The sequence below is a fragment of the Rhineura floridana genome, chromosome 3, assembly GCF_030035675.1.
Source record: "Rhineura floridana isolate rRhiFlo1 chromosome 3, rRhiFlo1.hap2, whole genome shotgun sequence".
Lineage (NCBI taxonomy): Eukaryota > Metazoa > Chordata > Lepidosauria > Squamata > Rhineuridae > Rhineura > Rhineura floridana.
The window spans coordinates 4,751,400-4,870,909 of record NC_084482.1 but is presented as its reverse complement, the minus strand read 5'-3'; the positions used below and the strand labels follow the sequence as shown (position 1 = coordinate 4,870,909).

The following is a 119,510-nucleotide window of genomic DNA, read 5'->3' as shown; positions in this document are numbered from 1 at the left end:
CCAGGGGAGCATATCACCATTGAAAGAATGGGTTTACAGCACAAACTTTTTTCAGTTGCATTATTTTATTGATGTGTGTATTGCTATATTTGTGTTTTTGTAAGCTGCCTTGAGGGCCTTTTGGCCATAAGGCGGGGTATAAATTTAATTAATAATAATAATAATAATAATAATAGGCTTGAATGGATCACATGTTCTAATTTCAGGACAAATATTGAAACAGGAAAATATTCACTACAGCCCTACCTTCATATAGGGAAAGATAAGGAGCTGTGCAAAAAAGCTCATTCCTTAGCCATGAAGATCCTCCACAGCCGCCCTTCTGGCTTCAGACATTGGCTACAAGTTTTCATGCTTAGCCTCTCAGCTATGAAGCCTAGAAACCTGCTTCTTTCTGTATCAAAAGGAGATAAACTAAGGTGCCTGTGTTCCACACAAAATAACCTTTGCAATGTAACCCATTCCAAGCCTACAGAGTATGAGCAGGACCGTTCACCCCAGATAACTTACTTTTTGTGTTACGAGAGATCAGGGCTAGGGGAATGTGTAGCCCTTCAGATGTTGTTGGAGTACAGCTACATCATCCCTGATAACTGGCCATGCTGTCTGGTGCTGATGTGCTCCGCCCCTGCTATAAATCAATAGCTGCCTCAAAAGACTCCAGACTTCACCTGGACCCCCCCCCAAATAAATATGCTCTCCCAAACACTGTTTGCGTAAGGACCCTGTTAGTAAATTTTGTCCAGTCCTGACAGATTTGGCAGCACTCACACAAGGTCCAGGATTTATGGGGCAGTGGTTGGTGTTGAGGTGTAGGTGTGTGTGTGTGTGTGTGTAGAATGTTCAAGAAGCTTGGCGACATTGGCCCAACCTTGGCACATCTAGATAAAAGAATCAATGTGCATTCTACCAATGTCAAGTCCCAACATCATGCTAATGTTCCCTCTCCCACAGCAAGAACACCATGATAGAGTTTGGAAGTGACATATTTTAATTTCAATCACACACAGACACATATACACATGATTTCAGGCTAGGAAAAAAACACCAAGATCTGAAGCCACACCTTAACAGGCAAGACCTTGGCACAGGAGGAATCCTCATGAGCCCACCATGATTTTGGTCCTATAAAGAGTTTTAAAAGCAAATTAAGTTACAAGGGAGGAATGACATCCCTCCTTTTTTCTTTTCCTCCCCATCCCCAGCAATTAGAAATGCGAAATTGTTCTACAACAGTAGTTTGGGAGAACAACCTGCCATTAAACACACAAAAATGCTATTGTGTCCCTTTACCTTTTTAGGTACTTCCCCTCCCCAAACCCACTAAAAAATCTGTAGGATAAATAAAGGGCAGACAGCAATTTAAGGCCTTTAGAGGACAGGGAAGGGGGGGGACACAAGGGGACCAAAGGTTTTGCAATGAGGCTTGGTGTCCAGCCTCTTCCTTCTGCTTCTACTGCTCATTGGGGTTCGGGTTGGCATCAGGATACTTGGTGAGATCAAAGGTCAGGACCTTGCTGATGACACAGTCTCCTTGCTGCAAAGGTAAAGGGAGAGTCATAGGATAGCTGTTCCTTGACTCTCAGAGATCACCCCTCTTCAGCAGGGCCTCCCAAGCTCAAACAGGCTGCCAAAATTTTTATTTATTTTATACAAGGGAGGCTAGAACAGCACAAAAGTTTTGCTCTCAGGATTCACTCTTGCCCTTGAGCTAGAAAAAAACAATTTGAAAGACAAGGAAGCTGTGTATTTAGAGAATGGGGGGGGGAGCTTTTATAGGGATTATTGATTTTAGTCTTCTAATCCCACCCCTCTTCCTTTCTTTTAAAATTTTTTACACTGCCCTACATCAAAACAGGTTCCAGGGTGTTGCACAGCACCCTTTGTTACTCACACCCATTTGACTATCGCCTCTTTCATTTTTGGCCATTCCTCCTCTAAAACACAAACACACACACGCTAAAAGTAGATATGAGATAATAAAAGAATAGCCCCTCTGAGAACATAACAGACTGTAACCTTTCTCTCCCCACTGAGCAAGTTCAATCTGACTGTCCCCATAGACTTGGGTCTGATGAGTGGAACTTCCCTCCAGGGCAAGTTACTGATGGGGCTTCTATGCAGAAAGGTGTCCCAGCAGCCTCACTCACTGTTCTTGTGCATCCCAATGAAGCACCCAAGAGACATTCCCAAATGAGGGGTATGTCTATTTGAGGGTTGCCTCCTAAGCTGCTGCCCTTAATGTTGCCCAAAATATCTCCCCCACCCCAATGCAGGTTCACCTTGTCTTGAGACCTTCATATCTCATGAGCTCATGAAAATTAAAAAGGGATGGGCACGGGAGGGGCTATAAATACATCAGTGTCATTAATAGAGGCACCAACAGCAGTGAGTTGTTTGAAATGTCGTTCTGCCCTGCTCATGCCATACCTCAGGGTAGACGCCAATGAGGCTCTCAGCCTTAGTGTAGAATTCCTCCTTCAAGGAGATAACAATGGCCTGGAAGTTGCAGGTGGATTGCTCCTTGATGTAATTGGCCACCTGTGGGGATGACAAAGGGAGAAGGGGAAAAAAGGAGAATTCATCTGTCCAACACTTCCTTCACCTATCTTCAAAGCTGTGCCAATAACATCCAGCCGCCCCATCTGATCTAGCCCTCTACCAACCTTCCCAATGTTGGTGTTGTCCAAAGCAGCATCGATCTCATCCAAGACAAAAAACGGAGCAGGTTTATAGCTGGGGACAGAAGAGAGAGATGGCTATGTAAACATATGAAGCCGCCTTATACAGAGAGGGAGAGGGAGAGGGAGAGACCGAGACCACTGGTCCACCTAGCTCAGAAGTTCTCCAGGATCTCTGATCCGAGATCCTACCCAGCACCTGCCACCCAAGATCCATCTACTGCAAATGCTGGAGAATGAACGTGGGATCTTATACACAACACAGCACACACTCCACACTTGTGTTCTGCTCCCATCCCCCAAATCCAAAACTGAAAAAATAGGCCCAGGGTTACATGGCCAGGAAAACAACCCAAAGATTCCCAACCATGCAAGCTCTGGGGCTGTTTGTGTATATAGAGTCATAGAACACGGCATTCTAGATAGCATCTAGGATTTCCAAGAATGTCATGTTCCATTTTAAAAAGGAGGCAGCAGGTTTCTAGTCTTCATGATTATTCATGGATATACTTATGGAAACACACAAACAGTATCTGCAAAAGGTTACCCATTCATTGGATAAGACAGTCCACATCATCCATGTCTATCTGCCCCTCCAGTGTGCCTCCCCTCCTCCTGGCTCATATTCCTCTCCATCAAAGAAATAAATTCTGCTGTTTGGTCTAAAATGCAGATTCTTCTGCAAAGCAACAGGAAGGGAGTCCAAGAACCTCGAGTCATCTCCACCATCTTACCTCCCCCACTCACCCAAAAAATCCTGGAGAATTCTAAACCCAAACCTTTAGAGACAACAGTGCAAACCGACCCTCCTTAGAAAAAAGGTTGACCTTACCTGTGGATGGCAAACAGCAGAGCTAAGGCTGCCACTGTTTTCTCCCCACCAGATAGGTTGTCCATGGGCCGGAAGCGCTTGCCAGGGGCTACACAATTATAATTGATGCCATCCAAATAAGGCTCCTCAGGGTTCTCAGGACCCAGGAAGGCCTGCAGAAAGAGATGAAAGGATATCAAGATGAAGAGAGACAATCAGAAATCTTCACACCAATGGCCAATACCCGAGACTCATCTTTCATGGGCAAGGGCCATAGGTCAGTAGATAGAGCACATGTTATGCACTGATCCCTGGCATCTCCAGGTAGGTCTAGGAAGGAACCCAGGCTGTCTGAAATCCTAGATGGCCACTCAGTGTTGACCATACCAGGCACAAGGTAGCTTCTTAAATCAGTTTCATAGTACTATGAAATAGAACCAGAGCCTGTTAAAATAAGCTTTCATGAGAAAAGATAGAATGACAGATCCATTAGGGCTTGCTAGTCCAATGATACATGCAAGAAGGAAGGGAGGGAGGGGGGGCCAACCCAAAACCTTCCTGGCAACAATAGTATTGTGGAATTCAAGCTTATCTGGAATCTTGTACAGTAGGGCCCCACTCATACGGCAGGTTAGGTTTTTAGACCCCCGCTGGAAAGCGAAAACTGCCAAAAAGTGGATCAGCTGTAGCGTGGGGGTCTGGAATCTAACCCGCTGATTGCACCAGAGGAGGAGAAGATCAGATCTTCCCCTCCTCCGGCACGATCAGCTGGAGTGCAGGAGTCTGGAGTGCGGGGAGCTCCAGCCCCCCTCCAGCTGATCACCCTGCTGGCGCCGTATTAGTGTAACGCCGAAAAGCAGGGCACTGAGAATCGGGGCCCTACTGTACTATTCAGAAAGCCAAAAAGTGGCACAAATTCTTTAAAATGATCAAATTTCTAGTCTAAATGGTTGCAGAAAACCACCAGTGAGGAACTGGGCTGACAATACTGTCCATCATATATTTGGGAACAATGAAAATGGAGGCTGTATTAGGTCCCCCACTCCTCACAAACAAGCAAGCGTACTTTTGCAGCCCATTTGACTGGGGCAGCGCGGACAGCTCCTCCTGAAGCATGGGATACACACCCAGAAGCCTGTTTCCACAAAAGTAGGGCTCCGAGAGGCTCAGGCGATTGCCAGTTGGTATGATTTGTCTGACAATGCAAGAGAGCATTTCAAAGCCCAACATATGGATAGATAGCATATTTTGCATACGAATAATAACAGCAGCTAAGCTGTAATCAGTCTTTTGGGGTTTAGATTGATGTTTTAGGAGACAATTTTGTTTGCAACTGGAAAGCAAATCTGCATGAATACAATTTCTATAATCTGCTTGAAGTGAAGTCTTAGAATCTGACTTGCATGGTAATGGAATTTGAAGCCAGTTTGTTGCAAACTGGAAAGCAAAACTACGGCAAATCAACCAATCTTTGGTCAATTATGGGAGGAAAACACACACATACATTATGGTGTTCATCCTGTTTTAAAATAAGGCATCCATAATATAATCCAAGAAATATTTGAACATCTTAATATCTGACTGCATGTACACAACAATTCTGCAGAGGTACACAACAAGTGCCGAATGTGGCTCTAGACGTAGAATTCAGTTTCTTGGGAATCTCTGCTTTACTTACAATTGTTTTAAAAAAGGAAAAAATAATGCAGGAGCAAGTTGCTAGTCCCCACGCTAAGGAGTTATGCTGGAACGTATTCGGGTGATGCCTGCTAAGATCTCGAAAGGTAGGGGACTGGCTGTGGATGGGGTGTCAGAGCCCTGCATAGCTCCTTGCCCCTCCCCATAAACAACAAAACCAGAATAAATGGTAAAGAGTAAATGTTAGCAGGAAAGCATTATGCAAAATAAAAAACTATGCATATCTGCCCAACTGATATAATTTATACAGGTTACAGAATTCAGCTCTTCTTGACTCAGAATTTAGGTTGCCTGGCTTTTATTTTTAAGAGCATGGATTAAACAGAACATTCCTGTCTGCAACAGTGTTGGCTGTCCATGGTAGGCCAGGGGTGTTCTCACCTGGGCACTGCTGTTTCGTGACAAGGCTTTGTAGATTTCATCAATGTTGGTGGCCACTGACTCAAAGCAGGAGTTGAAGCGGTCAAAGCGCTCCTTTTTGATCTGTTCAAAGGCCTGCTTGGCTTTCTTGGCACGTTTCCGGGCAGCCTCAAATTCTACCAGGGCAAAGAAAGAGGAGCAAGCATGAATGTCCCCAGCCCACCAGCACTCTAAACTAAGAGGTCACAAGGGTGATCCTGTACCATCAGAGGTCTCCTGGAATTTGTCCCGCACACTCTCCAACTTCTCCATGGCCTTCATGTTAGGAGCAGCAATTCGCTGTAGGATACTCTGCTGCTCATTCAGCTTCTGTTGCAGCTGGTTCATCTCCTGCTTGATCTCATCTTCAGCCTGGACATCCTGTAAGGGGAATAACAGGAGGTGGTTCTGGGAGTCTCAGACTCTAGCAGTCCCCCAAAAACCCAGGAGTTTCAAAAGAACTCAGAAACATCTGCCTTAGAAAAATGCCTGAGAAGGGAGCTGCCACTACTTTCTCTATCCAACCAAACTCTGGGGTGAGGGAGAATCCCAAGGACCTTTTGAGTCAATTGTCTGGGAGAGGAGGGCACTTTTAGCAAACTTTCCAGAGTTACCACTGGGGCAGAGTCCATGTAGAATCCCTTTCCCCTCCCCATGGACAAAAGGTATGGCACATGTGGGAACAATCTGTGAGAAGTCACAGTGCACCATCACCCCCAGATTCCAATTTTAATGTTTTTGGTAAGATCAAAAGGGTCAGGTAAGGAGGGAGAAAGTCATGTTGCAAGTTTAAAATAAACATTTTTACTCTAGATAACGATGCTAAACTGGCCCCTAAACAGAAGTTCCAAACTTACGTTTATAAGGCACACGGATCGACCATGGTTCAGTGGAGACAAAAGGGGATTACATGTGGATGACAAAGAACATAGGGAAGACAGCCCCATTTTATCCCTGAAGAATCAGGGGAGGAAGATTGACAAGTGGAGGAGAACCCTCCAATCGAGCACAGCCAGAAATGTAAAGCCCTAAATGGGTTGGTCCCAGGATATTTCCTATACAAACCTTCCTGTTCACTCAGATACAGCTTTTAAGACCCGATTTTGTGTTCCCTCACTGTCAGGTGTGGTGGGCAATTATATGCAACAGGGCTTTGTGAGTCTTAGCACCCAGAATCTGATCCTCCTTCCTGAGGGCAACTTGCCTGGCTTCCTCATGATGGGCCTGTGGCAGTACTTTAAAAGCTTCTACTTTTTGTGTAGAGATTTTAGGGGAAGTCATAGCTAGACCATGTTATAGTTTGCTGATATGCATTCGCAGCATTTCACTACAGTTCATTCTGCCCTGGTTTTTAATGTTGTTTTTACTTTGGATGGAAGCCACCTTGTAGACGGTTTGATAGAATGGTAAGAATTTAAATATTTTAAATAAATAAGCAAATACACAGGTGCATTGCTGTGTTTTATGGACTTATCACTAGGGTGGGATGAAAGGCAACCTTCCACCCCCTCAGCTCTTCCCTAGAGAGAGCAGACTCAACAGGACCATTACCTTCAGATCCTCAGACAGGTCACTGTAGTCAATCTCAATGAGAGCTTCTCGAGCATACATGTTGGAGGTCCTCTGTGAGCTGCTGGCCGTCTCCTCCCCCTGGGAGCCACCCTGTGCCCGAGTCAAAAGAAGAGAACCATTTCACTCTCCTATTTGGGCCTCACACATATCATCTGCTGTTTGGGGACAATCTTCCTACCTCCTCCTGGCTGATATCATCCATGGTGCCTTTGGAGAGGGGCAGTTTGATGTCCTGCATTTTGCAGGCTTGCAGCAGATTGTGGCGGTCGCTGCGCTTCTGCTCCAGCTTGGTTTCAATGGCTGTCACTTCCTTTTGCAAGTGAGTCATCTCCCTGCAGGGAAAAACCAAAGAGGAGGCGCAGATTTGAGATGTCTGCACCTTTATGAAATCCTTGGTCCTATCCCATAGCCCTCAACCGTTGGCTTGCTTAGGCTGCTGCTGAGAGTTGGAGTCCAGGGACATTTAGAGGGTTACAGATTCACTATCCTTGGTGTATAGCACTGCTCTCCAACCTTGGGTCCCCAGATGTTGTTGGGACTGTAACTTCCATCACCCTTGGCCATCCGCTAAGCTGGCTGGGGTTGATGGGAGTTGTAGTCAAACAACGTCTAGGGACCCAAGGCTGAAGTGGTGTCAAGGACTCTGGGGTGGCTTCTCTGATCAGGTACGTCTCAGGCAGGGCATCCCAGAGCACATAACAATGGTGCAGGAGACTTACGAACCACTCTTCTGTTTATGCACCCACACTCTCTGTCCATGGGTTGTATTTTCCTTCTCTTTGGGCTTGGATTACAAATAAACACTTATTCTTCTAGCATTTTGGTTTTCCTTCCTCATATTCCCCTTGTTTTATAGGCTAGCCACTTTCTGGTGCTGTAATGTCACCTACCAAAAGACACTGGGCTCCACAGGCACAACATGCCTGTTAATGGAGGTTCAAGTCACTAATTCCCATTGGACAGATGGGGGAGGGTGGGGTGCAAATCTAGTGACCTCAGGACATAGCTTGTGGGGAGCCGTGAGATAAGGAAATGGTTTTTTTTTTAAATTGTGGAGGGAACAGCTAAGGAGGAACAGGTCAATCAATCATGAACAGTGTGAAAAGAGAGAACAGCAAAAAAATCTGTTTCATATAATCCTCCTGAGGGCACGGGGCCACAACACCATCAGGCATAGGGAACCCATGGGAGGAATGGCTACGAAGCCATGAGTCTGTGGCATGGAGGTGGGAAGAAGCAGTAAAGTCTGCAGTAGAGCTCAGTCGCTCAGTTTGCAGATCTTGTGCTTTCAAAAAGAAAAGACAAATTCACAGACATGTGCTCCGTTAATAGCTATCAACTATGACAGCTAAATGGAACCTCCATGTCCTGAGGAAGTGTACCTCCGAGTACAAGATGCTGGGAACGAAAAGTGATACTTGGACAACCCACTTAAAACTTTTCAAAGCTTTCTGGATGGCTGTCACTGGAAACGGGATGCTGCACCTGGTCTGATCCAGCACACAATTTGCCTCTGGAGGTTTTTACATCCTTTAGTGTTCCCACCTCAGAGAAAGGGAAAAGGTTATCAATCCAGCACCAAAAATCCAAGATCCCTGAAAAAAAGAGGGGAAGGGAATGGGGGGGGAGGGAAGAGCCTCAGAGGCCAAGACTCACTTGTTGGCCCCACCCAGCTTCTTCCGGATCTCCTCCATCTCATGGTTCTTGTCATTCACTTCAGATTTCTTGGCCAAGTGCTGGTTCTTCAGGTCCTGCAGCTGCGCCATGGTCTCGTCAATGATCTTCATGTGCCGCTGTTCCTCCTTAAGTGGGGGCAGAGAGAGAGAGAGAGACTGTGAACCCTACCACAGACTTTACTGCTTCTTCCCACCTTCATGACACAGGTGTAACTCCTCCTCCTGGAACAGCTCCCTTCCCCTTCACCTTCTTGAGCTTCTCTATCTCAGCTTCATCCTTCTTGACTGTCTGCTCCCACATGTGCACTTTGTCCTGATCCTCCTTCAGCTGGTTCTTCTCAAAGTCAAGCTGAATACCTAGACGGGTCTTCTGATTCTCAAACTCCAGCCTGCAGAGGGACAGAGGAAAGAGTGAGTCCGGGATCCAAACCCAACCTTGGATTTGTCCGGCTTCAGTATTCTTCAGACTGAGAGACATGAGGGTGTGTGTGTGTCAAGAAGTGGGGTTAGTACCTTTTCTTGGCAATCTCATTCTGCCGTTTCACCTTCTCCTCCTCAAACTCCCTGATGTTCCTCACCCCAATCTCTCGGCAGAACTCCTCAAATACCTCATCTTCCACCTGCAAGGATGAGAACAGGCGACAGTGAGGTGAGTGTCATGGGATGGAGCAGAGCAGTTTTTGAGTGGGTATTTTTAAAAAAAAAAAAAAAACACCACCACCACAGCCAACCAACTTTTTAACTTCAGGAAACCTTTTCTACATTGATCTACAATGATTTGTCTGCCGCATTTTAGAAGATTCTGGGGCATGCTCTAGAGCACAGAGGCAATTCAGCCAGTGTTGGCAAAATCTACTGGGCTTCATTGGTAGGAAGATGCCTTATGTACCAGGTCAGAATATTGGTCCACTTAGCCCAGTGTTGCCTCCTCTGACTGGCAGTGGCTCAACACATCACTTGCTCCCTGGTCCTCTTGACTGGAAATGACAGGGATTGAACCTGAAACCCTCTGTAGGCAAAGCATGTGGTCCGCTAGAGGTAGTTAATTCTCCATGTTAACCAACAGTGCGCACCCTAGAATACATCTTTCACCCTGGTCTTGTGAACCGTAGGGGAAGATCTACATTGGTGGGCTGGCTACCATTCAGGGGTACTTGCCCTCCATTACTGATTAAGGAACCCATATAAATTTCTGGGGAAACCTGGAGTTCATTATTTATTAATCTGCATATTTGCATCCCACTTGAGTTCCTTGGGATGCAGTTTCAAAACCACCAGAGCAGAAGGTGAATGTCAGGACAAGGTCACGTCTTACTACCTTCCTCACTCTTTCCCCAACACCTGCCATTGCTGCAGCCGTCCCACACCAGCTTCCCACCATTTTCTGTCTTCCCCCTTCCAGTCTCTCCCACCCTGGCTGGTTCAATACAGAATGAGATAAGGAACAGCTGACCACTTGGGAGCCTCTTGTGATAGATTTGAGAAGTACCTTAAGGGCAAAGTTGCTGATATTCATTCTGAATCCAACACCACAGGGGTTGCAGATCCTGCAGAGGCCACTAGTGCACGGTCTAATCAGAATGTTTAGGAACAGTTTTGGTTATTGGGGCCTGAGGTTGTGCACAAGACACTTACATGGGTTAGGCCAATCACATGTTCTCTAGGCCCCCCCTAGTCCATCATGGTTGGCAAAATCTAAAAGGAAGGGACTGACTGGGTGGGTCCAGGGAGTGGTTAACAGGCACATTTCAAGGTGTCGGTACTGGTGTAGAAAGTCCTAATAGGCTTGAAGCCCAAGTACGTGAAATATAGTCTCCTTCAATACATGTACTCCAAGATCTGCAAGGGAGGCCTCTGCTGAGTGGTATCGCAAATAGTACAGCTTGTGGAGCATTGACGTGAGACAAGGCCTTCTGTGTGATGGTGCCCCAACTGTGGACCCCCTGCCTCAGGATAAGGACAATTGTCCCTACATTGTTGATATTTAGACATGAATGACATTTCCATTTGCTCAGGCATTTGGAAGCTGAATGTTTGGGATTCAGTGGCTTGTTACTGGATATGTTTTTATATTGTTTAGATATATAGCTGTAGACCAGCCTTTGTCAGCCTGGTGCTGTCCAGATGTTTTAGACTACAACTCCCATCAGCCTCAGCCAGCATGTGCATCAGGTTGATGAAGGCTGTTGTAGATGTTTTTAATTATTTTATAGATCATATTTATAATGTTGACCACCTTGGGCTCCTTCAGGAGGCAGTAATAAATGATAAAAGGAAACAACAACAAACACCTCAGGCCCAGCCCTTCTGGCTGCCCTAAGCCTTGATCCACCACACCTGGTTCATCTTCTCCTTCAGCTCCTTCATCTCACGCTCCCTCCCCTGGATGATGCGCTTGATGTCATTGATGCGGGGCCCGAAATTGGCCAGTTCACTTTCTAGCTTGGACTTCTCCTGTTGGATATAGCATTCGATTAGGGACATAATTTTGGGGCACTGGGGGATTGATGTTAGGGATCTCTCTCTCCCCCACCCCTTCTTTAAAGGGAAAAGTGAATTACAATTCAGTTCCTTTGCAAAAATGGCACAGCTGGGGCTTCAGAGTTTATGTCTGGGCATGGGGTGAACATGTATGCCACAACAACCTTGCTGGTCTTTCAAAGGCAGCAGAGGATTCTGTTGTTTTTGCTATAACAGACTAACACAACTACTCTTTTGGAAGTGTGCCTGTTCACAATCAACATGCCATTTACCTAACAGCAGGTTATCACACACTTCATTAAGACATTAGCCCCAAGATACAAATTAAGCTAACAGAGGTGTTCTGGCCCAAGAGTGGGCAAACTGTGGCCCTCCAACTCCCATTAGTCTCAGCCATCATGGCCAGCATTCAGGGATGGTGGGAGTTGCAATCCAGCAACATCAGGAGGCCCCCACTTGGCTAACCCAAGAGTTGAAGTGTTTCAAGCAGGTCGGTGGTGAGGAACCAACTGGATTTGGGTTTGGTTCAAGACTCCTCTGTGCTGTAAACAGACAGGCCTCCACACAAGCCTTCCTTAACATCGTCTACTGCACCATCTCCCATGTCCACCACATGGGAATTGCTGCTTTAGTCCCAAAGGCAAGAGGCAGCATTCCCCACATAAATCATAGACCGACCAACCATGGAAAAGTTGGAGGCCTGAAGGGCTTCTGGCCCCAGCAAGCAACCATACCTGGAGATTCAGCGCAAGATGGCGGGTCTTGGTTTGCTCCAAATCACTCTGAGAGTATTTCAGGCGCATTTGCAAGCCATGGGCCTGTGACTGGACTTGGCGCAGCTCTGCTTCCTTTCGTTTGGCCTTCATTTGCTCCTGGAAACGAGAAGAAGAGATGCAGGGGGAACAGGGAGGAGAAAGAAAACCTGAATGAGAAAACGACCTTGTTGCTGTGCTGCAGCCAACTCTGAGGTGAAGCAGCTAAACGGCAGGAAAAAAATAATGAGACGTAAAAGAGAAACCCTAATGCTGTCTCAGAAAACTGAATGATACCAAGGCAAAAAAAAAATCCCCATGCAGCCCCCTAAAAAGATGCATTCATGCACTGTCTCTACAGTATGACTTCAAGCAAAAACTATGGCACTCTGTAACATCTTAAAAAACAAGGTTGCGGAGACACATCTCTCTACAGACAAGAGCCTGTTTCATCAAATGCATCTGACAGGTCATACCACAATAGGCTTGTTAGTATTCAATGTACCATAGGACTGTTTTTCTGTTTTGGTACAGCAAACTAAGCACAGCTGCTCTCCTGGAACATGACCATTTCAATAATTTTGGTGACCAAGTCCCATCCAGAACTATGTTATGTATGAGTGACACACATACATGTATACATATCAGTTTTTCTTCCCCAGCAAGCTATCACTCTTCTTTTTCTCAATATCCCCCTCCTACCTTGCAAAACCCCACCGTACTCTTACCTTGTTCCTCCACCACACAGTTCAGTCTCTGGCTGAAGTAGTCTGAATTCTGCTAGAAATCAGATCCCCCAGGATCAGCGGTTCCTAAACTTTGTTTTCCCCACAGACCACTTGAAAATTGCTGACAGTCTTAGTGGGTCACTTAATGATTTTTCTGCCTGTTGTAGCAATCGTGATGGGCTGTACTAAATGGTGTATAATTTTAACTGTATTTTTATGGGCACATTGAGGACCATGTAAATGAAGCTCACGGACCACTGGTGGCCCATGGGAACCCCTGCCTTAGATTGCTTGGATACCCACCCTTTTATTCTGCATTTAGGATTTTGGTGCCAATTTCTTCAACCCAAAAGGTCCTTCCCTTTTGGTGCTGCGCATCTCTATGCCCCTTCCGCACCACAAAGGAATCCTGGCAAATTCCAAGCTGAGGACCTTCAGCAATGCCTCAGGTTCTCTCTCCTACCCCCAATGATTCACAGTTTTGAATGGTTGTTGAAAGCTGCATTGGGCACAGCTTGCTGTGGAAAGGCAGCATATAAATAAACTCAATCAATCATTTCAGCATCCATGCTATCTACAGCTTGTAGGAGAAGAAGGCAGGCTTTATCCTACAACTCAAAGCAGCTCCAACCTTTAGTTCCTCCGTTAGCCTCTCCTTCTTCTCTTTCAGTTTATCCACAGCCTTTTCATCCCAGCGCCTGGCCTTGGCTTTCAGGTCACTAGCACCTCCTGAGATCACCCCAGATTTCTGGAACAGGGTTCCATCCAGGGCTACAGTCTGAAAGAGGAAAGAAAGAAAGAACACAATATGTCATGCCAAGAAGTTGCAGCAATGTCAAGTCTTGGCTATCAGAGGCAATGGCAGCTAGCAATGGCAGCAATTATGATTCCACAAAGATGTCATGCAAGGAGGAAGAAGCATTTTGTGGCTTGCAGTGAAGACAGGGCTGAGAGTGTTCTGCAGAATTGGGAATTGAGTGCAGAATTCAGCATGTTGAAAATCTCCTCTTTAAATGATTATTAAAAATGAGTTTCTAGCCCTTCTGGCTTCAAAGACAGATGCACATGAACAAGATTTGGTAAATTTTCCAAAACCAAAGGAGAGGCCAGAGGGGCTAAGATAACCATTAGTAAGATGCTGGGGCTTTGGTGTCCTTATGCTGACTATTTGCTGCTCCAACAACTGGCAGAAACCAAATAAACATGGAAAGGAAATATAAGCACATTTTCTTAATTTGCATACATCTACGCAGTTAACAGAAATTCAGGTTTTTTTGGTACAGAATTTTGACTGGGATTGTGTTTGCAGTTTTAGGGGAGGCCAAGCGGTGGGAGGTTTAAAGGGGTTGCGTGTGAAGACCCCTCTGACCTTGTGACGCTGGTGCCCACCAAAGGCAATGCGACGGGCATCCTCCACGTTGTCACACACAAGGGCATTCCCACAAGCATACTGCAGGGCCTTCTTGATGTGAGGTGGCTCATAGCGAATCACGTCGATCACCAGCTTGGCTCCTTTCAGCTCCCGGAGCTTTTCATCTGTGGGTTTCACCTGGGAATGGAGGAATAGGGAAAATTGTATATATACCCCGCTTTAACATACGCAATGGACTGGAGCGTGTATGTAAAGTGAAAATGTACTTAAAGTGAAGCAATTATCTATGCATGTACTGCACAGCAATCACCACTAGATGGCACCGTCGTCGTCCCATTAAGTGTCCGTAATTACAAAGCACGCATACATTAAGCGGGGTATGGTGGCGTATGGAGCATGTATGTTATAGCGAGGCGACGTTAAGCTGGGTATGTCTGTATATATATATATATATATATAGATGCAGTGTCTGAGCAGTTTGTGTCTGGAGGTGGGCAGAGGACTACAAAGTGACAAGTTTATGCCAATTTGTATACCCTTCATGAAGTTACTCCAACCAGTGAACTCAAAAATTCCAGTCAAGAGAAAGGCCACCTTACCACAAAGAGGCAGGCTAGCTCAAACATGGACATTTATCTGTCTTCTCAATTTCTGCCCCGAGAAGCTCAGGCAGCATACATGGGGGTCCAAGTCCATGACAAAGCCTCAGCCTCGTTAGGCCTCACCTCAAGGTAGTCAAGCGGCAGAAAAGTCTCAGGCTCTCCTCGCTGCTCCTTGATGTACTGGATGCAGTCCCGGCCAGTCTTCTCTGAGTCAACAATGATGGCATCCATGTTCTTGCCCAGCACCTTGGTGACAGCTATCTGATACTTCTTCTGGGTTGGCTGGCAGAGATCAATTAGACGCCCATACTGCGGGAAGCAAGGAAGAATGAGCAGTTCTGCCCCATCATCCTTCTGCCATACACCCCATGCTCAGCCCTGATGCGCTTGTTGTTTCTGCTGTTCTGAAGTGTCACCTACCACAGAGCCAGGGTAGAGCCGCTTGATGCTTTCCATGATCTCGGCCTTGCGCTGCTGCCGGCTGTTCTCCTGCCGGTCAATGCGAGCATCCCCCAGCTGTTCCATCACCTGGTTCAGCTCTTTGTTGATCTCATCAATCCGGCGTTTTGCCAGCTCCACCTCCTCCGTCAGCTCCCCCTCCAGCTTCTTTTGCTCTTCCAAGGACTGCCTACAGAAGGAGCAGTGAGAAGATGGCGCAGAAGCTCCCTGAGGACTTTGTGCCTGAATCATATCCAGTGGCACTGTGTCGGCGGGACTAACACGATGGCTTACAGCAGGGATGGGGAAACTATAGTCCTCCAGAGGCTGCTGGACTACAATTCCCATCGTTCACCACCTCTGCTTATAGAGTGGCTTCCTAAGCAACCCCAACATGAAGCCCACCTTGCTTATCCCTTCCCTATATGGCCTACTCAAGGCACACACACCTCTCCAACATTATGAGGAGGATTACATGCCACCTCCTTGGTCTTACTTGCTAGTGGCGATGTACTCCTCCAACTTCTCAATGCGCTTCTGGTTTTCTTCAATCTCCCGCAATTTCTGCTTTATCTTGGCCTACAAAACAAGATGAAGAAAACAAATCAAGGAGCTTAGCTCAAAGCCAGGGCCCAATTCAACCACTTATAAACCACTTAAAGGTTTCTCACAGTCAAGCAGTATATACATTTTGTTAAATAAATACACCAATGCCAAGTGCAAGGCTTTGACTCCCTCAATGAGAACCACCTCATCATTAGGAACCAACAAGGTCACTTAACCTATTGGTGTTCAATAAATTAGTTGAAAACTAGATCATCTAAGAGGCATCAAAGACATCTTTTAGAGAAATAAAGAGAAAGACTGACAGGCAGAGAGCCAAGTGGAGAAAAGTCTAGAAAAACAGACCACTCTGGATATACAAAGAGATAAACAAAAGACACGAACATTAAAAAGTAGGCCTCACATTGTAGTTGGGATTAAAGGTCGGTCTTGGGTATGAACAAGCAAAAAGCCTCTGGATCGCACCTGTTTCATGGAAGAAGGAAATTCTATCCTTCAAGCTTCCCTTACAGCAGGTCTGGGGAACCTTTTGCTCTCTCCGTATGTTGCTGAACTCCCATCAGGCTCAGCAAACATGACCAGTGGCAAGGGATGATGACAGTTATAGTTCAGCAACATCTGGAGGGCCACAGGTTCCTCAAACCTAATCTTCATTTTCCTTTGGAACATTTTATTTAATAAAATTTATATACCACTTGATTGTAATAAAACTGCAAAGTGGTTTATAAAAAAAATATTAAAACACTGGAACTATCAATAGACAGTGAAAAACATGTATTTAAAACCATTGCCTGTCAACACCGCCTGTTGTCTGTCAACAATTCCTAAAATTTTCCGGCAGCAGCTTTCCCTAACATGGTGCCCTCCAGACGCTTTGGACTACAACTCTCATCAGCCCCAGCCAGCACTGCCAACTGTGAAGAATTACTGAAGTTGTAGTCCAAAACCTCTGAAGGCCGTCCTACATAGATGCTGCTGAGGCCTCAAGCCATTTCTATTCATACTTCCTCATCAGCCCCAGTGAACCATTTTCTTTCTGGCCCTTACGTGCTCTCCCAACCCTTACTAGCTGTTTTTCCTTTAAAAATTCCAAGATCCTCCAGCCTCTCTTTATAGAGCAGGGATGGGGAACCTGTAGCCCTCCAGATGTTACTAGACTACAACTCCCATGATCTGACAATTGGTCATGCTGCTTGGGGCTGATGGGACTTGTGGCCCAGCAACATCTAGAGCAGCCTTTCCCAACCAGTGTGCCTCCAGATGTTGTTGGACCACAACTCCCATCAGTCTCAGTCAGCATTGCCAATGGTCAGGAAAGATGGGACTTGTGGTCCAACAACATCTGGAGGCACACTGGTTGGGAAAGGCCGATCTAGAGAGCCGCAGGATCCCCACCCCGTTATACAGCAAGTGTTTCAAATCCCAATACAGCTGGGTTTTTCAAATTGGACACTGAACTCTGCTAAGGCCTAGTTAGACCTGCTCAGACTGCAATATCTCAGCGTTTGCACTACCATGAGCCTTAACTTTTTACTTATTTATTTATTACATTTATACCCCGCCTTTCTTTTCATAATAGAAACCCAGGCGGCTTACATATGGTTCCCACGTGGTCTCCCATCCAGGCACTGACCAGACCTGACCCTGCTTAGCTTCAGCAGGGTGCTGGCCTCATGCGCCTTCAGACCTTAGCCTGGGATATTGGCCTATTTTAAAAAAACATCTCCACAATGAGTTAGTCTCAAGTTGGTTTGTCTCTTATTTCCCCTCACTAGCAATGTTTCCATTTTCAGTCTCTCTCTCTCTGCTTCCCATCCCCCTGCTGGCACTTATGCTATACGGTTCTGCAGGGAACCATTTTCTCCCCAATGCTTTTAACCGCTACATGATTTTATTTATTTATTTAGTTAGTTAGTTTAATTTATATACCGCCCTAAGCCCGAAGGCTCTCTGGGCGGTGTACAAAAAGATAAAAACAAGCACATGATGCCATTCGGAGCAGTCACTAGGGAATTTGAAGCATGGCGTCATCGATATGACACTAGTAAGGTTGAAAATTACATATAATACATATCTATATGTAAGCTGTTAGGGCTCCTCACGCTTTTGCTTTTGCCTGCTCATTGCCTGAAGTCTTTTCTCACATGGCTTTTTGAGAAGTGTAAGCTGAGGTGATAGTAAGAAAGTAGGCCCGGGGGGGGGGGGGGAGAAGAGGAGGCTCTGTGATGACTGATGAAAAGGACAGGGAAACCTGGTCAGTAAAAAACAAATGCGAGATAAGAGAAGTTATGCAGTTACACTCAGTTTGCCTGATTTTTAAAAAATAATATTTGTTTGAAATACTATTTATTTGTCTAATTTATCTAACATGCAGATTCTTGAAGCAGAATCTGGATCTCCTGGGTGCAGGTGGGCTTTTTTGTTGTTTTAAGGCATAGAGTCTGCGCATTCCTGGGTACAGGGCATGCAGGCTGAGTTCTGGGGATTTTCTCCAGCAGGGAGATCAAGTCAGGGTAAAACTCACCTCAGTCTCTACTTTCTTCCTCTCCTCCAGATCAAGGCGGTCCTGATCCGCCTTCTGATCACGGTTGAATTTCTCCAGTTCCTGGGCCAGGGTGGCCGCTCTCTTGCTGGCCTCCTCCTTCAGCCGGTGATATTTTTTCACCTGTTTTGTAAGGGTGGGAACAAAAGAGAATGAACCTGTGGAATTTGGGGACACCTGCCCAGGATTCCATGCCCCACGACAGAGCAGTAGTTGCCTTTGAGGCAGGAAGCCCCTCCAGGGGAACAGCTACCCAGATATTTAAGTTGGGCCGCAACACTTCATTATGTGCTTACAAAGGCCTTTATTTCCTCCTTGGTCCAATCTGGGCATTAAGGCACACCATGAATGAGAACACCCTTCATGAAGCTCCTGGAATATTTCTCTGCCCTTGTCTGAACACACCTCAGACTTCTGCACTGCACGAAACAACTTATCTCCTCAGTATATTATTTGAGAAGGGGACATCCATACTGAGATGAGCACACAGTTTGCAGGCTTAAAAAACGCAAAATCACTCTCTGACACCTTAACTGGAACCGCCTCTCCCCATACAAATTTGTATGAGAACTTTGCTTTACATCCCAGACCTTTCTCTATACCCCCCTACCAAAAGGTTATGTGGTGGGTAGATGTCAAAGACAGAACCTTTTTGGTGATGATGGCCTTCCAAGAGAAGTATGCCTGGCCCATCCACTGGCTTCTTTTAGGGGAACTCTGGAGGCTACTTTAGTTCAGTGGACACTTTTGTTTATTTATTTATTTTGCTTAGTGCTTTTTAAAACTGACGGCTGCTTTTAAGTCACTCTCATTTTACTGCTGTAACTTCTTGAGTTATTTTGCTATACTGTATTTCAGACTCTTCAGTGTCACCCTAAGCATATTTTGCTATAAAAGGTGGAATTCAAATTATAGATATAATTTTTTTTAATGTAGAAAGGGGGGGCTTCAGTATAAGGCCGCTCCTTTTCTCTTAATTTCCTATCACCCTGAGTCAGATGAAGCACGATGCCTCCAACAGTACCGAAGTATCCATCTTAGTCATTCCCTTGACCGCACCTGGTTCTCCTCCAATGTGAGGTCCCGGCCTTGGCTCTGGCTCTCCTCTTCCATGCGCTCCTCAAACTCCTGCCGAGCCTTTTCCACAGACAGCATCTCCTTCTCCAGCTCATCCATATCACCCTTGCGCTTCTTGTACTGTTTCTGGGCATTTTGGAGGGACTTCTTGGCAGCTTCCAGTTTTTTGATCTTGTGAGAAGTATTTTCCTTGGCCTTGATGTACTGGGGGCGTTTCTGGTTCAACTCAGAATCTTTCTCTCTGCCAAAACACCATGTTTGTTTAAAAATATATATTCTGTGTCCAAGTTCCACAAGAATGGAAGACATACTACCACTCTAGATTAATATACTATAAAACAGAGGTGGGGAACCGCTGGCCCTCCAGATGTTGTTGGATGCTAACTCCCATCAGCCCCAGCCAGCGTGGCAGATAGTAAGGAATGATGAAAGTTGTAGTACAGTAACTTCTGGAGGGCAACAGGTTCCTCATCCCTGTTGTAGACGAATAATGATAAAACAGGTTCCTCATCCCAGTTAGAAAAACTTGATCACCATTAATGCTATCCTCATCCTCATAAGCATCAAAGGAAGCCCCCAAATGCTGTTTTAAAAGCAACCCAGACCTTTGATGATTAGCTTGAAAAACAACAACCAACATGCTTTAAGGCAGGGATGGGGAAGTTGTGGCCCTGTAGATGTTGCTGGACAATAATTCCCATGATGTCTGGCAATTGACCACACTGGCTGGGAATGATGGGAGTTGTAATCCACCAACATCTGGAGGGCCACAGGCTTTCCACTCCTGATTTAAGACCAGTGGGTAATACAGCAGGAGGAGGAATGTGCACCCTCTGAAACCTTCCACATTCTATCCCAAATGTACCCTTATTCTGAGTTCTGATGCCATTTGGGACACAGTAACAGAGTTTTCAGCACCAGCAGGGAAGGGAAATCCAACTTCAGATCTCCCTCAGATATATCTTATGGTCCCTGAGATGCCTTCCCAAAGACCATGGGATTGCACCCTTAGTCAATCATATGGATTTGAGTCAATATGGATTTGAGTCAGACACCTCTCCATCATGACTTCCAATATGCACACCCATTTGTAATCTGGCCCGCACTCTGTAGCATGGCTCACTTTCTTGAGTTATTTATCCTTCAGGATACCCGGTCTGTACGCATTTAAATCTGTTGTGGATAGTATAAAGGAATTCAGGGCTGGTCTTGGCTTCAGGGTCCCCATATGCAACACTTTATGGTTAACGTAAACAAATATTGATCGGTTAGCTGGCACATTTTTAGGGTTCGTTGTTACACACAGATCTTGTATATGCAGGACACTCCAGGTTTTGATTTTTAAAGAACATCCCAGAATTGTGGATGTTGACCCTGCCCCTGCATTCCAAACACCATCAGCCTTACTTGATCTCCTTCTCAATTTGCTGCTGCTCCCTCATCACTTTGCCCAGCTCCTTCTTCTTATCCTTGAGCTCATCCTCCACTTTGTCCATGCGCTTCTTGTCCTTATCAATCTCTTTGTTCTTAGAGGCCAGCTCCTTGTTCAGTTTTTCAATTTCAGCTTCATTGTGGTACAGCTTGAAGAGCTGCAACTGGACTTGGGCTCGCACAACCTCATCCTTCAGGCGCTGGTACCGATCCGCCTGGCCGCCAAGAAAGGTGAACATAGAGCCTCATAAACTATGGCATCACGGTCCAAACCTAAAGAACCTCAATCCCAAGCACTAAAAAGAGAGACTCAAAATAAATGCATTATTAGCATTGTAATTAGCAACAATGCCCAGCCGCCCTGGGCTCCTACTGGAAGGAAGGGCAGGATATAAATAAATAAGCCACAACAACACCCCACCATCACCACACACTTTCTGCTACAATCCTAGCTCTACTTACCTGGAAGTAAACTGAATTCAATAGGACTGACTTCTAAGTAGCGAGGTCAGGATTGCATTATTAGGTCGCAGTTCTATCTATGCTTACCTAAGAGCACATCTCACTGGACTCAATGGGATTTACTCCCGGGACTGGCCCAGGTTGACCAAGGTGGTGTGTGAAGCCATGTGACCGAGGAAGGGAAAGGGTGAGTTTTGCTCTGGAACTGAATTTGGAAGATATTCAGCAGAAAATAGGGGCAGTGTCTGCGGTTGAGGAGATGAAACCAGGAAGAAGATGGGTGTGGAGCAGGGCAATTTAAAACAGGATAGTTGCCCACTCCAAATGCAAAGAAAATATGGTTTCCATCACAGAAGCGCCAAGGGATAGAGCAACACCACTGTGGACTATAAAAGAACCACGGCCCAACAGCCACTTTCAGTTTTTACCTCTTCTTTCTCCTGTTTGGCCTCCTTACGCTCTGCTGCAATGTTCTTCTTGCGATGGTAATTGAACTGGGTGTCTTCCTCTGCCTTGACCATCTCCTTCTTGCGTTTGTCATACTCCTGAGCCAGCTCCCCTGAGCGACTGATCTCCTCAAACAGAGCTGTGCGCTCCTTGGGGTTCTTCATGGCAATAGATTCCACCGCACCCTGGGACAGGGAAAACAGACAACATCAGAACAGGCCAAGAGCTCCACCTCCTCCAATTGTCTCCATACTTCTGGCATGGACTGAATAATGTGTGACAATGCAGAGGGAGAGATGCCACCAATGGCACAAGCAGCAGAAGTTTGTGGCACACCTAAATGCGGCCGGTCTGAATTTTGATCTGCCATTTCCACACCGCCTTGTTGCCAGCTCCCCAGATCAGTATGCTAGAGGCAAAACCAACTCCAAGGCAGAGGAGTTTGCATTTGTACTTTAGGGCTCACTAGAATGGCACTATTATCTCCCACTTCAGACTCATAGGAACAGAGAAAGATGCTTTGAAGAAGGTCAAACCACTGATCCACATAGCTCATTCCTGTCTATGCTTCTCCAGGGTTTCAGAGAGGAGTCTTTCCCAGTCATACCTGAAGATGGTGGGGACTGAACTTGGGAACCTCAGCATGCCAAGCAAGTCCTGCTCTGCTGCTGAGCTAAGGCTCTTCCCCACAGGAGCATGTTAGATAACAAGGCTTGTTCAAATGATTATATGTTAAAATAAAGGTTGGCCACTGCAGGATCCACTAAGCCTGAATCTCACACAGGTATTCCTTCCTCCTTGCCGGATTACAGGAACCCATCCCAGAATTCAAGCAGAGTCCATACTATATCCCAGAGTTCACAACTACCAGCCTTGATGGCTGTGTACTACCTTCACTGTGGGAGGCAAAAGGCCTTTGGATATACCAGTTGCCAGGAAATACAAGTGGGAAGAACGCCAGGAAATACAAGTGGGAAGGCCTGCGTGCTTGGGCTGTCAATGTGGATTCAGGGCAGGGAAATACCAATGAATTTCAATGCATGCATGCTTGGAGAGGCTATAAATATGACAAAAGCTTACCTGGAAGACTAGAAAGTTCCTAGCTTTTATCAGAATGCCCAGTTTCTCCAGCTCCTCGCTGTATTCGCTCAGCTGTACCACTTTGTTGTTTATTTTGTACTCCGATGAGCTTCCTAGAAGACAAACATCTCATTTACCTTATCCAGACAAAACTAGAAACCCAAGACCTGGCCAGCTCCTGGAGGACTTCAACCCCCTCCCCAGTCCTGAAAGTGATGGTAGGGACAGAAAACAAGGGACACAAAAAACAGGATGGCACCAATAGATTTAGGAGTCTTGGTCATTTCTGAACATAATACTACTGCTGCAGAAAACCAAGGCAAAAACATTTCAGTGGCATTCTGAGGAAAATAATACAGGAGGTAGGAATTGCTATAATATTAAGGGCCAGATGGGGCTTCAGCTTTGGTCACTGAAGTGCAATCCTACACATATCCAGGGCTGTGGAGTTGGAGTCGTGGAGTCGGGAGCAATTCTGGGTGGAGTCAGAGTCGGTAGAAATGTTCTGACTCCTTCATAAATGGCAATGTATATTAACTAGTAATAACAAATTTACGTGAGATAGCAACTGGGAAAGTTCTAACAGAGTCTGTAAGTTATGTTCTTCTGTATCATGCCTCTGAACTGAGAGGTTGTCTTCTGTGTTTACCTTTGGAGAGAGATGTACCAGAAGGGGGGGGTGACTGAAGAAACTCTACATGTTTTTACTCTTAAGCCTGTCGGCCCTAATGTCTTAATAAAGACTCTTAACCTGATCTAATGCATCTGAGAAGTTTCTTGCTCAACTTAACTCCAAAGTAACGTATGCTGTGTCACGCAAGAACCGCCACCATCAACAGTTGCCAAGTCTTTAGACATCCTGCCGTCTCTATTGCCAGAAGGCAGGTAAGAATTGAAGGGATGCAGGTTATAAATTAGGGGAGCTGAGATTAGGGCTGATAAAGAAAGCGTCTTACCGGGACCGGAACCGGAAGCCCTCCTCTGGCGGGTTGGGTCCAGAAGGTGGTGCTCGGCACCCTGGACTCTCCAGTATGGGTTCCACAGGGGTCAGTTCTGTCCCCCATGCTGTTCAACATCTACATGAAACCGTTGGGTGCGGTCATCCGGAGCTGTGGAGTGTGTTGCCATCACTATGCTGATGACACGCAGCTCTATTTCTCCTTTTCATCTTCTTCAGGTGAGGCTGTCAATGTGCTGAACCGGTGCCTGGCTGCGAGAATGGACTGGATGAGGGCTAATAAACTGAGGCTCAATCCAGACAAAACTGAGATGCTGCTAGTAGGTGGTTCTTCTGACTGGATGGTGGATGTCCAACCTGTCCTGGATGGGGTTGCACTCTCCCTGAAGGAGCAGGTTCGTAGCTTGGGGGTTCTCCTAGAACCATCTCTATCACTTGAGACTCAACTAGCCTCGGTGGCACGGAGTGCCTTCTACCAACTTCAGCTGGTGGCCCAGCTACGCCCCTATCTGGACAGGGATAACCTGGCTTCAGTTGTCCATGCTCTAGTAACCTCCAAGTTAGATTACTGCAATGCACTCTACATGGGGCTGCCTTTGAAGACGGTTCAGAAACTGCAGCTTGTGCAAAATGCAGCGGCCAGATTGGTAACAGGGAACAGATGGTTCGAACATATACAATCGATTCTGGCCTGCTTGCATTGGCTGCCTGTATGTTTCCGAGCTCGATTCAAGGTGCTGGTTTTAACCTATAAAGCCTTACACGGCTTGGCACCACAATACCTGATGGAACGCCTCTCCTGATACGAACCCACCTGTACACTATGCTGAACATCCAATGCCCTCCTCCAGGTGTCTACTGCGAGGGAAGCTCAGAGACTGGCAACAAGGGAGAGGGCCTTCTCAGTGGTGGCCTCCAAATTATGGAATGATCTCGCTGACGAGGTGCGCCTGGCACCATCACTGTTTTCTTTTCGGCACCAGGTCAAGATTTTCCTCTTCTCCCAGGCATTTTAGCACGTGTTTTTAAATTGCTTTTTAAAAAATGTGTTTTAAAATTTGTATATTTGTTTTTAATGTTTTTAATTGTTGTAAACTGCCCAGAGACCTTTGGCTATGGGGCGGTATACAAATGCAATAAACAAACAAACAAACAAACAAACAAACAAACTGTAGTAAAATGGGAGCACAAGGCATTTCATCACCACCACGTGAATCCGGATCTTGGAAAAGTTACTTTTTTAAGCTCCAACTCCCATCAGCCCCAGGGATTGGGCTCGTGGATTCACGTGGTGGTGATGAAATGCCTTGTGCTCCCATTTTACTACAGTAAATGTGTTATTACTAGTTAATATACATTTGCCATTTTTGAAGGAGTCGGAGTCAGACGGTAGAAAAACAGAGGAGTCAGAGTCGGAGTCGAAGGTCTGGCGTACCGACTCCACAGCTCTGCACATGTCTATTCAGAAATAAGTCCCACTGAGTTCAAACAGGGCTTACTTTCAAGTAAGTCTGTAAAGGATTGCAGCCTAAGGCTACACTATTATACACACTTCCAAGGGAATAAGCCCCACTGAACACAATGGGGCTCACTTCAGAGCAAACTTGTGTTGCAATATTCCATCCATTTTCCTATGGCAAAGGCATCATCCCCCCTTACCTAACCCCGTTCAATGCAGTCCAGACGTCTGAGTTTCAGCTGCCAACTCCTGGCAACATGGCATACCAGAGACCCCAATCCTACAGAAGAATATTCCCCCAAATTGCTCCACTCTGCCCTGCAAGCTCACCTACAATGACCCTTGCAAATGTGCGATCTTCAGCACCATCTTCAGAGTAAACCATGCTGACAAATGCCCGGTTGGCAGCTGGCTTCCCTACCGGGGCCCCATGGATCAGATCTCGCAAGGTCTTTACTCTCAAATTGCTGGTCTTCTCACCAAGCACAAAGCTGATGGCATCCATGAGGTTTGATTTGCCTGGATGGAGGACAGCAAGAAAAAACAAAATGCATTTTAGCAAAGCGCTGTATGACTTTTCCTCCAGGTGTCATCTGAGCTTTCAGTTCCTGTGCCTTGGCCCTACACCCATGTTAACATGTGTCACAACCCTGTAACATATGAAGATTGCCTCTGAGCATGTGAAAATGTATTTCTCACACTGAATGCCTCCTTCAATCTGGGGCGGCACAACACAGAGCTTTCTCCAAGACCTAAGCCCTGGCTTCTTCCTCTAAAAAATGAAGCACAGTTTCCCCTTACCTGACAGGTAGCACTTAAAATATCCTCAACCCACCTATTTCCCACTCTCCTTACCACAACCAAGTGTTCCTTTCTTGAATCAAGTGCAGACATAATGGAGCATCTTTCCCTTCTCTCCCACAGAAGTTAATTGAAGCCTTTCAGCCCAAATACCTCTTGCCACATTGGAGTGCCCCCTCCAGCAATTTAACCCTCAAACTTCCATCACTAAGTTGTTTCTCATCAATACCAACCCTCCGACAAGGCAAAAATCTTATCACAGTCTTCCTCTACCTTCACCATTATTTTAAAAACAACTGGGCAAGGCTGTGTCTTCTCAGCAATTGCACGACGAGCAGAAACTCTATTTAATTAAAGAGTCACCTTCAATCGCTCCAGGGGCGCCGGCTTAGAAGATCATCCTTGAATGGCTCATACCTCCAGTAAAAGAGGCGAGGTTGGTGAGGACAAGGTCTAGAGCCTTTTCTATTGCGGCTCCTATGCTTTGGAATTTGTTGCCAACTGACCTCTGTCAGGCCCCCTCCCTGTTATGCTTTTGGCGGACCTTGAAGACCTGGCTCTTTACCTAGGCGTGGGAAGGGGATTAGGCTGGCAGATTGCAGATCTTGGGGGGTTAGATTCAAATTTAGGCTGGCAGATTGCAGATCTTGGGGGGGTTGAATGTTTAAGCTTTCACTTTTTGATTTCTAAGTTTTAGGATTCTGATTATGTTCATATGGAATGTACTTGTGTTTGGTTGTAAGTTGCCCAGAGTGGCAGATTAACCTCTGCCAGATGAGCATCTAACAAATCTCATAAATAAAACGCAGCACCTGCCATGCATTCAGGTATTAGAGCCACCATAAGACTTCTCATCCAAGACCAAAACAAATTGCCCCCCAACATGCCTCAACCCAAGTCCTACAGCTGAAATAGTCTAACTAAATGCATTCGGATTTCCCCACATTTATCCCATGTCCACCTTGCCAATGCCTCATAGATGTGTGTCTTGCATTGTCTGAATGCCAAGACAAGCCACAGGCTGTCCAGAAGTGTCCCAGAACTCCCATACAATAGGCTGGCCACTTGTGCCAGAAGATGGGAGGCTACTAGATTTTGCAGGCTCTGACCTGATGCACCCATTTATTCCAGGATGCAGAAGAATCAAAGTTAGCTGCTCTCAGTGAAGTGGCCTAATGCATCTTTAAAAGAGTAACAGTTCCAGCCTTGCCCCTTCCATGCAGCCTCGACATATGCTGTACGCTTGCCTCTTTGGCCACATCATGTCAATAATTCCTGGTGCAGGAATTATTGACCTAAGAGGAAGCTGCTTGACACATCTTTGCATAATGCCTTACTCCAATCTGAGTCCTTTTAAATCAGCAAACTTGCAGGTAGGGGTGGGACAGCAACGCTGCCTGCATCTCTGCATCAGTCATAACTGGGATAATTCAGTTGTTCTCAGTTGAATAAGTGCAACCAGGAATGCCTGTCCTCAAAGAGGAGGCGGTCTGTTGCATCTCTGCATAAGTCTACCTTCACATTAAGAGGTACACCTAGAATATTGACTCACACAGAAACAGATATTTCTTCTCGATCATCTCTGTATGCCAGACACAGAATGATAGGCTCAAGTTACAGGAAGCCTGATTTCAACTGGACATCAGGAAAAACTTCCTAACTGTTAGAGCAGTGCAACAATGAAACCAATTCCCTAGGGAGATGGTGGGTTCTCCAATACTGGAGGCATTCAAGAGGCAACTGGACAGCCACCTGTTGGGTATGCTTTAAGTTAGATTCCTGCACTGAGTAGGGGGTTGGACTCTATGGCCTTATGGGCCCCTTCCAACTATACTATTCTATGAAAGGGGTGCATATTTCTAAGAATAGGTCAGACACCTAGTTCTCAATGAAGCAAGTAAACCTGTACCTGGGTTTTAGTATTAACTGTATGTCTGCAATTCAAACGAAAAAACTCTCCCTTAAATACATCTCATACTACATCTCATACAAAGGCTGCAACCCTACCTTCCTACTCATCAGCTCCCACTGGTAGTACATGCCCTGGTCAGCTCCAGATTAGACTACTGTAATGCGCTCTACGTGGGGTTACCCTTGAAAATGGTTCGGAAACTACAACTCATACAGAACGCGGCGGCTCGACTACTTATGAATAGTCGCCGCCGTGACCATATCACCCCAGTGTTATGTGATCTTCACTGGCTTCCAGTTGTTTTCCGAGCCCAATTCAAGGTGTTGGTATTAACCTTTAAATCCCTATATGGTGTCGGCCCAGTTTACCTGAAGGAGCGCCTCCAGCATCACCAATTATGCCGCCCAACAAGATCAGCCACACAGGGCCTTCTCTCAATCCCACCAGCTAAACTGGCTAGGTTGGTGGGGACCAGAGAGAGGGCATTCTCAGTGGTGGCCCCCACTCTCTGGAACTCTCTCCCGTTTGATCTTCGACACGCCCCTTCTCCGAACATATTCCACCGGGCCCTGAAGACCTGGCTCTTCAGACAGGCCTTTGAGATCTCTGGGGCGGGTTACCCTATATGATTGTTAAATTGATTATCTGCTGCTATGTATTGTTTACTGCACTGATGACTGCTCTGTATTTTATATTGTAATTTTATTCTATTTTAAATGTTCGTTGCCTAGAGTGGCCAATTGGTCAGATAGGCGACCCATAAATTAAATTATTATTATTATTATTTTATTATTAAATAACAACAACAATAATAATAAATCCCTGCACGCCAAAAGTCGGCAGTCAGGGAAGAGCGTTGTAGCCTAGCATCTCCTCAATGAGAATTAGGTCTATGACTTACTTGCCCTCACAGAAAGTCCTTCCCCCCTCTTGCCTCTGCGTTAGCCATCATGTTGAGCAGGCCTCCCAACTGGAAGGATGCAGCAGGCAGCCTCATCTTTGAGGGCAGGTAACTCTCCACTGCCCATCTCTGTATCAGGAAGGTACTGAACGATGGCAGCTATCCATAGTTGATACAAATGAGCAGGCAGAAAAAGTACCCCCCCCGTTCCACGTCAAGCAACACTCGCTGATCATAAGCAAGGGAGTCCCAGAACAGCGACTCATGCAGGGATGCACCGCACACTTCAGCGGGACCTTCCTCTTAGTGAATCCCGTCGAGAAAACCGAGTGAGAAATATTGAGATCTAGTGTTTGGTTCTCTCCCCACACTCCTCCTCCTCCTCTCCCTCCTCCTCCCCCCATAGCAGAAATTTCATCTCCCCCCCCCGCCGCCGCCCCGCGTACCGGATCCATTGGGCCCGATGATGGCCGTGAAGCGCCGGAAAGGCCCGATGATTTGCCGCCCCTTGTAAGATTTGAAATTCTCGATCTCGATCAGTTTCAGGAACCCCATTTCGGGGGTTACGAGGGAGGGGAACAGAAACGGGATTGGAAGTACAGGGCCCGGTAGGAGACACAGGACAACAGGGGCCCTCGGTCAAAACCTCGGGGCCCCCGTAGCCGACCACTCCTGCCCGCTTTCGACGACAAGGACGTGAGCCTGGAAATCTCACGAGAGCTCACAACCACGATCCCACACTCTCAAAGGCTTCACTGTTCCCTAGTAAGGTCAGTGTAGCCGCCACGCCTCCTTCGAAATATCGACTGCTGATAGGGTGCCGCTGCCGAAAAAGTTTTGCATGCGTAGGTCCTCCTCCTCCACCTCTCTCTAGATTAGGGGTTGGCCTTCTACTAACGGCGCTCTTGCCTCCTCTTCAGTTTTTCTTTCTGTTGATAGGCTTCCCGTTTCTAAATTTGCATAAATGGACGTTTGCGTAGAATCAATGCGCCTCTTGCAAGAGTTTGAAAAACTGGTTGGCTCGTTGGCATAGCAACCAGAAGGCAGGCAGAGCAAACCACAGACACGCAGAGGGAAAAGGTGAGCGTTTAGGGTCATAAATGAAGGCCTCCCAGTTACCTCGCACGTTTAATTTGCAACGTGTGTTGTAATTTCAATCTAGCCGTGCTTACGTGAAAGTAATAGTTTTCAGTGGAACTTACTTCCAAATAGATGTGCCTGAGACTGCTGCAGCCTCAGAGCTTGAGATCCTATGTATGTTTTCTCGGAAGTCCTATTGTGCCCAAGTGAGTGTGCTTAGGACATGTATTTCCAAGGAACCGTGCTTAGGATAAAAGCCCATCACCGTCTGTATTGTATTCTTTCGTAACAGTCCAGGGTGACAGCTCATCGCCATTGTCATCATTATTACAGGTGGAGAATTGTGACAAATAGTACAGTGCAGTCACAGGCCCCTAACAGAAGTGTCCCGGTTGACGATTCCAGCCAAACTCCATGCAGTGCTACTTGGGGTTGGAAGGAAGAGTTTCAGGAGGGGGGGAAGGGATACTTTTTTCCCTCCCTGTGGTGTTATATAGTGCTCAAGTGCTATAAAGCTGGGAAGAGTCTGGAACAGAAAGGATTGGGGAAGGGCTTTGGTTCAGTGGTAGAGCACATGATTTGTACACAAAAAGTCCCAGGTTCAGTTCTCTAGCACCTCCAGGTAGGGCTGAGAAAGGCTTCTGTCTGAAACCCTGGGGAACTGCTGTTAGCCAGTGTACATAATACTGAACATCTAGTTTCATCTAGGACCAATGTTTTTTGACTTAGGATAGGCAGGTCCTTATGGTCCTTCTCTTCCCCCCATTTCTCTTTATAGTGCATGGAGGGGAATTTGTAACAGTATAGGAGGCTGCTTTGTAGTGAGTCAGACCGTTGCTCTATCTAGCCCAGTATTGTCTACACTGACTGACCACAGTGACCCTCCAGAGATTCAGATAAGAATCCCTCTGAGACCTACTAGGAGAAACTGGAAATTGAATCTGGGATCTTCTTGATGCAGAGCATGTGCTCTTCCACTGAACTATTCCTTCCTAACATGTGACCTAACAACAGATAGTCTGCATCTGTGTTAGAATTGCTTATTAATACTGCATGCTTTTTAATGTTTTTAACCCTATCTTAAAAGATGTTCTTAAAGCTTTTTTTAAAAAAAATGTTTTTAACATTGTTTTGTTTTCATGTATTTTAAGGTCTGTTTTTATGATGTTTAATGTGTTTTTAGCACTTCTGTTTGCCGCCCTGGGCTCCTGCTGGAAGGAAGGGCAGGATATAAATCAAATAATAAATGAATAAATAAATATACTTCCCCACATGAAATCCCTCCTCTCCAAAATTCTATAAACTGTCATGGTCCTGAGCGGGCCAATTTCCTCCCCATTCCCTTTTTCCGTGTTCTTTTTTTCCTCCAACGAACATTAAACTGTCTTCAGAATTTTCCTTTTTTGGGGACTGCGATAAAGATGAAGTCAGTCTTGGGACACAGAACTAGAAGAAGCAATGACTAGGTGAGGGATAGGGATCCTCAGACCCTTGGGCCACATTTGACCTGCAAGGCCATCTTCCCAAACCACGCCCACCTGCCCCACACCTGACATCTTGCCTAGGTAGAGACGTGGGCAGGTAGAGATGCAGCTGGATTTGTGGGGAACTTGATTGCGCGGTCAGTTCCTGCAGCAAGCAGCTTTGCTAGCCATATACTTGATGACTGAGAAGGGCTGAGCACAGGACTTGCAAAGCACTTTGGGTTGTGGTTCCCAAGCATCTGACAACCAGCTGGCTGTCAGGCACTTGGAAATTATTGCACAAGGGATTTTTATCAGCTGGGTTGTCTCAGCCACCTGTCAAAGTTGGCTTGTGGGGTGGGGACAAAAAAGGTTCTGGCCCACTGTGCCCAAATAGTTCTCTGCCCCTGGACTAGGCAGATCTGATGTGGGGTAAAGCTTCTTCCATGCTCACCCATCTGCAAGGTAATCTAAAATAGACAGATAATTCTAGGCATCTATTCGCACCACTTGGAAGGGAATGGGATAAGGGTAGTTCACAATGGGATGGAAGTGGTCCTGCTTTAGAAACCTGAATCTGTCTCCCTCCCACACACAAACGCATCCCTTGGTTACAGGTGCAGAGATGTATAAAGTGGACATTCAGCCAGATATAAAAGAGGCAGCTGCCACTGAAGCCCGCAGGAACCGGGAGAAACAAAGACAGAGCCGCATCTTTAATGCTCGCTACCGCACAATGGGGGTGAGATTTGCAGAGCTGTAGAGCCATATGTTGGGAGGAGGGTTGCCTTGATTAGAAACTCTGGAAATGAGTCCTTAAATATCCCTGAGGATACCTCTAAGAAGTAATCCCTATACACAGGCACCTTAACATGAACAGCTCAGCTTGTTCAGTGAGATGTAGTGAGAAGCCATTTGTTGGGGATGTGGGCTAGACTAGGGACAGCCAACATGCCCCTATGACCATTAGCCATGCTTGCTGGGGATGATGGGAGTTGTAGTCCAAAACATCTGGAGGGCACCATGTTGGCTACCCCTGGGCTAGGGATTAACCAATGATTCATAAGTAATGATTGATAAATAGAATTAAATAAATAATGTCTCTTAGCACAAAGTCTAAGATTTCAGAGAATTGGAGTATTATTAGTGAAAGGCAGGACTGTTAATCTTCTGAAATTCCAGCACTATAAAAGTAAAGGTGTCCCCGCACTTGTAGTGCGAGTCGTTTCCGACCCTTAGGGTGACGTCTTGTGACGTTTACTAGGCAGACTGTTTATATGGGGTGGGATTGCCAGTTCCTTCCCCGGCCTTTCTTTACCCCCCAGCATATTTCGGGTACTCATTTTACCGACCACGGATGGATGGGAGACCTCGACCCCTTTTACCAGAGATTCGACTTCCTCCTTCCGTTGGAATCGAACTCTGGCCGTGAGCAGAGCTTCAGCTGTGTTACCGCCACTTACCACTCTGCGCCACGGAGGATCTTACTTCCAAATCCGGTACTATAGGCACCATTTAAAGAGGGCAGCAGTATTCATCTCTCTGGTTCTAGGGTAGATTGCACATGAGTATTCCTCAGGAGCACTCATATTTCATGTTCTAGATGCTGAATGGGCCTATATTATACTTCTGGATGCCAAAAGCTTAAACCTGAAGCCTGAAAAACAGCAGATCCATCAGAGATACCTAGGAATTTTGGTAGCAAAGTAGACAGGGGGCATTTAAGTGGGCTTACATCAGAAAAAGCAGAATAGCAGATAAAAAATAACAAACCAAAAGCTGCAAGAACTTGAGCAGAACCGGGCCTTATTGCAACCTTCATCAACCTGGTGCCCTCCAGATGTTTGGACTACAACTCCCATCAGCCCCAGCCAGCACTGTGCCAGCTAAGGCTGATAGGAGATTTACTATAATCCAAACATCTGGAGGGTGTCATATTGCATCAGCTAGTGGCAGGGCATACAGCAGGTCCTGCCAGATGAGCTGCGAGAGCAGGCAGACTCATTTGACAAGAGGCAGTCCTTTTAAGGTTCTTTGTCCTAAGCCTTTTTGGGCTTTAAATATAATAGCACTTAGATGTGATTCCAGTCATGAACCAGAAGCCAGTAAAGCTGGTATAGAAAGATTGGCATCCCATGCTCCAAATTAACAGGTTTGGTCAACAGCCTGACAGCTGCATTCTGAACTACCTGAAGTTATTAAATAGGAGAGCTCATGCCATTAGTCTTTCAGGTGCCCCAGGGTTCTTTGTTGTCTCTGGTTGGGAGGGCAGCATACAGGAATCCTGTATTCTGTTTGCTGAAGAACTTGCTTCCGAAACAGCCACACTGAGTACAGCTACTAACTTGCACAGTCATAGATGTTCTCCATTCTACTTTAAGGTGGACGTGGAAGGTTTGAAGAGCCAGGTGGAAGAGCGAAAACTCAGAGAGAATGCAGAGAAGCGACGGGATGAAGCTTTTGGTAAGCATTTCAACTCCATTTCCCTATGAGGTCTTTTATCTAAATTGTCCCAGGGTGTTGGACCTGGCTGATCTATTAGCCTATTGCATTTCTTTTATGCAAATCAATATCCACAATTATTTTCAAGTCCAAGAAAGTGCATGAGCCCTGACAGAATGAAATTCATCAACCTCAGTAGGAGCTCTGTAAGGGGCAGTGAGTGGGCAGTCTCTAAGGCCGCAATTCTTCACATGCTTACTCCTGAGTAGGCATTCATGGGATTGTGCTGTAAGTCTCTCTAAAAGGAAGATGCTGCTAGACTGTCCACCATGATCAGTCTTTCTTTGCTTAATGAAATAGCCAGTTCCAACAGGCTTGTCCAGTACCACACTCTAATTGAGATGTACTGCCTTCAAGTCGATTCCGACTCATGGCGACCCTCTGAATAGGGTTTTCATGAGGCTGAGAGGTCACCCAGTGAGCTTCATGGCTAAATGCTCACTTAAATGTGACCCCAAATCCTTTACAAAGCACAGGATCCCTTAGCAGAAGCACAGAGATTCCTTGGTGAGCAGTCAGTATGAAAATGGTTCCTTGAAGGAAGGACATTTGAAATTCACTACCTTATAACATTGAATGCAACATGCACCTTATTTGAATCCTTAATGTCTATCTTAAAGACCCTCCCTGGCGCAGAGTGGTAAGCGGCGGTAGCGCAGCTGAAGCTCTGCTCATGGCCGGAGTTCGATTCCAACGGAAGGAGGAAGTCGAATCTCCGGTAAAAGGGGTCGAGGTCCACTCAGACTTCCATCCATCCGTGGTCAGTAAAATGAGTACCCGGCATATGCTGGGGGGTAAAGAAAGGCCGGGGAAGGAACTGGCAAAACCCACCCCATATATATTGTCTGCCTAGTAAACGTCACAAGACGTCACCCTAAGAGTCAGAAAGTGCGAGAACACCTTTACGTTAATGTTTATCTTACTGAACTTTTTCTAGACTTGAGCACTACTGATATTGTATACCTTTGTCCCCTCAGTTTGGTTTCATCTACAGTATGGATAGCCTGAGCTTATCTGTGGGCTGGGTGGATGGGTATGAAAAGCTGAATGAAATGATGCTGACAGTCCCTTTCAGCCTGCTGTCCTGACACTCTCAAGGCAAGGCTGCATCTGTGCTGCAATTCTGCAGGAGTGCAGAAAAGCCACGGCACTGGAGGCATTGATCATAAAATCAAATTTCCTAAAAAACACTCAACTTTCTAGCTCTTGTGCTTGTAGAGATATAGTTGGAAGTGTACGGTCAATGCTTTAGTGAAATTTCAGAAGCAAAAAGTAGCAAACCTTTGTCAGGTTGCTTTTACATTAGGGTCCTTTAGCACTGCTGAAGCATTGTTTTTCTATAATAAAGCTAGAAGCAAAATTCACAGTGGTTCCACAGAGCACTTATTTCTTTATTTATTAAATGTATATCCCACCCTTCCCCCCAGAAGGAGCCCAGGGCGGTAAATACATATAGTGCTATATTATGTAGCAGGGCTCCATAGCAAAGATCCATCTATGTTTATGCAGAAGCAAGTCCCATTCAGGAGAGGTTCCCTGCACCATTAATTAGCAGCTTTCTCCTTGTATTTGTTGCCAGTTTTATTGCTTCCTGTTCAGCACATCAGCAGCATTACTAACAAATATCCTTGTAAGTACTCAGTTCCTGTTCCCTGCGGGGCTTTAATAACTGGATTCCTTTTATTGGTTTTTTGGGTTTTTTTATTGTGAAGTGGTGCTGTTTTGGAGGGACAGGGTTCTGATGCTCCAAACCTCTTGTATTATATTAGCCTTGGCTAATATCAGAACAGGATGTTTTGGGTGGGCAAAACTTGAGGGGATTTCCTCACATGCCCCAAGATGTAGGAACATAATGAAGATCAGCAGAGCCAGAATGCAACCCACCATATGATTTCTGGCTCTGTCCAATCTATAGTACTTACACACTATTTTATGCAGAATTGAATGGCTTCACTCCTTTAACATAATCGTTGAACAGGGCACAAAGTGGAAAAGGAAAGAAACTGTTCCCACCTGTGGTGGGTCTTTGCTTTTATTTATTTATCTTAGTATTTGTATGCCGCTTTTCACTCCTAGAAAGCCCCCCCCCAAGCAGCTCACATAAATATACAATAAAGACAATTATAAAGAAACTGAAAACTGGCTAAAACATCAAAATAATCAGCAGGAGAACAGTTTTTTACAGATTAAAAACACCTGTTGCTTAGGAGCAAGCAGGAGTGGAACTGTGGTTGTCTTCTCCCACTGAAGGGGACTAAGCATCATTTGATTTGCATAGCCCTGCCTCCAGAGCAAGTGAGAAAAATAGTTTAAGCCTGTATAACCTCCACTGCTAAAGGAGAAAGTGGAAAAATAATGGGAGGATACCCATAATAAAAGTCTCTCATCCCATAGGCAACAGGGTTACAAATAAAAGTTAATCAGTGTCACCCTGCCTGGCCACACTGAATCTGAAGTGATTAGTGGTGGAAGCTGTAAGAAGGAAGCTTCTAATAAGAGGGACATTAGCCCTGAGAAGGATCAACAGCACTCTGCCTGTTCACATTGGCCATTTTCCCACCCCACCCCAAAAATTCAGATCTGGGGGGAAATGCAGAAAATCCTGGAATGCACTAATTTGGTAGTGAACGTCATCTGGATCTTCATAAAAGTGATGCAATTGCATGCCAAAAGGTTAGTGTAAAAGTGACCAGGGGTAGAAATAACCAAAATTTGCTTAATGTATATAATGCTTACATGTTGTTGTTGTTGTTGTACTGTATTATTATTTCCACTTACTATCTAAAAGATCTCAAAGCAGTTTACAATAGAATACACAAGGCACAATAAAAAGTATCAAATTAATTTACAAAGCAAAATACATAAACAATATCCATATACATAAACATATACAGGAATAATGAATAAAACTCAAAAGCTTCTGGTGCTGCGCCTATAAATGACAGAATTTAGGTTCCCTTGGGGCAGAATTTTGGTATATTCATCAATCTACTGTGGAATATCCGCCCCTTTCCTAAGGGAGCACTCGTCGTGTTTCAGCAAGGTGTGTATGTGTGACTGAACAGAGCACACAGCGCAATGCCTGGCTGCATCCTGTGCTGGTCTTATACAGATGCAGATCGGGCGCAGTGTGACAAGATTGCGCAGATGCTGGAGGAAGAAGAGCGGCAACGGAAAAGGCAGCTTAACCAGGCTGTGGTGGATTTCCGTGAGTGGGAACAGCAGCCCTCCATGAGCCGTGAGTGGGACATCCATGACCCAGAGGCAGTACGGAAGGGGCACCCAGCCCGGGTGAGTGATGATGACCCCCGCTGTGGCCCTTCTAGCATGCAGCGTTTTACTGGTGAGGACCTGAACGCGCTTGCTCGGCAAAAACTGCACAAGGAGCAGAACAAACGTGCCCTGGAGGAGCAGAGAAGTGAACGGGAAAAGCACCTTGCTGACCGCAAATATGCCGGTATGTTCGGTTTGGGGTGTGGTGTGTGAAGCGGCATTGCCCTTGAGATAAGTTGCATAGACACAGGAGTGCTTGCTGGTGTTGTGTGAGAGAATGCTGTGCAACTGCCACTGTTGCCAACGGCATATAAAGAAGAACATCCAGTTAGTTCCAGCGTTGGCTTTGCTCAAAACACTTGGGTGCCTCAGGTGGGGAAAACCAAATGGCCACATACCTAATCTAATCTAGGGCAGCCTTTCCCAACCGGTGTGCCTCCAGATGTAGTTGGACCACAACTCCCATCAGCCTCAGCCATTGGCAATGCTGGCTGAGGCTGATGGGAGTTGTGGTCCAACAACATCTGGAGGCACACTGGTTGGGAAAGGCTGATCTAGGGTGTAATATACTAGGACATTCTCCGGTACAACCTTGATCCCACCCATGTGCATGTACATACCTGGTAGTGTTTTCCTAACTTTTCAGCATGCCTCCCTGGAGTGTCCACGATTCCCAGGTGTGTGGCAGACCTTTCTGCACACCACGTTCCCTGCTACAAACGTGGCCTCAATTCTGGGTAACAATATAGACCTGCAAGCTGTATTTGGGTTCCTGGGCACAACTGGATGGCTGCTTTTTGTTTTGAATTACTGAGAACAAGTTGCTGATGAAGGAATCCTCTTGCATTTCCAGCAAGCCTAGCGGGTGGTACAACATAGCCTAACTGCTGCTGTGCAATAAACCTCAATATACCTATCTGGACAACCCTCATTGAAATGAATGGGAGCTTGCAGTATGGCTTGCATAGCAGAACTATCCAGTGAATTATACTTGCCCTTCGACAGATTTGTCTCTCTCTCTGTTGCCTATAAAGCAGGGAGGGGGAACCTTTGGCCCTTTAGATGTCGTTGGACTCCAACTCCCATCAGCCCCAGCCAGCATGGCCAATAGCCAGGGATGGTGGGGGTTGAGTCCAGCAACATCTGGACAACCACAGGCTCCTCACCCCTTCTTTAATGGCACCCAAAACCTGCTTCCCAGGTTGACTGCCTCACTTTACCTCATAGTAGAGCCATCTCTGGAACACCTACAACTTCCCTGGCTTTTTTTCCAACCTGGACCGTTGATTCCATGGAATGAAAAGGGGAATGTGTTTATCCAAGTGATTTATCCATAGATTTATCCAAGTGAACCAGTCCGTTGGAGGTAGATCCTTAAGATTCCACCCCAGTGTATACCCAGCCAGCCCATATAAAGACATGCCAGGTCCGTACATAGAGATAGCCAAAGCTATACAGTCTTCCCTGGCTATCTTATGTTGCACTAAGTCAGTAAATGCAGTCACTCCATTCAAAAGCAGAATACTGGGAATGGGGAACCCTGCAGATTTTGTTAGTTCTGCTTCCATAGTGCACCTGCAGCTCTCATTGAACTGCACCCTGCTGGGGTCGGCTATCTGTAGATGCACAGTAGCCAACCCTATGGTGTTCTCTTCCTGCCACGGTGTGTTCCGGAGCTGTCCAAGAGTGAACATGGACCAACTATTAGGAGACACTGTTGCTGAATGCTGCTCTAGGGCTAGTCGTTGGTTCCCCAGACTGATCACCGGTTTTTTAATGGCCTTGCCTTCTCGTGTTCTGCTGCCAGCTCAGTGGTACACCGTTAAGTTAAAGCACAGGTTTCTTCAGGCAAGAATAGGTGCTGATGAAACCGCTGACAGTGTTTCTGCTGGACCGGCAGGCTTCCACGTTAGAGTGAATCCCACTGTTAGAATTATGGAAGGAAGCCATCACTTGGATTATTACCATCCCTACAAGCCCTATTGAAATGGATAGGAGCTGCACAACAGCACAGATCTGGCACTCTCCCACTCTGCTACTCTTATGGCACCCCAAATCCACTGCCTCACTTTGCCTTATGGTAGGATTGTCCCTCTCTTTGTCTGGATCTTGACAACTTGTCAGTTTGATTTGCTGGTCTGCCACTTTCCTTGTAGATATCCTGGAAGACAAAAAGAGGATAGAGTTGGACCTACGAGCCCTAGAGTTAGCACGTTTGGAGGAGGAATGTCGCAAGGCCAAAGCCATGGCAATAGCTGACTTTAATCGAGCCCAGGTACCAACACTGTGTGTTAGCTATAACTTGACCCAGAGAGCTGTCTAGATCAGCCTTCTCCAACATCATGTCCTCCAGATGTTTTGGAGTCCAACTCCCATCTTCTCTGACGATTGGGCATGTTGGGTGGGGCTTGTGGGAGTTGTAGTGCAAAAGAGCTAGAGCCTGAAGAGGAACGAGCACAAACATGCAAATGCTAGTGCAGCACCCCAACAACTAATTATAAGGAGAACGAGGGCCCATCAGGTCTCATCTCTCTTCTCCTGCCTGAAATGAGGCCGCAGGGGTTGCTGAGCAGCAGCATCTAGCCCAGCAGCGTGAACAGGATGATAACCATGCAGAGATCTACAACCACCTGACTGGTGACATCCTGACCGAAAATCCTGACATAGCCCAAAGCCTTGTGGGGCCACACCGCATAATCACTGACCGCTGGAAGGGGATGACTGCTGCAGAAGTGGAGGCTGTGCGGAAAATGCAGGAGGAGCAGCGTAAGGAGAACAAGGTAAGTGGCACAGAGCATTGTGGGTGCGGACTGGAGGGCTGCGCATAAGACACTCAGGCCAAGAAGAACTTGGGAGTTACACAAGTAATAACGACCACTGTACTAAGAAGATGTCCAGAAAACTGTGGGAACGTGTGCAATACAGGTGAGTAGGTATGTCTTTGCATAATAGGTAAGGTACAGGCATGTGTATGCTAGCTGACCATCAGTTGTCTGTCCAGCCCATTGCTGGGCTGTTTAGGCGACATTTTGAACTATGTGGCATAGCCTGCTTTGTGAGTTCAAGCATGGTCAAATATGCAATAGGGCAGAAGAGGCAGATTGATCCAAGGACAACCCTTTTCCTTACTGTAAGTCTTAGGCAGGTAGAGGATGAGGTTTCTCTCCCCCATATGAAGACACTGGCTCCGCCTGCAGAGGCTTATTAACTTGCCCTCATTCTGAGTTTTCCAAAGGTAATTTGCCATTCCAGTTGGAAATGGTGGCGAGAAAGCTGAAACGTGACCAAGATGCTGCCCTTTTCTTAAGCACAGTTCAAGTGTTCATAAAGTGCTTTATGTCTGTTATTTCCGCAGTCCCTTACAACAGCCCTGTATGGGAGGGCAGTACCAATTCCATATTAAATGTTGAGGGGGTGGGGTACTGGCTTGTTTAAGGCCATGACGTGAGTTCCTGGCAGGAGTGGAGATTTGAACCAGGGATTATACAGTTCTCTCTCTCAAGGTCTTTTGTCTCTCTTCCTCCCCATAGAGGCTGCGTGAAGAGGAGCGGCAACGGGATGCCGAATGGGACCGGCAACGGGATTTGGCTGCCCGTGCCACCATGGAGATGGAGGAGCAGGAACAGAATTTCCGCTTGCAGCTGAGAAAGAGCCTGGATGCTTATAACCAGGAGCTGGCGGATGCACAGAAGTCAAAGTAAGTAGCCCAGGGATGAAAGATCCCTTCACCTATGAGACAAGTCAGGCAGCCTCCTCAAATTAGAGGGGCTTAGGTGCCCTAAAGGGCAGCAGTATGAACAGGTGATAACATCTACTAGAAAAAGAGATGCTGTGGCTCACGTTTGTCTAAAAACAAAACCTTCTTGGCTCAGTGTCCTTCCTGCTAGTCCCTGCTGCTGTTTATTGTTGCCCCGTGATGAGGGAAAGGCATTATACAGACGCTTGGGGCCATTTTCATTTTTTCTTCCTATATTTCAGGGTAAAGCCCTGCCATTGAGAACAAATACCAGGGCTGATCCTTGGCACTAATGAAGCAACACACCTAACTTCTACACTGACCACAATTGCATTCTTTGTTTTACAGCTTACGATATCTAGAGAAAGAGGTCTACACCAATGCACCCACGGCCCAGTACCATCTGCAGTTTAATACTAGCAGCCGCTGACTGATGGATGACTAACCCAGTTCCAAAGCTGGCAGGAATAAATCAGTAAAGTATTTTTTGTATAGACAAATGGAGCCATCTGGTGGCAATAAGGTAGAGATATAACTACTAAGCAATTGCTGATAACCAGGGACTACAAACAAGTTCTATTAGGGCCAGTTTACATCTCATGTGGAGTAGACTCTGAAACCACTCCACATGGGACCTTTGAGTGGGTGGATATCTGCATTGGCGTAGCAGATTGCCCAACCACGTTGCAAGCTATTGTGTACAAATGTCTTACTATGTGACCTTAGCGAAGGAAATTAGGAGTGACTGGGATGGTTTCTTTTGCACATGCTTATCAGAATAGGGTGCTTTAACACACAATGTGGAAATCATCTCTATAAGCCCTTTCCCGGGAGGATCAGGTGCTAGTCTGGGGCCTGCAGGGTGGTTCAGCTCACAGTAGTTTATCATCCACAACAGCCAAGGACTACAAGATCAAAGCCAGCCGAGCTACCTGCAGGCTCAGCTGCCTGCTCTCAACACGGAGGTAGTCTAGGCTAAGTACTTATTTATTATACAGCCACAAGAGTGGCTGTATACTATAGCCAGTGTGGATTTTTCACATTCCACATTGTTAAATTGACAAACCCCCCATGCCATTCTGGTGCTTCCCATAAGCTCATTTCAAAACAAAACCTTACAAACGTATAGTCTTGAACTCAGAAATGCTTGGTTAACAACCCTCTCAATTTTCATGGTGATACACAAAACAGTCAGAGAGAATAGAGAGTTCAAAGTCTAAAAAGGGGGGGGGAGAAACCCAGCCCCCTTTTGGACTTTTTTCTGTCACAGTACAGTACACAGTACAGTAGGGCCCCGCTTTACGGCGCTTCGTTCATGCAGCGGGGGGAGGAAATCCAGGCAGCAAACAGGCAGGCGCAAGGCTAAGAGGTCGGGGGGGGGGACAATCCAGGCGGCGAATAGGGAGGCGCGAGGCTAAGAGGTCAAGGGGGGACAATCCAGGCAGCGAACAGGCAGGTGCGAGGGAGAGAGGTCAGGGGGGACAAGTGAAAGGGTGAACAGGCTGGGGAGGGAGGCAACGCAGAAAAGCAGAACATCGATCAGCTGTTGAGGGGGGAGCTCCCTGCACTACAGTTGATCGATGTTCCGCTTTACGGCAGGGGCCTGGTCCCTAACCCGCCATATAAGCCGGGGCCCTACTGTGCTCATAATCTGCTGAAATTCATTAAGAATCAGCCATGTTCACAGAGTACCTGTAATCCTATTACTGACCTTGCCTCATACTCTGACCTTCATCTTCTACAGTTTAAAAGTTAAAAAATTGCCTGGCTGATTTTTAATTAATTTAAGAAATTTTGCACTGAACTGTATGATAGTGTTGGGCATGTTCAGTAAGAACCAATTGTCAGTACTGTATTCTAAAAGCCAGACTCAAGCTGATGGGCTTGCCTAACCAGGGGGCCACACTCACACCAGACCTTTATTTCACTTGAGACAGTCATGGCTTCCCCCAAAGAATCCTGGGACGTGTAGTTTGTGAAGGGTGCTGAGAGGAGACTCCTATTCCACTGACAGAGCTCCAGTGGCCAGAATGGTTTAACAGTCAGCCACTCTGATTGAAGGTCTGGGAGGGGAACAAGGCATCTCCTAGCAACTCTCAGCACCCTTCACTAACTACAATTCCCAGGATTCTTTGAGAGAAGCCATGACTGTCCAAAGTGAAATAAAGGCCTGGTGTGGATATGGCCAGGGACAGCTTTGGTTTACATTAGGGTGGGAGGCTACATGTGTCTACTGCAGAGTAAAAAGGTGGGGGAAACGCTGAAAAGCAATGATACTGTTCACAATGTTTTCCTTTTGGAAAGGAAAGGGGCTTCCCCTCTGCCCAGTGCGCACCCACCCAATCTCCTCCACTGCCCCTCCCCCCGTCAGTTTTACTTATCCTAAGCATGATTGCTTGGGAGTAAATCCCACTGAACTCAATAAACGTGCAAATGATCAAAACTCTCCTCCCCCCCTCCTCCCTTCTCCCCGTCCTTCCTCCCCTCCTCCTCTTCCCCTCCTCATCCCCTGTGGTCAGTTTCAACTATGCAAAGCATGATTGCGGGGGAGTAAATCCCACTGAACTCAATAAGCATGCAAATGATCAATCCAGGATCCCATTTCTTACTTCCCGGATTACATTTGCACAGGATCCCATCTCTTACTTCCCAGATTAAAAACCAGAGAAATTCACTAATAGGAAAAAAAACCTTGCGGTTTAAGAACACAAATGAATTGCTGTTTTTAGTTTGCAGGTGTTACACGAGAATGAAAGATTTATTATGCTTTTAATTTTGATGGATTTTACCTTATGTATTTTTATATACTCTTGTATGTATCTTGTAGTTATTTTATGTTAAGCAATTTGTGAATTCTAAAAATAAATCACTAATAGGCTAAAAACCTTGCGGTTTAAGAATGTACCTATAGCCCACAGCTATTCTATCAAACTTTAAAAAGCAGGGAAATTGAGCAGCTATAGTGAATGCACCAGGGGAGCAGGAGACCTGACCTCCTCTGAGATATTGTACTGCCCTACAGATTGGTCAAAATGCAAACACAATTTGGGGTGGTCTTTCACAGTCCAATCCACTTCCTGTGTAACATGCGCCTCTGAGCATATGCTGAGCGGTGCAACGTCTGCAATCAGCCCAAATAATAGAAAGAAATGTGCTGTGCTGATCTTGTTTTAGCCGGGAGGAAGCAACACTATTAAGACAGTTGATATAGTTCAGATGGCCACTTTAAATATGTCTGATTTACTTTGCAACTTTAGTGAAGTTTCCTATAGGAAATCATTTTCTTTTGTTTCTATTTCTGTGAATATGTGAAGTACAGCAAAGTACAGAAAAACTCCAAAAATAATCGTGGAATAATGCCACTGACTATTCTGCAGAATAGTCTCCAGTGGACATCAGGAGTGTCTCAGTTTGCACAAGATAAAACAGTGGGAGGTGAAATATATTCTAGTAAACTTCTAGGTGTGCTCTGTGTTTTTAATTGACTGTGCCCACCTTGCCTTAAATGAAGTGGTTTAAACAGAGCAGGCTGAAAACATGTGTCCTCTTTTTTCCAACAGATGGAGTCATTGCTGAAGTAGCAACATATTGGAATCAGTCTGATTTTACATCAAACTGCAGTTTCAGATTCCACTGTTAATGCACTCAAAATAGAAATAGACGATAACCTTCAATTTGAAACACAAAGGCTGTCTTCACCATCATATGACATTGACCAATAACGAGGCTTTGAAATTAATAAAAATAAATTTGACAGATTTCTAGGATGAATAATGAGGGAAATAAAATTTTCTACATTAGATTCTCTGTAGAAACACAGGAAAGAAACAAAGTAAGAAGAACACCAACAAACATACAAAAATATAATTCTCCATCTTTGGAGATGGCAGGTGTTGCCACCACTCACCATATGCTCAGAGGCACGTTACCAAATTCTTCCAAGGTACACAGGAAGTGGATTGGACTGTGAAAGACCAACCCAAATGGTGTTTGCATTTTGACCAATTTGTAGGGCAGTCCAATATCTCAGAGAGGAGTTCAGGTCTCCTGCTCCCCTGGTGCATTCACTATAGCTGCCCAATTTCCCTGCTTTTTAAAGTTTGGTAGAAATATCTGTGGGCTATAGGTACATTCTTAAACCGCAAGGTTTTTAGCCTATTTGTGATTAATTTTTAGAATTCACAAATTGCTTAACATAAAATCACTACAAGATGCATACAAGAGTATATAAAAATACATAAGGTAAAATCCATCAAAATTAAAAGCATAATAAATCTTTCATTCTCGTGTAACCCCTGCAAACTAAAAACAGCAATTCATTTGAAGACTTGAGCACGCTTGCCATTATGCAATACAAGGCTAAAGCTAGAATCCAGAAAGGCACTCTGCTCCCATTCACTGTGATCTCTGCTTTCATGTACAGCAACCTAACTTGATATGACTTTTCTTGTTGCAGAAGTGTTTTGCCTGAGTTTTAGTCCTCAAAAATGAGAGAAAAGGCAGGGGAAAACTTGCAGTGGGTCATAGTCAGGGCCTAGGATTTCCCTGCCCTGCTCCTTTCAAAAATGCTCCCCTCTAACTACCACCGTCTGCTGACTGTCTGCTCCCCTGCCTTGTTCTGCTACCCCGCCCTTTTCCCCCCAAGAAGCATGTGGAAGCTTTAGAAATGAGTTGCTTACTTAACTTTATTTGCACAATTTGTTCTAAGATTTTTGTTTCCTTCACATTGATTTTTTTTTTGGTTCAGGGTATCCATCCAATCCTCATTATGGAGTAAGTAAAAGACAAAAAGGATCAAGTGTAGCTGTAGAAAAGATGCTGAACAGGAACACAGCTGTCATTGGATTTGGAAGTCAAAAAGTGATAGGACTTCTGGATTGTAATGTACATTTGTATTGGGTTAAAGGTCTAGTGTCCAGGATTTTCTAGACTGTCCCACTAGCAGTAGAGGAGAGGACTCAGACAGGACGCAGAAGTAATGATTCATTTATTATGGTCCAGATGTTAATCATTTGTTTTGCTAGCCCAGATTCCAGTGAAGAAAGCATGGCATAGGCAGCCATGATCAAAGTACCATCATTATAGTCCAATGTGAACAAAATCCCCTGAATAGTGATGGGGAAAACAAGCCCTCTTGCTCTTCCAGGCCAAGGCTATAGCTTTAAGGCTGCATTCGTACAGCCCCATCAAGCCGGATCACCTCACCGTTGAGCATGGGGTTCTCTACTATGCATTGCACAAGGTGGGCATACTCCCCTGGAGCGCCAAGACGACTTGGGAAGGGCACCTGCCGTGCTAGGAATGTCCGCACTTTCTCAGGAAGTGATGCCAGAAGAGGTGTTGCAAACAGGCCTAGAAAAAACAAAACACACTCAGGGGCTGTCACAGTCTCTGACAATACCTATTAAGCAGGTATGTGTGTGTGGGTGTCAAAATTCCTGGAGCACAGAATGCATTCTTGGGTGCAGAATTTTGCTTCCTAAGAATTAGTTTTCATTTAAAAGAGTTTCTAGGATTCAACAGCTGCAGAGAGAGCCTCAAATGTGCATGGTCAGTGCCTGCTGAAATCTGAGAAGCAAGAGAATATAGTTTCCAGAGCTTCTGACCACTCATGAGAAAATACACGACATTCAGAACAGGTTACAGAATAGGCAAATTTGCATAGATTCCTCCAATTGGCACAATTTACCCCCCCCCCAATTCTGTGCCAAGCTAACACAAATTCTGTCACGTACACAAAACCCTGTCATTGACCCTCTGCCATTCCAGCCCTAAGGAGTCTTCAAAAATTCTATGTTTTTCTCCAAAAGACCAGATTCAGGGCAGGATTGGTACCTGGTGCAATGGTAACAACTCTGATCCCCATGGGGGCAAGATCCCGGGCAATGGGCAGTGTCATTCCCACGATGCCTCCTTTGGAAGCAGAATAGGCAGCCTGGCCAACCTGGAAGATAAACAATGGTTTTCTAAAGATAACAGTTCAAAAACACACTAAAATCAAAGGTAGTTCCCTGAACTATACATGGAGGGTGGGTTACAGTGTGAAGGCTGAGAAGCATCAAAACAAGGCTGCTAAAGGAATAGGAAGCCTAAGCAAGGCAGAGGAGAAGCAGAAGTCACTCTGAATTGGTAGCAGGAGAAAGGAGAGAGAAGGCAAATAATATTTTGGAACCAGCCACTGGGATTCCAGCATAGTGCTGGCCAACTTCTTTGGGCAAATGTATAAATAAATCAAGTACAAGATGGTACTACTCTACTCTTCATTGAAGAACATATATAGCCCCCATGCCTTAGCACACCTTTAGTCTACAGGCCACTGCAGTACAGAAGAAGGAGGCAGCAACACAGGCCTGTCTCAGTGCCATAGGCATGCCCATGGGTCTCCCTCTGCTCCGGGCCAGAAGTTCCCTGAATCACTGGCTGCTTCTAAACTAGGGACCGGCTACCCTTGGATTAGTTCAGCTTTGTTATCCAGGTTCCTCCCAACACAAAGTCTAGTGTGATCCTACAGCAAACTTGTGATTTAAAGAAAAACAAAAAAACCTCACACTTACAAGATTAATATTCCCTTTACTCCCTTGCCACTATACATTCATACCAAGCACATATGTAGCAACAACCCAAGTGATGACTTAGGGCAGCAATGCTCCCAGAAATGCAAGAAAGCAGTGTGCAGCCTGTCAGGTAAATCCCTTCTGTATGGGGTGCGCAGTGTGGGATTACATGATGCAGTCCGTTTGAGCTCACAAAGCTTCTTGGGCTAATCCTGTCTAGACAACATCCCAACAGATAGCTGTGTTTTTAAAGCCGTTTAACATGACTATAATTTCTGAAGATCTTTTCGTTTCAGTCAACAATTTGTGATTTATCTGAACATCAGGTATATACACACACTTTCAATCAACGTTTCAACGTCTAAAGATTCTGGTGACTCACAAGATATGAAAGTAAAAATTAACCCTTTAAGAATACACCTCTCAAAATTTTCAGATTAATTTTCAGTGTAACAAATGCCTGCATGGAAGAGAAGACATCTACATGGATTGCAATCTGTTCTTGAGAGCATGGAAATGCATTACCAAGGAAACACTCATTCATTTCAAAGTCCTTTAAACAGGGATATTTATATTTCTCCCTGTGCAATCAATACACTTTCACAGGGCCATTCCATTTTAAAAAACAATTTAATTGCTTCACTGGTTAAGGCTGCAGTTCTGGCTATACTCATCTGGGAGAAAGTACATTTGGCATAGTGAAGCTTATGTGTCTAGGATTGCACTGCATATAACCAATTCATGCTTTCAATTCTATTAGAATGAGGTTTAAATTGTGATACTAAGGACTGGTCCACTCATTAACTGTCAATCACTATAACATCAAATTATGTTGTATAGACCACTGCCGATCAAACACTAAAAAATTTCAGCTCACGTATTCAGCTGTGAGTCATCAAGGGTTTAATGAGAAGATGTCTTTTATTGCAGTGTGTCTCATGAGAGTTTATTGATGTAAGCTCCTTTGGGAGGAAGGACGAGATAAAAATGTAATAATATGATGGAGGATCTATTCTATTGAGTTTAAGGTGGAGGTTTTGTCCCTTTGCTGGGATTGCAGAAAGCTCAATAAATTACATTTTCCATAGGGGAATAGAGATTATAGAATAAAGCACGGCCGTTCTTCACCCTTATGTACACTCCTGTTGCTGTATAGCAGGAATGGGTAACCTGCGGCCTTCGAGACATTGTTGGACTACAATATTCCCTGACTATTGATCATGCTGGCTGGGCTAGTGGGAGTTGTAGTCTAAGACCTTAATGCTCCTGCTCAGGCCCTCCCTTAGCCTGTGCGGGGCCCAGGGCAAAAGCATAGTTGGAGGGCCCCCACATTCTCTCTCTCTTTCAAACCTCCCGCCCAGAATAAGCCGGCAAGCACTGCCTGTAAACGTGCTGCACAGCTGATGAGCGGGCGGCAGGTAGCACAAGGAAGCCACTCAGGCAGGGGATTCAAACCTCCCGCCTAAAAGCCTCAGGCTCATCGCCAAGCGTGGGGCCCGGGGCAACTGCCCCCCTTCCCGGTGCCTAGGGGCAGCGCTGCTCCTGCTATTATATAAGAATATTACCAAGCACCTGCATGTGTACAATTTAATGTAGCATCAGCTGGGTGTTGCCAACCAGGCTAGTTGGGAGAGAGGCTTGGGACTCACCTGTCCCTCAAAGGCGGCCACACTGGCAGTGTTAATGATCACCCCCCTGTGTCCATCTGAGTCAGGCTCATTCCGTCCCATCTCGCCTGCAGTCAGACGAATTACATTGAACGTTCCAGCAATATTCACCTAGGGAACACAGACAAATGAACCTTATGCACCCAAAGCTCTACCCCATCCTTTAAGGCCAATAGTGCCAGACAACATAACTTTACTCCAATGGCACACATTAGAACTCTGGGCCTAGCAAACACTGTCTCTTCCTCACTCTAAATCATAATCACCTATGCTAGTAGCAGTTCCCTGAATCCTAATCCTTACGTAGCCACATCTGCATCATCCACACACAAGAGTGAGATATTAGCAGGCTTAGGTGAACCCCAATGTTTACAAAAATACAAAGCATCTTTAGGAAAAATAGCCCTTCAGAGACCCAAAAAAACAGCCCCAGGAGGACTAAGCATGCTGAATAGCTACAGAATGCTGACTGGCTGTTGGAGGTTGGGAGACTGAAATGGAAAACTGAGGGATGGGATGGAATATCTTGGAAAGTGACATGGCTGGCTGGCACCCAAACAGGAACACTTTACAATGCAACATTTTGTTGCAGGACCCACTTGACCAGTAAAGTATCTTCAGTTTTCTGCTGCCGCTTGCCAGGCAAGAAGGGTTCAAGAAATGGCTGGACCAAGAGCAGAATTGTACTCACGTTAATAACTCTTTGGAAGTCCTCCAACTTGTGAGGAAGATCCTTATTCATATTATAGGTCTTGACAGCCACTGCGATCCCAGCACAGTTCACTGCCACATCCACACGCCCAAACTTCTCCCGTGCCAGCGTAAGGGCAGCCTTCACATCTGACTCCGATGTTACCTGGGAAAAGAGGGAGAGATCAGCTCAGCAAAGCTGCTACATCTGTCCCAAACTCTTAAATGCCCTTTCTGAAGATCCCTACATCAGCAGGAGCAAAGATGCATCTCTCTCCCAGCGATCTGGCCACGCTCTCCCCGTCAGACTTAGGCAGATCCACAAGCACAGCACTGCCTCCTTGTTGCACCAGCCGCTCTGCTGTGGCACGGCCAAGCCCTGAAGCCCCACCAGTGACCAGGCCAACCAATCCCTGCAGGTAAAAAAAAAGAAAAAACTCATTCAAGTAAAGCAGACCTACAGAGAGACCTGAAGTATGACATGCCTTCTGGGCCATCACTCACAGATATACCCTGATGCTGCCAGGGCTTTCCTCACTTTGAAAAACACACCAGTACCTAAGAAAAATAACATTCTCATCTAAGAGGCAGAAATTCAGCAAGTGGATTTTTCCTCCAACACAGATACTATTCTGGGGAAATTGCCTGTCATATAGCTGTTTGAAGCAAAGGTACCTTACCAGGGCTTTTGAAGGGAGGGATAAGACAATAACCCTATTTTCCTAGGATATACTCCCCCATCCCACAAAGCTCAGTGCCTCAAATAGCTACATGGCAGACCTGGATGTTAAACAAGGGCGGCTGCTTTCCCCACACCTCTAGACGAATTTAGGGGAAAGCAGCACTTGTTGCATGTCTGCCTGTCATGCAGATCTTAAAGGCAAGGGGTCCCACCCCTTTTTAAAAAATCGTCCATAAAGCAAGAACGATCTCCTCCATACCTTCCCAGAAATATTTTGTTTTGTTGCATATATAAAACGGTCTCTCTTTAAGCCATTGGTCTTTCCCAGGATCTGGCCTCTCCTATTGCCCAGCACCGTTATGCCCCCCCTCCTCCTCCCCCGGTTGAAGGAACGCCCTCGAAGCTCGTGAATGTGTGCCCTCCCGGGTCCCGTAGGGGCATTCTTGGATTTTTTTTTTAGTGCCGGTGAATTACCTTCACGCTCCTCAATGACGCCGCCATGTTGCTGCGCGAAGGGCCGAAAGGCTCAGCTCCCCCCACTTCCTGAGAAAGAGGAGGAGGAGGAGGAGGAGGAGGGGGAGAGGTAGGAAGGAAGGAAAGCGAGAGCTTCCGCTGTTGGGCTGAGCTTGTGCCTAAGGAAAGAAAGAGCGCGTTGGGATTGCAACCGGATCCCATGCCGGTTTACTCGGAAGGAAGTCCCGCTGATCGGAATAAAACGAAAGGGTCGTTAATGGAACTTTCTCGTCTTGGGCTCCTCCACAACAATCGCGTGCCAGAGTAAATCCTCATGAGGCGCCACGAGACTCTTTTGCTGCCACTGGCTGAGCCTCTGGAATTTGTCCCAAGTTAAGAGTGCCTAAGGTTGCAGCCTTAAACAGAAGATATGCAGCCTCCTCCTGTGCAAGATTATTCGTAGGGAAGTTGGAATGACTGCGTTCCATTAGGTTTAGTTGGAAGTGTGCCTTAAAGGAGTGGGGGGGGGGAAGAGACGAGACAGATTGATGCAGAGGTTCGCGTGCACGCACTCAACCTTTGCTTGGGCTTCATGAATAGATAGATAGTGGCTTGCAGATAAGAAATATGGTCCCTACTTTTTCTCTGTAATATTAGTATTCTTATTATAGGATTAGGGGGTGGGGCCATTGCCAGCTGGGGAATTAGATCCAAGAGGACCATGTGATGTTCCTATATATTAGTGTATATATGGTAAGTGCTGGCTGTTTAGAGTATACATGGTAAGTAGTGAAAGAGGAAGGGGAGTGAATGGGCAATAGAATGCTTGATGATTGGCTGAATGTTTAAAATGGCTGACAGTATAAATGAAAGGATGACAGGTAAATCTGGGGAATGTGAGGTGGTAAATTGTGGAATAGGGGGGAAAAGAGAAAGAGTGGATTGCTTGGTGGGGTTTGAGAGAGTTGTTTGTCAGGAGAGAGTGAAGAAGGAGGGAGGTGGAGTTCGGATTAGTATTGAGTAAAACCATATGCTTATGTGCCTTAAGAAGAAATCCTGTTAATCTTGTTAGTTTTGTTATCTGTAATAAATACTTAATTTGGTTTACCAAAGGCCTGATCCTTGGCTGGGGTTTCACAGACCAGAAGGGAGGGTAAGGTAATGACCAAGGCTGAAGGGGAACTGTAACAAATGGTGGCAGCGGTGAAGAGAATAACAATACCAGTATTCAGAGTCTCTGGGAATACTAGTATTGGGACGTTACTGGTGGTTGCCTAGCAGGGGGATCTGTTGAGATCTGTGCTAGAGCGGGGAGAGAAATCATAAGAGAGAGCGGTCTGGACTGGTGGAGTCCCTGGTGGTGCCTAGAGACAGGCAGTAGCCACGCGCAGGTAGGAACCTGACAGGGAGAGCCAGGGAAGGGCATCACATGTGGTGGCTGTAGCGGTGGGATACGAACAACAGAGAATCCAGATACGAATACTAGAGAATCCAGAACAGTGGTGTGGCAAACAGAAATAACAAAACAAGATTTCTTGTGAGAGTGACTGGCAAAGAGTGTGTGGCAAAGAGTGAGTGAACTCAAACACCATGGCTGAATACATAAAAATGAAAAGAGAGGAGCTGGTGGAGAAGTGCATAACATTCAATTTACCTCACGAGGGTAAAGGGGTAGATGAATTGAGGGTAGCACTTATAGGATTTGCTACTGTCCAGCAAAAACAACCTGTCAGAGAAGAGACCCCAGAAGGATATTTAAGCAATCCCGCTTATATAGAGTACTTGAGAGAGAAGTTAAGATGGGAGGCTGAGGAAAAAGACAAGCAGAGGGAGTTGGAAGCTGAGAGATTGAAGAGGGAGGCTGAGGAAAAAGACAAGCAGAGGGAGTTGGAAGCTGAGAGATTGAAGATGGAAGCTGAGAGATTGAGGATGGAAGCTGAGGAAAAAGACAAGCAGAGGGAGTTGGAAGCTGAGAGAATGAGATTGGGGTTTGAGGAGAGGGAGAAGCAACGAGCATTGGATGCTGAATTACAAGTAGAAAAGTTAAAATTTGATAGAGAGAAATTTCACTCTGAGGAGACAAGGAAAGACAGAGATGGAGCAAAAATAAAAATTACTCCAAAGGACTTTGCTGTCTATGAGCCTGGTCAAGATCCTCAAATTTACCTCAGCACCTTTGAAAAAGCAGCTCAGTTGTGGGGGCTACCTGAAGATAAATACATGCAGTATTTATCAAACCTGATTAAAGGGGAATTGGCTGAGGTATACCAATATTTCCCCTCAGACAGGCCCGTCACCTATGCTGAATTCAAAGAAGCAGTGTTTAAAAGATTCAGACTGGGGCCTGATCATTTTAGAAAGCTTTTCAGAAACTGCCAGATACAGACAGGGAGATCTTTTGTGGAACTGGGAGCAAAGTTGATGGATATATTTGGAAAGTGGATGAGTAGTGCCAAAGGTCAGTCAGTGGAAGAGGTGAAAAGCCTCATGATACTGGATCAATTATACCATCAGTTACCACCAGAAATAAGGCTCCTGGTCAAAGACCGTTCCCCTACATCTGTGCAGGAGGCCGCAGAGTTGGCGGATCACTTCGCCTCCAATAGAACTGGCTGGGTGGGGAAAACATCAAGAGAGTTTAAACCCAGACCATATAGCGCTGGCAGAAGGGATGTGGTACCACAGCGAGTGAGTCCTCCATTAAAATCTGAAGGGCACAGGACACCCCAGAGTGGATCTGTGTACCCTAAAAGTGAGGAGAAATTATTCTACAAATGTGGTAGACCAGGGCACCTACGTTTTCAATGTGAGGTTGCCAACCCCATTAGTAATCCTGCTCAGACAAGGGCAGTGAAAACAGAGCCCAAGGCTTTAGAAACAGCGAAAAAGTTTCAGTTTTGCCAGATAAACTGGACAGAAGTAACAGACCTTGATTCAAGTCTGAGAGAGGAAGTGAGTGTACAAGGGGCAAATTATTGGCCATTGCTTGATATTGGTGCCGCTCAGACATTACTGAGGCCAGATTTAATAAAATCTGAGGTAATATTACCTCAGGAAACTGTGACTATCCAAGGAGTGAGGGGTCAACCAGAAAGTTTGCCTGTGGCCCTGGTGGAAATGACTTGGAGAGGCCGAGAGGGCCGATATAAAGTAGGCATTAATGCCCAGCAACAAGAACCAGTAATACTGGGAAGAGATGTAATGGGCGCCCAAGGAAAGATCTATGTAGTGACCAGACAGCAAATTGGCAGAGAAAAAGAAGCCATATTAAGGGGGGCTGAAACAAACAGGGTGGAATCTGTTAACCAGCCTCAGGTCACCATAGCAACCACTAGCAGGCCTGCTGAAGAAGACAAACTGTATCAAGTGGTCTCTGGGGAAGAAGCAGAGCAATTCAGGGAAGAGCTGCATAAAGATATCAGTTTGAAGCAGGTAAAGGAGCAAGCGCTGACCCAGCAGATTCCTTTCACTGACAAACTGAGGAATCAAGTTGTGTGTGAGAATGGGATTTTGTATAGACTGTAGATGCCTGCTGAGAGAAAGGATGAATGTGAACCAGTGAAACAAATGATGGAAGTGGTGAAAGAGAATTTGAGTCAAGCTCAGCAGAAGCAAAGTTACTGGTATGACAGAACAGCCAGGGAACGTGTGTATAATGTGGGAGATATGGTTATGGCGTTCATACCCAGGAAACATGACAAATTACAGGCTAACTGGGAAGGACCATATACCATCAGAGACAGGCTTGACACAGTGACATATGTAATCACCACAGACCAATTAAACAAAAGCAAAGTGGTTCATGTAAATGTGTTAAAGCCTTACCATACCAGGGATGCAAAGGTGTTGCAGTGGCCTATATCGATGACGTGGCCATTTTTAGCAAGTCGGTGCCTGAGCATGTCCAACACCTGACAACAGTATTGGAGGCCTTAAGAAAAGCAGGCCTCACAATAAAAGCTAAGAAATGCCAGTTTGGACTAAAGGAAGTAATCTATTTAGGACATAAGGTGTGGAGTGGGAAAATCACCCCCTTATGGAGCAAGGTGGAGGCAATACAAGCGTGGCCGATCCCCTTAACCAAAAAACAAGTAAGGGCATTTCTGGGTGTGGCTGGTTTTTATAGGAAGTTTGTGAGAAATGTTGGGGAAATAGCAACCCCCTTGCATGAATTGACCAAGAAGAAGTGTTCTGAGCGTGTGGTATGGACGGATGAATGTCAGAAGGCTTTTGATCTGCTGAAGCAAGCCTTGTGCCAAGGACCCATATTAATAGCACCAGACTATGAGCAACCATTCATCGTGGCTACAGATGCGTCAGACCTCGCGCTGGGAGTCGTCTTGCTGCAGGAGAGAGAAGGCACCAGACATCCAGTGGCGTATCTGAGTCGCAAGCTGACGCCGAGGGAGAAAAACTATTCGTCGGTCCAGAAGGAGTGCCTAGCGGTCATGTGGGGACTGAACAAGTTGCGCCCATACGTGTGGGGACGAAGATTCACAGTGACTACGGATCATCGGGCCTTGTTATGGTTGCAGACTATGAAAAACCATAACACTATGCTGCAGAGGTGGTCCTGGGCCCTACAGGACTATCAAGTGGACTTCCAGTTCATCAAAGGCAAGGACAATGTACTGGCCGATGGACTTTCCAGGCAAGTGGCTGGGACTGCAGTGACGTGACCAGACAGAGGAACAAAGAAAGACATTTTCCCCATAGAGACTTTTATTTGTTAACGTGACGTATAAATCCTGGAACAGGAATAATACTCTGCCGTTGTTTAAGGGGGGGAAATGTGATGTTCCTATATATTAGTGTATATATGGTAAGTGCTGGCTGTTTAGAGTATACATGGTAAGTAGTGAAAGAGGAGGGGGAGTGAATGGGCAATAGAATGCTTGATGATTGGCTGAATGTTTAAAATGGCTGACAGTATAAATGAAAGGATGACAGGTAAATCTGGGTGAATGTGAGGTGGTAAATTGTGGAATAGGGGGGAGAAAAGAAAGAGTGGATTGCTTGGTGGGGTTTGAGAGAGTTGTTTGCCAGGAGAGAGTGAAGAAGGAGGGAGGTGGAGTTCGGATTAGTATTGAGTAAAACCATATGCTTATGTGCCTTAAGAAGAAATCTTGTTAATCTTGTTAGCTTTGTTATCTTTAATAAATACTTAATTTAGTTTACCAAAGGCCTGATCCTTGGCTGGGGTTTCACAGACCAGAAGGGAGGGTAAGGTAATGACCAAGGCTGAAGGGGAACTGTAACAAATGGTGGCAGCGGTGAAGAGAATAACAATACCAGTATTCAGAGTCTCTGGGAATACTAGTATTGGGACGTTACTGGTGGTTGCCTAGCAGGGGGATCTGTTGAGATCTGTGCTAGAGCGGATAGGTAAACCATAAGAGAGTGCGGTCCGGACTGGTGGAGTCCCTGGTGGTGCCTAGAGACAGGCAGTAACCACGAGCAGGTAGGAACCTGACAGGGAGAGCCAGGGAAGGATGCATCACAGACCACTCTTCACATTACATTTTAGGTGTACCCCAAATCTGTGGCACGTAAATAAGAGCTGCCAAACAGAATTATTTTGCATAAGTACAAAGCAGGGAACCAGAATTGGCTGTGGGCTCCCTGTGAAGTATACAAGTGATGGCAAAGGAGACTTGCTGCTGTGTAGTGTGTCAGCTGTGCTTATTGAGAGATCCCCTAGGATACATTTAAACCAGCAGGTTGTTTGCTTGCTTGGCTGCTACCACTAATATTTGGGGGACATTTTTCCTTACTTTGTAGTGGGAGACCACGGTTCGAATCCCCACACAGGCATGAAGCTCACTGGGTGACCTTGGGCCAGTCACTGCCTCTCAACCTCAGAGGAAGGCAATGGTAAACCCCCTCTGAATACCGCTCACCCTGAAAACCCCATTCATAGGGTTGCCGTAAGTCAGGATTGACTTGAAGGCAGTCCATTTCCATTTTCTTCCATTTTACAGGGAAGGGCAGACAGGGAGTGATTTGAGACTGGAATACACAGGTTTAGCTTCTGTAATGATTAGCGATTGAACGATTGGTGTAAATTTACTGTTAAAAAAGAAAAGGGGTCCATTAAGTTCCTCTTAACACCTCAAATGGCCAGAGTTAAAGGCCTACACTAGCCCCAGAAAATGCCCAAGTTTTGGCAAATCTTGAAGAGCTGTAAACCAGCACATATATTCTTGTCATTTGACTGGTGGGCAGATTATATGAAATCATTTGGTTGATTTTAACAGCCATAAAAGAGCACAGAAAAGGAAGCCGGTGTGAAAGCATGGAAAAAAGGTCAAAACCATACCTTTATGTTGCTAAGTCAGTATCTTACTTTTCACAATGATGTGCATCCTGTGTGAGGATCCACAAATCAGTGGAGGTCTTACATTTAATTCTGTAAAGTAACAGGGAAAGCTAATATTCTCTGCCACAGAAGTAACACATTTTTAAAAGGTCACTGGCAACCCAAGAGAGGTAGGAAGTACTTCTTTTACAGTGGCATCAGGCTGTAGCTATTACTGATGTAACATCAGTAACACAGGTTGGAGGGGAAAGGTTCTTACAGGGTATATGCACATCTATAGCACCTATTTCGCCTTCTCTGTACAGCCTTTTTGTTCTGTAGTAAATACAATGGAACACACATATTTAGCCTCTATGGAGCAAGAAGCAAGCCTCATCAGCTGCTAAAACTGCCTTCCAATCTGTGTCAAAATTTGACTCCTCCTTTTATGCATTCACCACTATATTCTGCATTAGCGGAGCCTTAACTGGCACTAATATATAGGGCTTGTTCCACAAATCATGCCTCAGGTTACCAAGTCATGCATGAAAGTTGTTAGGTCAGAACAAAACAGGTAATGGCAGCTACTGAATCAGGGGAGCTGAAAAGTACTTCTAGGTTGCTGTGATGGTTGACTTTCCGAGTAGAGTAGTGTGATGGGAAGCACATCAGGTTAAAAATTCCAAGTGGGAAGAGATCAGACAGAAGTGAGAGAGCAGAGGATCTGCAAGAATCATTAGCTCACTGACATCAGGCTGTTCATTAGCTAAGCGAATCCAGCTACACAGACATTTTCTTCAAAGCACAGCCTCTGCATTAGTAGGCAGTATCAACAGTAGGACTGATCAGTGGAAGTTGCAACTTGAAAAAAGCTGATCCTCCACAACGTAGAAGTATGCTGAATTCCTTTTTAAAGGGGTAATTTGCCAAGGGGGGGAGGGAGGGAGGGAGAGAAGAGAAATTCCTTTTTCACAGTTCAAATTTCTATGCAACCAACCAGTTTGGGATTTTCAGAAAACATTCTGAGCCTGAATTGATGTGCTATAGCCAAACTAGTTTTCTCCAAGAATTGATTCTTGTGTTCTAAAAAAGAAACAAAGCCATGGAACAATCCTTCCAGCACTGAATCACTTTAGAATGCAAGGTGGATGGTTGTATGTTTGAATGCTTCCCCACATTGATAAATATGTCTTATACCTGAAAAACTAGCATGTCATAGTTAAGGCTAGGCTAAAATAACTCAGCCTGATGTGCTAACTTTCCACCTGCATTTTTGGATGTAGGGTTTACACATTCTCTTGCCTGTATTTTGGAGTAATTGCATTACAGGCTTTTCTGAACACCATAGAGTGTTTCCATCGCTGTGGAAATGGAGTTCCACTCATGCAACAGGACTTTCCCTTCCTCTCCTGCCCCCAAAATCTGCTCCACAGCATCCCACAACCCTCTGGAAATTTTGAGGGTGCACAGGGGGCTGTAGGGGAGAGAAGAGGGACGTTCCATTGAGTAAGCAGAAGTCTGCAATGTGAGCAGAACAGCATTGTTGGATACAATCCAATGAACGCAAGCTTTCTTTTTTCCTGTCAAAGAAATGGCAACCTTTTGGCTCTATCCTCACCAAACCTTCAGAGGTTCCATTGGGTTCACATCCATTAATCAAAAGATTTTTGAGGGGTGCTTCCTTCCTTAAGCCTCCTTCTGTACATTGCTACCCACTGTGGGACCTTCAGAGTGCTCCGAATGTTGACTAAGCCTCCTTTCAAGCCTCTTGCACCTGTGGTTGTCAAGTTTTTGAGCTGGAAGACTTTGTTCTTGGTGGCAGTGACCTCGGCTAGGAGAATGTCAGAACTGGCTTCATTCTCTGTGCGCAAGGAAGTGTGGGTATTGAAGCAGGATGTTGTCATTTTGCATTTAGATCCATCTTTTATGTTGAAGGTGAACTTTTTGTTTCATAGGTCTCAGGAAGCTGTTCTTCCATCTCTCTGCCCAAAGCTAAAGACTACTGAGGAGAAGGAATGGTATACGTTGGATATGCACCAGGGTGTCCAGATCTGTATCAAGCACACAGAGGAGTTCCGCCAGTCTGATTCTTTTCTTTCCAGCCAAGCACAGTGGGCCAGAGTCTCTTCAGCCACACGATTGCTTTGGATCAAGGCTCTTCTGTTGCTGTTCCTGGGGGGGGGGCATCACTGCTCACTTCTACTAGGAGTGTCTCCACCTCTGCCACCTTTGAGACTAGGGGACACTTGCAGGGCAGCCGCTTCATTCTCTGTATCCACTTTTGTCAGACATTATTACCTTTAAATTTTAATGTTTTATATTGTTACATGTATATTGTATTTCTGATGCTGTTCTTGTTCTTGTAAACCGCCCAGAGAGCTTCAGCTATGGGGCGGTCTATAAGTTTAATGAAAATAAATAAATAAACTGATGCATATGCGTCTGCTGAGACTTCCTTCAGCAGGTAGCTATTGCAACAGGTGGTTAGACCTTAGGGGACATTGCCGCAGCAGGGCCCATCTGGCTGGGTACTGCTGTGGTATATCCCATCCACAGATCTCCTCCCTGCAGGAAAAGGGAACTTTGGAACTTACCATGATCAAGTTTCTTTTCTGCGGGGAGATCCAGCCCACCCAGTTGGCTTGCAGTTTTTTAGCTGCTCCAGTGTTAGGGGTTTAGATGCGATATCTATTAGGTTCAGGTGGGTCTGTGTTCATTCCGTCTTCTCTGGCCCTTATAAGGGCTTGCTTACCTGCTGCTGGGTTGCTGTTTTGGCTCCTTTGTATTTATATTTGAGTTCCTGTTTTTTACACTGTTTCCAGTTTTTTAGCTTTGGCAGTTGCAAACTGAGGAGGGGTTGCCCTCCCACTCTGCTGAGTTTTGCTCATCGGCATATTCCTGCCCAGTGGAGGGAGTGGGAGGTGACAACCCACCCATGGATCTCCTCCTTCCTGCAGAAAAGAAGCTTATTTTGGTAAGTACCAACATTCCCTTTCTAGTCTGGGGTGCTCCTGGATCCATCTGTCACTGGAGGCCCAGGTGACATCAGTGGCTGAGTGCCTTTTATCAGCTTGGGCTGGTAAGACAGCTGAGGCAGTATCTGGACCAGGGTAGCCTGGTCACTGTCATCCATGCACTAGTAATCTCCAGACTGGATTACTGCAATGTGGTCTACTTAGGGCTGTCCTTGAGGTTGACGTGACAGCTGCAGCTAGTGCAAAACATGGTTGCTGAGCTGCTCACTTGACCAGAATGTCACCATCATATTATACCACACTGGCTGCCAATTAGCTACCAGGGTACGTTCAAGGTGCTGGTACTGGTGTACAAGCCCTATATAGCTTGGGACCAGGATACCTAAAATATTATTTCATCTCTTATATCCCCAACAGATCACTGTGTTCTGCAGGAGAGGGCAACCTGCAGGTACCATCCTATCAGTAGGTCCGTTCCACAACATATCGGAACTGGGCCTTTACTGTAGTGACACCTATCCTTTGGAACTCCTTCCCATTGCATATCAGACAGATACCATCTTTACTGTGTTTTTGATGGCTGTTGAAGACTTTGTGCTTTCAACAGGTCTTCTAAATGGAGATTTTTATCCCAGTCAGCATTTGAATTTATTTGAAATAGTTTTTTATATGCAGTTGTTTTGTATATGGATTTTACTGTACTGTGAAATCGCTTCAAGATGCTTGATAGGAATTGATTCAAAAACGAAATAGTAATAATAATCTTTTGTTCCTGTCAATATATACTAAACAGAACAAAAATCACTATTCCACAATGTGTGGAAACTGCAACTTTCTAGTTGTTGCAGAACTACAAATCCCATCAGCCCCAGCAAACATGGCCAAAGGCCAGGGATGATGAGAGTTGTAGTTCAGCAACATTTGGTGTGCCAAAGATTCCCCACACATGATCTACAGGCTTTAACAGCCAGAGTTGCTGGTATACTGAAGTTCTACATCTATACTTCAGAATCTAATCTCTGGATTTCTGAAATTCTTGATTTAACTTCTGGAGATATTTTCAAAACTATCTAGTCTGTCTACGGAAGGCACCAGCTACAATACAAAGGAACACACCTGCACATTCTACATACACCTGAGGATTTTTTGGTAGGTTGGAAGCTGTTGCCATAGAACCCCCAACTGCTCTTTAAATTTGTCCAAGTTCAAAAAGCAGTTAGGAAAATTAGTGCAATAGTTTTAAGGAATGAGTTCTTCATTACACACTGGCAGCATTTCCCCATTAAAATTCTTAAACTCCTGTCCAGGGGTCCTTTAGGGGCTACTTCTGAAAAAGATGGACATACTGTAGCTGTACACATCACACCCCTTTGAGATGCAGTTTCTATGACTCATAACTTACCTGCCCATTTTTCATGTTTCACCAATCACTTTTCTTTTCCAGTGCATCTCTAATTTCCCACACTTCTCCCTCACTCTCTTCCTCTTAGACATTATTCCTTTTCTCAAGAATGTAAATACTGCAAAGAACTCCAATATATAGTGAAGGATAAAGTATATATACGGAACACAGCTATTTGCGTACCTTTGTGTTTTACACAATATCTTCTGACAAGAGAGTATTAACAGCTCTGGCTGTAGACCTCCGAAAGGTATGAGTGGAAGAAAGGAGCCACACACCAATCTGGAAAGCTCTCAGTATATTAAGTGCTTTTTTTGTAGTAAAAAAAAGAACAAACGTACAAAGTCCTGATACGAAATATACAAAAAACTCAGCCAAGGAAAACAGTTGCCTTTCTACAAATATCAGTAGCATTGCATAGAACAGCCTCCATGGGATGCAGATGATAAGGAAAGGGTCCAATTGGAAGTGATGCTTTAGAAACATTGCCAGGAAATTGTATACATTCATACAAAGATTAGAAGGGCAGGGTAAAAATCACATACATCTCCTTAGGGCCATGCTGTTGCAAGAAACATTGTCCCCACCACCCCTACAGTGTTCTGGAACATTTTGGAAAGCACTTACTACAAGGCAGAGCACTTCAACCCTTCTCCTAGCCAGTGATTCCTTCCCTTATATGCAATCCCCAAGCAGAACAGTGTGCAACCACAGAGTTGTTATTGCTTTGACTAAGCCAACAGGTGCAAGGCCAGCATCTGAATCAACAGGGACTATTTTAAACTGATTTTGAATTGGCAGAGTACTGGCACAGAATATTCCCAAAACTGTTGGGCCTTACTCTTTTGAAAGGGAGAAATCAAGGTAGGGACTATGTTTCAACTGCAGGAGGCTCTAACTGGCCTCTAGCAGGCATTCTAAAGCTGAAGCATTTACAGGGCGAGTAGAATCCTCACAGGCAGAAGTCAAGGGAAGGTGCGAAAGTCAGCAGCTTAATAATGCTGAATGGAAGTAGGGAACCCTGAGCTGTTTTGAAAAGGCCACTGGGCAGGCTATACCCTGAGTAGCCACCAGGGGACAGGAAAAGTATGCATATAGCTCCCCCCCCCCATGCAGACAGGCTGGCAGAGATGCTAAGCATCAGACAATTAAGGGGGGAGTGCTGGTGTGTGGTGACCCTCCCAAGAGGGCAGGGAGGGAAATGCAGTCACTGCAATAAATAAAGGTACAAAATAACCAATGTGACTGCTCCTGAACCCTTCCACCACCATATCCTGCCACGTCCAAGTGCAATTGGTCAGAGTCAAAGTGCCACTGAGGTCACCATGGGAAAGTCCAACCAGACACACCGTCCTTCCATAATGATCTAGCAGTCTTCTTCTGGCTCAGAATCTCTTCCATCTGGCTCCTTATGGAGGGAGGTCCTGGGACCAGCAACATCCTCTTCTTGGCCACTCAGGACCTCTTCCACAGCTTCACCTGTGTCAGTAAAGTAGGATGTGTCAAGATGCTTCTGATCCTGACCTGCTAATCAGAACAGACCTTTCCTTGCCCATGTTTCTGATCCTCCATGGCTTCTCAGTCCCATTCCCTGGCCCTTAAGCGAAGCTTGCCATCTATTTCCTCAGGATCAACACCCCCACCCCACCCAGTCTTGACTTACCACTCTTACATTTGGGTGTCCAGTAATTGCCACTCTTTACTGGGGGCAGATCTATTCCACCAACACGTACCTTGCCCACCCTCCTCCTCATCCATGATCTCATGCACATCTGCCACCTCCTCCTCTTCTTCCTCCTCCTCCTCTTCAACATCATCATCCACAATCACCACAAAGTCATCACCATTCTCTGTCTCACTAAACACACAAGAACAAAAGGAGAGAATGTGTCACCATTTATCCATCATCTTCTCCCAGGTACACATCACGAAGAGAGTCATGCCTCCCTAGGACTTCATGCACAGCTCCTGCTGCCACAAGACTTGACACAATCCACATAAATACATAATGGTAGATTTATAATCTTGTCCGTAGTTTCACTCCTACCACAATCCTACCCATGCTCCAACAGTGGCCCAGTTTGCATGTCACATGGATCATGAACGCACTGACCTCTACCTTGCTCCTCTCTGAATGTAACGTAAGAGCCCTGCTGAATCAGGCCAAAAGCCCATCTTGTCCAGCATCCTAATATTCTCACAGCAGCCAACTGATGCCTTAGGGAAGCCCACAAGCAGCACTTGGAACAAAACCAACCATGATCCCTGGATCAAATGTAATGCTAAGCCAGGGATCATGGTTTTGTTTCTTATGCATGGTAGCAAGGAAGAGCAGAGGAGGTGGGAATGGCGTGTTCACAGTAAACCATTATCTATCATTTACTGGGGCCAGCGCTTTATTTTTCTGTGGAAAAAAATCAATTTCATACATTCATTAGTAACAATGAATGGGTCCCAGTTGCAAATAAATATTAGGCAACCTTGACAGTTTCATAGTTTTTAGCTTTTTTACTACATACAAGGAAAATACACATATTAGATTACTGGTACTCCAGCCTTCTCACCTGTCTTCTTCACCATTTTCACCACCTTCCCCCATCAGGTAGTACTGCAGTGGATTGGGCCACAGGTCCTCTTTAATTATCTATGAAAAAGCAGGAAGGAGTAAGAGGGATAGGAAAATATGGATGCAAGGATCAATTTAGCGCAGGTACAGGATATAGCTCCCACCTCAGCTATGTGGTCTCCTGCTGGGAAGCTGTGGTCACAGAACCAACTGAAGAAGCTGCGCCCCAACTCAAAATTCTTCCGGCTGTGAGCTAGTGGATCCTGGCCACGCCACCAGCGGATGGGTGTAGAGTGGGACACTAGCCTCCCTGGAAAGGATGGAGAAACAAACAAAGAAGATGTGAGCAACTGCACACCATACATGGGGTTCTGCTGCCCTAAAACTGCCCTACTGCATACCAGAGGAACCACACTGGAACTCCTTCACAATGACCTCATTCTGGAAATAAGGGTTGCTGTTGAAGTAGAACTTGATCTTGCAGCCTGGTTTTGCATGGGTGAAATCCTCAACCTGGCATATCAAAGAATAACAGAATCAGAAGGCTAGCAGGAAACTGATGATCACCACCCTCCATGCCACAGTTCTTCAAATAGAAAGAACCCAGGTCTCCAGAGTGCAGTTGAATTCCTTCCCTCCATAACTTGAGAGTCTTTATCTGCTGATGCCCCCATGCACGAGCTTTGCTGAAGTCACCTGCAGATTGGTCATATAGCTCAGGGTGTCTTCATCCCGGTCATTGATCATGGCTGAAAGCTGGGGATGGTTGAGAAACTGTTAAGTTAAGGTTAAGGAAAGAAACCCCACATGAGATTCTTAGAGGAAGGATAATATATAGGTATAATTAATTAAATTTATAAAAACCAGGAAAATCAGAGATATCTTCCAATCCTCAAAGGCAGTATTGCTCAGCATATGGCAAAGAACTCTCTACTAAGCCTCTCCACAGTGGAAGATGTTTGCCTCTTGCTGGCCAAGAGAAGACCCAGCATGCACCATCGATCAACAAGAAGAAAAGAAATAGCTTTACCAAGGCTTTGGGGCTCCTAGTCTCAGTACAGACACCACAAATTCAAATATCCAAAACACAGTGCAGTCTTTAACCCACTCCTGATTGTCACATTCTACCACCCAAGTTCAAGCACTGCCATCTCTATTTTTTTTAATAAGTCAAACAGCAGTCCATTCCCGAAGACCTTGGAGAACCCCAGCTAGGCATCACAGGGCTAGATAGGCCAATGATGTTATTATATAAGGCAGCTTCAAAAGTTTTTATGTTGCCTGCAGCACAATCCCCCTTCTAATTTTTTTAATTCCGCTTCTCCACACACACAGAGAGAGAGAGAGAGAGAGAGAGAGAGAGAGAGAGAGAGAGAGAGAGAGAGAGAGCTGTCAAGAACAGGTGGTGGCAATGGCAGGATACAGCAGTGACCCAGAAGCCAGGGATGTTCTGGATGATGAGGTTGCGCCGCTCCAAGTGTGGGCGTCGCATGTGGCCAAACTTGGCTTTCAGCTGGGCAAAGGCGCGGCTGGCCTGCTGGTTCACGGCTTCCAGTTCCAGTTGCACAGCCTCCAGCGCTTCCAGGTATTGCTCGGTTTTGCGAGGCGGCTGTGACCTTCCTCCATCCTCATCTTCCTCTTCCTCATCGTCCTCTTCCCCCACCGAGATGATTGAGCACTCATCCTCTGCTGCTGCCGCCTCGACGGCCCGCCGCCTCTCCCTGGCCTCCTTCCTCTTCCTCCTGCTCTCCCGGCCATCCCCAGCTTCCTCTGTCACACAGGTGGTGTCTAGGCCTCGCTTTGTCTCATTGGTGACGGTTTCTAGGTCCCCTCGCGTCACGCTGGCAGCTTCCGTGCCCTCCGTGGCGCTCCATTGCTCCCCTTCTCTGTGGGGGACAGTCTCCCGGTCCCCGCCTGCACGGCCATCTCGAGTCCCCGAGTCCTTCACGGGAGGGCCTCGCTGATCAACTGCAGCGGGGGTTACGCGCGCCCCCTGCTGGCCCATCGTTTCCAGGCTCTCCTTAGCCGCGGCAGTTTCGCGCGCCTCCTGCTGGTTGACGGTTTCAAGGCTCGCGCCACCCCAAGCCGTCATGTCAGCCAGAGCCTGGGCAGCCTCGGTTTCCTTCTGCGACTGACAAGCCGGGTCTAAGCGCCGTTGCTTAGAGGCCGGGGATGGTGGGTCCCAGTTCCCACCGTCCCCGCTCATCGTAGGTTCAACTCCCGCCACACCGACAGATCAAAATCAGAAAGGGGGGGAAGGGTGAAAACCCGCGACTCCCAACAGTCGATTTCAAGGGGGGGGAATGAGGATGGGGGAAGGGCGGGAGGGAAACGGGCTTCTCTAACTGCCAAAGAACGAGAATCCTGCGCAGCTTCTCCTGGTTGGTCGCTGCTGATGACGTCAAACCACTAACAAAGACGGTTTCTCCCTCACGTGGACGATCACGGCGCTGATTGGGTGGCTTTGGTAGGCAATCGCAAAGAAGATCCCGCCTTATTCTTACCCACGTGGTGGACGCAGACGTTGATAGGTCAACGATCCTTCACCTACCCACCCCGTCTCTCATTTGCCCAATCTCAGTGGGGTGCTTCTTTTTTACAGGCCATGTTTCGGTCGCGTCCGCCAAAGAAGAAACAACTCGTTTGTCTCTGGGGAGACCAAAAGGGTGGCGCATGCGCACCACGAGTGTTCGGGTGCGGTTTTACCTTTTGGCGCATGCGTCTTTGGAAGCGAGTGGCGTTTTAGCTAGCGTGACTCCGGCGAAGGAGGAAGTTGGTAGATGGGTAGTGTTGAGCCGTCAGTAATGGGTGGGGAAGAGAGAGTGCGAGTATGTGTGGTGTTCTATAAGATAATGGTGCGCGCAGAAAGAGGGGGAAACGAAAGAAAAAAACAGATTACACTGCAGATAATAGCGCCAAGCATGTATCACTGTGGCGCAGAAGCTACTGTAAACCGCCCAGAGGCGGTATATAAATACAATAAATAAATAAATAAACCGTGTACTGCAGTGTGGTATGCAAACATGATTCTCCTCGATTTTAAAGTGGTGGGTAGGAAATTCAGGATAGGCAACAATAATAGCTGCTTCACGCAGCATCGCATAATCAAAGAATTTGCTGTGGCAAAATGATGGGCTCTGGCGTGGACTACTTTAAATGGAGAACAGATAGCTATTGGCTAAAGTAGCTAAATGAATCTCCAAGGTATACTGTATACCTTCGAGTACCAGATAATGAGAAGCCATAGTGAGAGAGCTGTTGCCTTCATATCCTGCTTGTAGGCTTCGCAGAGACATCAGGCTGGCAACTGTTGGAAATGGCTTAAATTAGTGTCTGCTTTGAGCCAATAAGTATGTGTTACACGTGGTTTAGGATGCAGATAAAGTTGCTGAGATGATGCCAGAATTCTGTAAATCAGCAGGAATCATAATGGATATAAGAATGTTCATCCTTGCCCCATCACTGATGTTGTTGGGAGGAGTCACTGTTAGTGGGCCCCCACAGCTCAGGCATGTGGCATGTATTCAACAGAAGCTGTGTGGTCACTACTGCAGGCCCAATTTTGTGGAACTCCCAGCTGAGATCAAACAGGCAGGCCCCTCCCTGTTGCCCTTCAGCTGGCATTTTAAGTAAATCTGTCCAATTTTATAGTTAACTGCTGTATTCCTATTTTATCCCTTTTGTCATCCTGTTTCACATCACTTAGAAACTATAGTGTTAAGCAATGTATAAATTGTTTGAACAAATAAAAATAATTTTGTTTGTGTACACACCATGATCCAATGCTGAAACCCTAACATGTTTAACATTGCCTAATCTTGGGCTTTGACCTCTTGTGGACCAGTAACTGGTTAAGAAACAGGAGGCACAGAATAGGAATAAATGGATAGTTCTCCTAATGGAGGGATATAGAAAGTGGAGTCCCCCAAAGATTGGCAGTAGGACCTGTACTTTTTATAGTTTGGTCATAAATGATCTAGAGTTGGGGGTGAACAGTCAGGTAGCCAAGTTTGCTGTTGATGCCAAATTGTTTAGGGTGATAAAAACAAAAAGGAATGTGAAGAGCTTCACTCTCCAAACTGAGTGAATGGGCAGTATAATGGCAAATGCAATTCAGTGTAAGCAAATATAAATTGGTGGACGTTGTGGTAAAAAATCAAAAAGTCACATAAGCATTGATGGGGTCTGAATTTGCAGTGACTGACCAGTAAAGAGACCTTGGGTTTGTAGTAGATAGCTCAATGAAGATGTCAACCCAGTGTGAAAAAGGTGAATGCCATGGTAGATATCATTAGGGAAGGTATTGAAAATAAAACTGAAATTCATAATGCCATTACACAAATATATGGTGTGAACGCACTTGGAATACTGTATACAGTTCTGATAGCCTTACTTAAAGGATATTGTAGAACTGGAAAAGATTTAGAAAAAAGGTGACCAAAATGATCAAGGGGATAGGAAAGGTTATAACATGTGGGCCTCTTTTTGTTTAGAATAAGTAAGAGGAGACATGATAGAGATGTATAAAATTGTGCATGATGTGGAGAAAATGGATAGAGAAATATTTTTCTTCCTCGTAATATTAGCACTCAGGGCCATCCAATGTAGCTGAATGTTGGAAGATTCAGGACAGACAAAAGTACTTCATGCAGTGCATAGTTAAACTACTGTATGGAATTTGCTCCCACAAGAGGTAGTGATGGCTGCCTACTTGGATGGCTTTAAAAGACGATTAGTCAAATGCATGCAGGATAGGGCTATCAGTGGCTTCTAGTCACAATGGCTATGCTCTGCCTCCAGTATTGGAGGCAGTATTCTTCAATACCAGTTGTTGGGTATTGCAAGTAAGAGTGCTGTTGCACTCGGGTTCCACTTACAGGCTTCCCATAGACATCTGGTTGACCATTGTGAGAACAGAGTGCTGGGCAAGATGGGCCTTTGGCCTGACCCAGCAGGCTCTTATGTTCTTATGTGTTAGGGTTTTAGCCCCATTTTAAGGATGTCTACAAAAACAAGTTGGATCTCGGGGTGAGTGGCAAGGTGCAAGGTATTAGGTTATTTTCTCTTTTATTTGAACATTTTTGCTGTTTGCTCTACCATCATTCCCATGTTCATCCAGGGCACCAAGTACTGTCCTGCCTCAACAAGGAACACCTCCTGCTGTGTGCTACTGCTACTGGGTTCAAGACTGACCCTACAAGTTGCTTGTACAATGGCATTTTCTCTCCTCTCCTCCCCTCCCACCCCACACCCCCTGAGTCTGTTCTATGTTTTCGCCCAGCCCTCTGAAACAGATTTGGTGAGGGCGCAGGGCATGCATGAGGAGGGGGGAGGGGGAGTCCCATTAAGCAAGCAGAAATCTTTGTGCTTACAGGATGTGTTAGTAAAATACTGTCCATTGAACTCAGTGGAATTTTTTTGTTTAAACATGCTCAAGATTGTTCTGTTAAGGTCATTTATTGCTAATTAATTACTAATATATTTACAGAGAGCCAGTGTGGTGTAATGGTTAGACTACTGTAATTTCTTATCACACTGGATCAGGAAAAAGGAGGTACACTTGTGTTACAAATGCTAACTGCCAAAGTAGAGTGGCATAATACTTAATGTGCAGATGTTTTCCTTTCTTTCTGTGAAGCCATTCCCTGCCCGTACTTTAACTAAATCTGAGTATTTTGATTTCTTCCCCTGCTGTCTTCCTTGTGTTAATTAATGGATTGTGAATTCTTTTGGACAGGATGTTGTCCTGTCCTATTTCGTAAAATCCCATGCACATTGATGATAATATATATTATAATAATTCACCTCCCTGCAATCCCATAGTGTATTTTTAATGATATAAAAGGAAAAGATGCACTTGCAATATTTGACAAGCAGCTTTATCTTCCAGGTTTTTCTCCCTTGGTTATGTTTTATATGTGTATAAGTTCAGCCAAAGATAATGAGAGAGGAAGTGGAGAAACCTGGCAGAAAACATGATTCTGCCATTCTTGCCAGAAGTAGAAATAAAAGGGAGGAAAAGAGATAAAAGGAGGAGCAGGGAAAACACCTGTAGTAAAAGAAAGCAAGAATTCTTTTAGTTTAATCTTTAACTACCTGCACCCCATAATTTACCCATTTATCTATTTAACCTTTTATCATTATATGCAGATGGTTGTACTGTGTTTGTTTTTATTTTATTTTATGTTTGTGGTGTTGATATATATATTAAAAAAGTAGAAAGAAAGAAAAGGAGGCTTGTATCTGAGGGCATACTGGTGTAAAAACATTTCTTTGGGGAGGAAGAGCCTCCCTAAAGGCTCGGATTCAACCCTTGCAATTGCCAGCAAGAACAAAGATGGATAGCAGAGCCGAAAAACACCTCTCCGTAGGATCTGGGAGAGTCACTGTGAGAACAAAGTAGATAGATATTTGTCTGATTAGGGCATGGGTCCCAGAGGTGGCAGGAATTTGTGGAACACCTGGACAGGAGGAGGAAGGCCTACAGGCGTGAGTATAAAATTAGGACTAAACTGCCTACTGCTGCACTGTTGTTTGCTCTCAGGCTCTGTAGACTAAATGCAAAAGCACTGTAAGGCAATCTGCATCCGTAGTACAATATATAGTAGAATGACACAATTATCTCATACTTTTGATATGTGGCACACTTGCCCAGATCATTAGCCTCTGCTAGTGCAAGTTTATATCGTACACAGATGCCATTCTAAAAGGGGATCACCATTGAAAAATAAATTATACAATTTAAGAAAAAGAGATGATCCCCAGTTTACTGGCAGAGCGTATGCTTTGCTTTGTATGCAAAAGGTCCCAGCTTATAGCACAATCCTCATCATGTGTGCCTATTGAATTCAGTGGGGTTTACTCCACATGGGATTGGAGTTGTCGCCTTCATTAAATCCAGTTAAAAGGATCTCTGGTCCTCAGGAGATACCTTTACCTGAGGGCCTGAAGAGCTGCTGCCAATTGAAGTACACAGTACTTGGCTAGATGGACCAGTGTCTGACTTGGTACAAGGCAGCACGATCCTTTGATGAGACAACCTACCAAAGAGGAGCAAATGGCTTTGCAAGGTAAGTTGTTGCCTGATGGGGAGCATTTTTGGAAAAGCCCTTTACCTTTTTTTTGAGGCAAAACTGCTGTTACCTGGGCCTAGAAGTAAAAATAAATGCTGTACAACAAGACACTGAAAATATCATAAACACATTTAAAGAAGTGTGCTTGGCAAAGATTTTTCAAGAGTGCATGCATTATGTAGTCTGAAATTAGTGTTTGTATAGAATGAATTAAGAGAGTTTGGTGTTGCCTTGACCACCTCTGAATACCGCTTACCATGAAAACCCTATTTGTAGGGTCACCATAAGTTGGGATCGACTTGAAGGCAGGCATGCGATGTCGCTGGAAGGAAATGATAGAGAAAGGAATGTGTTTTTGGCATTGACTTCCACAAGGTGGCAATGTGAGACCAGGCTATGGAAGCAGATCTTCATTCTGTAGTAGTGAAACTTAAAAAGCAGTACACCTGGTGCTGTGCTGTAGGGAAGAAGATGAAAGCAAACTCCTTTTGGATGTTGGTTTTAGAGTGGTAAGAGGAGATTCCTGCTGCAGAGAACAAGACAAGAGCAGGGTGAGTTCACATTTATTATGCCCTTTCTGCCTCCCCCAGAGCCCTAATTTTATAATGTTTTCCCCAAGGAAGTACTAATAGGTACTTAGGACACTCAAAAAGCACTCTGTACATGCTAAAGTATTATTTTAAATAGAGAACCTCTTTATGGCCTTTTCAAAGAGCAAGGTTGGCTTTGAATATATTTTTTTTTTGTAATTTCAACTAAACATTTTGGAAGCTTAATTATTTTTATTATTCGCTCACAATTTGTATAAAGCAACTTGCTATCTCATCTAGCTAAGAACTAGCTACTGGCTATTGTGCTGGATGAAGAACATTGCCTAACAACATTTAATATGCCTAAAATAATAAGAGACCCCTGTACCTGGTTTGCATCACAATCCCTCAGAAATCACCACAGTACAACGTTGGCCTTTTAATTTAAATTGAAATTTTGTTAGAAGATGGAATTGTTGGGCAGTATAAAACCAGGGGCTACTGAGGGAATTTAGTGGTGCCAATGTTTGTTTTGAATCATGAGTGACCAACCTGTTGAGAGGTGAGAGTGTATTGGCAGTAGGACTTTGAGATATGCCTAGATAGGAGCAGGAAGGCATATAGGCCTGGCTTATGGCATAGAGACAGGTCTTCATTCCTGCTTGACTCCAGTGTTGTTGCCTGTTTCCAGGTACAGTAGAACAGAAGCAAGTAAAACCATCCCAAAACATGTAGGGCTGGTGTATATATGTTGTGTTACACCTTAGAATGCCACTTTTCTTATAATTTGATCTTGTGACCCACTTGTCCAGAAAGTTGGTTATCATTGTTTAATATCCCTCCCAAAATCTTTACGGTATTCTCCAAAGCTCTTCACATCCTGCTGTGAATTTTTTTTGAAATTTTAATCACAGCACTGCTAGGCCTTGTAAAAAGTAAAGCACACTTTTCAATACACATTAATGTACTTTGCCACAATTATAGACCCTGATCGAACAGGGTTTATACCTAATAGACATATCATGGTCCCAATATACCACCTCTTGAACATTATTTATGACAGGAGATGTTCACCGTCTTCCTTAACAATGCTTTTGCTGGATACATACAAAGCTTTTGACTGCCTGGAATTGTGTTATTTAAGTCATGTTCCAAGACATCAGCTGGGAGACAAATCTGTAGCAGCCATAGGTACAAATAAAATTTTGCTTTGGTTCACATTAATAATCAGGTTGCACCACCAATATCTATAAAGAGGAGTACTAAGCAGGGTCGCCCCCTATTCCCTGTCATATGAATGTCTTAAGAGTAAATGTAAGCGACCCAGGCCTAAATTGGCTACAGATCCACCAAATTAATTGTCTTCTAACAAACAAAAAATTAAGAATCCAAGCTAACAGAAACCTTAGTAAATTGGAAATAATAATGTGGAATCAGGGTAATACAGGGAAGGGATTGATGTCTACTCTGTGCAAGAATTGTGAGATATCTCAACTGGACTTCTTGCAGATCTTAAAACTCTATGGGACGCATATATGTATTGATTTAAGTAAAGCTAAATGGAAAAACGTATGTCCTGTGATCATACAAATCAGTGTTTGCTTATGCAAGGGAAAACTTTTAAAAGCTCTCACACTGGTGGTACAATTATCTCGAATGATTTCAGGGTTAACACCAGATTGTTGGCACAAGTATGGTGCCTGGGGCACATACTTCCATTTATTGTGGGAGTGCCCACTTGCTCATAAATTTTGGACCAAAGTATTTTAGGAGATTGCTAAGATTATTAAAACAGATTATTCAAATAACCTCACAATTATTATTACTAAATATGCTGGATTATTAGGTAGTAAATATTCATTCAAAGGAATTATTAATATGGCTGTTGGCAGCTGCTCAAATTTCCATTGCTCATACTGTAACTGGAAGACATTACATGTTTGGAATTGTCTAATGTTTGGTATCTAGCAGTATCTGAGAAAAATAACACATAATCTAAAAGTCTCAAAAGGAACTGAAGACCCAGAATATTTCCATACCATTTGTGGGGAATTTATCATTTATGCTACTACAGATGATCTGCAAACTTGGTTGCTTGTATCAATGCATGAAATTTGGATCTCATAACTGTAATTTATAAAAGTTATGTTCCTCTATTGATCTCGTTTAACTGTTACTACTAGGTGAGTAACAATGAAAATAATTTTTATAAATGTATATGACCTAATTGTATTTGAATTGCATTTGTTTTGTTATTAAAAATTAATTTAATTGTTTAAAAAATGTCCATGGATATTGCATATATATCTTCTTCAGGTGAAAAGGAACAAAAGTTTAACAGTGGTCACAACTTTATCTACAGTGTGATCACAACTTGTATTATATGTTTATATACCAGCACTTATTCAGTCATTAGTCTTGCCCCTCCCCTCATGTGAGCAGGAAATATGCCATTAAATAATTTTAAGTTATAATTTTAAATTATAATATAATTAATTATATAATTTTATATAAAAACATTGACAAAAAAAAGTTGCAGAGTTGCCCAGGGGATTGGAGAGAAGAGGTAAGTTGGTAATGTCAAAGGAACTCACTTACCCAGGACGCAGCCACCCCACTTCCTGTGTCATTACGTTAGCGTGTTGCATACATATGTGCTGGCATGGCAACATGGGAGGCGGGGCTTAATTAAGCCCATGTAATCTGCATTGGAGGGGCGTTGTCTGGGAGGGTGGAGCTTCCCCTCTGTGATCCACGACAATGTCAAGTCACAGGGTGCGATCTGCAGTCTGGGATAAGGGGTTGATGGCACCACCACCATCTTGGCAGCATCAACCCCTTATCCCAGGCTGCAGATCACGCTCCACGACCTAACGCTGGCGTGGATCACGGAGCTCTACCTCCCAGCCCCAGCTATAGATTTAGGCAGGAGCCCATCTGAGCCACAGGGGCCCTCCAGCCTGTGCCTGATGTGGCTACCTGATGGCACCAGGCCTGCATTTACCTGACCCATCCCCCAAAAAGCAATGGTATCTATTAGAGTGTCAGTTGGCCTCTGTTTCATGCTATTGCACAAACTTATTTCCTGTTTTTCATACAGAAAAATCCACACCATGCTGCTTTGGAGCAAATAAGGAAAGATGAATAACTTTGCCTTTAATGTGAATGCTCATACTAACAAGAGTGATCCAGAACATTTAGGTACCTGAGACAGATAATCCAAACGGTAATTTCCCTTTGTGGTAAATCACATCCCAAATCTGCTGCTTGAGGCATTTGGTTCACTGTGACTCATGGTAAAGTCAACCCTGCTAATCACCTGTTTCTGTTCTGGAATACATAAGAAGATCTGGAGAACATAAGAATTCTGGAATCAACTATCTTTTTAATTTGGGGTACCCCTTGAGATACTCAGAACAATAGCTGGGTCTTCCTGTGATACTAAAATCAGATTAATCACCATAGCACCACCACTGGGGAAGCAGAAACCCATGTGCCAGTAGCTGAATCTGAAACTATCAAGATTTTCCAGATACCATATGTAGGTGGGTGGTGGTGATGGTGGAAACTGCAAACTGTGGCAAGGCAGTTTCAGTATGAACATCTGTCCTATGTTTTGTTCTCCCTTTAGTTTCTACATTAGATGGATTGTGCATCCTGCTTTGGAAAACTGATCTAAATTCCTAGCGTTACTTTCTTCTAGAATACCTGTCCATTTTTATAAAGCCAATCACTTTATATTCTTTGAACAAGTTATAGAATTGCACAAATCTAAGAAGATTAAAGGGAAGCTTTGGTGAAAGGAAAGATTAGCATAACTAATTTGAAGAAAGACAAGGATTTATTCCCCCAGGATTCTTCTGTGGAAAGCATTGGAGGCGGTTGGATAATTGGCAGGCTGTGCAACCAAAGCTTAGTCCTTGACAACTGGGATCACTCCAGCCTGAAGGCCAAACAACCTCTGAAATAAAACCATTCTGGACAGGCTCTAAGGTAGACTTGTCAACTCTCCTGGTGGTAGACAGACTTAAAGATAAGCCATCATGATATTTGATCATTGTCTGACACTCGCTGAGTGACTTTGGGCCAGTCATTGCCTCTCAGCCTAATCTGTCTCACTGAGTTGTTGTGAGGATTAATTATGGAGGGTGAGAACCATGTATACCACCTTGAGCTCCTTGGAGAAAAGGTTGCATATAAATGAAAAAAATAAATAATAAATAATATTCATGTTAACAAATGGGAGTGAGGAGTGTCTAGAGAACAAAAAAAAAAAAAAACCAGGTCAAGGCAGTTTAAATCCAAGCAGGTGGACAGCAAGGCCAATGGTGAGGTTTACTGTATGGGATAATTCTCAGACTTGCCTTCTGCAATAAGGCCTAGACCTTCATCTTTTGTCACTGCTGTTTGCCTCAGTTCCTCCCTTCCCATGAACGCTAGTTCAGGCACAGGGATCCACCCTTTATCTTCACCTATAAAGGCAGTTGCAAAGAATTCATTATCTGCAACCTCCTTTAGCATACCTTTTGATTCCTCCGTTGTCCAAAGATCCAACCACTTCCCTAGCTGGTCTCCTGCTACTAATGGTTTTTTTTTTTATTGTTGTTGGTCTTCATGGTTTTAGCAATGTGCTTCTCAATTTTTTATTTTTGCATCCTCTATTGTCTGCTTTTATTTGCATACTTTCTCCTGTGATGAACAAAATTCCCCACCAATGGCACATTGACATTAGGCAGGTGTTTTTGCTGTACTGCTTTTGACACCTGCTAAAAACTTTTGTGTTTAGGCAAGCTGACCCAAAAATATCATGTTGACATGCTTTTTAATATGCAGTTTTTAATAATGTATATTTTTATCTGATTTTATTTATATTTTGACTTTTTAGGTCAACTTGTTGCTCCACTGCCTTATATACTGTTCGTTATCAAACTTTATATGTTTTAATCTTCTACTTTTACTTTTGATTAACTGTAAGTCACTTTGAGTGCAGATTTGTGTAGAAAAGCGACTAACAAATTTAAGAAATAAATAAAATTAACTAGGAATTTTATTGATAATTTTAATGTATATTTCAAGTGAACTGTTTAGAGGTTTTTACAAATGAGCAGTACACAAATTCTGTTCAATAAATAAAAACCAAGTTTCCTGTGTTAAATTACTGTTAATATTCTACATTTCTTCCAAATAATTCAAGCTGGCATTCTCCCATTTTATCCTCACAACCCTAGGTGGAAAATTAGGCTAAAAGTTAATGATTGACCCAAGGTTACCTAGTGAGCTTCACTGCTGAGTGAGGATTTCAACCTTGGTCTCTGCAGTTCCAGTTGTTGTTGTAGTTATTAAATTTATATCCTGCCCTGCCCTTACTCCCAGAAGGAGCCCAGGGCAGCAAAAAGGTGATAAAACACGCAAAAAACCCTATAAAATATCTTAAAAACAAAACATCAGTTGCAGCACTCTTAAGCATTACATCACGCTGGTTCTGAGTTGAGCAGTTCTGAAATTCCATTCAGTTATGGGAGCTTTTCCTTGGTCACCTCAAAAGACAGCAGAGGGTAGCAACGTTCCCACAGGTCTCAGGAAACATGTTTGTACCACACCAGCATAAAGAGAAAATAAGCAACACATCTTCCTTGGGGCCTGTGACTGGTGTTCTGAATTTACTGGTTGTCTACCAGAATGTGCATCTCCTGGCTGGATTGGTAAAAGAATGGTCAGTAAGCAACTCCAATTTTCAGAGCTGGGGCTAGTGTGCCAGGAGAAAACATGACAGCCTCTGGTTTAGTGAAGAGATTATGGACAGCATGTAGGGTGAGTAGAGATGTGAAGGACCGGAAAAAAACCAGAAAAATGGGGGGGGGGAACCGGTTTTTTTTCCATTACATTCTGACAGCTTTTTTTGTTTTATCTGAAAAATTGGAAAATTTGGAAAACAAATGAAGAAAAAATGGATTATGGAATGTTTTATTTTAGCATGATAAATAAAATGTTTCATTGGGGATGTTGGTCCCCCCTTTTTCTCAGTACTTTTTATGGGAATGGGTACTTTATGTCTCGTTGTGGAGGACTAGCGGAGACATAATTTTCTTTGTTATTAATGTTGATGGTTTCTTCTGGGTTTTTTTATTGTTTTTTGCCTGCTTCTCATAAACTGGCAAAATGAAAGAGATTCCTTACAGTTCAGCAGCTGGTAGCTCCATTTGTTACCAAAAAAAGGGAATTTTTTAAAAAAAGTAAATTCAATTTGTAGTAATTGTTTGAATAAAATGTATTTTAATACACCAAATGTAATAATTTTCTGCCAAACCAACTTATACATAATTACATTTTATGTTCCTGAAGTAACAAAGTGACTTTCAATCTGTAAAAAGTGCTAATATTGAATTTTTTCAATTTTCCCAAAAATTTATGGGTTGTTTTTTTAAAAAAAAACAACACGGAAAAAACTGGGTTTTTTCCATGGCTTCAAAATTTCCGGAAACTATACATCTCTAGGGGTGGGTGAAAAACCCTTGTTTCCTCAGGTGTAGGTTGTAGCTCTTTACTGTACCTTAAGTTTGAGGTAAAAATCTGCCAGTGCCCTTTTCTGTTGTGCATTCTAGGGTCCTTCCAGACAACCTGTTTATTGAGCATTCATCCTGATTTGCTTGCAGAGAGGCTATATTATGTTGGCTCAGTGAGCTTTCATCTTGATTTGTTTGTGGGGAGGTTAGATGACATTGTATCAAGCGTTAGCCCACATTTTCCTGTCATCTTCCTTAACGCAAAAAATCTAGTGTTTGGGTGAAGCAGGTTTGTTGCACAAGACATCACAATCAACTGTCGTGCAACCTGAATTTGCTGGTATGTGATCAAAAATAGCAACAGTCTGGAAGCAGCCCTGTAAAATAGCTTGCCCAGAGAAGGCTACCTTTATATGTTACTGGTGTTGGACTGAGTTAGTGGTGGAGCCTCTTTCACAGGCCCGGTCAAAAGATAGTTGCCCGCCAGGCTTGTATGGCGTTTTCCAGATGGTTAAGACCTTTTTTATTTACAAAATCTTTTTAAATGGTTCAGGTTGTGCTGCCTTTGTCAGTCTGAGATTGTTATTTTTATTATTTTATTCTAATAAGAGTCAAGGCTCAGGCCTTCCTAGTGGCTGTTTTGCCTTGCACCTAGAAGCATAAAGGCTAGATAGAGGATATGGGGAAGGTACTAGAGAGAGAGACTCCTCTTCTTTCTCATCAGCTAACACATCTACATGCAAATGCATTAATATCATTTGTCCCCTATATTGGGGCCCTAGCACTGAAAGCACATGGAAGTGGGCAGTGGCAAGTCTGTGATTGCATTAAACCCTATCTGGGATCCCAGCTGAGAATTCCCATTAGGATTGTCAGTTTGCCAAAATTTCATCCTGCTGCCTAACTGCTAGGAGTATGTAAAATGAGGGGAAATATTGTGTGGCTGGCGATTCCATTGTGTTCACACAGCTTTTACTCCTTTAAAAAACATAATCTAGGAAGGGTGCCCTCTGCTCATGCACAAAAGCATGCTGTCTATAATGCTTTCTGTCATAAAAGAAAGGCACTCCGCACAAATTCAGAAACACTTTACTTTGCAGTCTTATTTAAACTTTGTTCCACTGTTGAAAAAGGCACTCTGTACTTTTTCAGAGGCACAGATTGAAAGCATTAAAGGTGACAACCCTAACCCTCATGTCCTCTAACTTGTCAGTGGTTGAAATTGAGGCTTCTAAGGACTATGATCTTAGAAGAAAGAAGATGCTTATATTTTTCAGGGCCAATTCACACATGACATAATTGGGACCACAGCACCAGGGGAGAGAAGAATTAAGCATTTCTCCTTTGCCGTTCCCCTGATAGAACACACACACACCTCACTTTTTTAAGCCTAAAAACAACATTGGGAAATCTGATCATGGATCTTCCATGTAACATCCAGTTTAGCCCTCAGTGCAAGGTTTTTATTGGCTTGTTTTTGGTTTTCCTTCTGACAAAAAAATCACCCAGGAATTTTGCATTTAATTCCATGTTTTTTATATATTTATAAAAAAATCAAACAAAGAAAAAAGAAACAAGAAAATCCCCAGAAAAAGGGGGGAATGGAAACAGATTTGACACAAAAAGGGGTGGTGGGCAGGATCAAACTGAGTCCTTACCCCAAATCTCAATTTCCACCCCTTGATGCAATCACCCCCCCAGCCCACCCCCCCAAGCTGTCCCCATCTGAAAGAAATTCAGAAGCATACATTGTAGGGGACACACATCCATCCATCTGTCCTGTCCCCCCCACCCAACCCTCCCTCCCCCATCAAAGTTGCAATTTCTTTATTCACTTTCCTTTTTAAAAAAAACACCTCAATTTCTTTAATGTCTCTTTCCAGAAAAAGAATTCTGGAAATAATGTGTTCATCTCCCATATTTTTCAAATACAGATTTCCGTGGGGTGGCCGTAATGCTGGCCAGTGATTAAGGCCATACTGTGGTGGCAGGACTGGAGGGTAAGACGAACAGTCTTGTCTTCAGAAGCAAAAGTCAAGATCTGGGTCCTTTCGAAGGGAAAATCTGGGGGGGAAGTCCCAACCTCTGCACCCTTCTCTCATCTGGTTCCCCATGTCTCTCCCCACCTCCTTCCCCTCACCCCACATTCCTGTTCCCAGGCTCTGATCCTCCACCTCCTAAACTGTGCTCTGTTCCCAAACTATCCCCCTGACCTATCCTTCCACGTGCCCTCTTTGTTTTTCTCTCGCATTACTCACAACAAGGCCTCTTCTGGGCCTCATTTCTCAGCAGACTCTATCCTCCTGAATCCTTTCTCCCTCACCACCCCATGAGGAGTGCCTCAATGTTAAAAATAGTCCTGTAGAGTTAGGACATCCTATATGCCGCCTCCCCTTTTCAAACTGTAAGGCTGGGAATTGATCTGTTTTAATTTTGGGAGTACCTGCCTCGGGCAATACCAAAATGGGACTGATGGGCATCATGACTAAGAATGAACCCAGCAAACTCAGTCTCCTAGCTTCCGCTGCTCTAAACATCAGGCCCCATTCATCTTTTTAGATGAAAGAGTTCTGATCCCCGCATTTCACCTTAAAAAACCCCCACTACAACCCAGATCTGGAATCCTCTCTCCCACTTGTTCTACCCACTATACCTCTCTTTCCTTTCAGAGAGGGCAATGCTCCTACTCCCACAACCCCCTTTTCTAGGCTTCACTCCCTTTTTAAGAGTTGGGCACTAGAACAATCAAGCATTTTTCTGAGCCATGAAGCTATTTGCCCTCTTTCCATAAATGACCCAAAGCAGTGACAACCTGTACATTGTAATAAATCCAGAGACATGAGACCGCAACTCTGGGAACGGTGAGCTTTCCACACTTGGTCTGATAACGTCTCACAAGAAGGGTGTGAACAGTTCTGTGGTGATGTGACATGGCAAGGATGAGAGCACTGAGTGGTGTGATTTGAATGTGTGAGAATAAACGGGGGATGGGAAGAAACTTGCAACAGTGAGGTTTTTGCTTTTCATTTTAGCAGGGTGTGTGCCATACTGACATCACTGCTCACGATTCCCCTGTAGTCACCCTACACTTTCTGCAGCCTTGGATGCTCTGCACTGTCCGCCTTGCATGTTGATGTCTCTGTCTTCCCCCACTCTTCAGGGAATGCATTAGGATTTCTTGGTGGCTTCCTCCTCCCCCACACCCCACCCGCATCTTCCTGCTTGCATTGTTCCAGGGTGACATGGTCTGCAGGGCCTTGGATTGGTTGCTACCATGGCAACTGAGGTGGGGTTATCAAGGCTCCCTGCTTACAGCTTCTGACTGACAAGGAGCTAAGTCACGGCTGGGTCCATGGCATTCCCTTGAACAGCTGTGTCTAATGCCTCCTTTCCTCCTCACCCCCTCCATCCTTCTTGTTCTTGTAGAATTCCCACCCCACCCCTTAAATTCTGAGACCATGTGCAATTGATGGATTGAATGACTGGACAAGAACATTAATCTTGTACACAGCAGATTCCATCATCAGACCCCTGTGCTTCCACCAACACCCTCCAGATGGAAAGCCAAATCAACCCTGCTGAGCATAAAGTAGTTGTGCTCCAGTGAATAGGATGACTTGGGCTTCACTCTGGGAAACCTGAATTCCAAAGTCTGATTCTAGCCTCCTTTCAGTGATGCCAGACACACCTTGAGAGTAGCTAGATCGAACACTTTGAAATAATGGACACAGACATTTGGGGTGTTGGTTCTATGGAATTTGGGGGTGTTTTTACTTAGGCTATTTGACAGAGTTGGTGAACTATAAAAAGAGGAAAGCTCCATGAAACCCCAGGGTATTTGCACCCCATCTAAGAACTGGCTGGATTACTACTAGGAGCCAGTTACTGTCATCGTATGGCTCTGGATTTACCACATGGGAGCTGAGATCAGAATCCAGCTCTGACCTCATCTATAGTTAATGAGTGATTTTGGATATTTGCCTTGGGACAACTGAAAGAACAGAGTCCATGTGTGACACCAAGTACTCTGGGGAAAACTGCAGGGGAAGCAGCATGACCCATTGTTTGGCATCTTGTGTGATGTATAAAAAAGAAAGAAACAAAACTCAAATTCAGTTTGGCACAGGCAGTTGCCTTCCAGCCAACCCTTGGCACTCCTCACATCACACAGTAAGGCTCTCTGGGCAGTTCAGGCTCTGTCCTCCAGCAGGGAATGTGGGCAATCAAGCCCTTCTTGAGGTCCTTGTTGAGTAGAAAGCAAACTATGGGGTTGACAGCAGCTTGGGCGAAGCTCATCCAAACGGCTGTGGAGAGGTAGCGGTGGGGGATGCTACAGGCTTTGACAAATACCCTCCAATAGCAGGCCACGATATAGGGTGACCACAGAACCAAGAAGAGCAAAGTAATGACGTAGAACATCCTGCCTAGCCTCTTCTCAGCCTTGAATTCTTCCATGCCCAGCAAGCGCCGGTTGGCAGCGTGGGCATTCTGCCGGATGCCCAACAAGGTGGGAGGCATGGGGCCACGGCCAAAGCCAGCAATCCAGTTGGCTGCAGCTTGCCCAGTGGCTCCGGGCCCATGGAACGTCCAGTTTTGGCTGATAGCTGGGACCATCTGGACAGGCTTCATCTTGCGATGGCGGTACTCAAAGAGAAGGAGCTTGATATAAACCACATGTGTGGCAAAGATCAGCACAGCTAGCATGAGCATGAAGCCCAGGGTGTCATTGGCTTTGAAGTAGCGGTGCTCAAAGATGCACTGGTCCTCCTCACGGATGAACTTGTAGGTCCCGACATCAAAGACTGGTGGGAAGGCCATGGCCACCGACAAAGTCCACACCATGCAGATGACAGCTATGCACGTCCAGAAGGTCATGCGTTTCGCATAGAAGCGGTGATGGGCCACAGCCATGTAGCGGGTGACACTGATGCAGAAGAGGAGGAAGGCAGCATGGAAACAGAAGAGGACAGCCATGAAGGCCACAATCTTGCAGCTCAGCACGCTGTAGGTCCAGGCAGACCCGTGGCGAATTGAGACGAGGACAAAGGGGAAGCAGACAGCTGAGCGGATCACATCAGCCAGGCACAGGTCCAGCAGGAAGTAGTAGGGGGCCTTGTGGAGGCCACGCTCCTTCAATACCAGCAGCGATAGGGACAGGTTCCCTGCCAGACTCACACAGATGATGAGGCCCAGGAGCAGCAGTTTGGCATAAGTGGAGGCTGCATGGGGCGCTGAGCCGTGGGCCTCTTCAGTCTCATTAGCACTGGCCATCTTTAGGTGGGGGAAGGAAAGGGGGAAACTGGGTCAGCGGCGACGTGCCCGGTGATGGCCCATGACCCCAGTGCTAAAGGGGGGCATTGTCTGTTGGGAAAAGGTAGGAGGAAAGGGGTAAGGAAGCATTAGTCTGCTGTAGTAACACAAATTGTTTTTTTTTTACTATGTCCCTGTATGAGGCCCCAAATCAATCACAAATACCTAGTGAGCTAGAATAACCACAGATGTTTCAAAATTGAAATAAGAGATGCCCCCAGATTCATGGAAGGAAAGAACAAACATATATGACTGACTCAAGGCTCTTTGTCATGCTAAGTGGAAGGTTATCTGCACAAACCAAAATGTAACATGAACTCTGGAACACCCTGTGATGCTGTAGAAGGTGTGAGGGCTCACTCTTGGTTTGTAGGGGAAGCCAGTCATACCACAAGCACCTAGCCTTGCCTGCTATTACTGTCATGCTGGGTACTTGTTGAACTGTTGCAGTAAGCAGCTTACTGGTCTGGCTGTTAATACATTTTCACCCTCCCATTCTTTTGAGGAGCTTTTAATACATGATCATCTTCTTTGTCCTTGCAGCACTTCTGTGAGATAGGTTAGGCTGTGAGGTAGTGACTGGATGAGCTGGCTTTGCACAATACTCATTCCCCAACTAGCCAGTTCTTGACAGTGTGGCTAAATCAACAATGCCCTTGTCCAATCCTCAGTGACACCTCATCAGAGAAGAAATACCTTATCCTGTTCTATTCCCTGTCTCATTGACCCAATAATGGACATGGCATTGGGAGATCAGAGACAGTACCCTATTTGATGGCCTTGGATAAGTCTCATCTTTCATCTGTAAAATGGGAAGAATTGTGCCTTAGCTGACAAGAGTTCTTTTGAGAATAAGATAAGAACTATAAAAACTTTTTGTATAGTAATACTGTTACATCAGCTGAAGTTGGCTTGATTATAGCTAGTGCCTTCTCAAGCAGTGATGAGGAACCTGTGGCCATCCAGATGTTGCTGGTGTCCAATTCCCATCATCCCTGGTCTTGCTGACTGGAGTTTATGCAAATTGAAGTCCAACAACATCTGGAGAGTCACAAATCCTCCCCACAACTCCAGACTGAAATGGCCAACCATTCAAAGAACCCAAATCGTCTCCAAAACATAGCTGAGATATTTCACAAAATGTCAACCAGTCAGCCAAATATTTTACTGCATCAACCAAAAGTCATGGTCACTTCAATGTTCTCTATGCCACAGAATGTGTGGGCTGATGGAGTTGCAAAGTGAAAAGGTTGGGACAGGAAAAATGGAGAGAGAAATTGCCACCAGTCTTAGCAGGTCTGCACACTCTGGCTATGTCAAGAGGAAACCTATGTAATTGGGGGAGGGTGGGGAGAGAGGCATCTCTAACAGCAGTCTCAGGGTTTTTGGGAGAAGCCATGACAGTTAAACTGGTATGAAAGAGTGGGCGGCAGACGCTGGAATGGTACTGTTGGCAGACCATGCCAGATGAGGGGAACACGGGATAGATGTGTAATACCCATCCCATGTTCCGGGTCTGTTCAGAACCAGACGACAACTGGGGGATGCAGGATTCCTACCGACCTTCGATTGTTGTTGTGTAATGCCAGGTCTGTAGTACAAAAAACATCGCATATCCATGATATAATCTTGGATGGGCAAGCAGACCTGGCATGTATTATGGAGACCTGGCTGGATGAGGCCTCAGCTCCCATTCTTGAGGCCATGTGTCCGCCGGGTTTCCGTTATGCACAACAACCGAGGGTGGGAAGGCGAGGAGGGGGTGTGGCAGTCATCTATCGGGAGTCTCTAGTTTTTACCAGACCTCCTCTTCATAGGACTAAGTTTGTTGACTGCATGTACTGGAGGTTGGGCCCTAAGGGCAGTTTGGGGATCCTGCTTGTGTACCGCCCACCCCGCTGCACAGCAGACTCCCTGGCCGAGGTGCTAGAGATGGTCTCGGCTGTACGTGCGTTGTCCCCAGAGCTGTTAATTCTCGGGACTTCAATGTACATGCTGAGGCCACTCTCGTAGGAGCCCCTTGGGATTTCCTGGAAACCATGGCTTCCTGGGAACTGCACCTTAGTAATATTGGGCCCACCCATGTAGCCGGTCATGCTCTCGACCTTATATTTGTCCTGGGAGGGGAGGGAAGTGTTCTGAAGTTGGGGGTGGCTTCTTCCACCCCTGTGTCATGGTCAGACCACTATCTGGTAAATATAGACTTCTCGATACCACACACCCTCCGTAGGGGAAAAGGACCTATTAGAATGGTCCGCCCCAGATGCCTAATGGATCCAGAAGGATTCCTGACTGCGCTTGGGGAATTGGAACCTGCTGAAGGCCGCACGGTCGATACCCTGGTGATGGAGTGGAATGAGGGGATCACCAGGGCTCTGGACCGCGTGGCGCTGAAACGTCCTCTCCCCCTGAACAGAACTCAGTTAGCACCTTGGTATACTCCACGGTTGCGAAATCTGAGACAGGAGGTGAGACGACTAGAACGCCGGTGGCGGAAATCCCATTCCGAAGATGTCCGGACACAGGTTAGAGCAGCAGTAACTGCCTACCAAGTGGCAATAAAGGCAGAAAAGAAGAGGTTCTTTGCTGCCTCTATTGCGTCCGCAGAGTGCTGTCCCAGGAGGTTGTTCCAAGTGGTCCGAAGCCTGGTCGGTCCAGTTGCTCAGGAACCCTTGGAACAGTCTAAGGCCTCCTGTGACAAATTAGCAAAGCACTTTGCCGACAAAATTGAACATTTACGGAGCTCAATTCCGTACGCCGTGGACACAGTAAATGAAACAGAGTTGGCCAGTTGCAATCCGGTCAAATGGGATCGGTTTTGACCTCTTCCTTCTGAGGATGTGGACAAGGTGCTCTCGACTGTGAAGCCTACCACCTGTCTAACTGATCCTTGCCCATCATGGCTCCTTGTGAGCTGCAAAGAGAAATTGGGCGAGGGGATTAAGGTGGTGGTCAATGCATCCTTGGAGGAGGGTGTAATTAGCACTTGGAGGAGGGTGTAATTAGCACTCAAGGAGGCAATTGTAAAGCCCATCTTAAAGAAGTCCTCCTTGGATCCCCAAGTTTTGAATAACTTTCGCCCAATTTCGAATCTACCATTCCTGGGCAAGATCATTGAGCGAGTGGTGGCTAATCAGTTGTCGACACACTTGGATGAAACGGATTATTTGGATCCATACCAATCGGGTTTCAGGACTGGACATGGAACTGAAACAGCATTGGTCGCTCTGGTTGATGATATGAGGAGGGCATTAGATAGGGGAGAATTCACCTTTCTTGTCCTCCTCGATCTCTCAGCGGCTTTTGATACTGTCGACCACAGTATCCTTTTACATCGCCTGGAGGAATCGGGAATAGGAGGCACTGTACTACGGTGGTTCCATTCCTTTCTTTCCGACAGGCATCAACAGGTAGCATTGGGGGAGGAGGTTTCAGACCCTTGGCCTCTCAATTGTGGTGTGCCACAGGGCTCTATCCTCTCTCCCATGCTATTTAATATCTATATGAAGCCGCTGGGGACAATCATCAGGAGATTTGGGCTGCAGTGTCACCAATATGCGGATGACACTCAGCTCTATCTCTCGTTTAAATCTTCACCAGAGTCTGCTGTGGAGACCATGTCCAAGTGCCTGGAATCCGTGAGTGGATGGATGGGAAGGAACAGGCTGAAGTTGAATCCTGATAAGACTGAGGTACTACTCGTGGGAGACAAGGGAAGGTTGGGAGATGCTGACCTGGTGTTCGATGGGGTGAAATTGCCCCTGAAGGACCAGGTCCGCAGCCTTGGGGTTGTTCTTGATTCCAAGCTGTCCATGGAGGCTCAGATTTCGGCAGTGAGCCGGGCAGCTTGGTATCAATTGCACCTCATTCGTAGACTGCAGCCCTACCTTCCTGCTCATCAGCTCCCACTGGTGGTACATGCCCTGGTCACCTCTCGGTTGGATTACTGTAATGCGCTCTACGTGGGGTTACCCTTGAAAACGGTCCGGAAATTACAACTTATACAGAATGCTGCGGCTCGACTGCTTACAAACTGTCGCCGCCGGGAACACATCACCCCAGTGTTGTTCGACCTACACTGGCTTCCAGTTATTTTCCGGGCCCAATTCAAGGTGTTGGTATTAACTTTTAAATCCCTATACGGTCTTGGCCCAGTTTATCTGATGGAGCGCCTCCAGCGCCACCAACCATGCCGCCCAACAAGATCAGCCACACAGGACCTTCTCTCAATCCCGCCAACTAAAACAGCTAGGTTGGCGGGGACAAGAGAGAGGGTATTTTCAGTGGCGGCCCCCACTCTCTGGAACTCCCTCCCGTATGACCTTCGACATGCCCCTTCCCTGAATGTATTCCGCCAAGCTTTGAAGACCTGGCTCTTCAGACAGGCCTTCGGGACTTACGGGGAGGGTTAAATTTTTACGACGAATAGCCTACTACTCTGTACTGGAACTGTTTTATTGTTTTATTGTATTTTATGATGTATTTTATTATGATGTAATGTATTGTTAAATTGTACGTCGCCTAGAGTGGCCATTGGCCAGATAGGCGACCCACAAATTAAATTATTATTATTATTATTATTATTATTATTACAAGTTTGAAATGTTGATGTGTCCTCAGAATATTTGTCTTGTGGTTAAAAGTCTGGGAGAGTATAGTTTAGTTTTGACATGGGCGAGAGAGATGTAATTTCTGCAAAACTGCTTGATACAATCTAAATTGCATACAACGGTCAGAGAGTTATAGAAGGAAAATGCTTTCAGAATGATCTTGTTTCTTGCACTTGCCTGGTAAAGAGTAATCTTTCTAAATTTAATTTTTTTAAATATATAAATAGTTAATGAGTTTACCATTTGTGGCTGAAGACAATTTCTGCTCAAAGTGAGTAAAAGCAATTTTGTTAGTCAATAATAACTGCGCTGTCTCCAAAACCTGCACTTTTTTCACCCATAGAAGCTCATTTTATGAAGGCAGCAATCTTATGCATACTCAATGGGAAGTAAGTCCCACTGAAATCAGTAAGCAAAAAAGGCAGACTGCACAGGCATTACCTTATTTTGTGCATGGGTATTGCCTAACCTTGGGCCTGTGTTAAGGTGACCAAATGCAAAGGAGGACAGACCTTTTAACATGAACATGGGAAGCTGTCTTATACTGAAACTATTCATACATCTAGCTCAGTATTGTCTATACAGTAACTGGCAGCTGCTCTCCAGGATTTCAACAGGAGTCTTTCCAGGCCTCCCCAGAGATGCCAGGGAATGGACATGGGACTGTATGCATGTAATGCATGACCTACATCCAGAGCCTGGAAAAGTTACTTTTTTGAACTACAACTCTCATCAGCCCCAGCCAGCATGGCCACTGGATTGGGCTGATGGGAGTTGTAGTTCAAAAAAGTAACTTTTCCAAGCTCTGCCTACATCCCTTCTTTAGTATAATTCCCATTGAACATATTGGGAATTTTGGCAGGTTCAGCTTCTATCTAGAGAAGCAATTACAAGAGCGCAGAAGACTGATCTGTGCATATGCTGACACCATTTTTTAAAAAGCCTTTTCCCAGGATCTCACCACAAATATCAGTATGGAAAATCTTTCCACACATCATACATCGATGTGTCCTAATGCAGGCAAGCCATCCAACAATATGCCCAGATACAAACACATTGCCCTGACCCCAACAGGAGGGAAAGGTCAAGTGAGTTTCCCAAAGAGACTGACTGAGCTGTGTCATGCAGTTCCCTTAGCATGCCTCATTTGCATAGACGTTGAATTAGGCTCTCAACACATACACACTTTTTGCCCACCGTTGCCCTCCACAACAGGTATGAGGTAAATACAGGTGGCTGTTTACCAAGTGGTAATTTACCAGAGTCTGCATTTCAATCACGTGGTAAGACAGTCATTTGGTATTTTCCTGCCAAGTGGCAAAGATAAATTTACCATTCTACTCCTTCCCCCTCCCCTGTCTTATTAGATGTGTTTAAAGCACTTTAACCCAGCCCTCTACAGTTGGAGGCCTTGGAGATTTTAAGGCCTAGAAAAAATGGGAAAGGTCCTCCTTTTCCCCCCTGAGAACCCCCCCCCAATTATCCAATGGAAAAATTGGAAATGTTGGGAACACTGAAAAAAACTACTATGAAACTCTTTCATAGTGAAATGTTTTTCATAAGTGAAATGTTTCTTAAAGAAAAAAAATCTTATGTAGGGCAGTTTACACCATTGGAGAATGATAATTCCAGTATTTACAACACTGAAATCCAAGATGCATTTATACATCTAGAGGTTGCTGCCATTTTCATAAGAGCAACAATACAGGTCAGGGACTTTGTTGCTTGTGAACTGTTGCTTGCTTTCTTCTGGTGACCTTTGGTCTAGTTTGGACATACTAGAATCACTATCTTACTCCTGACCTGGTCCCTCCCTTGTAGTTGACCTTTTCACTTCTTCCCTCAAGTGGCTCTGATTCAGACACATTGCTACAGACTGGGAGACAAGCAATTTACTGCTGTGCCTCGTTGGAGGATAAAAAGGTCTAAAAGAGGTGAGACAGAAATTGTGAATGCAAAAGTCTCAGGGCTGCCTCTAAACAAGACCCAAAGAAGAAAGTGGGCTACAATGGGTATATTCACAATTTTGCTTGTACAAAACTAAGGCGTTTATAGTTTTAAATTTCATAAATATGCCAAACAGTACAATTTTATATTCTAAGTTATAAATGATACATTTTATGTTGTTAAAAGAGGCAAAGCAAATTAAGGTTTGATAAGAAACTATGTCTTGTGTTCATTTCTCCCCCCTGAAAAAAGGAGTGATGTTTTTCCCCCATGAATTCAAAATTTCCTAAAATTTTACATCTCTACAGCTGAGGCTAAATAGTTGACACTTTTTCTACTTTTGTTTTTAACAGTAGCCCAGTATAAAAAAATTAAACAAATGTTTCCCCTCCCCGCAGCACGGAGATAAAGTATTTTTTTTTACCTGCTTTTTTCATGTCAGGTCGATGTTAATGGTTACAAGAACAAGTCTTCCTAACCCGCTCCAAGAGCAGACCTAAGGCTTAGAAAGAGTTGCTTGCTTAAGGCCTCCCAGTGAGTTCATGGCTTAAGGTGAGATTTGATACAAGGATTTGCTTGTTCACAACTCATTCTTCTACACACTAGGTATGGACTAAAATTCTACGCAATTTGGATTTGGTATCAATTTTCCATTAATTCACTTATCTATTGTTGTGGATTGGATTTTTATGTAGCGATTTTCTGTGTCTATTTTCAAAAACAGTTTTTTTTAAATCCGTCTCTAAAATATTGATACTAAGAACAATCATTTTATCACTCTTTAATTTATATTTCCTTTCAAAAATATTTCCTTTCAAAATATTGATCTTTCCATTCAAAATATAGATATTAATATCAGTATTTTTTGCAAGGGAAAAAATAGACCAGTAAAAGCAGCAGTTTGTGGACAAAGAACATACTCAAATCGATAACAGCCTGTTAGGTTGATGGAATGCTTTCAGAGTGGCACTGGCCAACAGATACCATCTCTACTACACACAATGTCACACTGGTTATACACATGCACACACACAAACAAGTACATTTCTGAGAGTAACTGCAGGAACGCTTTGTGCTTCTGCTTGATGTTCATCCATCACAGAGTCTGAAGTGAAGCTCATGAACATGATGGAGATGTGTAGATTTGAGATGACAATAGTTTGTGCAATGCCCCTGCACAAGTTACTATTATTTATTAAATTTATTAGTCACTTTTCTTAACAAAAGTGAACCCAATGTGACTTACAATCAATAAAATTGGGCATTGCAATGAGTGAATTTAATGCTTGGAGCACAAGGCATTTGCTCATCTATATGTGGACACATCTAATATCTAGAGTCGCTCTTTATTAAGGGTGCAGCATTTAATTAATTAGTTAGATTAACTGAATTAAGAATCTAGTTGTTTTTTTAAATGGTCCCTGATTAATTGGGCAGGATAATAATTTATTAATTATGTGTAATGCTAACTCTTAAAAACAGCAGATAGTAAGCACCATCTTTAAAGGAGGCATTCCCTCATTTCTCTCACATATAGGAAGAAATGCATCTTCTAAGATGATGGTTGCTACAGCATATTCAAAGATCTTTTAGATACAAGGGGTAAAGTGGAAATGGACTGCCTTCAGGTCGATCCCGACTTATGGCGACCCTATGAATAGGGTTTTCATGGTAAGCGGTGTTCAGAGGGGGTTTATCACTGCCTTCCTCTGAGGCTGAGAGGCAGTGACTGGCGCAAGGTCACTCAGTGAGCTTCATGGCTGTGTGGGAATTTGAACCCTGGTCTCCCAGGTCGTAGTCCAACACTTTAACCACTATGCCACACTGGCTCTCTAAATACAAAGGGTAGTATTCAACTAAATAATAGTACTAGTGCAAGGATTAGCAGTAGGGCAATGGAACCTTCCCTCCTCTCTTTGCCCTGCACCATCCCCAAATCTGCTCCAGAAGGTTGGAGGGGAACCCAGAAGAGATTTAGGGGGTGCACAGGGGGAGGACAGAGGTCAAGATCTGTTGTGTTAGCATTAATTGTGTGCTAGCACTATTATGTAGTTAAATACCAGCCAAAGAAAGTCTGCTTTGTGCTGCAGAACTATTGTTTTTACCCATCTAAAAATGTAACTCCTAGATTTGTCAATTAACTAACTAAAGTTCATAATAAGACTATGATTTTTTCAGTCTGCTAACAACTCTAACATCTAAAGTTGCACTGTTGCAAACACATATCCATGGGTAATCGCTCTCTCTTTTGCTTAGGGTTGCCAATTGAAATGGGGGGGGGAATTAGCCTGTCCTCATGCATTTAACAACAGCTTGATGTACAGGTATCAGCAGGTGAAGCAGTTTCATGATTTCAAAAAAGATGTTTGTCTCCATGATGTGAACATTTTTATACATAGTTTAGAATTTATCTTACTAATATTATGAAAATAAAAAGTTTCAAAGGGATACTATCAAGCATGCATTATTTGCTGTTATAATCAGATCTCTCAAAGTGGGAGCATTTAAAACCTGTTGGAAGACAGTGGCCTGGTTTGCACATCACATAAACCATAGTTAAAAATGACATGTGGTTTAATGGGAGCAAGCAGCGCTGGTGCACACAGCTGAAAATGTCTCAGTGGCAACAGCCACCAGGAGACAAGCCAGAGTCTGGTTTGTCAGGAGCTTATGGATTGTGTGTCTCCAAAAAAGTCTACAACCAAGGTTTGGTCTCAGCATGCTGCTTGTGGTTTGAACTCATGAGCCCGGGTTCAGACATCATGACAAGCCAGACCCTGGCTTGTTTCCTGATGGCACAGCAATAGCAGTAGCAGTGGAGGAGCAGAGCAAGAACTTTTGAGCAGCGTTCATGAGCACCCTGCTGGCTCACATTAAACCACTGTGTTTGCTTTTAACCACATTTTAACCAAGGCCTGATTAAGGTGGTTGGGGGACCCCCCTCCCCCAGAAAGGAATGCATGATTTTTTAAAAACAAAACTTATTGAATTGTATATTTATTTTATTAGATGTATTTGTAAACTGTGACACATACTTATATCTGAATGGTGTACAATTCTCAAAAACCACTAATAAAACAGCAATAATAAAGCAATGGCAGATTATACACTAGAAAATGCTAGAATAAAAAGAAATGTCATAAGTAAATGCTTAAAAGTTAAAAGCGTGGGTATGTATCTAATATCAGATGAAATGACAATGAGTTTTACAAAGCAGGAGCCTTTAGTTACAACAGAACTTTTCTTCCATTTGCTGCGGCAAAGTCATTATATCTCAAAATCTTCACACAGCACATCATGTTGTGGGCCACTGGCGTACCCATCCTCTTAAATGTGATTAGACAAAGCAGAGTGTGAGACCAAGAGCCCTTTCCTATTTTTAGCCTCCACAACTTTGCTTATTCAGAGGTAGACTAGCTCTGAACCGGGAGGTTCCATACAGCAATCTGGTCTAAATAACCATAGATGGACACCTTCTCTTCTCCAGGTTCAGAGATAGTTTCCCTCTGATTATGCTCCAGGAGGCTAGACAAACAACAGAACAAAGTTATTGACCGCAAACCCTGTTTATGGGCTTCCTGATACATCTGGCTGCCACTGTGGGAAGCAGGATGCTAGACTTGGTGGACCTCTGGTTTCAGCTACTCTGGTTGCCCTTATATTCTGAGGAACTCTCCCCTGCCACCATTTTTTAAAATTGTTTCTGGTTTGCTGAGTCTATTTTTTTTTACTCACCTGTTGACATACCTCATTGCATCAAGAATTTAAGCAAGCTCCACTGTTCTAAGCAGCAATATTTTTGTTTTGCATGTTATACTACTGACGGAGGGGGGGGGCAAACAAGGCCTTCTTTATCCGACTCTTCAGCTAAAAAAGGCTTCCAGAGTGGCTTACAAAGATCAGTAATAAGACAAATCATCATAATAAAACCTTAAATGTTTTTAAAATCAGCCATCTCTTTTCCACACATTTCTCACCATTGTTGCTTGGCACAGAAGTCAAACACAAACTTCAGCAAGTCTAACCCTGTTCAAATTAAACATAGCCAAACTCTTCTTTGTGCAAACAGAACACTATAAACCATTTCCTGTCCGCAACCTCCACTTTCTCATTTATTAGATTGCTGGAGGGAGGGGTGTGGAGAATCAAAGTATTTAGGGTAAATAAGGCTGTACTATATTAATTACAAATATACATAGTGTTCTCCAACCTAGATGACTGCTGCTGCTAAGCCTGGGCAAACTACAGAGAAAGACTAGGAAACAGAAATGATAGGAAAGGGAAAATAGCTGCTCTTTAAGACCCAGGGATTTCTGTATCCTCCTGTTGAAACAATGCATGTGTCAGTCACGGCTCTGACTTTGACTAAAAGCACTGAAAAGGTGGCAAAAGCAAGGCTGGTTCATGTCTCTGCATGTTTTGCTTTTTAACTTCTTTAATATAAGGCCAATTTACTTACTTTTTGTTTTAAATGAAAGCTCAGAGTCTGGGCGCTCTTGGTTTAATGTGACATGTGAATGGGAGCAGTGACAGGTCAAAACAAATGAGAAAGTTCAGAAACTAATATTTAGGGAAGGGATGACAAATTGTGTTAATTTAAGGGAGAATTATTACAAGCTGATATACTGTTAGTACTTTATACCATCAAGAATTAATAACATTTTAATAGGAATAATTGTGTATTCTGGACATGTGGGCCGCAACATGCGGTGGTCATGCCCAAAGATTCAGGTTTTCTGGAAATGACTTAAAAGGTATATAGACAGAACACCGGTATATGATCTTTTTATCAGGGAACAATGTTACTGGAATTTTGTTTTGGTCCTATGTACCAAGAATTCACCAACCAGTGATACCTAACTTATTAACAGTGGCAAAATGTATTATTGGTAAAACAGGAAAAATGCAAAAAGAAGTGCAGGTATGGAGCAAATAAAATGTTTTGGCAACTAGCACAATTTGAAATTAGTAATAAAATGTGATTGAGAGATGGTAGAAGCAGAATCCTAAGTTTATGAAAAAATTGAGTCCTTTTATTGAATATTAGAAAATAACATACAGAGTAAGTATGTATCCATGCTTTATTAGTTTAATTATCCTTAATTTGCTTTGTATAAATAAATTATGAAATTTTAATGTGAAGTTTCTATATATTTAGAATTCTGTTGATATTGTGTTGATTATATATAAGATAAATGTCATCTTGTCATCTACAGATCAAGCTACAAATAAACTGCTGTCATTGAGGGCAGTTGAACAGGTGGCAATCCTATATTTGTTCACTCACTCTCAAAAACACCAGGATAATCAACAAGCATAATGATTTCCACATAGGATATCTCTACACTACAGATTTAAACTGGTTTAGCAGTTGTTCCCTCTCCCCAAGGAACTGTAATTCTTTTAAGTGAAGTTAGGGATTTCTATCTTTGGCACCATCACCAAAACCCAGTACTGTATGGGAGAAGCCCTGACATTTCAAGTGTATTGAAGATTGGTCTTAAGAGGCTCCTGTATCTTTAAGGACTCCAAGGAAAGGAACATTCTACCAAGTGGAACTTTTCCCAGCCTTGTAGTACTGTGATTGGAAGTACTGAGCGCTAGTGGAATTTTCCCATCTGTCTAACTTGTAAGGGTACAGAAGCCCTGTCAGGGTAAAGACTTGGAAAAAACTTCAGATATATGTGAACAACTCACTTGTCACCTTGCCCAAAATCTGCTCACTGTATGGCATCCCTCTACATGTGGTGTGTGTGTGTGTGTGCTTCTTAGCCCCTATTCTGATGGACAATGGCCGTCAGAAGTTGGGTTTGTTGAGTATAAGGAGCAGAGCTTTTAAGTGGTGAAATCCCCCTCCCAAGAGAGATCTGACAATCAGGCCCCATCTCTGCTTATTTTTAGGCATCTAATTTAGATATATTTGTAAATGAGCTTGAACAGTATGCTGGCATTTTTCTGAAATGATAATATGTTTGTTCATATTATCATGGCGGTTTCATAGTAATTTAAGGTTATTTTTAATTTTGTATCCCTTTATTTTATCCTGTCAGCTGACTTGAGAAAATCCTTTTTTAATAGTATTGTATGTAAAACATGCATACTTGTACTCCAATATTAAAGGTGTGTACACACAGCAATATAAAGTGGATTTGATGCACCTCAGATCCAAGTGGTAGCCTGCACATTTTCCCCATGTAATATGATTTTCCGTATCCGCACTGATGCAGTAAGGGGAAAAAATCCAACATAAAATTACATGCTACCCAAACGTGGATGCAGTGAAGTACACTGCGTGGGCAGAGTTTTTTGTTTACATATGTAGCAATATTTTTCTGGGTGTTTTTAATTGCCACATCCCCTAATTCCATTTGCTCCCCTCCTGAGCACAACCTAGCCATTTTGTTTACATCGGCCTAAAGGAAAGGGTGCAGCATACCTACTTCCTCTGGTTGTTGCTGAAGGCACATTCACAGTAAGTTATTTTTAAAACAACTGTTTTGTCCAGAACTACTCTTGCGCAAAACACCTGTATTAAAAATTTAAATGGCCCTTGCAGGTACAGGAAGCTAGAATGGAAAAGGGAAAAGAAAAACACTGTCTCCAGATTCTTCTCCCCCAAATCCCTCACCCCACCCTGCCTTGGCTATGTGTGCTTATGTATGAAATTGCCAATTTTAAAAGATACGTTTGAAATACAGTTTATGATTTATCAGTTTGTGCAAAACAGCAGTTTAAAAAATAAGAATATATATGTGCCTCATGCCCAGCCCCACCAGAAAGAAAGCTGGCAGCCCACCGAGAAGCATCTCTCCAGGACAAGAATAGCCAGGCAAGTGGAGGCATGGGTACCTCCAATGTTCAGATCCTTCTCCCCATCACAGAATGCTGCAGTGTGGCTGGGGAAAAAAACATAAACAGTACATTTTTCCTACTGTGGAATACGCTTGAAGCTTTGACTTTGGTGAAAGTTCATTATTATGCCAATCCATGGACAATTAAAAAAAAAGATGTGTGCACACAGGGAAACAAATACCTGTGCACATGCCCATGATGGACCTCAGGTTTCTGGAAATTTCTAAGGGCAAGAAAGTAATAACTGAGGAGAGGGTACAGCCACACAAAGCTTGAATACACCCCATCAAGCACTGCTCTCTAGTGTGGATGGGAAACATCAAGATAGATTTAAACTGAAAGGTCATGTGTTGACAAAAGTGCACATGGAAAAATCGGATCTGTGTGACCCACATGTGCCCTAATACCCAGGTGCGTACACAGCCTAAAAAATTCCACTGCCACTCAGTGACATATATACTGAGGTGAACAATTACATCCTTGAATTACTAAGGCTACAGTCCTTAGTAGCTGGGTGTAAGCCCCATTGTACTCAGTAGGATTACTTCTCATGTGTAAACATGTGTAGATCAACCTGCATTGCTGATTAGAAGAGAACCATAACCACCTTTTCCCCATCTGGAGACAAAGATGGAGGTCTTCCAGTTTAGAAAAGGTAGAACTCTCAGGCAGGCTAGGGCTCTGGCATACCTATCTGCACATATATTGATGGCAAAACTGGCTTAGGAACCCCATGCCTTGGATTATAACTAGGCATCCATGAATGGAAAGGCTGTTTCCAGTTACAGGTGAGATTCAGTGGAGGATCCTGCCAGCAGACAGGGAGGGGAAGCAATCTTTGCCAGTTTCCCCTTCCCCTTGTGTCTCATCTCATAATGCTTCAGGAGATCCTTTAAACCTACCCTAGCACAGACATTTGGAGGACACAAGGAGGAATCTGTGACAGTCACTTTTCTTCCACTTCCACTGGTGGGAACAGAACTCTAGCGTCTAGAAAAAGCCTAGCTAGGATCCAAATCCATGTGTTTTCCAAGTAACGTAAATGTGGCTTCAGGGCAATTCAAAAAGCAGCCAGCCTTCCTTCTCAATGCAGTAGGAAATGTGTGATAGGGCTTTGCCACTTCAGACTATAGGCGGAGGCTGACATGACCGAATGCTCCTCCACACCATACAAGCAAGCAAGAAAGAACCCTCTGCACAGAACAAGGCCCTTTACCTAGCCTCATCCCTGTTTTCTTTGTGCAGGGGTTTTTTTTCCCCCTGTGGAGGAAAATTTAATCACTTGAGCCCCACCTCTAGTTAGACGTATAATCCAGATACAGGTTTACTACCTCAATGAGAGCAAGGTCAGACTGGTCTTTAACTAGTAGCGGCCAGTGAGGTGAGTGGAGCTGCCCTTCCGACACCAGCATTGTTCTAGCTAACCTGGACAGGGCAGGGCTCTGTGGACACACCAATGGGAGCACTGGATTGGCTCCTCTGGAGCATCTGCACAGCTCCAACCTCACTGCTGACACCCCAGCAATGTTGGTGTTGGAAGAGTGGCTTCACCCCACCAGACGCTGCTGCTGCTTTCAACCTGTCCCCTTCATATACATGCTCTAGGGGGCCAAACCACATGAAACATGAAATGTGTTTTTTTTTTTTTTAAAGAAATAGTACCAACTAGAGGGGATAATTAATGGGATCAGAGCAGGTATGGAAGGGAATTTAATTCTTCCCTCCCTGCATGTGGTCCTGAGGAAAAGCCCTCTTCTGAAGCTGGTATTTGCTTTGTTGGGAAATCCCCCATTAGTGCCAATGGGGTATTTCCCACACATCCCAAGCAAATACCAACTTTAAAAGAGGAATTTTGTTCAAGACCAGCAGGGAAACAAGAGATTAAGTTCTCCCTCTGTTTGTACTCTGACCTATTAAATATCAGCCCTCTCCCAGGTGATGCGATTTGCATTTTTTAAAAAAATCTGGCATACAGTATTAGATGCAAAGTCACACATAGTTTGTGTACCAGAATTAGTTCCTATTTTCAGGGGTGTGCTGCAGAAAAATCACTTGGGCCACATTCACACCCTACATCTATTCCACTTTTAACAGTCATGGCTTCACCCAAAGAATCCTGGTAAGTGTAGTTTGTGAAAAGTGCTGAGAATAGTTACGAGACTCCTGTTCTCACAGAGCTACAGTTGTCAGAACTGTAGTCTGTGAGGGGAATAGGGGGTCTAACAACTCAGCACCCTTCACAAGCTACACTTACCGGAATTCTTTGGGGAAAGCCATGTCTGTTTAAAGTGGAATAACAGTGGAATAAATGTATGGTGTGAATGTGTATTTTGTCATAGGATTTTAGAGAATGGATTTTAATAATGTTGTTAATGAAAGCTGCCATTAGAACTCTCGGGAGTGGGGAGGAATGTGCATTGACTCTAGTGCAAATGCATGTAAACACACATGGTCACAAAAAGTCATGAAAACTACCCAAGATAGTAAATGTTGCAATGTATTTTGCGCTTCAGCTATTTTCTAAGTAAAATATGAGATACTAAAACATGAGCAAATGGTTAATAGCTGATTTACCAATACATACACCCTCCAGCTCAAGAGACGCTCTAACAGAATTAATTGATACAAAAAGCAGAGAACGGCCTTCAGTGATGTGTAATAGCAGGAAGGTAGAGGTTCAGGCAGTGATCCTTCCTCAGTGAGAACAAGGGTGTTACCAGAATGTCTTTATTTTAATCTGAAGCCTATTGTGCCCAAGCAGGTGAGGAAATACCAGCAACTTGAACTGAGAGGCTCCATAGCAGGTCCACCCCTCCCAAGGTTCATGGCTGAGGTTGGGTAACTAAAGAGACACTTAAGATTTGTTGGGGAGTAGAAGAGCTATAGAGTTCCTATTGTTTTTGGTTTTCTTCTGGCAGGGCTTCTAGCAGCTGCCTAACATGCAGAAATATACTCGTGAAACTTTTCCTGTCTCATAGAAGGGAAAAGTTTTAGATGTTTCATTTCTGCAGATAGCTGCTAAGGGCACAAGAGCCCTGCCAGAAAAATTAAAAAGGTAGAAATACTATGGAAAAAATGAGGGAGTCCAGTGGACGCTCTGGGAACACCAGACACTGTAGTATGCCTGAAGTTGAGCAACTGTGGACCTTCCCAGTAGTCTGATGGGAGACTACTGGGAGTTCCATGTACAGGAAGAATAAGCATGTACTGTTATTAAAACAAAAGAAATATTTGAAACAAGCGCTATGGTAGGACCAGCTTAACAGTAGAATAGGATGAGGCAGCCACTGGAGACTTGGGCTCTGCTGCCTCAGCTTTCAGTAAAATATAAAAGAAAATAACATTACACAAACACAGAGCCACATTCCCAGAAACTGAAGGTGGCATGAATTCCCACATGAGATGTTAGCCTTCTTTTGCTCTCAGCAGTGTTTGCTGCCATGCTGTCAGCACTGTGTGTGTAAATAATGCACCCCTCTATATTCACCAATATTTATTATATATTATATTACATTTACCCCTCGGTTTTAATGTATTTCAAGTCTGTTTTTATGGTGCTTTTAGTGCTTTTGTTTGCTGCCCTGGTCTCCTGCTGGGAGGAAGGGCGGGATATAAATCAAATTAATAATAAAATAAATAACAACAACCAAACCAAGCCAGTGCAAATAGAACCACCAGTATCTTGGCCGCTCCAATGGCTAGTTCATTCACTGTTTTATCTGCTACCCATCTATCTTTTTCACAAACTGTCTGGTCATGTTGAGAATGATAAGATGGAGAGCAGAGAGATTCCTGTGGGAGAAAAATGGGCTGAGGAGGGGGTGTGAGTCCCCTCCCTCTTACTATCCTACCCTCTTCTAAGCTGAGGATCTGGTAACCACCATCACCCTGGCCAGTGACTATTGTCCTGGAAGTCAGTCTGCCTCTGGTGGTGGTGGGCCTAAGAGTTGCAGTGGGGGAAAGGAAGCCATAGGTGAAGGAGGCTGGAATAGTGTGTGTGTGTGTGTGTGTTGTGCTTCTCTCTCACAGTGACAGTGTTCTTAAGTGGCCTTTTTGCTTGGAAACACTGGCCTACCCTTGAGACACAGAAATGCAGGCCTGCATACCTTACACATGGGAGTCCCATAATCACACACATATTTAGGGGAAAGGCCATAGCTCAGTGGTACATACATTGCATGCAAAAGGTCCCAGGCGCAATCCTTGGCATCTCCAGGTTGGTCTCAGAAAAGAGTCCTGCCTGAAACCCTGGAGAACCACTGCCAGTCAGTGTAGAAAATACTGGGCTAAATGGATTTGGTAAAAGGCAGCTAACACTGATGAAATCTTCTTAAATTTTACCTCTCACTTGCAATGTGCCTGCCTTTCAATAACACTTGTACACACACACACAACCATAAAATTTAATTGATCACCTCACTACCTCAGTATTTGGGGGGGGCAACCAGGGATGTAGTCACTCGGGGTTGTAGGCCCCTTACCTTTTTGGAAGGAGAGTCCCAGACAGGTCCCTATGTATGAGCCATAGGGACCTGTCTGAGACCCTCCTTCCAGAAAGGAGAACATGTTAGTCACTGAGAACAGTTCTTGTCCCTTTCTGCTGATTGGAGACAATCAGGTTGAAAGGAGATGAGTCAGCCACTGGGAAGACTCTTCTCAGTAGCTAACATAGCATCCTCTTTCATGCTGATAGGCTTCTAGAGATGTCTGTTGGAATGAAGTGTTGACTCAGAGACAAAACAGAGAGCAAGGGAGATAAGGGAAAGTGGAAAAGGGGGTGTGGCTGTGAGGGGGCCTGGTGTGACTATTGTGAAGGGGCGCTGCACTTCTGAATTTGTCACTTCATTACTGTGGGCAAGTTTTGATCTCCCACCAAGTATTGTCCCTAAGAGCAGCAGTTTTGTTTCTGCTACAAAAAATGAATTGGCTCCATTTGCTTCTGTGGAAAGATTTGGTTGTGTTGTGTTGGGAAAGTCAGATGGTCAGGTGGCTCAGCCCTTGCTACTGTTGTGGGTAGGTAAACCTTTTCCCATCCGTCTGCAATGGTGCTTCTCCTTGCCTCAGCTATAGGCAGTGATACTGCTTCTGAAGAGGAGAGGGAGGTGGGGAAACTCAAGCTCAGACTGGGACAAGCCTTTTCTAATTCCCCCCCCCTCAGCCATCGCAACAGCCCTCAAGCAGAGTCACACTCTGTCAATTCACACATATGATGCTCGCTTCAGCAGCACACATACAAATTCACACACATAGACTTTCAAGCTATAGGCTGAGGTTCACTGACTGACTCTCTAAACATACATATATACAACCAGAAACAAAGCATGTGGATTATTCTGCTGTGCACACCCATTGACACACATCTTAGTTGTGAACATACATGCATTTCCACATATGCACAGACAAATACAAACACATATGAAAGCTGCTTTTCTCTCACACACACACACCACTCATGCCCACAAACTAGTAGTAAATGTTAATATAAAGAAATGGACTTTCTCTCATGCATATGTGCATGCCTTGTGCCCAGCCTGTGGCTCTCAGAGATTAAGAAGACATTTTCCACACATACACAAAAATGATGTTGGGCTCTTCCTCTGTCTCCACCTGGGTCATTCCAACTAAAGACAAGATGATGGGTGGCAGGGACCAATTGCATGTCATATGAACACTTCTTTAAGAAAAAAACTGCCTGATATTTAGTCAGATCACTAGTCCATCTTGCCAAGTACTGTATACTCTGACCGACAGCAGCTTTCCAGAGACTTAGGCAGGGGTTTTCCCAGCCCTGTAGCCTGAGATCCTTTTAAGTGGAAATGTCAGGGATCTTCTGCACTATGCACAGCATGTGCTTGGCCACTAAGTTATAACCCTCTCCTTCCAGGAAGAATTTGTGGATGGGCTTTTCTTCATGCCCAGGGTCTACCTTATCATTGGACCTTCACAATTAATTTCCCAACAGGTTAGACTGGCTAATAACTCTAGAGAGGGAATTTGATTTTTTGTTTTGTTTTTTCTTGTCTCTGGTGGCACATGGCTTGGCTCACTTGCTTGAGTCATTGGAAGCTAACTGGCAAACTTTGATCTGAATTTGATTTTTTAATAATAATGCCTATAGGCTAGCAACTGGGGAGCAGAGCAGCTGAAGGTCTTGGATTTTAGCTCAGTTGCTGATCAATCCTTAGACTGGATGCCACCCACTTAGTTTCCTGATTTGATTATTCTATACTCAGAACACCAGCCAAGTATCTGAGAACTTCTTCTACACAGATGACCCTCATCATTTAAAAAAACACACCGCTATCAGCCTAGGAACAGGAGTGAGGCCTCTCAAGGGAGATGGTGCCAGTTTCAAGGCCAAGCAATGACTGCTCCAGGACTGACACCTGCTGCCTATAACGGGAATTGGGAAGGGAGTCCCTCTCTGCCACTGGTCAATACCACATACAGACACATTCATAACATGTGCCACAGCCACAGCCAATATTATACTTTCTTATGACCATACACATACATACCCATGGTCATGATTACACACACACACACTGACACATACATCTTGATAACACTCATTATAGCTTACTGAGTGACACATACAAGCACAAGGACCCCCAAAAGCACACAATTCCATGTCTGAAAAAAATGACACATAAAAATAAAATAAGGGAAGGGTCTCATGGCTGTGTGCTTCTTGGCAGAACACATATTTTCTAGACACATTAATTATTTCAGTTATGTTCATAAACTGATTGACCAATACATATCATGGTCCAAATTCATTGGCAGATATATCCCACGATTGAGAAAAACACAAAGGCACATTTACAATCATAGGCTTGGGGGGATAAGACATAAAGAGTCTAGTGTCATCTAAAGATTGACGGAGTTATGTCATGACACAATGATACAGCAGTTCATAGCATTTATAAGTAAACAAAGAGGAATTAATGGGAAATCAATTATGAATTATACTTAAAGATCAAAGTGCACACTATCCACTGAATCACATTCATTCACAAAAACATTAGGGTCGTGCACATCTGTGTGATCTGTAACACACAGCAACACAGACACCCACTCAATCAGGTCCACTTCAGACAATTCATAAACACACACTCAAACACAAATGCTGGCATGCATGCATACACTAAGATTGAAATCCTAAATATACTTACTAGAGTGTAAGTCCCACTGAAGTCAGTGATACTTCCAAATAAACAGTTTTAGGATTGCACTACACATGACACTCATTTACCCCACTGATAATTATCCCCAGGCATGTCTCTATCCATTGCATTAACACTCATACACACTCATTTACACACAGTGACAAACTAACACTTCCAGTGAAATACACTTGCCACACACACATAATCTGATGAACACTCATTCATGTAGCATGTCACTCACAAATGTACTGTTACCAGTTTTCATACGCATAAGCACTCTGACTCATGAAATAAAGGCAACAGTGGGATTAGGCACTTATTAGTACAGTATCTTACTTTAACAGATGTCAACTGATTTATTTACTCTAGGAAATTGCACCAATTGACTTCAGTGACTGAAAGCACAGAAGTTGCTATAGGCTTACAGTTGATTTACTAAGATTCTACACAATGAAGTAATGTCCTCCTAATTTACTAGTTATTTACTTGGCCTTGCAAATATGTCCTTCACTGGTTTCTTTTTTATTATTTATTTTCTTGTTTATTTCATGCCTTCCCCATATATGTCAGTCTTACTTAGACTTTGAGGCCTAAACAAGGAACTATATAAAGCTTCCCTGTCTGATTGAGAGTAATCCATACAGGTGACCAGCTGAGTACAGGTGTGGATTTACTCATTCACACAAGCACAATTGCTGGGATTAGTAAATTGGCTCCAATAGAAATTCAAACAAGTTGAATGCAAACAAGTCAGACCCATAACCTCAAATGGCATTACCACTGATTTCATACCAGCTTAACATTTGGGTGAGAGGCAATCAGTTTCTTTTCTTTGGGAGAGTCTATTCTGTTTTACACTAATTTAGGGATTAAGATACAAATGGCTCCAACTAAAATATTGTTGACTTACAATTAGCTTACTACTAATTTACACTAATGCATCTGCTGTAGGGGGAGGAGAATTAGCTCCGCATCAGTTTCTCCAGGTTTAGAACAATGTATTTCTTATTTACAGAACAGTCCATCCTAATTAATGAATAGTTTGCCCCTTAACTGCTTGCCAATTTGAGAGAAGGCCAAATGAATTTGAACAAAGAGACCCTCACTACCCTGCCCATAGTCTACTCCATCTTTTTGTATCCCATTGGATTGCAGGCCTCTTGTTGCATTCAGTTTGCAAATTTCAATAGTGAAGAAGAGTATGAAAAATCAGATGCTGCATTGGAGGCTGGGTTGTTACAAAAGTGGTCTCACTTTGACACTACCGTCAAACCCTATCCTACATGAATGCTTCCTGAATGACAAATTTGGGGAGGGGGGATGTTGGTGCTTGAGGACTAAATCCGCTAAAGATTTTTCTCCATCTCTTCTCATGTCTTCAAGAGCTACATATAAGCGGGAGGGGGGAAGCCACCATGGAATGGAGGTGTGGGTTCAGGAGCAACAGGGCGGAGCAGACAAAAGGAGCTAGCAGGCAGCAAGAAGGTGGAGTGGCTATAGCTCTTGCAAAATGGAATAAGACTCCTACACCTAGCTTGGTCATGAACACATGGGGGTGGTAAAAGCATCATCTCCCCCCACCTCCCCCCCATACACAGAGGCAGAAAGGAAACAGGTGGTGGTTCCATGGAGACATCTGAAGAACAAGAATGAAATGAAGAAGCAGTATGTGGGGGGAGAGGAAGAGTGAGATGGAGGAAGAGGAGAGAAGGGCTTCCTATTGTGACTAATAGGCAGCAGGATGAATGACATAGGCAGTGTGTGTGTGTGTGTGTGTGTGTGTCTATATATATGAAAGATATTCGTAAGTGGGTGGATGGAGAGATGGGCAGTAGGATAGATGAAAAGAAAAAAGGGTTGGAGTTTATGTGGAATGGCCACAGATAACAGCCCTGCATCACCAATTTTGAGCATGCGGTTTTGCTGGTGACTGGGCCTGCTCACCTCAGCTCCTCTGGTCTGGAAAATCCATGGTAGAGATGAAACCCCAAGCAGCTGGCTGGGGGGAAGAGAGCTAGGAGCCTGTGTCCCACCAATCCGCCCTATCCTGTCCTGGTTGCTCACGGCTCACACCCTATCAAGAGAGGCTGGCTAGGGATGCCCCAGAGCTGTTGCCTTGGAGACAGGGCCAGTCCTGTTTCCTTCTCCCAGGAAGGAATGGGAATGGGGAAGCTGTCATCTCAAAGGGATTGCCCCCTCCCCCTCGGTCTCTTCTGGCAGGCCCTGATCCTGAGTCCCCCTATTGTCCTTTGTAGTCAGCCTGGGTATGGTGGCATCTGGAAGATAGATCCGAGCTTTTCATCATGGTGATTAATGCTTAGGAGAATGACAGAACCAGCCTTTGCTGAGGAGGAGGGTCGGTAGAAATGGAGTGTAGAGTCTGCCACCAGGTTAAAGGATACATCCAGCTGAACTGATCCCCATTTGCCATGTCTGGACCAAGGTTACTTCATCTTTTTCCCCATTCAGTTCAAGCGGATCTAGTCTGACACTCCAGTCACTCAGTCAGCAGCAAAATCCCAGCTGCTAGGTTTCCTTCCTACCACATCCCCCCCTTGGATCAGTCCATTTCCACTCTGAAATGTGTGCATCTTTAAGAAGATGGGAAAAAATTATCCGGAAGGATCCATTCCTACAGCAAAAATCAGGTTCTCACCAGTTCTTCTCTTGGACCATTTCATCAGGGCAACCCAAGGCACTGGATCACACAACATTCCAGCTGGGTCTGCCCTCAAATCCCAACGGATCCAAAATATCTGCTTTGGCTCAGTACATTTCTTCTGTCGGGTTTCTCCAGCAAGCACCCCAAATCCAACTGCTCCAATAGCAGTGGCAATCAAGCCATCTTGGTCCCATCCACCGGAAGATGTCTTAGAATGGGGAGAGGGAGAAGCTTAGGCCCCAAATAAAGTCTGTAAGCTCCATAGGGAGAAGATGTAGGTGGTGCAGGCTCAGATCCACTGAGTTGATGCCATGGGAGACAGGGAGGGACGATGTGTTGAAGGAAGCGGCGCTGAATGAAATGGCTGTTGAAGCTAACAAGGAGGACAATGGCAAGAGATGCGCGCGCGCGCTGTGTATGTGTGTGATTAGGAGTTAGAAAGGGGGGGGGAAGGCTCGGGAATTTCCGGACAGCTTCGGCCCCAGCGGCGGAGGGAGGGGTTTGGCGGCGGGGATGTGGGGGAGCTTTTTTCACTTACAACATCAGGACCAGCTGATGGGAGGGACCAAGCGCACGCCAGGGCAGGGGAGACTGTGAAAGACGCTGATGGGTCAGCGGCGAGCCGTAGCTGGGGGAATTAGGGCTGGTGGGTCATTCCCGGCAAGGGGCGAGCTCAAGCCAGGATCCTGGGGCTTTATTGCCAGCTCCTTTGTCCCCAGGCTGGAGACTGGAGTGAATGTGGGGTGGTGATGGGGCCAACGTTTTCTTGGTGGTATAGACTCAAGGGGTTGGAAAAACACAATTCTCTAAGCCACCCAGTGGCTCTTTGATACTATACTCCCCACCTTCTTTCTAATTGTACTTTCTAATACTTGGTTGCCAAGCCAACCATAGGGAAAATGCACAAGGAAAACTTCTGCGATTAAAATCTTGAAACGACCCACACACACAAACGCAGGGGTTGTGTGCAGCTATCTAGGAGTGCAGCAGACTCCTCGGAGGTAGTGATGTTAAGTCAACCAGAGGACCACTTTGATGAGGGATAAAGGGGATGTGAGTGAGGCCAGCCAAATCCCCCCCACACACACACACACCTCAAGGCCACTGTCGTGCTGGTATAATCCACAAGCCTCTTTCCCCCACTAGGAATCAGGGCTGGTCCTACCATTGGGCATAGTGCGGCAGCTGCTACTAGCAGCAAGTTTGGGTGTCATGAAACCACAGCAAATTGTTAGTTATTTAATTTGTTAATATTGTATTTTGACTGCCTCAGGTGCCAAAATAATTTGGCTGGCCTTGCATGTTACGCACCTTGACACAAGGGGGGGGATGGGGTGCCATTTGCGGCTCTGCTTCAGGCAGCAAAATGTCTTGGGCTAGTCCTGCTAGGATTTCTTTATTTAATAAATGTACACACCACCCTTCAGTATACAGTATTCTCTGGGTGGCTAAGAAGAGTATGACAAATAAGGTAAAATAAATCTCGACAATAACATTATGGATAAAATAAGCATTTTTAAAACTCTCAAATTAATAAAAATAAGCTTACAGAAAAGAAAGACATTAGAAGCCTGGAAAAAATATATACCTTCACCTGGTATGTAAATAATAACAAAGTTGGCCCCATCAGAGTCCTTAGGAAGAAAATGCCATAATCTGAGACACCACAGCTGAGGAGGCAGGAGACACCCAGAGAAGGGACCTTTGATGGTGACTGTAGTTCACTAACAGGTTGATGGCGACGTAGGTGTTCCTTCAGGTTCCCTGGTCCCAACCCAAGCCCTGCACAATATTAAAGTTAAGTGCCAGGATTCTGAATTGTGCTCAGAAATGTACCAGTAACCCATGAAGATGTTCACATCAGTGAGATGTGGGCTCACCAACTAGTCCTAGTGAAAAGTCATGGAGTAACTTAAGTTTGCAGACTTCAAAGGCAGCCCTACATACAATGCATTGTAGTGGAAATTACCAGTACATGGATAACTCAGTATCTCTGAGTCAGTGCTGAGGCCCACAGCCCACAGCTGGTCACACCAGGGCTGACATCTGTTTTTCCTGGGTCCTGTGTTGATATGGCTTGCCACTGCAATCATTGGTCAGACCCCTCGGCCCCTTGCCACCACCAGTGATTGCCCCCTCTCCCCATAGCTAGCTGCAGTGGCATTTTTCTGATGGAAGCTAAGTGCTTAGTTCCCATTGGTACCAAGCAGTCACCATTTTAAATTTCCCAGAATGCAATGCCCCATATGTAATGGAATGCAAGATGTAAGCCCAAGAAGCGTGGGAGTTCATGAAGAACGTATTACAAAAAGCGCAATCGCAAACAATTCCAAAGAGGAAGAAAAATGGAAGACATTGGAAAAAGCCAATGTGGCTACACGGAAGACTGGTGGAGGAGGTAAAAGTAAACAAGAGCATGTATAAAGAATGGAAGGAAGGACGCATCACCAAGGAAGAGTACCGACGAGCGGCTCGGGCTTGCAGGAATAGCGTAAGGAAAGCTAAAACCCAGAATGAGCTGAGGCTGGCAAGGGAAGCGAGGAACAACAAAAAGGGGGTTTTCAGATATGTTCGAAGCAAGAGAAAGACCAAGGAAATGGTGGGACTGCTGCTCAATGAGGATGGCAAAATGTTGACAGATAACGAGGAAAAGGCAGAACTGCTCAATGCCTATTTTGCCTCCGTTTTCTCCCAAAAAGGGAACAGTGTGCAACCTTGCATTGGTAGCAATCTCAGTAAGGGGTCGGGATTGCAGTTCAAGATTGATAAAGAGATAGTCAGGAAATACCTAGTTAACCTAAATGAGTTCAAATCTCCAGGGCCTGATGAACTGCATCCAAGAGTATTGAAGGAACTTGCGGATGTACTCTCAGAACCTCTTGCCATCATCTTTGAGAAATCATGGAGAACGGGAGAGGTGCCGGAGGATTGGAGACGGGCAAACGTCATCCCGCTCTTTAAAAAGGGTAAAAAAGAAGATCCGGGGAATTACAGGCCGGTCAGTCTGACTTCAATACCAGGAAAGATATTAGAACGGATAATAAAAGAGTCCATTGGCAACTATCTAGATGACAATGCTGTGATTAGAAGGAGCCAGCATGGGTTTGTCAAGAAAAAATCCTGTCAAACTAATCTCATCTCTTTTTTTGATCGGGTCACTAGCTTAGTAGATGGTGGAAATGCTGTAGATGTCATCTATCTAGATTTCAGCAAGGCGTTTGACAAAGTCCCCCACGACCTTTTGATTAGCAAACTAGTCAAATGCGGACTACGTGGAAATACTGTCAGGTGGATTCACAACTGGTTGGAAAACCGTACTCAAAGAGTGGTCGTTGGTGGCTCTGCTTCGGACTGGAAGGAGGTCTTGAGTGGAGTGCTACAGGGTTCTGTCCTGTGGCCGATACTCTTCAACATTTTTATCAATGACTTAGATGATGGAGTGGAGGGAAGCCTTATGAAGTTTGTGGATGATATGAAACTGGGAGGGATAGCTAACACAATGGAAGACAGGAATAAAATCCAAAGGGACCTGGATAGACTAGAAAATTGGGCTGAAATTAATAAAATGACATTCAATAAAGACAAATGCAGGATTCTGCATTTAGGCCACAAAAACAAAATGCACGGGTACAGGATGGGAAATACCCAGCTTAGCAGTAGTGCGTGTGAGAAGGACCTTGGAATTGTAGTGGATCACAAGTTGAACATGACCCAGCAGTGTGATGCTGCAGCAAAAAAGGCAAACACGGTTTTGGGCTGCATAAACAGAGCTATAGTTTCCAGGTCAAGAGAAGTAATAGTCCCACTATATTCTGCATTAGTCAGGCCTCATCTGGAATACTGCGTTCAGTTCTGGGCGCCTCATTTTAAGAAAGATATAGACAAGTTACAGTGGGTTCAGAAGAGGGCGATGAGGATGATAGCCGGTATGGAGAATGTGATGTTCCTATATATTAGTGTATATATGGTAAGTGCTGGCTGTTTAGAGTATACATGGTAAGTAGTGAAAGAGGAGGGGGAGTGAATGGGCAATAGAATGCTTGATGATTGGCTGAATGTTTAAAATGGCTGACAGTATAAATGAAAGGATGACAGGTAAATCTGGGGAATGTGAGGTGGTAAATTGTGGAATAGGGGGGAGAAAAGAAAGAGTGGATTGCTTGGTGGGGTTTGAGAGAGTTGTTTGTCAGGAGAGAGTGAAGAAGGAGGGAGGTGGAGTTCGGATTAGTATTGAGTAAAACCATATGCTTATGTGCCTTAAGAAGAAATCTTGTTAATCTTGTTAGCTTTGTTATCTGTAATAAATACTTAATTTGGTTTACCAAAGGCCTGATCCTTGGCTGGGGTTTCACAGACCAGAAGGGAGGGTAAGGTAATGACCAAGGCTGAAGGGGAACTGTAACAAATGGTGGCAGCGGTGAAGAGAATAACAATACCAGTATTCAGAGTCTCTGGGAATACTAGTATTGGGACGTTACTGGTGGTTGCCTAGCAGGGGGATCTGTTGAGATCTGTGCTAGAGCGGATAGGTAAACCATAAGAGAGTGCGGTCCGGACTGGTGGAGTCCCTGGTGGTGCCTAGAGACAGGCAGTAACCACGAGCAGGTAGGAACCTGACAGGGAGAGCCAGTGAAGGACGCATCACTTGTGGTGTCAGTAGCGGTGGGATACAAACAACAGAGAATCCAGATACGAACAACAGAGAATCCAGATACAGTGGTGTGGCAAACAGAAATAACAAAACAAGATTACTTGTGAGAGTGACTGGCAAAGAGTGTGTGGCAAAGAGTGAGTGAACTCAAACACCATGGCTGAATACATAAAAATGAAAAGAGAGGAGCTGGTGGAGAAGTGCATAACATTCAATTTACCTCATGAGGGTAAAGGGGTAGATGAATTGAGGGTAGCACTTATAGGATTTGCAACTGCCCAGCAAAAACAACCTGTCAGGGAAGAGACCCCAGAAGGATATTTAAGCAATCCCGCTTATATAGAGTACTTGAGAGAGAAGTTAAGATGGGAGGCTGAGGAAAAAGACAAGCAGAGGGAGTTGGAAGCTGAGAGATTGAAGAGGGAGGCTGAGGAAAAAGACAAGCAGAGGGAGTTGGAAGCTGAGAGATTGAAGATGGAAGCTGAGAGATTGAGGATGGAAGCTGAGGAAAAAGACAAGCAGAGGGAGTTGGAAGCTGAGAGAATGAGATTGGGGTTTGAGGAGAGGGAGAAGCAACGAGCATTGGATGCTGAATTACAAGTAGAAAAGTTAAAATTTGATAGAGAGAAATTTCACTCTGAGGAGACAAGGAAAGACAGAGATGGAGCAAAAATAAAAATTACTCCAAAGGACTTTGCTGTCTATGAGCCTGGTCAAGATCCTCAAATTTACCTCAGCACCTTTGAAAAAGCAGCTCAGTTGTGGGGGCTACCTGAAGATAAATACATGCAGTATTTATCAAATCTGATTAAAGGGGAATTGGCTGAGGTATACCAATATTTCCCCTCAGACAGGCCCGTCACCTATGCTGAATTCAAAGAAGCAGTGTTTAAAAGATTCAGACTGGGGCCTGATTATTTTAGAAAGCTTTTCAGAAACTGCCAGATACAGACAGGGAGATCTTTTGTGGAACTGGGAGCAAAGTTGATGGATATATTTGGAAAGTGGATGAATAGTGCCAAAGCTCAGTCAGTGGAAGAGGTGAAAAGCCTCATGATACTGGATCAATTATACCATCAGTTACCACCAGAAATAAGGCTCCTGGTCAAAGACCGTTCCCCTACATCTGTGCAGGAGGCCGCAGAGATGGCGGATCACTTCGCCTCCAATAGAACTGGCTGGGTGGGGAAAACATCAAGAGAGTTTAAACCCAGACCATATAGTGCTGGCAGAAGGGATGTGGTACCACAGCGAGTGAGTCCTCCATTAAAATCTGAAGGGCACAGGACACCCCAGAGTGGATCTGTGTACCCTAAAAGTGAGGAGAAATTATGCTACAAATGTGGTAGACCGGGGCACCTACGTTTTCAATGTGAGGTTGCCAACCCCATTAGTAATCCTGCTCAGACAAGGGCAGTGAAAACAGAGCCCAAGGCTTTAGAAACAGCGAAAAAGGTTCAGTTTTGCCAGATAAACTGGACAGAAGTAACAGACCTGGATTCAAGTCTGAGAGAGGAAGTGAGTGTACAAGGGGCAACTTATTGGGCATTGCTTGACACTGGTGCCGCTCAGTCGTTACTGAGGCCAGATTTAATAAAATCTGAAGAAATATTACCTCAGGAAACAGTGACTATCCAAGGAGTGAGGGGTCAACCAGAGAGTTTGCCTGTGGCCCTGGTGAAAATGGAATGGAGAGGCCGAAAGGGCCAATATAAAGTTGGTATTAATGCCCAGCAACAAGAACCAGTAATACTGGGAAGAGATGTTATGGGGGCACAGGGGAAAATATATGTAGTGACCAGACAGCAAATTGGCAGAGAAAAAGAAGCCATATTAAGGGGGGCTGAAACAAACAGGGTGGAATCTGTTAACCAGCCTCAGGTCACCATAGCAACCACTAGCAGGCCTGCTGAAGAAGACAAACTGTATCAAGTGGTCTCTGGGGAAGAAGCAGAGCAATTCAGGGAAGAGCTGCATAAAGATGTAAGTCTGAAGCAGATAAAGGAACAAGCGCTGACCCAACAGATTCCTTTCACTGACAAACTGAGGAATCAAGTTGTGTGTGAGAATGGGATTTTATATAGACTGTGGATGCCTGCTGAAAGGATGAATGTGAACCAGTGAAGCAATTGATAGTACCTAGCAAATACAGAACCAGATTGCTAGAGGTAGCCCACGATGTCCCATGTGCAGGACATCTGGGAATAAAAAAGACCAAGAGGAGATTGGCTGCACATTATTATTGGCCAAATATCTCCAAGGATGTAAAACAACATTGTCTATCTTGTGGAATATGCCAAAAGGTGGGAAAGAGTGGAGTAAAGACCAAGGCACCCTTAAAGCCCCTTCCTATAATTGGACAACCCTTTTATAGAGTGGGAATAGATTTGGTGGGCCCTTTTTCCAAACCCACAAGGCATGGCAAGAAATATCTAGTGGTGGTGGTGGATTTTGCCACCAGGTACCCAGACGCAGAAGCACTGAGATCTGTAGAAGCCCCTGTAGTGGCAGAGGCTTTATTAAAAATCTTTATGAGGCTGGGTTTCCCTCATGAAGTGCTGACAGATCAAGGCAGTGTATTCATGGGAGAAGTGATGCAATGTATGTGGAAATGTTGTGGTCTAAAACATCTAAAGACCACTACTTACCATCCCGCCACTAATGGGCTAACTGAGAGATTCAATGGAGTTTTGAAGGGCATGATAAGAAGCTATGTTCAAGATCACCCACAAGACTGGGATGAATGGTTGGGATGCTTCTTATTTGCATACAGAGAAGTCCCTCAGGAGTCAACAGGCTTCTCACCCTTTGAACTAATGTTTACTAGAAAAGTGAGGGGACCTTTGGAACTGCTAAAAAATTCATGGGAAGGAACTCTGGGAGAGTACAAAACTTCTGTAGTAGATTTTGTATTGGAATTCCGCAATAAATTAACATCAATGATGGAAGTAGTGAAAGAGAATTTGAGTCATGCACAGGAGAAGCAAAGTTACTGGTATGACAGAACAGCCAGAGAATGTGTGTATGATGTGGGAGATATGGTTATGGCGTTCATACCCAGGAAACATGACAAATTACAGGCTAACTGGGAAGGACCATATACCATCAGAGAAAGGCTTGACACAGTGACATATGTAATCACCACAGACCAATTAAACAAAAGCAAAGTGGTTCATGTAAATATGTTAAAGCCTTACCATACCAGGGATGCAAAGGTGTTGCAAGTTACCTTATTCCCTGAGGGAAGTGGGCCTGAACTTCCAGATTTGGTACAGGAAAGCAAAGACAAAGGAGGGGTAGATCAAGTGGAATGGTCAGAGGAGGTGAAGGAGGAAGTAAAAGAAGAGATTCTGAGAGTTTTGAAAACCTATAGGAATCTCTTTAGCAACAAACCTGGCCGAACCAGTATAGTTATACATTCCATTGATACTGGAGATCATGCCCCAATGAGATCTGTTCCGTACCGTGTGAATGGGAAAGTTTTGAATGAGATCAAAAAGGAGGTGGAAGAGATGCTGGAATTAGGAGTGATCAGGGAATCCATCAGTCCCTGGGCCTCAAGTATTGTCCTGGTTCCGAAAAAAGACGGAACGACAAGGTTTTGCATTGATTATCGGCTAATCAATAAAATTACTGTCCCAGATGCGTATCCTATGCCTAGGGTAGACACTATGTTAGAGTTATTGGGGGCAGCAACCATTATCTCTACACTAGATCTCTGTAAAGGATTTTGGCAAATGGAACTAGACGAGCAATCCAGAGCCAAAACTGCCTTCAGTACACCAGATGGGTTATATGAGTTTGTGACCTTACCCATGGGACTAAGGAACTCACCAAGTTCATTTCAGAGGCTAATCAATACTGTGTTGCGAGGCATGTCAGATTTTGCAGTGGCCTATATCGATGACGTGGCCATTTTTAGCAAGTCGGTGCCTGAGCATGTCCAACACCTGACAACAGTATTGGAGGCCTTAAGAAAAGCAGGCCTCATAATAAAAGCTAAGAAATGCCAGTTTGGACTAAAGGAAGTAATCTATTTAGGACATAAGGTGGGAAGTGGGAAAATCACCCCCTTATGGAGCAAGGTGGAGGCAATACAAGCGTGGCCGATCCCCTTAACCAAAAAACAAGTAAGGGCATTTCTGGGTGTGGCTGGTTTTTATAGGAAGTTTGAGAAATTTTGGGGAAATAGCAACCCCCTTGCATGAATTGACCAAGAAGAAGTGTTCTGAGCGTGTGGTATGGACGGATGAATGTCAGAAGGCTTTTGATCTGCTGAAGCAAGCCTTGTGCCAAGGACCCATATTAATAGCACCAGACTATGAGCAACCATTCATCGTGGCTACAGATGCGTCAGACCTTGCGCTGGGAGTCGTCTTGCTGCAGGAGAGAGAAGGCACCAGACATCCAGTGGCGTACCTGAGTCGCAAGCTGATGCCGAGGGAGAAAAACTATTCGTCGGTCCAGAAGGAGTGCCTAGCGGTCGTGTGGGGACTGAACAAGTTGCGCCCATACGTGTGGGGACGAAGATTCACAGTGACTACGGATCATCGGGCCTTGTTATGGTTGCAGACTATGAAAAACCATAACACTATGCTGCAGAGGTGGTCCTGGGCCCTACAGGACTATCAAGTAGACTTCCAGTTCATCAAAGGCAAGGACAATGTACTGGCCGATGGACTTTCCAGGCAAGTGGCTGGCACTGCAGTGACGTGACCAGACAGAGGAACAAAGAAAGACATTTTCCCCATAGAGACTTTTATTTGTTAACGCGACGTATAAATCCTGGAACAGGAATAATACTCTGCAGTTGTTTAAGGGGGGGGGGGGAAATGTGATGTTCCTATATATTAGTGTATATATGGTAAGTGCTGGTTGTTTAGAGTATACATGGTAAGTAGTGAAAGAGGAGGGGGAGTGAATGGGCAATAGAATGCTTGATGATTGGCTGAATGTTTAAAATGGCTGACAGTATAAATGAAAGGATGACAGGTAAATCTGAGGAATGTGAGGTGGTAAATTGTGGAATAGGGGGGAGAAAAGAAAGAGTGGATTGCTTGGTGGGGTTTAGAGAGTTGTTTACCAGGAGGGAGGTGGAGTTCGGATTAGTATTGAGTAAAACCATATGCTTATGTGCCTTAAGAAGAAATCCTGTTAATCTTGTTATAGTTTTGTTATCTTTAATAAATACTTAATTTGGTTTACCAAAGGCCTGATCCTTGGCTGGGGTTTCACAGACCAGAAGGGAGGGTAAGGTAATGACCAAGGCTGAAGGGGAACTGTAACAAATGGTGGCAGCGGTGAAGAGAATAACAATACCAGTATTCAGAGTCTCTGGGAATACTAGTATTGGGACGTTACTGGTGGTTGCCTAGCAGGGGGATCTGTTGAGATCTGTGCTAGAGCGGATAGGTAAACCATAAGAGAGTGCGGTCTGGACTGGTGGAGTCCCTGGTGGTGCCTAGAGACAGGCAGTAACCACGAGCAGGTAGGAACCTGACAGGGAGAGCCAGGGAAGGACGCATCACAGAGAACAAGTCTTATGAGGAAAGGTTGAAGGAACTTGGCATGTTCAGTCTGGTGAAGAGAAGGCTGAGGGGTGACATGATTACACTCTTTAAGTACCTGAAGGGCTGTCACATAGAGGAGGGTACAGATTTGTTCTCTGCTGTTCCAGAGGGTAGGACTAGGTCTAATGGTTTTAAGTTGCAGGAGCGTAGATTCAGATTGGACATTAGAAGGAACTTCTTGCCAGTAAGGGCAGTCCAGCAATGGAACCGACTGCCTAGGGAGGTGGTGGGATCCCCTTCGTTGGATGTCTTCAAGCAGAGACTGGACAGCTATCTGCGGGAGATGCTCTAGCTGTGGATTTCCTGCTGTGAGCAGGGGGTTGGACTCGATGGCCTACAAGGCCCCTTCCAGCTCTATGATTCTATGATTCTATGTAGTGGCAGGCAGTAGTTTAGATGGCTTAAAAGGGAGACTAGGTAAATTCATGAAGGATAAGACTTTCAGTAACTACTAGTCATGATAGCTACATGCTACCTCCAAGTTCAGAGGCAATTTTTAAAAAAATCATTGGATACAACATATACATGTAGCAATAATATTAGTAATTGCATAGTAATGAGACACACAAGGATGATGGAGTAACAGAAGACTGTAATAATAATAATAATAAATTTTATTTCTAGGCCGCCTATCTGGCCGCACAAGTGGCCACTCTAGGCGGCGTACAAGATCAAGTAAAATACAACATACAAACTACATAAAAACCCAAGAACTACAATATAAAATGAAACCGAACCCACCCATAGCTAAAACCAATAAAATTAGGCTACTCCAGGGATCTTGTAGGCCTGCCTGAATAGCCAAGTTTTCAAGGCTTGGCGAAAACTTGGCAGGGAGGGGGCATGGCGAAGATCATAAGGGAGAGTTCCAGAGGGTGGGGGCCACGATTGAAAATGCCCTCTCTCTGGTCCGCACCAGTCTAGCTGTTTTGACTGGTGGGACCAAGAGAAGGTCTTGAGTGGCTGTAAGAGCAGAGTCAAGTCCAATTGCTGGAGAACAGTGGAAGAGGGCTATTGCATAGAATTTGTAAGTCACTTTAAGCCACCTCTTATGGAAAAAATACTAATAAATGCAATACATAATAAAAAATAATATTGTGGGCTTTCCAGAGGCATTTAGCCAACTACTGTGGGGGAAAGGATGCTGGACAGGCCTGTGGTCTGATCCAGCAGGTCTTGTTATAGCCTTAATATCTCTATCTTATCCAGATTGAGCTTCAGGTTTTTTGGCCCCCATCCAGTTCATTACCAATTCCAGACACTGGTTCAGCACTTCTTCTGCTTCACCTGTGGAGTTAGCAATTGTGGGGAGAGGCAGGTGGCATCAGTCAGTGAGCAGGATTTGGTCTAAGGAGATGCAATTTGCTAATGGCCTGTTGCAAGGTAAGAAAAGATGTTGGGCTACAAAGAACCAGCAAACCAGTACAGGGGTCCTCTATACAGTAAAACTGAAGAACTGCCACCCTCATTATAAGGCTGGATACTCTCTAACCCTAAAATACTTCCATACAAACATATTCCAGGTTTTTTGAAAACCGGTATAGCAAGAAATCCTCCAAATTCCCTTGGTGGCTTGTTCACTCAACAAAGTATTCTTATTGTTTTAAGATTTATCCCTAATGTCTAGCCTCAGTTTGAGCAGATGAAGCCTCTTTCACAGAGTGAAAAGACAGAACAGCCAAAGCACAAGGTTACTTGAAAGCCATAGGGACTGACTTGGAAGTCCATGTTCTCCAGTATAGTCTGATAAAAGCACCCTGCACATGCTCAAAGGCATTCTTATTATTTCACTTATTCCATGACTGACTTACTCCTCAAAATAACTTCCAAAGTGCTGAACTTTGGTTGAAATTATTATACTGTATGAGGTTTTAGCTGTTGTACCACAAGATCCAACTTGGATGGTTTTAAAATATGACAAATTCATGGAGGATAAAGCTATCAGTGACTATGTACTACTTCCAGTATCTGGCAATGTGTCTCTGAATACCAGTTGCTGGAGAACACGTTGCCATAATGTCCTGTTTGTGGGCTTCCCAGAAGTATCTGGTTAGCCACAGTGGGACAGCTTTTTGTCTGCTACGGGGCTCATCTTATGGATGTGCATGGAAGTCTTTCAGATTGCCAAGGTTTTAGATACCACTGTTTCCTTGCCCTCTCCTTGGTGACAGAATGCCGTTTTCCACCCAATTCATCCTCAGTACCTTGTGGCAAGAGCCACAGTTTAAAACAACATGTGGATACGTTCAGACACAGCTGGTTAGACCAACTACAGGAGACAGACAGGTTGCTTTTGGCCTACACTAGACTCTCAAACCTGGGAATCTTTTATAACAGAAAGTACTAACTAAATTCCATTTTCCAGGATTCGTGACAGTGGGGGTAGCCATGCTGGTTAAGCCAGTATTTGGTGTACTATCAGTTGAAAGAGGACACTTTCTGCATCTC

General features: G+C 44.6%; 5 protein-coding genes across 12 annotated transcripts; 1 reads left to right on the top strand and 4 right to left on the bottom strand.

Moving 5' to 3' along the window:
- Nucleotides 1-973: 973 nt before the first annotated feature.
- On the bottom strand, nt 974-29,694 carry SMC1A (structural maintenance of chromosomes 1A). 3 transcript variants are annotated; one of them, XM_061614002.1, is made up of 25 exons: nt 29,291-29,694; nt 25,711-25,749; nt 22,814-22,926; nt 21,715-21,918; nt 20,801-21,039; nt 19,376-19,634; nt 18,299-18,439; nt 15,707-15,789; nt 15,193-15,400; nt 14,896-15,081; nt 14,168-14,347; nt 13,430-13,576; nt 12,053-12,190; nt 11,175-11,291; nt 9,351-9,457; nt 9,085-9,226; nt 8,818-8,963; nt 7,340-7,493; nt 7,141-7,251; nt 5,814-5,970; nt 5,572-5,726; nt 3,514-3,665; nt 2,667-2,736; nt 2,431-2,541; nt 974-1,537 (listed from the first exon to the last, which is right to left on the bottom strand). In XM_061614002.1, the coding sequence occupies exons 1-25, from the start codon at nt 29,397-29,399 to the stop codon at nt 1,454-1,456; spliced, it is 3,552 nt and encodes a 1,183-aa protein (XP_061469986.1). In that variant the 5' UTR covers nt 29,400-29,694; the 3' UTR covers nt 974-1,453. The 3 variants fall into 3 exon arrangements, with proteins under 3 accessions (XP_061469986.1, XP_061469984.1, XP_061469985.1); XM_061614000.1 differs by having other exon boundaries at nt 25,561-25,749; nt 29,291-29,693; XM_061614001.1 differs by having other exon boundaries at nt 5,814-5,961; nt 25,561-25,749; nt 29,291-29,692.
- A 92-nt stretch (nt 29,695-29,786) lies between these two features.
- On the top strand, nt 29,787-44,549 carry RIBC1 (RIB43A domain with coiled-coils 1). Of its 2 annotated transcripts, XM_061614004.1 has the most exons (9): nt 29,787-29,924; nt 32,005-32,129; nt 33,769-33,850; nt 37,002-37,346; nt 39,319-39,437; nt 39,715-39,942; nt 40,693-40,859; nt 41,247-41,373; nt 44,459-44,549. In XM_061614004.1, exons 2-8 carry the CDS (start codon nt 32,013-32,015, stop codon nt 41,326-41,328), a joined length of 1,140 nt encoding a protein of 379 aa, XP_061469988.1. In that variant the 5' UTR covers nt 29,787-29,924; nt 32,005-32,012; the 3' UTR covers nt 41,329-41,373; nt 44,459-44,549. The 2 variants fall into 2 exon arrangements, with proteins under 2 accessions (XP_061469988.1, XP_061469987.1); XM_061614003.1 differs by lacking the exon at nt 44,459-44,549 and having other exon boundaries at nt 41,247-41,719.
- Nucleotides 44,550-45,565: 1,016 nt separating this feature from the next.
- HSD17B10 (hydroxysteroid 17-beta dehydrogenase 10) lies at nt 45,566-51,559 on the bottom strand. Of its 3 annotated transcripts, XM_061613997.1 has the most exons (6): nt 50,966-51,449; nt 50,058-50,222; nt 49,811-49,975; nt 49,102-49,230; nt 46,734-46,842; nt 45,566-46,250 (listed from the first exon to the last, which is right to left on the bottom strand). In XM_061613997.1, exons 1-6 carry the CDS (start codon nt 51,164-51,166, stop codon nt 46,060-46,062), a joined length of 960 nt encoding a protein of 319 aa, XP_061469981.1. In that variant the 5' UTR covers nt 51,167-51,449; the 3' UTR covers nt 45,566-46,059. The 3 variants fall into 3 exon arrangements, with proteins under 3 accessions (XP_061469981.1, XP_061469982.1, XP_061469983.1); XM_061613998.1 differs by lacking the exon at nt 49,102-49,230 and having other exon boundaries at nt 50,966-51,559; XM_061613999.1 differs by lacking the exon at nt 50,058-50,222 and having other exon boundaries at nt 50,966-51,559.
- Nucleotides 51,560-61,904: 10,345 nt separating this feature from the next.
- Nucleotides 61,905-66,787, bottom strand: LOC133379208 (putative testis-specific Y-encoded-like protein 3). Of its 2 annotated transcripts, XM_061613995.1 has the most exons (7): nt 65,609-66,786; nt 64,882-64,959; nt 64,587-64,698; nt 64,350-64,495; nt 64,184-64,263; nt 63,353-63,477; nt 61,905-63,098 (listed from the first exon to the last, which is right to left on the bottom strand). In XM_061613995.1, exons 1-7 carry the CDS (start codon nt 66,389-66,391, stop codon nt 62,986-62,988), a joined length of 1,437 nt encoding a protein of 478 aa, XP_061469979.1. In that variant the 5' UTR covers nt 66,392-66,786; the 3' UTR covers nt 61,905-62,985. The 2 variants fall into 2 exon arrangements, with proteins under 2 accessions (XP_061469979.1, XP_061469980.1); XM_061613996.1 differs by lacking the exon at nt 63,353-63,477 and having other exon boundaries at nt 63,011-63,098; nt 65,609-66,787.
- Nucleotides 66,788-81,681: 14,894 nt separating this feature from the next.
- Nucleotides 81,682-107,252, bottom strand: GPR173 (G protein-coupled receptor 173). 2 transcript variants are annotated; one of them, XM_061613994.1, is made up of 2 exons: nt 104,421-107,252; nt 81,682-83,652 (listed from the first exon to the last, which is right to left on the bottom strand). In XM_061613994.1, the coding sequence occupies exon 2, from the start codon at nt 83,560-83,562 to the stop codon at nt 82,450-82,452; it is 1,113 nt and encodes a 370-aa protein (XP_061469978.1). In that variant the 5' UTR covers nt 83,563-83,652; nt 104,421-107,252; the 3' UTR covers nt 81,682-82,449. The 2 variants fall into 2 exon arrangements, with proteins under 2 accessions (XP_061469978.1, XP_061469977.1); XM_061613993.1 differs by having other exon boundaries at nt 106,124-107,252.
- Between the last annotated feature and the right edge of the window lie 12,258 nt (nt 107,253-119,510).

Excerpts from the sequence above, each read along its gene's own strand:
- GPR173 (XM_061613994.1), bottom strand. The coding sequence starts at position 83,562 with ATGGCCAGTGCTAATGAGACTGAAGAGGCCCACGGCTCAGCGCCCCAT.
- LOC133379208 (XM_061613995.1), bottom strand. The coding sequence starts at position 66,391 with ATGAGCGGGGACGGTGGGAACTGGGACCCACCATCCCCGGCCTCTAAG. Across the intron at positions 64,264-64,349 it reads CAGGAGACCACATAGCTGAG|ATAATTAAAGAGGACCTGTG; the intron begins GTGGGAGCTATA and ends GCTTTTTCATAG. Across the intron at positions 63,099-63,352 it reads TGAGGAGGAGGGTGGGCAAG|GTGAAGCTGTGGAAGAGGTC; the intron begins GTACGTGTTGGT and ends TTACTGACACAG.
- RIBC1 (XM_061614004.1), top strand. The coding sequence starts at position 32,013 with ATGTATAAAGTGGACATTCAGCCAGATATAAAAGAGGCAGCTGCCACT. Across the intron at positions 32,130-33,768 it reads CTCGCTACCGCACAATGGGG|GTGGACGTGGAAGGTTTGAA; the intron begins GTGAGATTTGCA and ends TTCTACTTTAAG. Across the intron at positions 39,943-40,692 it reads AGCAGCGTAAGGAGAACAAG|AGGCTGCGTGAAGAGGAGCG; the intron begins GTAAGTGGCACA and ends TCCTCCCCATAG.
- HSD17B10 (XM_061613997.1), bottom strand. The coding sequence starts at position 51,166 with ATGGGATCCGGTTGCAATCCCAACGCGCTCTTTCTTTCCTTAGGCACA. Across the intron at positions 49,231-49,810 it reads ACTTCCAAAGAGTTATTAAC|GTGAATATTGCTGGAACGTT; the intron begins GTGAGTACAATT and ends TGTGTTCCCTAG. Across the intron at positions 46,251-46,733 it reads AGTTGTTACCATTGCACCAG|GCCTGTTTGCAACACCTCTT; the intron begins GTACCAATCCTG and ends TGTTTTTTCTAG.
- SMC1A (XM_061614000.1), bottom strand. The coding sequence starts at position 29,399 with ATGGGGTTCCTGAAACTGATCGAGATCGAGAATTTCAAATCTTACAAG. Across the intron at positions 21,040-21,714 it reads CCAAACAGGAGAAAGAAGAG|GCGGATCGGTACCAGCGCCT; the intron begins GTAAAAACTGAA and ends CTTGGCGGCCAG. Across the intron at positions 18,440-19,375 it reads TCACATTGGAGGAGAACCAG|GTGAAAAAATATCACCGGCT; the intron begins GTGCGGTCAAGG and ends CTTACAAAACAG.